At 41.8% G+C, this 144,179-nt stretch overlaps 1 protein-coding gene and 2 pseudogenes across 6 annotated transcripts; 2 read left to right on the forward strand and 1 right to left on the reverse strand.

The window, feature by feature from the left end:
- Nucleotides 1-43,545: 43,545 nt before the first annotated feature.
- On the reverse strand, nucleotides 43,546-44,261 carry LOC147420830 (putative CCR4-associated factor 1 homolog 6; annotated as a pseudogene).
- Nucleotides 44,262-63,399: 19,138 nt separating this feature from the next.
- On the forward strand, nucleotides 63,400-115,879 carry LOC147420831 (uncharacterized). 6 transcript variants are annotated; one of them, XM_086504303.1, is made up of 3 exons: nucleotides 63,400-64,018; nucleotides 89,127-89,642; nucleotides 115,514-115,879. In XM_086504303.1, exons 1-2 carry the CDS (start codon nucleotides 63,530-63,532, stop codon nucleotides 89,625-89,627), a joined length of 990 nt encoding a protein of 329 aa, XP_086360429.1. In that variant the 5' UTR covers nucleotides 63,400-63,529; the 3' UTR covers nucleotides 89,628-89,642; nucleotides 115,514-115,879. The 6 variants fall into 6 exon arrangements, with proteins under 6 accessions (XP_086360429.1, XP_086360430.1, XP_086360431.1 ...); XM_086504304.1 differs by lacking the exon at nucleotides 115,514-115,879 and adding an exon at nucleotides 105,247-105,422; XM_086504305.1 differs by lacking the exon at nucleotides 115,514-115,879 and adding an exon at nucleotides 104,553-104,876.
- LOC147420832 (short-chain dehydrogenase/reductase SDRA pseudogene) lies at nucleotides 114,133-115,485 on the forward strand (annotated as a pseudogene).
- Nucleotides 115,880-144,179: the final 28,300 nt, after the last annotated feature.

Consider the following 144,179-nt stretch of genomic DNA (forward strand, 5'->3'; position numbering starts at 1 on the left):
TACGTTCCCTTATTCGCTTGGTATTGACTACACAAAATACAAGTGCACAAAAGTGTAGTAGCATACCTCTTCAATGTGTGTAAATTTTTGCTTCACTAAAGCACTGCATAACAGGAGTAAGAGGAGGATGAGCAAAAAGGAGGAGCACTAGAGAGTAAGAGGAGATGTGCAAAAAGGGTTGGGAGCACAAAAGAGATGGTTTGCTTACCGCGTAGTGTCAATGGGGGTAGAGTTAAAATGATGGGCAGTAGAGGATGCGAAAAGAGACAGAAGAGCGCTCATCTGGGGCGAGGGTATAGTTAAAATGTTTGGCGGGGGTACTGCCTCTAAACTTAGAATGCTTACCTCGGCGAGGGTGACAACTTCACTTATGCGCATGATTACACCCGAGATTGTGTTTGGTAAATCGTACTGCATGGGAATCTAAGCCCATTTATTACTGGTTGTCCTTGTGAGCACAGTCCACGCGCCTTTTTCGAGTGATCGTTTAGAGTCAGACGCCGATTGCCCTTGTAGTCACATCTCCATCTCCAAGTAGAACAAACAGATCGCCGTTGCCTTTGCCTTTTCTGCGCTCTTCCCCTTGGCCACCTCTCGTGATCCTGTGTTTAGAGTCAGACGCAGATCGCCCTTGCAGTCGCCATCTCCATCTCCAAGTAGAACAAACAAATCGCCGTTGGCTTTGCCTTTTTTGCGCTCTTCCTCTTGGCCACCTCTCCTGATCCTGCATTGAGCGACCTCCACTGGTTTGCGTCCTTTGCTGCCGCGTCACCATCGCCATCACCACCTTCTGGTTCTTGCTCTCAGCCGGCTGCGACATCACCATCCAACTCGGCATCATTGGATATTGTAGAGACAGGTTCTTTCTCCCTCTCTCTCCCCCCTTCCTGTGTGGTGTTAATTTTGTGCGCACCGAAGCCACTACGTTATGGGGTTAGAGCACAATGGGAACAACACTCCCAGGGCCAAAGAGTAGTCATTAGGGTAAGATTAGAAGTCTCGCACCGCATGGTTGGAATAATTACTCCTTATGTGACCATGCCTGAGTTTGGGCATAGTGAGTGAGTAGGCCTATATATCTATCATTGATAACATTAAATGCTATGTTCTTATCCACCTGTTCCAAATGCTTGGGTCAAAACCAACGAATAGGGCCCTTCAAAGATTCTTGGGGTCCCTATTCGCCTGGTTCTCACTCAAGTGACATCACCTATTATGACACTAGCGCACGGGATAGAACCAAGCAAATAGAGACCTTGAGGGATACTCGAGGCTCAATATTCCCTTGGTTATGACACCAAATACAGGTCAAACTTTGAAAAGTAGTTTTGGCTTGCTTTTTCTTTCAGTCATGGGGGATCGCATCCTAGAGACAGACGTTGTGGCTACAGCGAAAATTCAACTTGGGTCAGAACCAAGCAAATAGGGCCCTTTGGAGATTCTTGGGGCCCCTATTCGCCTGGTTCTGACTCAAGTGACGTCACCTATTATGACATTAGCGCACGGGACAGAACCAAGCAAATAGAGACCTTGAGGGGTACTGAAGGCTCAATATTCGCTTGCTTATGACACCAAATACATACCAATTTTGAATAGTAGTTTTGGCTTGCTTTTTCTTTTAATCATGGGGATCATAGTCCTGGAGACAGACATTGTGGGCGAGGATACATGTGAAGAAATTCACGTTCTTATACAACGCCCGTGCTCATCACCGTGCACTAGAACTATCAAGAATGTTTAATGCAGAGTTTTCTATACAGAGGACTATAGATTGCTCATTTGAGTACCTACAAACCCATTTGCAACAGTATGAGACAGTCACTTGTGACAATTCCATGACAGTTGATGGCATGAGATATGTGCACCCAGCCGACCTTGACCCTGACAAGAGTGCTTCAAGGAGACTGAATTGTTGTCTAGAAAAGTGTCCCTCCAATGCTTTGCTTGTACAAGACAGGTGTATGAATCACTTCAAAAAGTGTCGCTTAGTGGAATTCTACCATAGGTTTGTCTGTTACTTATACTTGCAAACGGATGGTGAGTCACAGACTTCCCAGTCAACAACTTTCGGTAGTTGTCCATTAGCGTCGGAGGAAGAGGTAGAGGATGTGGAGGTGCAGTTTGACCCAAAAGAAGAGCGGGTAGAGGTATTAAAGGAAACATTTGATGCAGGCTTAACTCTTGCTTCTCTTGCAGATGCAGCAATAGGGTGCAAGCAAGAAAGCCCAAATAAGGAAGTGACTTTGCCTCTGAATTGCGCTCCGAGCTTTGCTATGGCGGGTGACACCCACTAAGTTCTTCTCACATATATCATGCATGAGTTGAATATACGGGAGGACTACTGCCTAGCTGCAATTGCAAATTTTTGTGAGGCAGACATGGCATTTGTGGATAATGATGGAGTGGACCAACATCTTATTGCTGACATAGTTGTCCACGACTCACTGTTTACTTCAGGGTGGCAAGTGATCAAAGATACATTCTATGAATCAAAGTCCGGAGAGGCCAATTTGCCAACAGATGAGCAGTTTCAATTGACAACAAAACAACTTGGCTTGGAAAACATGGGTAGGCCCGTGGCACCGAGAGCTCAGGTAATGAATAGTCAGTCTATTCACTTGTGGGGAAGGTTGATGCTGAAAATGGACAAGAATCAAATGGTAATTTTTATCGTGCATTCAAATGGTATGGAGATGGCCCAGTGATAAAATATCATGATCAATTTTTTTGTTCACAGGTGCTAGTGTATGAAGATAGTTTCCTTAGAAGAGCGGGAGGCTCACGACAAGGGCTTATCACTAGAGTCCAAGGCAAGGATGCGGCGTTGTCTCACTACATCGGGCGTTTCAACCACAAAAAGGTTTGTAGAAACAATTCAAGTACTTGGCAATTGTACTCATCTCACTTATGGCCCATAAATTCATTACTATTTTTATGTAGATCATAATATACCACAAGGAATACTCCGAGGACAATGCAAAGTTCCCACTGTTTGCAATGAAAGTTATTACAAGATTGTGTGGTGGACACCCCCTCCCTCTAAACGCTGAAAGACTAATTCTGATTGAGAAACAATTTTCTCTACGCGCCTTTGGCATTGGGTATGGGTGCCAAGCCCTCATAGCCCCCTATTTTATGTCCTACACAACTCTGGCTCTGGCTGCAGGGGTTGGAGACCCAGAGAGCTTAGATCCATACAACAAGCGGCTGTTTCTGAGGGAAAGAAGACGCCTGATGCCCATGGGGATGCTGCCATCAATAGAGGAATAAGCTCGTCTACAGAGCTTGCACATCGAAGAGGTACAAAGTGAGGAAGAAGGAGGTGCATCGAAGAGGATAAAAACGACGGGCTCAGGGCCATCTTCTCCCGCTCCTGGCTCGTGATTGTCGCCACCTCGCATGGTGCTCCCCAAGCCATCTATTTCTTTTCTTTGTGGATGTGTTGTAAAGACCGTGTAATTTCTGAACTCTTAAGAAGCTCCTTCTGTTATGCTCTATGAATTAGTCGTCTATAAGTCCATTGGTGTAACTCTAATATGTCTAGTGTGCTTAAAGTAACCTGTTCTGCCATGTAGTGGGTTTTTTTCATGCCTTGTGTGGACCATATTGATAGTGAGCCGTATGTCTTGGCAAAATATGGACCATGGTTGAACAGTATGTGCTGCATTGAAATAAAACAAAATGGTCAATAGAGTACAATTTAAAATTTTGTTTTGTATACGTAGAATGCTAACCCACCATGTAATGTGTGATATGTTGCCCACCCCACCCTGTAAGGTAAGCCTTCTTCCAATCCAGCAAGGCTGCTTGAAATGATGTGAGCTTACTTTGGTCCCAAGAATGCTGCTCAACGTAGTGGAAAATTTTATCTAGTGATTTCCACATGTTTGCCTTGTGATTCTGGATTGCCCCACCACCAGCATTGTCTTTAACCACTTTATGTAACTATTTCCATTTGCTGAACAGGTTTCTCCTTTCTTCTCTATCTGAATCTTTGAGGCTAAACCCAAGAAACCTTCTTGCTTTCACACTGCCTATCGATGCTTTCCTAGGTACCTTGTAACGACTTTGAGACATCTTAGGGTCCTCTTCGATTTTGACATTGCCTCCATGCAAACCAATGTTTGAGAGAACTCCCTCTACTGCTTTGATCGCTCTTTTCAACTCACTCTGTGGCTTTAATTTCCATGCAAAACATATGTACAAATAAACCACCTTTTCAATTATTCTACAGAGTGCATGAAGTGTATAGACGTTAACTCTACTCAAAGGAATATCAAGCACTGGCCTAAAAGCTTTATCTTGAAGATGTCTGCGGGGAGCTCTATTCCATTGCACGCTCTCAAGAGATTGCGCATCAGCCATGCAATATAAGCATGGATTTTCCACAACTGCTTTGTGTGTTATGTTGTACATACACTTAAGAGTATTTAAGTCACCTGCCATGTGCCATTCCACTGTATAGTTACCAAATCCTTCCACTGAAAGAACGGCTCCGTTTCTTTGTTCACTGATGATAGAAGGAATTTGGGTTTGACTAAAAACCCAATCGAGGATTTCAAAATTTTCCTTATCACCCTGCAGTGAAAAACGAAAACACAAAATCAACAACCAAATAATCAATATTTTTGTTATTATAGAGTGAACGTATACCTGAAATGATCCTAGAGTTAGAATGTTGTTTTCAGATTGCACGTTGAAGTATCGTGGATCCTCTTTCGTTATTGATGGATCCAGAGCTCTGTTTATGAGGGTAATGGAGACTCTCTCCAGCTTCTTGTTCTTCAGGACCTCGCACTCGTCAAGCTTCAAAACAAACTTGAGAACCCCACCGCACTCCTCTCAACTGATGTTAAAGAAGTGAACTGCATACCTTTGCAATGCTTCAAGATCAACAAAGAGGTTGTTGTGCTCGTTAAATTGTACATCTCTGCCGCCCTTGCCTAAGAACGTTGCTTCAATATGGAATGGTGACCCAAGTTTCTCAAACACATCATCGTTAACGTGCCGGAGAGCAGCCTTTACATGTGATGGCTTTGGCAGCAATGATCCTCTCTCTAGTTTATTTTGAGACTTTTTAGCTAATGCTTTGAAGAGTGCCCTGTATCGCATCTGCAAGATGCCACTCTCATCAAGTAGTGCTTGCACTTCCATTGGTTCCAACTGATTCTCGTTCATGAAGGAGGTAAGGAGCCTTCCTTTCAACTTACAAATTTTTTTATGAGTTATCATCTCTTCAACTACTTCTTTTGGAACTAGACGGCTGTAACGCACTCCAGCATTGAAGCCTACACCGTTTAGTAAAGACCTGCCAAAACAGCACCATGCGTTATGATCATGTATAGGAAAGTGTATCCATTTCTTAGTGAAGCACATTGAAGATACAAAAGCAGAAACAAACTTGTTAACCCTCACGGCTCACGGACACCCTATTACCTATGACGGACGTTGTAACCTACGGCGGACATTGTATTATTTATTTGGTAGAGTCAGGTACCGGGCTTGTCGGTCCAATAGGAAAAGGGTAAGAGTGATCGCCGATGAGAGGCGCACTCTAACTGGAACATTCAAGGGATTAGTTGGCTAAGCATGGGCGCCCAAGTGTGAATGGGGCTAGCTCATATAAAAGTCAACTAAACCTAAAATTCACTCATTCTCTCATTTGTGCAATAGAAGAGTGCTCTTGCTCCATCTCCATCTCCATCTTCTTCTTCTTCACCTCCTTGTGTGTGTGTGTATGTGTGTGAGAGAGAGAGAGAGAGTGGGTGGGCGATCGAGCATTACGAAGGCACGGGGGCGGCGAAGCGGTTGAGCGTGGCGAAGCGGCGGCTCCTTCTTCTTCGCGGCGAGGAATCCTCCACGAAGCAAGCATAGGAGCGGTGAGTGACACACCATCGCCTTCTTTGAGCATACTAGTTTAGGCTTGTTGTGTGCTTGGATCCATTTGTGGCTCGCACACGGTGTATCGGCAAGTTCCTTGCATTGACACGTGCGACATATGCGCACATTCCATCGAGCTTACAACCAACATTTCAAGCTTTTGTTTGCAGTTGTGAGAGCTAGTTGGCTAATCAAAGCTGAAAAGCACAATTAGAGAATCTTGCATTTAGATAATCTTCTTAGCTTAGCTAGTACTAGAGTAGTTGTTTTAACCTTAGTCATAGCTAACTAATTGATAGACTCACCCATAAGCCCAAAACTCTTGATTAATTAATTTACTCAAAGTGCGATTTATTTGTCCTTAATGGCAGTCTAACATTTCATAAATCTTGCATTTACTCATTTCCACATGTACTTTACATTCCCCTCATGATTTATGGTGGCCATATAATTTCGCTTGCTGAAACAGTGACTTTGCCTTGCAAATTCAAATCCAGATGCTCTACAACATGGACATAACAAGCTTCAACTCAATAGCTTCCGAGGACGGAATCTACATCAAGAAGGGGGGCATGTTAACCCTCACGGCTCACGGACACCCTATTACCTACGACGGACGTTGTAACCTACGGCGGACATTGTATTATTTATTTGGTAGAGTCAGGTACCGGGCTTGTCGGTCCAATAGGAAAAGGGTAAGAGTGATCGCCGATGAGAGGCGCACTCTAACTGGAACATTCAAGGGATTAGTTGGCTAAGCATGGGTGCCCAAGTGTGAATGGGGCCAACTCATATAAAAAGTCAACTAAACCTAAAATTCACTCAGTCTTTCATTTGTGCAATAGAAGAGTGCTCTTGCTCCATCTCCATCTCCATCTTCTTCTTCTTCACCTCCTTGTGTGTGTGTGTATATGTGTGTGTGTGTGTGTGTGTGTGTGTGTGTGAGAGAGAGAGAGAGAGAGAGAGTAGGTGGGCGATCGAGCATTACCGAAGGCACGACGGCGGCAAAGCGGTTGAGCGCGGCGAAGTGGCGGCTCCTTCTTCTTCGCGGCGAGGAATCCTCCACGAAGCAAGCATAGAGCGGTGAGTGACACACCATCGCCTTCTTTGAGCTTACTAGTTTAGGATTGTTGTGTGCTTGGAGCCATTTGTGGCTCGCACACGGTGTATCAGCAAGTTCTTTGCATTGACACGTGCGACATACGCGCACAAAACTTCAAGTTACCTTAAAGCTCGTATTCATTTTTTCAGGCCACCATTACCAATCTTCATGTTCTCAATGTTGCACAGATCTCGTTTTCTTTTTCGACTACCAAGCACGGTGTCTTTCTCTCGCAAACTTGTGATCTTCTTCTCAAGGCCTTGGATTGTCTCTTTGTTTGATGAAATCTTTTGAGAGCATGCTTCATTAAGTTTCTTCAGCTGCATGTTCTCCATTGCAAGGAAGTTTATTTGCCTTTCTGCATTCAATCCTCTCATTTCCAAATGTTCTGTGTATCCCAATAGCCCATCCTTGCCATCACCTGTGAAATGTAAGAGGTAGTGATATTAGCAAAGGGAGGTGGCGCATTTGCCGTAGGATCCTTTGGATAAATAGACCCATCGGTCCACAAATCCAAATGATGTTCCTTGTTTGTCCTTCTAAGTTATTTCTCCCATTGAGATAAGAAAGACTCCCTCCTACATTTCTGCAACGGTGCGTACTCTTGCAATACATCAACATGAAGATGATGTCTTTTCTTTCTTTGGGTAAGTGTTAAAGATGAAGGGGTTGAGGATTGCAAGTTCAAATTGGTGTTTTCATCAGAAAAAGAAGCGTTCTCCATTCCTGGAGTTGATAGAGAAAAAGACGGACACTCGAAACTCATGAAATATCTCAGGTTTTGGGAGGGAAGACCATATTCTCAAGTTTAGAGTTGATAGAGTTCGTGTGGCTTATGTTTCTGGAGGGAACGCTTGTAAGTTGGCATTTCAAATCATTAGTCATACGGTTAGTTGGATTCCTGACAAGAGAACGAAGGATAAGAATGATAAAGACGGCAGCTACCTAAGAAAGAATGTCATTTTGGCTTTTTGTTGGCGCAAAAAAGTATTGTAGACATGTAGTAGTGTTAGTGTGTATACGCGCTTCACCAGGGGCACTTTTCTCCCACAGGGTTTTTCCCCGACATAGTGGTAGTGAACCTCTATGTGCTTTGTTTTTGCATGAAATACTGGATTCCTTGCAACTGCCATAGCACTCTGACTGTCAGTGAAAATGGTAGTGGGTGCCTGTGTGTATACGCGCTTCACCACGGGCACTTTTCTCCCACTGGGTTTTTCCCCCTGGACATCCAGTGTGAAAGGACACCTTATCTCTTAGGGTTTCATATAAGCTTTGTAGCTCTGAGTTTATATACACTATTATTCTAATACAGAGAGATAGACTACAGAGATCTCGTACACAAGCTCTGTGTCTTCTCCTTCTCCATCTTCTTCCTACTCTGAGTTGCTGTCTTCCTTTTGTTTCCTGTTTCATCATCTTCAACAATTGGTATCAGAGCAAGGTGATTTCCAGAGCCTCTACTTGCGTTTTCGCGTTCGCGCGCGCAATCGCAGTTTTCAGGCAGTTTTCGGAAAATTTGCTCGTGGGAGCATCCTCGACGTTCCGGGAGTATTCTGAGAAGGTGACCTAGGGTTTTACCCCCCTTTCGAAGCCGTTCGAGCCCTCAGAATTTTGTTCTGAGCAGTGTAGCAGAAGTTACTTTTCGGAGGCGTTTAGATCAAGAGGGTGTGCTTTTTGACAGATTTTCTTCAGGTAAACAGTTCTTTTGGGAAGCAGCTTGTCTTAGCTTTGTGCTGAGATTTTGTGTAGAGTTTTTCTTGAATTGGAGAGGAGATTTTTGAATCTCTTGGAGGTTCTTTTGCTCTCTTGTGTGCATCCACAGTATGGCTCAACCTACGGAGAAAGAGATTTTTGGTGCGTTTACATCCGAAGACAAATTGGATGGTACCAACTATTCTCTTTGGTCTTTTATGGCAAAAAATGTTTTGGTTGGTAAAGGATTGTGGGATTATGTATCTGGAGATGAAGTTCTTCCAGGTAGCATTGCACCTGCCACGCCTGGTCTTGGTGCAGCTGTTGGTGCAGGACCCTCACAAGTCACTAAAAAGAGATGGGATACTAAAGATGCACAGGCTATGGCTGTGATTTCCTTAACCATAAAGAGGACAATCACACCACATATCAGATCTTGCAGAACTTCTGAGGATGCTTGGAACACTCTGCAAGCTATGTTTGGAGGAAGAAACGCTGCCAGAATAGAGTTTTTGAAGAAACAACTTGACAAAATACAGATGGACGAAGGTGACGATATTGTCGAGCATCTTACAAAAATCAGGGATCTTAAAGAGCAATTGCTTAGCATTGATGAAGTGATTCCAAATAAGGACTTGGTTTCCAAAACACTCAATTCACTACCACCATCTTATTTGACTTTTCAGACTTCTTTGACTCTGTCTTTGCGAGCTAATCCTGAGCCTCTTCATTTTGAAGAGTTAGTGGCTTTGCTATTGCAGGAGGATCAATCATGTAAGAACAAGTCTTTACAGGTGGATGGTATGGATCATGCTCTTGTTGTATAGAACAAAAACAAGGGTAAAGAGAGTGCTCATTACTCCAAGTCTAGTGCAGGACAATCTTCAGAGAAGTCTAAAGGTGATTCCGACAAGTCCAAGAAGAAAGGTAAATGTCACTACTGCAAGAAACCTGGTCACTACATTAGTGAGTGTAAAAAGTGAATTGCTAAAGAAAAGAAGAAAGAGTCAAGTTTGGTTGTTTCAGCTTCTGGTGATTCTTCTACAGCTAAAGAAGAGTCTGCAAACTTTGTGCAGGATTCTTATGCTTTTGTAGTATGTTCAGATTTTTTTGCTTACAGTGTTGACAAGACACAAATGATTTGGTACTTTGATAGTGGTGCATCCAGGCATATTACTTCAAGGAAGGATTTGTTTTGTTCATTGGATGCAGCTCCAGCAGGATAGAAGGTGACATGTGCAAATAATGCTTCTTATCCAATCAAAGGCGTTGGTAAGATTTTGAATACCATTTCAGATGGTTCAGATTTATGCTTGCCAGATGTCTTATATGTTCCAGGGATCAAGAAGAATTTGTTGTCTGTATCCTCTCTTGCAAAAAATGGTCTTCGGGTCATTTTTGAGGATGACAGATGTGTTGTACGAGATCGAGAGAATGGTTATTCTCTTATCACTACAGGTACGCTGAAAAATGGACTATTTGTGCTAGATCGTTATGAAAAGCAGATTCAGGTATGTATTGCAGAAACAAAGACTCAGGCCATGCAGGATGCTGAGTTGTGGCATGCTAGATTCGGGCATGTTAGTTATGGCAGTTTGATGACTTTACAACGTCATAATATGGTGCATGATTTGTCTTTATTGGAGATGCCACCAAGACATGTATGTGAAGGTTGCGTTCTTGGAAAGATGCACAGATTTGCATTTTCGCAGGATGGTTCAGTTAGAGCGACATGAAAGTTGCAGCTTGTACACAGTGATGTATGTGGTCCTATGAGGATGCCATCTTTGGGAAACAGCCTTTATTTTGTGACCTTCATTGATGACTTTTCCAGGTTTTGTTGGGTGTATCCACTCAAAGCAAAGTCAGACGTGTTTGCAGTTTTTCAACATTATGTCGCCATGGTTGAAAATGAAACAGGTTGCAAAGTACAGACTCTTCGTACCGATCGAGGAGGTGAATACATGTCAGGTGCATTTAAGGATTTTTTAGGAAAGAAAGGCATTAAACACCAATGCACTATGCCATACACACCACAACAGAATGGTGTTGCAGAAAGGAAGAACAGGTCTTTAATGGAGACAGCTAGATGTATGCTCAAGGCTAAGAGTTTGCCTCATAAGCTATGGATGGAGGCAGTTGCTTGTGTAGCACATGTTTTGAACAGGTGTCCTACTCGTGCCTTGAAGACCATTACTCCATATGAAGCTTGGTATGGCAGAAAACCTTCAGTCAGTTATCTTCGTGTTTTTGGTTGTCTTGCTTATGCTCACATCCCTCAGCAGTTACGTGGGAAGCTTGATGATAAGGCAATCAAATGTATATTTGTGGGGTACAGTAGTGGAAGTAAAGGTTATAGACTTTACAATCCTGCTACAAACAAGATTTTTGAAAGTCGTGATGTAATTTTTGCAGAAACTACTGCTCAACCTATGGTTGCTTTTGATGTACCTCATATGCAGACACATGATGTATTTGAAGGTTTGCTTCCTTCTTTTGTGGAGAATCAAGAATCACAATAGGTTGATAATCTTGATCAATCTTTTGATCAGCATGTGACACCTCATGATGTAGAGGAAATTATGCGTGAAGAGCAAGAAGTTCTCAGGGAAGAAAGAACCTTGCCTAAATGGGTTCAGAAAACTTTGCAGGATAGCAAGTTGGATGCACCGTTGCCACGAAAAACACGTGCTGGTACTACTTTTGGCAGAGAGCAAGTAGATTTGGCTTGCTTTAGCACTCTTTGTGATGCAGATGAGCCTGATTCATTTGAACAAGCTTTAGAGTGTGTTCAGTGGAAAGATGCTATGCAGCAAGAAATTGATTCTATTCATAAGAATCATACATGGGATCTAGTGGACTTGCCTACAGGTAAAAAACCTATTGGTACAAAGTGGGTTTTTAAGGTAAAAAGGAAACAAGATGGTACTGTTGACAGGTACAAAGCAAGGCTTGTGGCAAAAGGCTATGCGCAACAGAAAGGCATAGATTATGATGAAACCTTTGCTCCCACTTCTCGTGCGTCCACAGTTAGATCACTAGTTGCAATTGCTGCTCATCATGGTTGGAAAGTGCATCAGTTGGATATCAAAACTGCTATTTGAATGGTGATTTGCAGGAAGAAGTTTATGTAAGTCAACCAAGTGGTTTTATTGTAAAAGGTCAAGAGCAAAAGGTATGTAGATTGCGTAAAGCTTTGTATGGTCTCAAACAGGCTCCAAGAGCATGGTATGAGAAGATACATACTTATTTGATTGGCCAGGGATTTCAGAATAGTCCAATAGAAAGTACTTTGTATGTCAAAAAGAGAGATGGAGTTCTCATTATGCTAACACTTTATGTGGATGATATGCTTCTTACAGGCAATAGTGCAGATGAAATTGAAGCGTTTAAAGATGCTTTGAGAAAAACCTTTGAGATGTCTGATCTTGGTTTGCTACATTATTACTTGGGTATTCAGTTTGTGCAATCAGAGGATGGCATATACATGCTGCAGGCAAAATATTTGCATAAAATTTTGGACAAGTTTGGTATGCAAAATTGTAAACCAATCTCTACACCCGTAGAAACTGGATCAAAGTTGAGCATGCACGATGCTGGAGAACCTTTTGATGTACATACTTATGCAGTAGCGGTTTGTTGCTTGATATATTTGGCAGGCAACACTCGTCCAGACATTCAATTTGGGGTTTCACAAGAAAGCAGATTTATGCACAGCCAAGGTATGCATCATTGGCAGGCTGTGAAGCACATACTTCGTTACCTTTCAGGTACCCCTAATCTTGCCATGTTCTTTCCAAGGGGGGATATGTATGGAAAGCACAGTTCTATGCAGCTTCTTGGTTACAGCGATTCAGATTGGGCTGGTGATTTTGACACACGACATTCCACAAGTGGCAATTGTTTTTTCTTGGGAAATGCATGTATATCTTGGCTAAGCAAGAAGCAACCCAGAGTGGCTACATCAACTTGTGAAGCTGAGTACAGAGCAGCTTTCACGGCAACAGTTGATTGTGTATGGATACGCAGGTTATTGGCAGATCTTTGTGAGTGTCAACAGGCACCCACTACCATTTTCACTGACAGTCAGAGTGCTATGGCAGTTGCAAGGAATCCAGTATTTCATGCAAGAACAAAGCACATAGAGGTTCACTACCACTATGTCAGGGAAAGGCTACATGCAGGGGAGATCACACTAACTTACTGTCCTACACAGGATAACATTGCAGATCTATTTACGAAGGCGTTATCACGAGAAAAGTTTGAAGCTTTCCGAAAAGCTTTGGGCTTACTCTCATACACATGATGATCTGCTACCTTGTACGGATTCACACTATCACTACAGGGGGGATTTGTAGACATGTAGTAGTGTTAGTGTGTATACGCGCTTCACTAGGGGCACTTTTCTCCTACTGGGTTTTTCCCCCTGGACATCCGGTGTGAAGGGACACCTTATCTCTTAGGGTTTCATATAAGCTTTGTAGCTCTGAGTTTATATACACTATTATTCTAATACAGAGAGATAGACTACAGAGATCTCGTACACAAGCTCTGTGTCTTCTCCTCTCCATCTTCTTCCTACTCTGAGTTGCTGTCTTCCTTCTGTTTCCTGTTTCATCATCTTCAACAAGTATCACATAAAATGCACAATTTAATATTTTCATTTTCTCTCTCTAAGCCGACGTGGCACTTCTTACAGGGCCCAAAAGTGAATCCAACTTTCTCCTAGTGTCTATATTCTAACTCTTGTTCTTGTTTATTCTCCCACATTAAATGATAAGTTTAATATGTATCATTTGGGGTTAGTTAGGTATGAGATTTTATGACATTACCTCTCTCTTGAAATCATAGTCGTCCTCGACTATGAGGTAGAGGAAATAAAGCCTTAGTCATTAGTCTATATTTTTTAGTGGGTAGAAGATCCCTTTTTACCCTATGATATTATTCCAAGATGGATGACTAATCCATTTGTGGCTTGGGAGACTTAACTGCCACAAGCATGTATTCTCTTGAGCCCATTTCATTCTCCCAAAGTAGAGTGACAAATTGTACTTGTTGTTTGAGAGACGTCGTTCATCATAAACATGATTCTAAGCATGCATACTACTTAAATTTGTGCACAATAAAAAGGGAATTAGTCTTATAAGACAACAACATTGATCATTTAAAAGAATCATTTACATTTGCTTACTCTAATGTAGCATTGTAAGCATTGACAAGGTACATATTATCCTTAAGTTATATTCCTTGCATCCATCTAGCATCTTCAAAAGGATAATTTTTGAACTTAAGTCGTAGTACCTTGTCCTCATGTCAAAGGATAGCTTCAGGTTGTAGCACCTCTTCTTGACCTTTGATTTCTAGGGGGTCTTCATTTCCTTAAGCCTTCCTCTTGTTTCTACTGATAGTGCAGCACTTGATGATTCTCCTGTGCTCGCATTTCATCGCTTAGGAGAACACCCACAACATCATCAAACTTAAGAGTATTTGTGCCAGAGATAGAATTACTTACAGCCATCACAAGGCTGTCCCAACTATCCGGTAGAGATGATAGTATAAGGAGAGCTCGCACTTCGTCATCAAAATTGATTTTCAATGATCGAAGTTGACTTATGTTTGTGTTAAAGTCATTTAGGTGTTCTGCATTTGAACCATTCTCTGCCATCTTTAGATTGAAAAAGTGCTTCATAAGAAATACCTTATTGGATGCTGATGGTTTCTCGTAGAAGTCGTCAAGTGACTTCATCAAGTCCTCCGTGGTCTTCATCTCCGAAACATTGAAGGCCACCGTTGACGCCAAGCTTAACCGGATTGTTCCCAGTGCCTTTCGATCAAGGACAATCCATGCTTCATCTGCCATTGTTGCGGGCTTCTTTGCAAGACCGCCTAGTGGCAAATAGAGGTCCTTCTGGTAGAGATAGTCTTCGATCTGCATCTTCCAATGTTGGTAGTTTTTTCCGTTGAACTTCTCAATCTTGAGCTTCCCTTCCTCCGCCATAACTCCCACTCAATTCAAGGAATCCTTTCCTTGAGATAATTTAGCTAGGAGCAAACCTTGCTCTAATACCAGTTGTTAGGAAATAAAACGTAGCTAAATAGATAATTGAGTAGATTACTTAATGGAGAGAGACAAATTTATATACACGAGATTATAGAGTAGAGAGAGAGAGAGAGAGTACACACGATATACGTGGTTCACCCAATGTGGGCTACGTCCACGGGAAAGCAGCCACTCAATGGCTTTAGTACTTCAAAACAAGAAGTAGTTTACAAAGGGATTATACCCTTAATGGAGCTCCCGCCTTGCTTCACTCTCACCACCTCACACTCACCTTGTTGCATCAACTTCACACTATGAAATGTGTGTAGAAATGGCCTCCTTTTATAGGCCAAAAGGGCTACCCTCTCTTATGAGAGATAGCCATGTGTAGCCGCCCTTGTGCGAATAAGTCCAAATCGGACCCTCCAATCCGCCCATGTGTGGCCGCCCTTGAGAAGACAAGTCCGCTTTTGAATTCGGCCACCGGCCACCGGCCACCGGCCATTGACTTCCGACCACCAGCCACCGGCCATTGACTTCCAACCACCGGCCATCAGCCATTGACTACCGGCCACCGGCCAACCGACCGGTTGTTTTCCAACCACTTTTCGGCCGCCGTCCGGCCATAATATTCCGGCGAAAAAGAATATTCCGGCGAAAAAAAGTCTCTGGGGGGCTCCGCCCCCGAGGCCTTTAAAGTTACCCCTGATTCTTGTCCGTGAAAATTTTGGTTTCCGGTGAGTGATTTTCCTTCACGCACGATGGCTTCTCTTCATAATGGGGGCCTTACAAATGTGCGCTTTTACCACAAAAAATTACAAAGGGTAAATCAGGCTCCATACTTAACAAAAATTTCAGGGCTCAAGAGGAGCAAGGACAGGATAGAGTGGAACCACAGGTTGTGGCTGAGCCTGAGCCACCTATTGTGCGTAGATATGAACGTGTCACACTACCTCCTGATAGGTTTGTTCCATCTATGAACTATGTCATGTTGACTGATTGCAATGAGACTTCATGTTACAAGGAAGCAGTGCAAATGAAGGACTCCGGGAATTGGCAATTGGCCATGCAGTCAGAGATGACAGCTCTGCATAAAAACAAGACATGGAAGCTAGTTAAATTACCACAGGGCAAAGAGGCTCTACCCTGTAAATGGGTTTACAGGTATAAGATCACCGCTCATGATAGTCAGCCAAAGTACAAAGCAAGGCTTGTTGCCAAGGGCTTTAAGCAAGAACAAGGCATTGACTTTGGTGAAGTCTTCTCTCCGGTGGTCAAGATGACTACATTGAGATGCTTTCTTGCATTGGTTGCCATATTAGATTTGGTGTTGCACCAAATGGATGTCAAGACAGCGTTCTCGCATGGTGATTTAGATGTGGAAATTTACATGCAGCAGCCAGAAGGGTTTGTTGAGAAAGGCAAGGAAGATTGGGTATGCCAGTTGTTAAAGAGTCTTTATGGCTTAAAACAATCACCGAGCGCATGGTACCATAAATTCCACAAGTTTATGCTTTCTCAAAGCTAAAAACGTAGTGAGTTCGATCACTGTCTATATACAAAGAAGGCTAAGGATGGCAGTTGGCTGATCCTTATTTTGTATGTGGATGACATGTTGATTGATGGCAAGCACTTGGAAGAAATTTCAGCTTTGAAGTCAAAGATGGCAAAATTGTTTGACATGAAAAACATGGGTGAGGCAAGTCATATTCTTGGTATGCGCATTGAGAGATACAGATCAAAGAAGTTGATTTGGTTATCTCAAACAGAGTATATTGACAAGGTTTTGCAACGTTTCAATATGGAGAAGGGAAAGGCATTGAGTGTTCCATTGCCACCATATGTGAAACTTAGCAAACAAGATTGTCCTGTGTCTGAGGAAGAACAGGCTGAAATGGATAAGATTCCATATGCGTCTGCAGTGGGTAGTTTGATGTATGCAATGATTGCTACTCGCCCAGACATTGCATTTGCAGTGGGAGTAGTAAGTCGATACATGTCAAACCCAGGCAATAAACATTGGGAGGCAGTGAAAGGAATATTGAGATACCTGAAAGCTACAAAGAGTATGCATATATGCTATGGGAGTCAGGAGCTAAGTGTAAAGGGTTTTACAGACTCAGATTATGCAGGTGACTTAGACAACCGAAGGTCTACGTTAGGGTATGTCTTTACATTGGCTGGTGGAGCAGTATCATGGCGTTCTAGATTACAAGATTGTGTTACTCAGTCTACTACAGAGGCTGAATATGTTGCAGCATCAGAGGCATGCAAAGAATCAATTTGGCTTAATCGACTAGTAACAGATTTGGGAATCAAAGAAGAGATGCCTGTGTTATATTGTGATAGTCAAAGTGCTATACAATTGGCTCGCAATCCACTTTATCACTCAAAGACAAAGCATGTGGATGTGAAGTATCATTTCATCAGGGAAATGCTCGAGGATAAGCAACTTCAGCTTGTCAAAGTTCACACCATAGAAAATCCTGCTGATCTACTTACAAAAGGACTTTCCTCAGAGAGCTTTGCGCATTTTCGCAAGCAGTTAGGTGTAGGGTAGTACATCACTTCTCTACATCTCTTGTATACTAGCTTGTATAGTAGCTTCTCTCACACTTAAAGTACCACATTGGACTTTAAGTGGGAGGTTGTTGGGGTATAAAGCCCAATGTGGTCGCCCAGGTAAGTGGGCGGGCCGCCAGGTATGTACACATATTCTTTTGTAAAAACCTAATAAGAACTCACTATGCTCTACACATTACAGTAGAGCGAGTTCATCATATCGTCGTGCTCTTCTTCTCGCACTCTCTCTCGCGTCGCACTTCCGCTCGTACTCCTTCAGAGAGAACTCAAAGAACTAGGTACATCATATGATGGGCCTGAGAACGCAAAGAGAATTGACCTAGCTGAACTAGGAGAAGAACCAAGACCGGTTTATATAGCCACGTATCTTACAGATAAGGAAGAGCAGCTTCTGATAGCTACTCTCAAGCAATATAGAGATGGGTTTGGTTGGTCGTACAAAAATCTTAAGGGAGTGGATCCAAGTATATGTCTACATACTATACCCCTTAAGAGTGATGCTAAGCCTAGTAGACAACGTCCATATACATACAGTGAAACAATTGCGAAGAAAATTAAAGAGGAGATAGATAAGCTTAAGGAGGTAGAGTTTAGCTATGATATCGAACACACGGAGTGGGTGTATCCAATCGTGGTAGTGTCCAAAAAGAACGATTAATTACGAGTGTGTGTAAATCTCAAGCAGGTAAACACTACCACAATCAGATGCAACTATCCCTTACCCATCACTGATCATGTGATCGAGAGAGTTGTGGGCAAGGAAGCTTACAGCTTTCTTGATGGCTTTTTGGGCTACGATCAACTCATGATAAAGCCAGAGGATCTGCACAAAATGGCCTTTGCCATAGAATGGGACATATTTGCTTATAGAATGATGCCATTTGGCTTAACCAATGCACCTTTCACATTTTAGAGGCTCATGAGTCACACATTCAAGGAATAACTAAGACAATTCTTAAAAATCTATATGGATGACCTATGTGTGCATTCACTTAGGAGAGACGAACATGTTGAGCACTTTAAGAAGATCTTTGAGAAGGATTAAACTTATCGCATTTACCAAAATCCTAAAAAATGTGTCTTCATGGTAAGGCAAGGCAAGATTTTGGAACACATTGTGTCAAAAAATGGCATTTCCACAAATCTTAAGAAGATACAAGTGATTGTCGCTCTTCCAAGACCCACCAAAGTTAGAGAGGTACAAAACTTTATGGGCCATTCCGGCTATTATCAAAGATTTATATACATGTATGCAATTGTTGAAAAAACTATCTATGCTCTCATCACAAAATTTGAGTGAAATGAAGAATGTGAGAAAGCGTTTTAACAATTGAAGCAGGGATTGAATTTTGCTCCAATTTTAAAACCTCCTGATTGGAACAAGATTTTTCATGTCCACGTAGATGCATCGGCATATGCAATCGGATGCATCTTAGCACAACCTAGAGAGAACAATATGGATTTTCTAATCTGTTACTCTAGTAGACAACTCAATAGTATATAGCGAAATTACACAACCACAAAAAGGGAAGGATTGGGAATGATCTATGCAATCAAAAGTTTGGACATTACATTCTTGCAAACCAATTCGTATTCTTTGTGGATCATGAGGACCTATTGTACTTAGGAACAAACCATGCAATATTGGACATATATTTTGATGGTTCATCATATTGCTAGAGTTTGATTTCACGGTAGTAGTCAAGAAAGGGACTACTCATCGGAGGCCGGACCATTTATCGTGATTGATACATGGGAAAGCACCTCTAGGAGTTGACGATGACCTGCCGGATTCGTATCTTTTCAACATTCAGATGGTACCTAGGTGGAGTGAACATGTGATATCATTGCTCACCATAGGTTCTCTACAGATTGAAAGGCATCCATCAGTGAGCAAACATTCTCGCTTATGCTTATAGCAAGACAACTATATAAGGAGGGAAAAGAATTCAAGAAAGATTTGTACTTGGGACAATCTCACGTACAAACAACGGGATTTCACAATGCAAAAACACAAACATATAAGATATTGATGAGACTTGGGGTGTATTGGACTCATATGCAGAAAAGTGTCCATGACTATGTTAGTTCATGTGAAACTTGTGCCATCCAGAAGTCAATCAAACATGCTACACTGTTCAAGATATCAAAAGCATCCAAGTGGGAGAAATACATAGTGGATTACATAGAATACGGAGTCCTGCCAGCAAACTTGAGTAGATCCAGACTAAGTTCAATCCAAAGAGAAGCGAAAACCTTTATACTCATTGAAAATAACCTCTATTAGAGAGGGATTGACAACAACTTGAGAATTTGTGCCACGGAGAATGAATACTTACCGATTCTTGAGCAAGCACACGTCGAACCAACAAGGGGTCACTTCTCGCCCGACAAAACCGCAAATGCTATACTCCTTGCAGGAATCTGGTGGCCTACTTCGTACATGGATACATAACAATATGTCAAACGATGTGATGATTGCCAAAATGAACAAAAGTACTGATGCGCCACGATGAAATGCCGCTAAGACAAATGATGGGTGCAAGGGCTTTTTCCAAATGGGGGATAGATTTTGTTGGACCTATCTCACCACCAATATCCTGAATGCTTGCTCAATATATCATAGAGGCAACAGATTATATGACCAAATGGGTAGATGTCAAAGCGACACAGAAGAATGATGCCAGAACAACAACATAGTTCTTGTATGAGTTCATTTTCACTAGATATGGGCTTTCGATTGAGATAATGAGTGATCGAGGGACTTATTTCATCAATGATATGATTGCCTATTTATTGTGAGAATTTATGGTGCTTGATTTGAATCAGTGCCATATCACCCTCAAGCGAAAGGGAAAGCTGAGAGCACAAACAAAATTACTATGCATGGTGCTCACAAAAATTGTAAGAACCAATTGGGATCAGAAACTATATTCAACTCTATGGACATATAGGTTTGCATACAAAATGCCACTGAATACAATGCCTCTCAATTTCGTGTTTGGGATAAATGCCATCCTTCCCGTGGAATTCTGGATTCCTACGCTACAAGTTGCAGAAGAATTAGGATGGACTGGACACAAGTTGTCTATAGAGACTTGAACAGATAACCAAGTTAGATGAAACATGACTCAAGGTTGTTGTAGCCAGCTATGTGCAAAAAAAACAAATGAAAGAATCTCATGACCAACATGTGATCAACAAGGAGTTTCAAAAGGGAGATTGTGTATTAGTCTACAGCTTGAAGCAACACTCCAAGAAACTGAAAAAGCACGATAATGGCCCATTTGTGATCAATGACAAGTGGTGCCATACCAATTGCAACATTAGAGGGAGAGGAGATGCCTAATTGGTTTAATGGTTGCAGACTAAAGAAATACCATCAATCTCTCACCCCACAAATATTGGAAAAGATTCATGAAGTAAAGGAAAGGAAGCAAAAATCTCAAGCAGTTCAAGAACAAGCAAAGGAAAAAGCCCTATTGCGGATTTTAAAGTGCAAAGAATGACAAAATCCAACTGCACTTTGGCGAGTAGAAGCACCAACTCCTTCTATTGAAGCAGTCCATATCAAATAGAGTTGGCTTGGAGGTATGGACGTATGCATCAATGTCCACCTTGTCGATGGACAATTGAAAGGGCACTTGTAGATACTGGAGCACGCGTTAACGCCATGCAATATTCTACATATCTAAAATATCAAACTCCATGATCGAACCAACAAACATAGGAACAATGGTTGGTTTGGGACAAGCCAATGTCTCCATCAACTTTGATAGTAACCACTGCCCACATCACATCATGGCAGATACAAATCTCAATGAGAAAATTATCTTGGGACTTTCATGGATGCACACTTACAAAACAGTTCCTAACTGGCAGGATGATATTTTGAAGTACAATCTCAAGGGCACAACTTATGTACACCATTGGCACAAACATATTACATATGGAATGTAAAATCTTCGATCTGAATAGTCAGATGCCAAAGCCCACCATATACCCGCAATAATTTATGAGCATCCATGGGAGAAACGTCAAGTAACTTTGGGTCGAGAAGTCCATCCTAGAAACCAAACCGCAATAGATATGGATACCCAAAGCAATACTTTCCAACCCTATTTCCAAATCAGCCAAGCAAAGCTTCCAAAGAGCCAAAACCTCTCCAAACAAGCCTGACTGGTGGATGAAATCCAAAAAGCAAAACAATGCTTCAACAAGTCTCCCAAAGTACAAATGGATTCCCAAATTTAGAACGGAGTAGCCAATAATCGCCAAAGAACCATCTTGGCAACGGAGACCTAAAAAATACAATCACCAACTATCCTCAAAGTCTCAAAAACCAACCTTCCAGACGGTACCCAAATCCAAGCCAAGCCACATCAACTACCTACCAATCGTACTCACTAAACCAACCATCCAAGAATGGGCGATTCGTCTTTAAAGACTTTTGTTTGGAAAACGCAGTTTAGATGAAACCTCGCCATAAAAAACCACTGAATAATTGGTTCATTACCCACCTCTTGTAAATCATAGTGTTACCCAATGCATCTCTTCCATAAGCATGATAGGCTATATTTCATGACCTTGCATAGACTCGTTGTTGTGCTGTGACTTGTACATAGTGGGAACGAATGCTACAAGATCTATCTTGTAACTTTTTAGATACATAAGTATATTTCCTATAATGTACATATGCCTATCTAAGTATAAGAATAAGATTTCTATCTCATCCTATTATTTATCTCAAGGGTAACATATTCTTACTTTACCGTTAGAAAGTATCATGGGAAAAAGTTTCAAAAGCTTTGCCTCTTTAACTTGGGGCAAAAAGCATTGGTTCTTGGTTTCTGCTATTTCGTTATCATCTCATACCCTAGCTAGATCCTATATTTAGGGTAACTTTCAATATATATATATTCTATGTATTTTTTATATTTTTCTTATATTTCTTTTTAATAGCTACTAGGAAGGAATCAAATTCTACTGAGACACTAACTTGCATGATTCTCAAAGATACACCTATTTTAATGCATTATTGCAAGGATGATTACCAAACTTTGTCAAGGAGCAATGTCATGGTTTCATACTGCACAAGGTGTCCATTGGAATCAAATGAAAGTCTAGGCTAAGGGGATCACAAGAAGACTTTTGCTACCAGAGATGTACCCTATTTTGATGATTTTTTTACACAAGGTTCCAATCCAAATTGGAAAAAGTATATAAAATGGGGGTCGTAGCTTATGAGCTGAATTTTTTGCTCCTATTTTTACTTTTTTTTTAGAGCCACAATTGAGGAGATATGATCAAAATGGTGGACCCCAGTCTGTCCACATCATGCAGGGACAACTCATTTCAAACTTTGCCAGTTCCTGTTCACACTGGCTCTTCTCTTTCTTGTGTAACCCTTGGGGGTTTCCCTTCACCTATAAAAGGGGACCTCTTCTTCCTTGAAATTTATTCATGAGGGAGTGAGAGGATCGATGCTATCCTTGGAAGATCAACTCTACTCAAAGAAGGTCTTGAACTTGGTGCGTCAATCAAGGCTTGAAGTCTTCCCTCTTCTTCTTTCTCAATCAAAATAGTGAATAACACCCAAAGAGTTTTTCAAGTAAGATGTGTTTTAGTTTGATATTTTGTTGGTTTCTTGTTGTATTCTTTTTCATCTTTAATCCAACATATATATATCTAATCTCATCTCCCTAACCATATCTATTTCTCTCACTCTTAAAAAGTCATTTTCTCTATAAATTCTAGGTTCTTCTTACTACAGGTATATCTCTCCTCACAGTATCCTTATTGCCCACGGGCAAGAATAGGGCTTGGAAGGAAAAATTCTCTTCTCTTCTCTTCTCTCATATCTACATTTTGCACATACTAGAGTTATCATAGATGAATATCCACATGATGTGAATTTCTGTCACTTCCACTCTGTGCGGTCTATTGCAATTAACATTTGGATTAGCTGTAAAATACACTTTCAACAACGTATAGTGTTTCTCTTTGGCCTAGAAAGGCTCAATGAAATACGTCTTTCACCGAATCCCATCATACTACCCCTTATAGACTATAAATTTTCTTTTGACATAAGTGCAATTATTTTTCTATGAAAGAACAATTCGTAGCCTGTTTGATCGGCAAAGATTGAACGCCATTAACTCATCTATTACCTTTCATATTACCCATGACACGATACCACCATAGCCTTGATGTTTTCATATTTGCGTTGTTTTGATATTCTCTTTTGTGTTCTTTCTTTGTGTGTGTGAGTGTCAGAGAGAAAGAGTAGGACTTCTTTGATTGCACTTCCTTCCAAATCCTAGACTTCATGGCATCTATGGTATAACTCCTTCATATAGTTTTTTTGGAGTTCTCTCACAAACTCTCAAAGACAAAAGCCCAATGCTTTTGTGGCAAGACTGCAAAATTCTCGACATATTTTTGGTGATTTTTGGTGAACCCAACGTGAACTGCCAGGGTGAGAGTTTATGGGTAACCATGGGTGATCATGTGGAGCAACATGGTAGTGTTGGACAGGACATTGCCAACACTATCTACACTGACAATCAGAGCGCATTGGCAGTTGCGAGGAACCCAGTTTTTCAAGCTCGCAAAAAGCACATTGAGGTGCATTACCACTATGTCAGGGAGAGGATCTCAGTAGGAGAGATCATCGTGGCTTATGTGCCAACACAGGAAAACCTTGCATATCTTTTCACAAAGGCATTGTCTCGTGAGAAGTTTGAAGCTTTCCGCAAAGCTTTGGTCCTACTCCCCTTTGTGGACTGATCATGTCCTCACGGCATGGCACTTCCCTTTACTCATGTGTCAGCTCTCGTTCAGCGCATCACTCAAGGGGGGATTTGTTACCATATACATGTGGTAGTGATATGTGTGAACACACTTAGGACCACCGGGGCATTTTTTTCCTCTTTAGGAGGTTTTTCCCCCGTGCATTGTATATACGCCCATTCATTCTAGGGCTATCTATCTTTCCATTTCACACTACACTTTCTGTTGTGTGCCTTGAGCTTCCTTCATCTTCTCTAAGCTGTGTGTGTTTCCTTGCAACCCTAAATCCAACAAACACACAAAGAACATTGGTGTTCATTGCCCTGAACAACCACAAGTACCCCAAGTTGAATTGAATGATATTTAGGTGCTTGATTAAGCAAAAGGTGGCTGAAGTTCCTCATGTATACAATGGAGACTGCCTTTATGAGTTGGACGATGTGCCAAATGGTGTCCCTAAGATGTTAGGGATGGATCACAAGTACGACGGCCATTGTTGGGTTAAGCATGTTCAATCCAAAATGAGGTATCCATCTTTGATCAAGAGAAGTAAATGTGTCAAGCATCTTATCTGCAAAATAGCTCATGCTCAAAGCCATGACTAGAAGTCCGACCAATGAGACTGCTTGGACAGGGAAGTTGCTAAGATCAGAGTGTTCATGTGCTGTGTATTTCTTGCTTGCCGAATATAACTAGACCCAGTTATTTATCCAGATTGGAAACCACAAACATCTCGTTGCAAAGGGAGTTTTGCATTCTGCGATTCAGCACATGAGAGAACTTGTGTCTCGTGTGGTAAGTGAATCAACAACAATTGGACCTAGGCATTTAGAATTAGTCTTGCCAAGCAGATGGTAATGGGAGTGGTGGTCCAAGAAATGGGGAGCACATAAATAACAAATAGGTCCTCTCTTTATTGGAGGAGATACAACCAATAATCCATACACAGAGGTTTCTTGCCTACAATTGTATCGTCTATCTTGCCTAGTTCATATGTATATTTGTTATATTGATCTTAGGTTTAAGCACTAGATAAGGGAGGTGTCTACTTCACGGATTGGGGTCGATGCAAAGTCCCAATTGATTTGATTGAAAAATAGTTGCAGCTACAGGTTTTTCCATGGTATATTATTTCCTAGGCAATCCACAAACTGCAATAAACACTTTCGTGTATTCAAGATGTCGATTGATGGCCTTGGATTTGGGGTCGAGTTGGTAAATACAATACGGGAATGGAGACTTGCAAAGACGCTAGGTTTGCTTCGATTACGTGCATAGAGTAGTGGGGTGAACAACAATGGCAGCACATATCTACGATCCTGCGTAAGGCCAGCTAAGAAAACATCATTCTACTACTACATATTTTTATAGCGTTGATTGATCATCGATTATTCAAGAAATGCAAACAAGTAACATCTGCGAGATGAAGGAAGAGGACACTCAAGCACAAATCATGTTCTGGGAAATGATGAATTTGGTGTTGTTGGGAAGAGGACACCGTCCAACTGATTTTAGAGGATTTATGGGTAGATGAGGCTGGAGCTAATTGGAAAGTTGTTTGAACTGTATTCAATGGAGGACTTGACAATGTTATGGAAGGAATGGAACACTCTTGCTTGTTCCATTGGGAGCAAAGCTTGCACATTCACACCATGCAATACGTGCATAAATTTTTTTGGGATGAGCATAAGCGTATGTGTGAATTATGGCGTTGTTCAAGAGGCAACAAGCTTGTACATGACTATACGAGCATGGTGGGCTTTTGGAAAAGTGTTTGACTATAACTAGTCACAAATGGATTGCTGGCTAAGTTGGTGGCACTGATGGAGAAAACATTTCCTTGTCAATCAATTTTTAAAGGGAGTCTTGTATTTTAGAATGCAAGTGCAATCCCTTATACAAAATAAAATTGCAAGAAGTGGATGATTTGTCATTCATTCCAACTACAAACCTAGCAGAAACAAATCAAGCAAGTTGGCTTGTCGACGAGGTAAAAAAAGAAATGCTTAGCTCGTATATGAACCTCTCCTTCTTTAAGAACTCTACACCATCACTAGGGTTAGCAACATTTCTCACCCATACATCGACCTGAGTATCTCACACAGAATATCCCTCAAAATCGTAGAGGTCTCCACACAACTGTTGGGGAGGGTGTTGAGGTGGTCAAGGAACACGAGGGTGGTGGTGGTGGATACTAAAATTCATAAGACAATGTGGGCAATTCACTGAATACCAAAGGGAAGCATGGTTCAATGTCAAGGGTGGTTAAGATCCAGAGTGAGTAAATGAAAAAAGAAATATAAAGGACACGGGAGCAAGTGTTGTTGCACCATCCTTCTCGGATATTTGGACATGGAAGAGAGGAGATGACAATGGTCATGGAACGGGTTCAAAGGCACAACTCATGTGGTTCTGCAATGATAGTGTAGATCACACATGGAAAATGTGTAACATTATCACTCAATGCCCTGCAAGGATCCCAAGTATATGGCCAGTGGAAAAGGGAACCAACATGAATGCTACTGAGTTGCAGGAATTAAAGATAGGAGGCTTCGCAATAGAGAAGATTGCAGTCAAGGAAACCAACAATGTGCGTTACCGGCAAGGAGTGTCAATTCAAGCCTCTAAGAGAATTGAGTCGACAATAAACATGGAATCTCATATTGTGTAGCACACAGTCATGAAGGCCAGCATACATGAAAAATTCATGGTGGAGACATCTACGTCACAAGTCCAAGGCAAGAGTTATAAATTACATATTGCGAGTAGCCCGACGTGTATATGTGGAGGCTTTGCAAAGCGAGTGGCACAAAGCAAACCATATATGGTTTGCAAGCATATTTACTACATCTTCCTCCGCTATTTTGGCTTTGGTGTAAACTACAATATGTTTATCCATCAGAGCAAGCTAAAGAGTGAGGATCTGCTTCATGTCTTCAACTTTCATCGTGCAGCATAATACTTCCTTGTAATTAGATTGTGTCGATCACATCCCTTGTGCCAATATGCAATCGTGGCACAAATTCTAACTGCTGATTTGATATTGTAACTCGTTTCGTTGAAATTCATCAATTAAAACAATGGATTAAGTCTTTCTATTCTTCAGCTATGTGTGAAGCACGTTGTTTTTGTTACTACAAGTTATATGTTGAATTAATATTGTAATGTTTTATGGAGAATTTCATGAAAGGTCACTTTTGTCTTCTAGTGCCTCCAATAAGTTCAATTAGTTTGTGAGAATATTTGTTGAAAACATTGCTCCATGGAAAGTCTATGAAAAAGCTCTCTCCCAAGCTCCCTCTAAAAGCTCCCTCCGTTGCCATCCCCCATTGTAGCCAAGAAACATGGCACAAAGATTTTTTACCACGATGCCAAAGATTCTCGATCAGAAAGTGAAGAAACTATCAAAGGTCTACATGCAGAACGAGGGCAAGAACATGACTTTGCCATAAAATCCATAAAGAACTTCATTGGGTGACTTGCTCAAATAAATAATAGCAAAGCCCTTGGTTACCCTCTAGAAAATCTTTCCATGGAGCATCTGCGTGCTCTACCTGATGGAAGGTTTGGATGCATGTGAGGAGAATCTTGGTTGTCTTAATGAACATGATACATGCGAGATCTAGGTTCTCTTGAAGATCTCGATAGCTTCTGATAGTGTCTTGGGCATGTAATCTTCGAAACCCTTGCCTTTCGTGGGCTCAATTTGGGGTAAGATTGGGGTAAGTCAGCCATGTTGGATGTTTCTTGAGAATAATTTGATGGTTTCCCCAACTGTGGACTCTTGGCATTGGACAAAAATTGGGGTCCCTTCTAATTTCTTATGGAGCTTGTGTATAGAGGATTAGGTATCTTGGGTGCTTTTTCAACCAATACATTCTCCAAGTCGGGTGTTGATCTGCAGTATCCACGGCTTGATCTTTGACTAGACGTTCTTTTACCTCGAGGATTTTGTATTTCACTAACAAATATGGTAGAGATTGTTGGTGCTAGGTTTCGGTGGTTTGCTTAGAAGTAAGGTGGACCACATTAGCTGAATGTAGGATCCTTTGCTCCTAGACAATGGCCTCCTTCCATATGTCTTCAATATCCATCTCTATATTTACCTTTAGATTTCTTCTAATTCACTTGTGAAGCTATCAATAGGCCCTTGTTCCACCTCAAGCTTGATTGTGGAGGATTCTGATGGCACTATGGTGGGATCAACATCCTCTTCAAGCTATAAGAACTCAAGTGCCCCAATTTCCATTGGCCCTGACTCTGGTAGATCTTCTTCTATTACTTTTTGCTTGCCCTTCAACTGTTCCCAAGCCTGTGCTAGGGCGGCTGCTTGTAAGTCAGCTATCTATTTTTTATAAGTATCCTCCTTTGTCATAAATGAGAGTGAGAACTCTCTTCTCTGCATCTGTTCCAGCTTGAGCTCCGTCTCTAGGTCCTTGTTTCGTTTTTCCATGGCTTGGTATCCCAGGTTTAACCCTTGCAATGTGAGGACTTGAGGATTTGTCTTTAGTTTGTCTAGTAGCTCCCTTTGGTCCTTGAATCTAGCTTCTGCCTGTGCTTCTTGAAGGTTTTCTACCTCTAAATGGGTCTATAGCCATTGGGCATGAGCATTGGTATCGAGTAGTGTGGCATTGACCTCTTGTGGCTTTTTCTCATAGACTTCACTTGCAGCCCTCAGTTGCTCTACTAATTTGGTCATGTTCTATAGTTTTGTCAGCTGGTGAGTGCTAGATTCCTTTAAATTGGTAATCTCTACTTGTGCTTGCTTGTATGTACATTGGCAACCTCTACTTGATTGACCTTTTCTTCTTTTGCATAGACTTTTGTTTTCATCTTTTCCACTATGTGGCGTGCAAATTGTGCATATCCTCTATATTTTACAGGTGGTCGGTTGGGAGGTGCCAGCTTTCTATTGCTGATCTTCCCTTTGTGTAGCTCACTCGATTTTTTCTTGTTCCATCCCAGCAAGTGTTGTATCTTTGGGGGTTTCCTCTTTAGGGTATTCTTGACTCTCCACTTGTTGTACAGGCTCTTGTTTATCTTTAGGTTGTTCATTGTTAGTTTGCATCTCCATGTTAGCTTCTTCCCTTGTGCTTCTTTAGCAGTGCCTGACGTTGTTGGCACTGGTTATATCCTGTCCTATTGTTTGGTCTCCTCTTGATGTGTTTCTTTTGGCTTGTCCACTTCTGTGTGGTGTGGAGAGGGTGCATCCTTAAGGTGGCAAAAAGAGGCTGGTCAACAGGTTGAGTCTCTGGTAGATCAGAGGTTCCAACTTCCTCTACCTTTTTCCTTTCCAACTCCTCTTCTTGATAAATATTTTCTAACTCTACCAGAGGGTATTTTCCATAGAAAGGATTCTTTGTTCTCAACTTCATGGGAGGGTTTGGTTGCCAAAACTCCTCTAAGTCTCCTTGTAGGACTCTTTCTTTCTCAAAAGCCTCTTTCTCTCTCTCTCTCTCTCTCTCTCTCTCTCTCTCTCTCTCTCTCTCTCTCTCTCTCTCTCTCTCTCTCTCTCTCTCTCTCTCTCTCTCTCTCTCTCTCTCTCTAGCGTAGCTGCCTTTTGTGATGGCTATTTAGTGATGATAGGTGATGGATTGCAGGATCTTTTTGCAGACCATTTGTCCATCTTCTCCTTTTCCTTATCCATTCTCTTATTTTCTTCTTCTAACTCTCAGTCGAGATCATTGTCCTAAAAAACTTGGTCTGCAAGCTCCTCCATGGGACCCTCATCACTTTCGTCATCTCTCTTGATTGGAGCTTGCTGAGCTACTTTTATCTTTGACCTTTGAATAAATGGTGGCGGTAGTCTTCTTCTCCTTCTTCATTTTCTTCCTTCTTTAGTCCAGCTTTTGACCAGGTGTTTTGGTTTTGTGTTGGCGATAAATTGTTTGTCATTCCCACCACATGGTAGGCAATGCGAGTCAGGACCTCTGGTGCCCCCAAGTCCTTGATCGCTTTCATCTTTTTGGTGCCCTTCAAGGTGTTGAGCATGTAGGAGGCATGATCTATTGGCATAGGCACCTTGGTCTTCAAGGAAGTGGTAACAATTGTGATGCCACTGCACGGTTTGGGCATGTGTACCTTCGTGGTCTTTTGGTTGAGAAGTGGAAATGTTGGTGGAACAAACGGGTGGGTTCGTCTGCCGGATTGTGAATCATATCTTGAAATGTTGCCATGGTGGTCTTCCGTGTAAATATCCCCGTTCTTTTCTTCTTTTGGGGGGCACCATCGTAGCATAGCTCCAATGACCAACAAAATTGTCAATTCGGAGAGATGAGCTACCCGGCTAGGGCATGGAAACACTCACCGATTAGAGAGATAACCATGGAAACACGAATGGTGACTCTATGAGACGAGCTTCTTGGTCTATGGAGGAGCTAAGCCACAATGATGGACAATCTCCACATCCACTTCCCTTCACCTCCAATCAACCCAATCACGCACACTAACAATTGCAAGACACACACAACATTAATCCTATCATGCAACACACTAATCACAAGTGCACACACGTAGATCTATCGAGCACCACACTCCAATCAAACCTAAATGGACACACAAGAAAAAGTGGGCAATCACACAAGATTAGAGAGGGACTGACCACTAATTAGTTACGATCTAGCTAATCAAAGCATCATTAGCAATCACAAAAAACATGAGAGAGGCATAGTGAAAGAGAATTAAGCATTGATTAGTGTTAATCAAGTCACATGAGCAAGGAGAATCTCAAGGACTCCATAGCCACACACCTCATGAGCTCTCACCAAAGAGTGGTCTCAACAAATGAGCTTGAGAACCCTAATTTTTTTTACACGGTGCCTTATACCTAGGGTAAAATATGCAATGTCCGGGCGCCCAAGGCCTTTAGGGCTTCACTACTTACTAAATCTGCAACCTAGGCACACTAACTGACCTGTTCTTTACAGCTTGGAACTCGCATTGAGCCTGTAACACATAAAAAATATTACAATGGCTTGAAATAAATCGAGAATTTACAATACATGACCATTTTGGAAAAATGTGTAACTCCAATCTTTACTGCTTCTTCATGTTGATCTTTAGTGTGCATCCTAAGGTTCGGGCCTTTAGCAGCTTCTATTAACTAACATTGACTCAGTTAACATTCCCCCCTTTCGATTTTAGTGTCCGTCCTCGGGCACTATTGAAAAGTGTCAGTGGAGGCTGTGGAAGGTTTATGATTGGTTGTTGATGGGATGATCATTTTCATTTGTCGTTGGATTTGTTGATGAGCTTTAATTTTCTACAGCATCTTGATTGGTCCGAATATGTCTGATGTGAGAGATGATGTTGCATTTGTTCGTTGTAATAGCATAATGATGAGGTTGCTATTTATTCATGAAAAGTATGTACAAGGGAAGTAGAACGATGAGGTTCTAAATTAGGGTCTAATACCTAGATGACCAAAGCAAAAAACCCAATGGGAAAAAAGTACCTTTGGGATACGCACATTATTGGAGTACTTATTAGCATGGAAAATATTAATAAAGTACTCAAGGGATTATTTGTTGATAGATATGGAATTAAAAAGGCAGCAAATATGAGAGGGTAGCATGATGGAACATTGGTTTTCCTGTTGTAGTCCACTCAAGGTTCATAGGTGGAAGCAAAAAAGAGTGTCTAATGCATATGTCCAATGGTAGGACATCCTATATGCATACACAGAAATGCAAGGGAAACAATATGCTGTGCAAGAAAGATTTTGAGGGGTTCTTCAGAAAGATGGTGTAGCTATAAAAGCATATGACATGGCTTTGCAAGCTGGCACCCCTTTAAGAATGGTTTTAGTTGTCAAGGATGTGTGCTCTCCTCCAATTGTGCAATGTGCACGAGTGTTGGACTCTACGACACTCCACCAATTGTCAGTTAGTACACTTTGACTCTTATGTTTATCTCATCCAGCATGAGCAACATGACTTAGTTATGCTGAACTCTTCCAGCTTGAGCATAAGCCTAATAACTACAACTCTTAGCACATAATTTATTATGACTTGAAGCATTGGGACTAATGCTTTGATCATTTTATGTCTTAGCAGCCCGACTCTGACTATACCAAAGAGTGTTTTTTGCACTCTAGCGACTTGACTTTTTACATTTTTGTGCTTACTACTACAAACATTTCTTTAGGTAAAAGTAAGCTTGAATCCTCAAAAAAAGGATTAGTGAAGGACCAAGTTGGCATAGAGGTTTCTCGTGTTTTATCACCTTTGAATTTGCATTCACGTTGGTTAGGTCATCCTTCTTTGATTGTGAAGACTCCATTAGCTGTTTAACTCTCCAATTGGGCTTGTTGTAAGAAGTCTTTGATGTTGTTGTAGGCCTCTGTTGATCGTTGACATTTGAATTTTGACTTGAAGCATTGGAAGACTTAGGAATCCAAATCTCTTGATGCCCTTTGTATCTTCTTTGTTGATTTTGCTTTGCTCTAGGTCTTCTTGAGTTCTTGAGATCTTCATGCAGGTCTGGTGTAGTTGTAGTTGGATTGTGGTTGAATGGTAGCCAAATCTTTGTATAACCTATGTCGAATCTTTGTCCAAGAGGAAGATTCTTTGAGATCCATCTTTGTTCTGTATTCTCTTGAGTGTTGTGGTAGACTTTAGCATCTTTTGATGTGGTTCTGTTGTATACCTGCTGCTTAGGTATCATGGAATATTGTCAAGATTAATACCTAATGGGTCTTCTTTCTTGGGAGGATCTTGATTTCACTTCATATGCTCTAACATGTGGTTTTGGTACCCATATCTGTCTGTTGCCTCTATAGTACTCATGTTATTTTAAGCTCCATTGTGATGCTATTCATCCCATGTGTTTGTCTTTCGGTGTTGATTTCCTGTTTTTAATCCAAACTGGATCATTGACTTTGACTAAATTGCTCAGAATAAACACTTGCTTGACTTTCCTTTGCTTTCTTGAGTACTTTGGTTGATATTCCTTTGATTTTTTGGGTGTCTCCTTAGAGGTTTCAATTGGGTTAGCAATTGAATTGAAGTTTTGAAAGCCTGACTTGCTTGAAGAAGCTGATCCATGAGGATTCTTTGATGTAGAGGCATATGCTATCACACCTTCTTTGCTAGTCGGTGGAAGTTCCACTTTAGCTTTCCCTTTGTCTGCAAGATTTGTCTTTGATTCTTGTGACTTCTGCAACTCTGAATCTATCATTAAGGTATCTGTAACTGTTGCTTGCTACCACTTGGAAAAGAAAGTAATAGCATTGTGTCTTCTTTATAGGCCTTGTGTTGGTCTAACCACTGATGTCCAAGGATGACATCTGCAAGCATTTCCTTTGAAGACTTTACGTGAAAATTTACTTGCTCTTCATGATTTTGGATGCTAAGGGTATCAACCATTTCTTCTTGACCTGTATGCATACTAGCATTGTTTTGCTATCATGTTTGCATGGAGTGATCTAGAAGATCCTTTGGATGTTCTCTGCAATCATATTGCAGTCTAATGCTTTATCAAGTAGAGCATTGCATTTGACACTTGCTCCTTTTACACTACTGAGAACTATATCTATTCTCATTGTTGGTTCTATTGAAGATCTATGTCCTGCTTTTGTTGTGGTTTCATCTTGATCTAGCTGTGTCTTTATGGAAGGTGGCTTGAGACTCTCTTTTCCAATCTGACTTTCATCAGCTGATTTAGCTGGCAATGTTTGGATCTTTGGACTTCCTATTGCTTCATAGGTGTCTGCAGTCTTGATCTTCTTTACTTCTGGATTTGATGGTATTTTTTTCTCTTTTTGATCTGTAGTTGTTGTTACCTGATCTGTTTCTAGCTCTTCTGAAGTTCTATTCAATGGAGATGAATTATCTTCAATAAGATCTGCTTTGATATCAGTCTCCACTTTAACTGTGCTTGAGGACTTTGTGTTGTCGTCCCTGAGTGACCAGCCTTGGTCTTCATTCCTGGTTGTCTCTGAAGACTGCATCTCGTTTGCATTCTATATCTGGGTCAAAGCATAAGTGGGTGGTACACTTTTATGGGTTAAAAGCTATTTTCAATAATTGTTGTTTCAAAATGTGGAGCCCGGTAAAATTTTACAAATTGATTCTAAATTTGACACCAATCATATATTTAGATACTCCTCTTCAAGAGCTATCCAATGATATATTACACCCCTTGGGCTCTTCTATCTTTGTCAAACATAACTAGGCTATTAATTTACCAAATAGCTATCTGAACATAGCTTTAATGTCCACTCAGTCATGCTTTCACCCATCCCTAAAACCTTCTGAGATAGTGGCTTTCCCAATATGAGACCATCAGGTACATCTTTTACTGTGATCACATGGAATTGGGCCTTAATGTTCTGTAAACTTACTTCAATGGTGGTGGAGATGATTCCCCAGCATTCTGCTCGTTTGTCTCCAGATATGCTCACAAATTCAGGAGCATCTTCCAAGTGTGGTTGGCCACATATTTTCCAAGTGCGAAAAGACATCAGGTTCTTATCTAACTGAAAATCTAGCTTTACTTTGCTTGAGAGTTTTTCTTCATTCTCACCAACAATGTTGCACTTGATCGTCTCAGGATCTTTTTTTGTATTGAGTGTTTTGGTTGTGGAGGTGTCCTTTGGTTGAGCTTTATCTACATTTTCTTTGCTTTGACCACCTGCTTCAATTGATGTTGACTCCACTGGCTGTAATATTGCACTTTTTTCTTGCAATTGTTGAGCATTGTCTTTCTGCATCTGAGTAACCTTTGATCTTAGAAGATCCATTGTACTTTGTGGCAGAATTTGTCTCTTTGAAGGAGATTTTGGTGGTGACCTTTGTGTATCCTCTTAGACTTTAGCTTTCATTGATTTTGACTTTTTGTCACCTGTTCTGGCAGCTTGAGGCTTTTGCATCATCTTCAGATAGTCTTTGACTTCAGTCTTACCATCCATAGGGGTTTATACAAGGTCATGAACCTACTGATAATGCCATTTGCATTTAGATATGCATATGTGAGCTTGACATGTAACTATTAACCACTATTGGATTTGTTGGCTTTTGACTTTGACTTGTGGAGATCAGCTGAAACTTTTGTCCTCGATGATCTTCATAGAGGCATTTATCTGTAGACTCTGATGGAATCTGGGCCAATTGAAAACTTCCAACAACCATATGATCTTTCAATGGTTTCTGCTTTGAAGGGGTCTATTGGCTAGTGGCTCTAGGGCTTCTAACTGACATTGCGGTTCCTGGTACTAGAGCTCATTTTGATGAATTTACAGCTCCTCCCTTCCTAGGGTGATCACTATAGCCTGCTCCATTATGAGAGTTCAAAATTGTTTGCCTCTGGTTTAGTCTCACCTTTTGGGACTGTGAAGGCACACTTTGGGTGGCATTGTTGATGTTTGACATATGTAAACCTTCTGCATAGTTTCCTATGTATCTCCGTGAAACATGACAAATGATTCCCCAAGTCAAGCTGTAGATAGCATTATAGATAGCATTTATCTTTGCCCTGATAATGTCTATCCCATGGGTCTCCTATGATATGAGCTTCTGTGGTTTCAGGACCCAAGGCATCATAGATCTTAGACTCTCGTCTATATCTACGGCTATTTTGGTCAAAGTATATGCTCGTTTGGTCACAACGTCGAAGCTTGATTTTTGATGGAGTAGAGTTTGGCTCTGAACATATTTCAGGGTTCACTTGGGTAATATCCTTTAGATCCAGAGAGGATGAGCTATAATAGTTTATATCCTCTGAAATGAACCATCGTGTATGATCTATCACTGGACGCACTTCTATGAGCTGGGATGTGGGCCGTTCAAACACTGGTTGATCCTTTTTATATAGCTGCCCTTTTTGGTCTACATAGTGTGCATATGAATTATGTGTACCATACAATGCTAACATCATTCGCTTTGATGTGTCCCTTAGACTCATGAATGATTGCACACTTGTGGCAGTGGATGCAGAATCATTTGCAAACCTAATAGTCTTTTCAACATTCGGTGATATTTGGACACCTTAACCAGATTCATGTAGGAATTTGTTGTTCAAAGAATCAATTTTAAGCTTTTCAGGTGCCTGGACATCTTTACGCTGATTTTGAACTTGCAGTGCTTTTACTGGTGCTTCTAACGATAATGCAGAATCATCTTGCATTAAAAGTGACGGGTTAGATGCACTTACATTGAGATTCGCATTTCCAATTTTCTCTGTGCTCTGCTTGGCAGTTGATGTGTCCCTTTTGTCTGGATTTCTTGGACAATCTTAAGAAAAATGTCCACCTTTTCTTCCACAATCTGAGCAATATGCCATTATTGGGGGTATTTCAACTGGGTCTGTCATGTCAAGCTCTTGCAGAGGAGCTTCTTTTTATGTGCTTGCCAAGTTGTCGGCATCTTCTTTTAGAACACTAAGCATCAAGTTGTAGACTGCTCCATCTTGACCTTTGTACCGTCTTTGGCTTGGTCCTCCAATTAGATTGGCTTCAATTGGCTGATCTGTTGGATCTTCCATTTCTGGTTCTCGACTATAGATCTAACCACTGTAATCCATGTACAATGACCCTGATTGCATATGCACCAACTGTTTGTTTTGCTAGCTTGTGCAGATTTCTGGATAAACACTTGGGTTGAATTTTTGAACTTCTATCTGCACTTCATTTTTGAGCTTGCAATACCTGGCTTCATTGAAGTCTATGAACATTTGGGAGTTCTCTGAATCTGGGTTTACTCTAATCAATAGGATCGTGGATCATGTGTTGCTTTTGCTGCTCATAAGATACCAATGGCCTTTGATTCTGCATATAAGACTTTATCTCCATTGTAGCCATATAGCTGTAAAATCTACTCTGTTGCACTTGTGCATGTGTTGCCACTGCCATTGGCTTGCTCTGTTGTACTTGAACTCTCAACTCGATTTGAGTCCATGTCGACTGGTTCTATAAAAACCGTCTCCTAGCAGAATTTGGTGTTGATTAGCAAAATTTCTTCAGCTCGAGTTTGATAAGACTGCTTTTGCCAAAGTATTTTTGGCAGTTGACTGCTCTTAGACTCGCAAAAGTTGATTAACTTTAGCTCGAAAGTGTCAGAATTGATTGCAACCTTTGAAATGATAAAAATATGGGCTTTGAATAATCTATCTTGCAATCCAATGTGATTTGTGCCCCTGTTCGTCCAACTGGAAGCTTAATTTGCAATGCAATTACTTGCACTAGCCAATTTCTAGCGTGCACGATCACTTCTAGCTTCTTGACTGAATTACGGCAACACCTTGCAGAACTGAGCTATAACTTTGATGATCTCGGCTCGAATGATTACCAATTGTTTGTTGATGATTCCCCTACTTCTAGGTCCATTTTGACGGGTTTTCGATCGTTTGGTTTCAAACTTCTTGATTTTTGCTTTTTTTTAATAATTTTTTGGATTTCAGGACTGTCTCACTGCTCGCTTCCCTCAAATTTTTTGCGTTTTCCTGTTGCTTCTGGATTTCTCTCATCGTCTCGTTTGATTGTTGACTTTCTTGCTTGCAGTGTGAAATTTTGACGGCTCTTTTTCTTTTTTGCCCTTTTTCCCCCACTCCTCGCTCCTTATTTCTATTTTTTTTGTGAAATTTTGATATTTTTTTTTTCAAGTTTTTTAATTGACTTTTTCTTTTTTGAGGTTTTGTGATTTTTTGTTAAAAAAAACTAATATACAAATAAATTAAATGGAAGTGAGGAAAAAAAAGAAAATGAAATTGAAATGAAATGAAATGAAATTTAAAGGGAATGAAAACAAAATGGAATGGAATTAAAATGAAATTGAAAAGAAACAAAATGAAATGAATACAATAACAAGGTGAAAAAACATGAAGGCCTGCTAAGTTAAGGCGAGGATGAGATTAATGAAGTATAAGTTTCAATGAGTGCCTAAAATCACATGGAATTTTTGTTGTGCTTTAGTATAAAATTATATTATCCATTTTACATACATAATCACAAATGATTTACCAAAATACCCCTCTAATTTGTGAAAATTCTCAAATATCCCCAATATACATATATTTTTTGTAAGGACATTTGTGACATGCTAAGCATTCAAAAACGGATCTCAATTGTAAAAAAGAAACAAAGATTAAAAATTATTGAACAATCCAACCAAAATAGATACACGGGTATTTTGGGAATTTTTGAAACTTGTTAGATATCTTGAAAATTTTCATAAAGTAGAGGGGTATTTTGGTAATTTATCAAAATAATAGAGTGAAAGATGCACATTACACATTATCATTTGAAACCAAAATAAAATAAAATAAAATAAAAAGATGCATTAAAAACCTAAAACAAAAGAATATTTTAATGTCTTTATAAAGAAATAGGTTCAATAAGCATAGAAAATAATCAAACACTATAATGAAATAAATTTTTGTGAAGTCCTTGAATGAAAAGAATTTTTATAAATCAAAATATTAAAAAAAATATTGAATTAATACTTCACATCATGGATCAAACTCCTATGGTCTTTATTTCCTTTTTTCTCTTAATCCTTTTAAAACAAAACATGAATGCATCTTTGACAAATAACGTTTGAAAGGACATGAAGTCTTTTTCTTCAAGACTTTTAAAGTTTCTTGGAGCAACACACGTCTCACCAAATGGAATTGAACCACCTTCATCCATATAAATACTAAGGCCTTTAGCAGGCCAAAAAGAAAGGAGCTTTAGGAAAAAGCATTTGAAAGGAAATGCTTTCTTTCTCTTCAATTTTTAAAGGGACACATGCCAAGCACACAAATTTGAACGACCTTCACCCATATGGATACTAAGGCCTTTAGCAGGCCAAAAAAGTCAATGACACATAAAAAGGAAAAAGACAAAAGTCTCCACAGCCGTTGAGGAAAGAGAGAAAGAAGAAAAGGGAAAGAGAGAGGTTCTCTTTTTTTTTGGTCTGCGGAAGGCCATAGTGGGGTGGGTGGATTTTTGGTGCAAATTGTGGACGGTGGATGCAAGTTGATCGGATAGAGGACACGTGTACAATCTATTTGTATTTAAAAAATATTTTTTCTAGGTTTTTGTGAAAGGTGTTGATATTTGTGTACCTCTTTCTTTAAAGAGGACCATTAAAAATAGGGTCACACACAATCTTTTTCATCCTCTTCCACCTTTTTTGTTATTTTGGTTTGTCAAAAAAGTCCTTTCATTTAAGAGCATGGGCTCCATTTCATAAAAAAATTTAATATGTACAATCTTTTTCGTCCTCTTCCACCTTTTTTTGGTTGTTTTAGTTTGTAAAAAAGTCCTTTCATTTAAGAGCATGGGCTCCATTTTATTAAAAAAAATTTAATAGGCCAATCGATTGAATTGTTTTTGGCATGCAAAAGGCCATAGGGGGAGGTTGGGAAAGGGTGCACGTTCTGAGCTGTAGATCATCCATGGTTGGATTGGCTACACGTGCCCTGCTTGCTTTCAATTTTCCATTTTGTATGGTAAAAGCCATTTTCCTTGGCCAAGCGTGCTCTGGACCGCATGCGAGGTGGAAGGAGTTGAAGGCGGGCTCATTACTGCATGTTACGGGATTGGAGCCACTGAAGGTTGGCACCATAACTACCCCTGTATGTTCATAGTGGTGTTGTAGGGCACGGGCTCGAATGTGTACTCCATCGCTACATTTGGTGTGGTCGGTTACTTGCGTCCTCTGTGTTGCATGAAGGCTCTATTTGGTCATGGTTGACAGCATCACGAGCATCATGTAAGGTCTCCACCTTTCTAGCTGTCGGGAATGAACTCAAGCTTTAGGAGAAAGCATTGATCAGGCAATCAGGTAAAGACACAATCTTAAAAGCAATAAAAAATGGTATTTTGGGAATCTAAGCACAACAAACCCCGGGCTAGAAATTTTCAGAACAGAATTTCGATAAAAACTGGCATAGTTATAGTCCCTGGAAGTTTACACTATGGATTAAATTAATTAAATAAATTGTAAGGTTTTGGTAATCATTACTATAAACAACTTTTATCATAAAATCCATAGATATTTACAGATAATTGCAGATATTTTCAAAATTAATCATGAAAAGAGTCAGATAATAGCAGAAAATTGATTTTGTGTATCTTGGGGGGCTGTGTGGGACAGTAATGAACTTTCCCAGGTTGGAATTAGTAGCAAGAGGCGCTTGTGGAGTTGTAGGGCTGCCTTGGGATGCAAGTTACTGCCATTTCCAGCCTGTGATTGCCCAGAAACTTATAAATAAGACCCCTTGCTTCACAATTTCGGACAGACTCGGAGTCTTGGCTATTTCTCTCTCACATAGAGAGAAACTCTACTCAAAAATCACTAGATAGCAAAAACTCTAGTTGATTATTCCATGATAATTAGCTTAATCCGTTTTTAATTAGCAAAACTATGCTAAATTACCTATATTTTCTTAATTAATCCAATTAATTAAAAATACTAAACTTACTTAAACTCTAAATTACTCTCTTAATTCTTAATACTCTGTTGATTACTTAGATTAAGATTAGGGATATTAATCTAGTTAATTATTAAGCCATATTAGGACTAAAATTAATCTTTTTGATCATAAATTAATGGTAATTTATACTAATTAAACTTATATTAGTATAAGATAATTATCAAAGCTGTATTAGATTGTCAAGATGCTAGAAAAATTCTCTTAATTTTTTGATTAGTTTTTGTCATTAATAAGAAAAAAATTAGCTATTTTTATCAAAAAACTGATGGAAAATCTATTTAATTATCTCAAAAATTCTCAAGTTTATTATCACAGTTAGAAAATACTGTTAAGAACACGGGTAAATTAGTCATTTACAGATAATTAATTTAAGTATTTAATTAAGTTGAAATTAACTTTTTTTAGCCATAACTTTTTTTTAAACCAATGATATAGGGTTGACAAAATAAAATCTTTAAGAGAAAATAAATAGAATAAATATTAAGCTCAAAATAATTAGATTCCAAGCTTAAAATTTGATGGGAAAATCAGGAAGATATAAAAAATTATAAGAAAATTAGAAGAGCTTAGAAAACCTTAGGGAAGCTTTGGAAAAAGTTATCATACCTATACAGGCAAATCAAAAATTACTAGGTCAAGACTTTACCAATTAAGACTACAAATTTAACCTTGATTGGGTTACGATTGAATACAAAGGTTAAGTTTAGCTTTCGGATAATTTACCTAATGATTAGACGTCCTTTTGATAAGGATAAGAAGTTATAGCACCTAAAAGGACCCGAGAAAATCCTACATTTGATGATGAGGACGGAGCTCCAAAAAGAACTAGAACGTCGCACGACGACGAAGCTCGGCCTAGTAGTAGGCCTACGGAGGAGAGTCTTCAAGCGCCAGCGCAGCAGTAGATGGCCGAGCAGTCTCAGGTGGGTTTCTCATTATTCAATTAAGTCTTTAAATAGTTTAAGTTCTCTTATAAGTTAACATTGCATACGTAAGGAGTGAGTAAGAATCAGAAAAGGAATAATTGGTCGAAAACGGAAGGTAACTTCCAAGAAACCAACGTGCATTACTTGTAAATTAGGAATGAATTGTTTGGATTAAAACTGGTTGAATTAGGAAAGATATGATTGATCATCCTTAAGACAGCTTGTCTCAAGACACCTCCGACTCCTTGGTATAAATTAATGATAATGATGGTTTTTAGCCAGTGATAAGTTGGTTACACCCATGAACGATGAGTTTCCACTCCGTGTCATGTATTGATGTTTCTCATAAGTTAGGATACCGTTTTTTATCCTAGGGGAGCCGCCCGGTTGTATGGGCAACTGGTTTGGTATATGGGCACCCCGAACCTTGGGTGGGGGTTTATCCACCCCGGATTGTGAACAAGGAATGGGTGCTGATTTTTCACCCTTAGGGGGTCTTGAGACAAGGAGAGTACTGGTCATGGTTATTATGGACAATGTTTTGATTGACAGTACCCTGTCTTAAGTTTAAAGATGTCTGTTTGCTAAAAGAATGCTTTTCAATGCTATTTTTAATACTTGATTGAAGGAATTAAAGTGAGAAAAGTTAAAAGAAACCATTATTTTAAATGTTAAAACAATGTGATAGTAATTAGAATACAAAGAAATCATGTGTGAGTGCAGGGTGGTAAGTGGGGATTGACCAAGGTTGTCAATCATAGACGGGTGGACCTGATTAGTCAAGTAACTATCCATTCCCGTGCACTAAAAACGTCTAGAAAACTTCTCCACTTGGAAGAGGAGTCCACCAGCGGCTATGCCCTCACATATGTTAGGGGAAAAAAAGTGTTGGTTGAGGACCTTAGCCAAATTTGTGGAAGTTATAGGGCCGAAATAGTTTTGGACTTTTAATATGTTGTCCCATTCTAGGGCTATAGACCCAAGCCATTGTCAATGGGTAAAGGTCTATTCCTTGGATTTTTCATGTTTAGAGACTCTGATTTTTATCAGGCCTAGAGACCTGTCAAGGATCCAATCCCAATTTTTTGGTGTTGGCGGGTTGGGGATCTCACACATCACATTCAACCTCTTGCCATTTTTTGGGGTGTGTTATAAGGGGCTACTTCCCTTTTGGGTTTGCAAAGGTAGCTCGAAACAAATCTGTTAATCCAAGAGTCTTTCACCTTCTTTGTCAATGGCTTCCAAACAACCTACTGCAAGTTCCTTTTGCAAGTGAGGCTGATTAGTGGTATGTGAGCTGTGGGGAATCCGTAGGTGCCGAGAGCATGGATTTTGAAGTGGGGGAGCCCTCATGAATCTTTATGACTCACCATCTTTAAAAAATTGTTTTGCGCTCTATTATCAAGTTATTGAAAGCTCGATCACTTGCAAATCTATTACTACATATTGGAAATTTTGGGTTTTCCACGAATTGGTTTAATGGATTTCTTTACTCGCAATAATGTGTGAAGTGTACACATCGTTACCCTATGTAGCCTGCCTTGTCTTGTATCGTTTGTATGATTCTTATTGACACTGAAGTTCATTTGGAAGATTTTGTGAAAGAGTCTTGAGGCTATGAATTCCCAAATGCCAAATACGTACACGTTAAGATGCATCATGGCATGTATGCTTTATCAATTCTTTTGATAGAATGTTCATATTCCAATGTTGAATTAGTAGTAGTGGAAGTGATCGCTTGTTGGTTTATCTAGAGAATGCCAGGTTTCTGAGTATCAGGTCATGTTTTGAGTGGTTTTTTTTCCACAAACATCTATCCATTTTTTGATTGTGTAGCTTACCTGATATCTTCATGGACTTGGCAGGATAGAATGTCTACTAATTTATCCTCTTAGCTTATTAACCGATGTCTTCAAGAATTTGACTAGAGGGCTGGCACTATCAGATTTACCCACATGTAACATTTAACAATCATCATTAACACATAGGCAAAAATACCGAAGAGCATGTCAAAACCACTTGCCATTGGGACCATCAAAACGAACTTTAAGCTGAGAGAGGAGGTATCTCAAAATGGGCTACAAGGTTAATGGTGGCCTAACTATAGTCATTCAGAAGACTAGGGTCCTAACAAGACCAAGAGGCATTACATCCAACATTCCTCTACAATTTCCAAAATATTTGTCCTTGATAGTTTGATATGCTGAAGACGTGAGCATGCTATTTTAGCCTGCTTGATGGGCATTTTTGGAGATGCATTTCACACACAGTATGTTGGAGAACATTTAAAGCCCACATTAAAGATGAAAGCATGTAGTCTACACAAGTCTAATGTCATAGACAACACCAAAAAAATATAGTATCTTTGCCTTGAACTCTACATGCATAACCTTCAGCAACTCCACCATCAAAAGCTTAAGTAGATAGGCAAAATCATAGTCCCCCTGGTAGCATATGTAATGAATCTTCTTGTTGCGTACCAATTGTACTTGACTAAAGGGCTACGAAATCTGAGTGAGTCAATGCCCTCTCGACAATTTTTCTGAAAGTGGATGCCACTGGCTTTCAACAACTGGATGGCTGTGTCCACATACAAGTCGGTGGTGATGTCAAAATCATAAATGTTGAATTGCGAGGTGCAATAGGCACCATCAATCATGGGGAGCTCCCCGTTGTCATTGGTGAGGGTGAGACCCACTTGAATGAGCTTCATCTTGTTGACGTTGGATCTAAGGGTCTGGTAGATGCGTTCCTCTTTGGTGCTGGCAATAAGCTACATAGGGAAGGAGACAGGGAACTCTGTGTAAATCTCAACAGGTCAATATGCATTACGGCTTGCTCTGTTAGTGATTTTAATAGAATTTCATATGGATACAATGGTGAATTAGAAGGATTGATCACCCCTTGCTTTACTGAGACTATGCTAGGTATTAGTATAAGATCAATTTTCAAGGGGTTTGGTACTACTAAATAAGCTTGGGCTCTGGTCTGTCCATTCTCTCTCTGTGCAAGATTCTTTGTCAGATTTATCCTTGTGGCTTAGCTGAAGTTCTACTAGACGCACTCTCCTCTGGATGTGCATCATCTGGAGTTTGGGTGTTAGATTATGGAAGTGAGTCTCTATAATTAACAAGTTGTTAGTTGTTGGCATCAGCTGGCTTGGTGGCTGTATCGGCTTAAAATTTCTGGATGTCTCAAGCAATAACTTACAAGCTTCATTCCAAAATATGTAGGATCTCTCCAAGTTCTAGATCTTTCACATAATAAGCTAACATGGTCCCTACATATCTCATCAATTTACAAGGCATAATGTTTTTGAACCTATCATTCAACAGATTAAGTGGATGTTTTTCACAAGCTAAAAACTTCTTTCAAAGCATGTAAATTTATCGTGGGTCCAAGGGAATCCGGGGTTATGATTCATGCGCACATGTCTGTGGCACAACCCTTGCATGGTATGCACATGATGTCTGGTACATTTGGCTTTTGATGGCAATAGCATTCTCGGTATGGTTGGGCATACACATTTTATTTTTGTTGGTGTATCATCAAGGTCAACTCCCTTTAACAATCACTATTGATGAGACAGCTGAGGATCTGTGGGAAGAAATTGACTTTATGGGAACCTCTCTTATTGGAATGTATATCAGATATTTACTTGCTTTCTGAGTTGAAAATGATCTTTTAATCTGGAAAACTTCATAGCTTGGAGAAATACTTTTATTTAGGGGTTTTTTAAGTGCTCACTTGTAAGTGAGGGAGCATTTGCATCGACTTTCACATTAGGACATGCACTTGTTCTCTCATTAGCTGTTCTTTCCAACATGATTTTGCAATTTACAGAGACATATGCAAAGCGAAGGTGTCTCTCTAGATGCAATCGCATATGTTTGCATCTTGAAGGCAAGGGTCAGGTCAAGAAGCCTTGGTCGACATGTATGCCAAATGTGGCGCACTTCCTAAAGCTCAAGAAGAGCATGATGAGCTTCTTGTCTGGGATTTCATCTCTTGGAATGCATCGATTATGGGATATGCCCAACTTGGCCAAGAAGCTTTGGGCTGGTTTTGGCAGATTCAAAGCAAGGGTGTCTCTCTAGATGCAATCACATACGCTTGTATCTTGAAGGCAAGGGTCAAGTTACGAAGCCTTGGTCAACATGTATACCAAATGTGGTGCATTTTATAAAGCACAAAAAGTGCTCTTGCATACTTGTGCAGGCCACTGTGAATCTTCACCTTGTTTTTTTTTGTCTTCTTGTAGCTTAATGAGTTTGTGTGTGTAGGGGTGCGTTAACGCATGTGTGTGTGTGGTGTGTGTGTTGGTCGCCATGTGGCGGGGAGAGAGATAGAGAGAGATGTCAGTGCTGACAGCGGGGCAAAAGAAGAAGAAAAAGAAGAGTACTTTAGCATCGTAGGAAACTATCCCAAGAGAACTTAATAAAGATCTATCCGACAAGGAGAGTTGAGAGAGAGACAAGAGAGCAAGTGGGAGAGCTTTCATGCGCCCAAAGGGAGTGCTCGGGAAAAGATAGGTTCGCTTTATCCAAAACCGAAGCTCAAAATCTGAGCACCGAGTTCACACGATCGTTGAAATCTGTCGGAACATGTGCCAAGCTCCAGATCAACCACCGGCGCTCGTCAAAGCAAATTTTTCAATTTTTCTTTTCTTAATGCCTGAAAAGCCAACTATAGTCCAAAAATTAGTAGAAAATGTTAAAAATCACCCGAGAATCTAAGAAATTCCCAAAAGAATCTAGAAATATTAAAAAATCATCCGCAATCACAATCAAACACTTTGGACTCGCATAAGCACACCAAAAATGATAGTTTTTATCAAAAATACGAATTACGACAAAATCAACAACTCAATCCTCGAAAATAGGGGATCATATAACTTGGGCGCCAGCCATTCTTGCTTATGTCGCTCTTGATGAGCAGTAGGTTGAGCATGTGCCACCTTTTCTGGGTTTTTGTCTGCCTCATATACAAAATTAAGCAAAAATCACTTTTTGGGTGCTCTTTAGTGAAGTCCAACATTACATTAAATGGGTGTAGGTCAGTGTGAATAATGCCCACCGTATGTGCAGCTGCCATACCATCCACCAGAGCATCCATAATGTGGGGCATATTCATCACTACCTCCTTGACCTTGGCAAGCTACTCCCGGCTTAGTCGCATGTTGGGAGGGGTTGGGTGGGCTTTTTCCACCCTTGATCCAAGCGATACATTGCTCTGACAAATTCACTGTTTATGAAGGGCACCTTCAAGAGCATGCCGTCGAGTGAGCCGCTATTATAGTAACAAAATATTGTAATCCAAGGTGACACATTCGTGAAAGCAGTGCACCTAACAATTGTTGGGTGCAATACTTGCATGCCTTGCTCTGTTTGAAATCTCTCGAACTTGAAGCTTTTCTTTCCCTTGTACAACTTCCCACAATATGTTATGTGCTCGGGAAGAAAAGAAATCCCTCGTATTTTGTACTCTTTTACTTCACCAAAAGCCCCTAAACCAATCGTTTGTCCTTCAATTAATGCCTCCTGTGGAATGTCAATCAGATGTGCCCACATGGAGTTGTAACCAGTGTGCATAATTGTCCTTGTCCCTATAACATCTGGCTGCTTGGATGATGTAGTGGTTGTGTCTTGGGCTATGCGCACTATTTTTGGAAGTGACTCTGCATCTAATGCCCTCATGCGCTTGCGTTTCACCTTCTGCTCGTTTGATATTGCGTTCCATAGCTGCAATCGATGTAAATCAGCAGAAGCTGGCGCCATATCTTTTAAATCCTCGTATGCAACTCGCATACTTCCCAAAATGGTGCGACTTCTGTGTTGATAATCAAAGTCGGCTAGCTTCTACCTTTCACACAATTTTGCATTGCCTTCTCTTCGGAGTCAACGCAGTGTATTCTCCCAAATCTGCTCAATAAGATCCCAAATGAGGATATCAAACTCATTGACTTTCTTATGGCCCCATCTTCATTTTGTGATACTATAATGACTACTTCTCTGGAAAGCATGGTGGTTGCAAAGATAGCGAGAGCTACAACTATTACAACACAAAACACTTAATACACATCCATATCTTTCGGAAAGAAAAAACAAAGTGTCAGACAATAGCAATCAGAATATTAATTGTACATAAAGTAAAACATCACATTGCTGAAGGAGTACGAGCGGAAGTGCGACGCGAGAGAGAGTGCGAGAAGAAGAGCACGACGATATGGTGAACTCGCTCTGCTGTAATGTGTAGAGCATAGTGAGTTCTTATTAGGTTTTTACAAAAGAATATGTGTACATACCTGGCGGCCCGCCCACTTACCTGGGTGACCACATTGGGCTTTATACCCCAACAACCTCCCACAAAAGTCCAATGTGGTACTTTAAGTGTGAGAGAAGCTACTATACAAGCTAATATACAAGAGATGTAGAGAAGTGATGTACTACCCTACACCTAACTGCTTGCGAAAATGCGCAAAGCTCTCTGAGGGAAGTCCTTTTGTAAATAGATCAGCAGGATTTTCTGTGGTGTGAACTTTGACAAGCATTTCCCTGATGAAATGATACTTCACATCCACATGCTTTGTCTTTGAGTGATAAACTGGATTGCGAGCCAATTGTATAGCACTTTGACTATCACAATATAACACAGGCATCTCTTCTTTGATTCCCAAATCTTTTACTAGTCGATTAAGCCAAATTGATTCTTTGCATGCCTCTGATGCTGCAACATATTCAGCCTCTATAGTAGAATGAGTAACACAATCTTGTAATCTAGAACGCCATGATACTGCTCCACCAGCCAATGTAAAGACATACCCTGACGTAGACCTTCGGTTGTCTAAGTCACCTGCATAATCTGAGTCTATAAAACCCTTTACACTTAGCTCCTGACTCCCATAGCATATACGCATACTCTTTGTAGCTTTCAGGTATCTCAATATTCCTTTCACTGCCTCCCAATGTTTCTTGCCTGGGTTTGACATGTATCGACTTACTACTCCCACTGCAAATGCAATGTCTGGGCGAGTAGCAATCATTGCATACATCAAACTACCCACTGCAGACGCATATGGAATCTTATCCATTTCATCCTCTTCTTCCTCAGACATAGGACAATCTTGTTTGCTAAGTTTCACATATGGTGGCAATGGAACACTCAGTGCCTTTCCCTTCTCCATATTGAAACGTTGCAAAACCTTGTCAATATACTCTGTTTGAGATAACCAAATCAACTTCTTTGATCTGTCTCTCTCAATTCGCATACCAAGTATATGACTTGCCTCACCCATGTCTTTCATGTCAAACGATTTTGCCATCTTTGACTTCAAAGCTGAAATTTCTTCCAAGTGCTTGCCAGCAATCAACATGTCATCCACATACAAAATAAGGATCAGCCAACTACCATCCTTAGCCTTCTTTGTATATAGACAGTGATCGAACTCACTACATTTGTAGCCTTGAGAAAGCATAAACTTGTGGAATTTATGGTACCATGCCCTCGGTGATTGTTTTAAGCCATAAAGACTCTTTAACAACTGGCATACCCAATCTTCCTTGCCTTTCTCAACAAACCCTTATGGATGCTGCATGTAAATTTCCACTTCTAAATCACCATGCAAGAACGCTGTCTTGACATCCATTTGGTGCAACACCAAATCTAATATGGCAACCAATGCAAGAAAGCATCTCAATGTAGTCATTTTGACCACCGGAGAGAAGATTTCATCAAAGTCAATGCCTTGTTCTTGCTTAAAGCCCTTGGCAACAAGACTTTCTTTGTACTTTGGCTGACAATCATGAGCGATGATCTTATACCTGTAAACCCATTTACAGGGTAGAGCCTTTTTGCCCCGTGGTAATTTAACTAGCTTCCATGTCTAGTTTTTATGCAGAGTTGTCATCTCTGACTGCATGGCCAATTGCCAATTCCCGGAGTCCTTCATTTGCACTGCTTCCTTGTAACATGAAGGCTCATTGCAATCAGTCAACATGACATAGTTCATAGATGGAACAAACCTATCAGGAGGTCGCGTGACACGTCCAGATCTACGCACAATAGGTGGCTCAGGCTCAGCCACAACCTGTGGTTCCACTCTATCCTGTCCTTGCTCCTCCTTAGCCCTGACATTTTGTCTTGCACGTGCAGGTCCATCTTCTTGGAAGACAACTCTTCTAATCTCCTCAACCCTCTCTGGTTTAGAATGATATTTGGATTCATTAAATTGAACATCATTGCTGCGGACAACCTTTCTGGATTCGGGATCCCAAAGTCTGTACCCCATCTCACCAGAATTACCATAGCCTAGAAAGATGCACTTTCTACTCTTTGGCTCAAGTTTGTTCCTAAATTCCTTTGGAACGTGAGTATATGCCTCACAGCCAAAGACTCTGAGATGCTTGTATGAGGGCATTTTGCCTGACCATACCATCTCTGGCACTGAATCCTTCTGCAAAACCTTGCTAGGAGATCTATTTACAAGATGAACAGCTGTTGATACAGCTTCAGCCCAAAACCCATTTGGCAGCTGTGCATTAGACAACATACTTCTGACCTTCTCTTGTATGGTCCTATTCATCCTCTCAGCAACACCATTTTGAGGAGGATTGTAAGGAGCAGTAAGTTCACGTTTTATACCTTTTGACTCACAAAAGTCCTGAAAGGCCTTTGAAACATACTCTCCACCATTGTCAGTGCGTAAGCATTTAAGCTTCTTGCCACTCTGATTCTCCACAAGTGTCACAAACGTTTTGAAAACACTAAACGCTTCATCCTTGTGTTTGAGAAAGTAAACCCATACTTTCCTCGAGTAATCATCTATAAATGTCATAAAGTAAGAAGCTCCCCCTAGAGATAGGTTAGGCATAGGTCCACACAAATCACTATGAACAAGTGCCAACTGTGTATCTCTTCTACTGCTTCTATGCTTATGTGGCTGCTGTGTTTGCTTACCATACAGACAATGTTCACAGAATTCAAAATCATTAAATGAAAAGCCAAGCAAATAACCAGAACGAGACAAGATTTCCATTCCCTTCTTGGACATATGTCCTAACTGGCTATGCCACAAAGAAACGTTCGGCTGCTCGGTTACATTGATTACATTTTTAGAGACATTTGATACATAAATCATGTAAAGTCCTCCAGACTTTACTCCATGTGCTACTGTCATAGAACCCTTGGATATCTTCCACATGTTCTGTCCAAAAGTGGTGACGTAGCCAGCATCATCAAGTAAACCTGTGTTGATCAAGCTCTTTGTAATTGCGGAAACATGTCTCACATTCTTCAGCGTGAAAGAAGAGCCATTCTGAAACTTCAATTGAACATCTCCAACACCTAAGATATCACACATCTACCCATTGCCTAGCCGAACATGATCTTTAGTGGTCACATAAGAGGTAAACCACTCCTTGTTTGGAGACACATGAAGTGATGCCCCTGAGTCTATAATCCAATCACTCAGTGCATTTCCATCAGATGCTGTAAGAAGAGCTGAGTCCATTGTATTCTTCAAGAAGTAGATGTCTCCTGACACTAGACTGTCATCCTCTGCAACAGTGTTTGTCACATTTATTTCTTGAATCTTCACTGAGGACTTGTTTTTCTCACCATGGTCTTCAGCTTTCTCTTTGCCTTTTTCTGCTTTCCATTCTCTGGAGTCTCTTTTCATGTGACCCTTCTTGCCACAATGGTAGCATTCTATGTCACTCTTGCCTTTAGCACTGCGGGACTTGCTACGAGACTGATTCCTCTTTCCACCTTTGTACTTTTCTTTGGTCCTTCCCCTGACAACTAAGGTTGTTCCTTTGCCTTTGTCCATTGTCTTTCTATTGGTTTCTTCAGTAAGCAGACTTCCTTCTACACCTGCTATGTTCAAACCATCTGGAGGTGAAGAATTACTCAAAGCTGTGCGAAAAGTGTCCCAACTTTCCGGCAATGTGATCAACAGGAACATAGCTCTAACAGGTTCATCAAACTTGACACCTTGAGCTGACAACTGACTATAGATTGTGTTGAATTCATTCAGATGATTGGTCATAGGTGTCCCTTCTTTCATCTTCAAGTCAACAAGCTTCTTAAGCCAGTATACCTGTGAAGCTGCACTCTGCTTCTCATAAAGATCACTCAGTTTTAACCATGCTTGATAAGCCGACATCTCGTCTGCTACATTGAAGTAAACGCTTTCTGCCAAAGTCAGCATAATGGTAGAAAGTGCCAATTCATCCATTTCGCTCCATTCATCTTCGTCCATATCTTCTGGTTTTATCCCCTTGAGCTTTATAGGTTTTATCTGCTTCTTTTGTACCAACACGTGCCAAATTTGCTGTTTCCACAATGGGAAATTGGTTCCATCCAGCTTCTTGATATTGCAAAGAGCAGTGTCCTGTGATCCAGCCATAGCTACGCTTCACATTAGTTTACTTTCCTGGGAAAAATTCAGCAGAGTTTCCCCTGTAAACTCACCTCTGAACCAATATCAACCTGTCAAATGAACCAAGAAAGCTTCAGATTCTGCAGAAATTTTGGCAGAGTCTCCTTTGTAAAATGGCTCTGGTGTACTAAAAACAGACCAAAAAACAGCTCAAAAAACCACTGTCTCTCTAACACTGTAAGCTGTGGGTAAACCTGTCCTGCACCTGTACTGTCTCTGACTGTCCTGTCACTGTCCTGTAAGCATAGATTGCGACAATGCCTCAACGGCAGTAAAGCAAAGATGCAATCCCAACTGTCTAACTCACAGTCAATACATCCTAGCTGCCTATCTAAGGGTGCTCGAGGGATCGCTCCAAGACCTGTATCACCGAAAGGATCTCAACATTCGAGAATCCCCCAGCTCAATAAAACCTCACTCGACCCTCAACAAAGGCTGCAGTAAATCTGACAGTACATAGACTTCCCACAAAGTCATACATCCACAAATTTCCCACTATATGCTGTAACCGCTGCGGCGGTTGTTTGCTGCGTGACTCACAGCCAGCAAACCCTCAACAGACATACATCATCTTTGACAATACATCCCATGTGGAAGTACCTGCAATGTCAGGATGAAATCTGGAATATCAAACAGCAAACACAAGCTACCTGATGAACTAGTGGATGTCGCCTACAGTCTGTGTGTAGATGCGCCCGTGTCGTATGTGACACGCCTCCAAGAACTGTGAGCCATCCTTCAATGTGTAGACAGCCACAAATCAACACTCTGGGAGTGTCGATATCCTCAGCACCTGCAGTCGTTGGCCGAAAACCCCAAATTTGCAGAGTCTGATCTACACCCGCTGAGACCACATAGTCGAAAATGGCATGCGCAGAACTTTGTCGAAGCCGAACGGTAACCGAGATGACCTCAGAATGAATTTCTGAGCACACCAAGCCCTACGGGCTTACCCACAAGATTTGGGGCCGTGTCTTTGCCTATCGAATTTCACTCCAATCTAAGCTGGTGACTCTAGCCTCCTGCAGTGCTGCCCCGAGCCTCGATCTGAGCTCTGATACCAGTTGAAGGAGTACGAGCGGAAGTGCGACGCGAGAGAGAGTGCGAGAAGAAGAGCACCACGATATGGTGAACTCGCGGAAGTGCGACGCGAGAGAGAGTGCGAGAAGAAGAGCACGACGATATGGTGAACTCGCTCTACTGTAATGTGTAGAGCATAGTGAGTTCTTATTAGGTTTTTACAAAAGAATATGTGTACATACCTGGCGGCCCGCCCACTTACCTGGGCGACCACATTGGGCTTTATACCCCAACAATTGCTATCCATTTACCCTAAAATGAGAGTCAAACAACAGTAACTAGACAATTTATTATACTTCAAGAAATATTACAACAATAGACACTTAATACACATCCATATCTTTCAAAATAAAAACAAAAACAAAGACAGTAGTAACCAGATAATCAATTGTACATCAAGCAAAACATCACATTGCTATTCATTTACACTAAAATGAGAGAGAGAGAGAGAGAGAGCAGATATTAGAAAGCATTTAGAGTAGTTTGCGAAATTTTTAAAGATAGACAAAAGTAATGTTTGGAATTGTTTTAAATTTTAATGGAGGGAAATATAGAGTTTTGCACTACATATCATTTTGAAATCTTGAAAATAGAGTAACAAAGAGTAGCTTTTTAGAGATTTTTAACTTGATCTATATTTTAGAGAGTGAGAGAGATAGAGAGTGAGATCTAGACTACATTTTGAATCAATCTTTATAATTACTTCATGTTGCAGACACAAAGAACAATTTTTTGAAGTTTATTTTATATGTTGAAAGTGTCATAAAGAGAAATAGAGTGAATTATATGTAGCATTTTTAATTGTTTTACAGGTTCTTAATAACACACACACATATATTGCATGGTGTGAATCTTTATTTTTTTGAATATAGAGATACAGAGAGATTAGATGATATGTCATAAATTTTAGAGGATTATCAAATTGAAGAGGAAGATAATATGAAGTAAACTATGATCCAAGAAATACTTAGGCCACATTACCGACCAAGTATTGCATGAATCACACACATAAAAAACAATGCAAGTCGCATAACCAAAAAACCAAACAAATTTACAACATACTTTGGCCGCTTATCGACCAAATGCTACAATATGCAAAAAATACAACATGCACTAACGAACGACACCATTCGTAACCAACAAGGTGCCGCCCCAATCTAAGGGAATAGGAATTGTATACATACATAACTTAGCCGTGTTTTCGACCATATGCCTGCATTTTATAAAGGGAAGGGAAGGTGACATCGTTCATAAAGATACTATTATTGTCGTGTTACCGACTAGTAGAACTACGATGTGCGATACTTATTATAGGACACTACTCAGTCGTGTTACCGACCAAGTGCCCCATGATAAGCACCATTCCAAAGAATGGCCTTACACGTGCATGCACCCCTTGTGTGATGGGCTGCACACATCTAGCTGTGCACTATGACTGTGTGCAGCTGCTCACAGGAGTACACACACCCACTCACACCCACACATACAAATATCAGTACCTTTGGGTGAGAAGAGGGTCAGGAAATATATCCCAAAGGGCTCACTAGGGCCAATTATATATAGAAATATGTAGCCCACCGGGCTTACTGCCGACTGCAGCGGACACTACTGGGTATTGGAGATACCTGGTGGGCCCGCCGGGTAAATCCAAAACCCGACGGGATTTTGGCCGGTTCCCAAGTTACCCCGAACTGGCATTTTTGTGAACATGAGAAGTTGTTAACATGTTAATGACATGTTCACAAGTGTTATTACCAGAAAATAACGTGTGATCACGTGATTATGAAATCCCTGCTAGAGACGAGTGACCAGCAGGCCACTAGCAACCAAGAATCCCTTCTTGGCATGAAAACACAAGACAAACATAAAAACATCACACAAGCCCCAAATAGTGGAGATAAGGCCACCCCGAGCTTTGGCATCATGTCCTCTGCCGTTCAGAAAGCACCGACTCCATTTATTCAAAAGTTAGTTATTGTGCCTACCTTTGGAAGGGAGATGATGACAAAAAATATCTTGTGCAAGCACTTTAAATCCCATTCGATGTGCTATGGGATACCAACCCCAAGAACCTATTGACAACAAAGATGGTCCATTCCCAAACTAAAGTTGGGAAACTACCCATGGAGGAAGACACTCTAAAAGAGAATACAGAGGAGGAGCTAGCCAACGTGGAGGAGTTTCTACTCCTTTCCCAATGACAAAAGACATCTCTATTCAGTCTTGGAACATGAAGGGCATCAAAACCTGCAAGAAATATGCCCTATTTAGGGATGGAATAGGAAAGCCAATGAATTCATTTGTTGCGCTAAAGAAGAGCGTCATATTGATGCCTCCAGTTGAAGGTATCAAGCAACATGCAAGAAGCTGGCATTCTATGGAGAGGGAGGAGATGGTTACAATGGCATTCTTACCATTGAGGATAGAGACCTAGAGCTGAAGGAGGTCCTAAACCACGCTTTTGGGAGATTCCTTTGGGTGTAGATTAATTGGGCAGGAGAACCAATCACCATTATCAATGTATACATCCCTTATGATGCCAATAATAGGGCCAAAATGTGGGTACATCTTAGAGACTACACATTTGAGGGTGACTGGTGCATGACATGAGATTTCAATATGGTGGAGATTAGAAAAGGCAAAACCGGCTCCTCAAGTTTTCTTGTGGGATCTGAAAATGCAAAATTGCAATGTTTATGTGAGAAGTGGGCTTGGTGGACTTGTGGTTAGTTGAGCCATGGAGCAACACGATAGGCTTCACCTACACAAGCCTACAATATGCTCATACGGCACGAATTGCTAGGTGCTAATGCTCTCATGGAGCCAATTGTATCCCCTCTTCAATAGAAATGAAGATAGACACTTCGCAAAGCTTACCACCTTCCATGCTCCATTAAACTTAGAAATGTCAAGAGGGATGTCACTTAACCCAAAGAAACAAAGAAGAAGCTTGTCGTTGGGGAACACCTCTTCAAAGACCTACTCTTCCAAAATTTGGCAAAGACGTTGAATAGAGAAGCCTAGAGCGTTTTTGCTCAAAGCATACAAATAGCACTTAAAAGAGCAAGCTCAAAGGTAAAGAAGGCTAACGAGGAAAACAACAACCAAGCTAAAGAGGAAGTATAATTGCTAAACAACATAAAAGGGGATGGGACGGCCTCTGAAGCACAACACAGAGTTGGCTCGAAGCAAAAGTAGCTCTAGAAAAACAACAACTTGAAGAGGTAAGGAAGGCAAGTTACTATCAAGAGCTACCTTCAACCTGACACTGCCAACCAAGAGCATTTCTTCAAAGCACTCAAAGTTAAAAGACGTTAGGGAACCATCAACACAATCATGGATGATAAAGAGAAATTTGTGCAAGACCCCAATGGAATGGCCAAGTTAATGCTCAATCATTTAAGTCATATTCTAGGCCAACTCAAAGCTTGGTCCAAAGAAACGGAAGAAGCACGAGCCACCCTCTCAACACTATCAACATAACTATATCACCCTCAAAAGAAGACTAGTTGGGAAAGGCATTGCATTCACTTGACAAGAAAAAGTCTCTAGAATGAGACAGGATAGTTGAGTTTTTCAAGGTCATGCAAGACCCCAATGGAATGGCCAAGTTAATGCTCAATTATCTAAGTCATATTATAGGCCAACTCAAAGCTTGGTCCAAAGAAACGGAAGAAGCGCGAGTTGCCCTCTCAACACTGTCAGCAAAACTTTATCGCCCTCAAAAGTAGATTGGTTGGGGAAGGCCTTCACCGAAGATGAATGCTCGCTGGTGTTGCATTCAATTGAAAAGGAAAAGTCTTCCTAATGGGATGGAGATGACATTCAAGTCTTTCAAGGTGTTCTAGGAGGATCTAAAGACCCCTATCACACGATTGGCAAACAAAGCCCTTCTAGAAGGGGTATTTGATACATGCGTGATAAGAGGTCTCATCAAACCTATCGCAAAACTTGTTTGTCATGTGAAACAGTGGTGTCCCATCATCAATGATGATGGTCGCATATAAAATTATTGCCAAAATTGTAGCCCTTAAGCTCGCTCCGCTCTTAGATAAATCTATCACCCCCCACCAACATGGCTTTATCAAAGAGAGGTCAATTTATGATAAAAAATTTGGCAGCAATGATCGGTATCCAGTATGGAAACTTTACTAATCAAGAATGTATCCTCATGCACCTTGACCTAGACAAAATGTACAACAGGATCCTGTTGTCGTACATAGAAGATATCATGAAAGCGTTGGGTTTGGGTCCTAGGTTCTACCAGATAATACATTTCCCTAGGAGCATGTAGCCACTCTGAGCTGATCTTTAATAACATAATTGTGGGTGCCTTTGAAGTGAAAAGATCAATCAAACAAGACTGCCCACTTGCCTTTCTATTGTTCTCTATCGACTCTCATCCCCTAGTCACCATGTTGGAGATCAATGCTACAAGAGGGGAAATATAAGGGTTGTCCTGTCGGGTAACAAATAACTCCTGACAAAGCTATTCGCTGGTGACTCACTACTCTTCTTGAAATCGTCATGAGGAAGGCTCTTGAGACCTTTATGCACTTTTGCCATAGCCTCTCGATCTAAGTGCGATGTGGAAAAGTCAAGAATGACGTCTTCATCAGAAAATGTGGAAAAGTCAAGAATGACCTCTTTATCACAAAATGACTCCCACGACCCCTCTGAATGGCCAGGTAAGATTGTCTCAAAAGGAAAGGTGTTTTGCCCCATTTGGACTGGGAGTTTCTCATAAGTAAAGGTTCCGGTGGACTATGGACAAAGTTTAGGTCAAGATGCAAAGGTGGGATCATGTTCCTTTCCACATTAGGGTGAAGGCGATCAACTCATTTATGATCCCATATCTATCCTTCGTGGGGCCTCTGTTCAAAATAGCAAAATGTAATTGGAAGGAAATCTCAAAACCTGCTAAAAGATTCCTATTAAAAAATAACACCAAAGATATCGACCATAGCAGTGGGCTAAATGGGAGTATGCAAGGAGCAAAGCGGCATTGAGATCCTCGACCTTGAAGTGCATGGCAATGCCCAATGTGCTATATTTATGGACATAATTGCCAAACAAGACTAGGCATAGGCCATCATGACATGGGACGTGATTGACAAAGAAAGTTAATCTCCCAAGGGGGCTTATGGAAAGAGTTCGGGGTTCATAACAAACTACTCGGCAACCCCAAAAGTAGGCGTCATCACCGGCGAGCTGGTACAAAAGTGCACAAAAGCATCAGAGACACTTGAATGGGGTGAGACAACCAAATATTTCACAAACTTTGTAACACATTGGTGCCCGTTTGGGAGAGATGTTGCCAACAAATGTCAAAGGACTCATACACTTGACCCAACTCTGTGATGAAGCCAACATGACATGGAAAGAAGCAGATCTGTTGGCTAATCAATATTTTCTCTACGAAACCGAATGACTACTGGTCGGCAAAGTATTCGAAGGTCTTAGCAACGTGCTTATGCCAATTTGTGAGTCTGAGTTTGATTGGAACGTTTGGCTTTGGCTTGAACATAGAAACTTCACCAAACTGCAAACAAAGGCAGTATACTGCAAAATTATGTTCAAACAGATTGGTTCTCCCCACTCAATAAGCAATGGTGGAAAAAAAATCTTGATTAGCATCAGTAGCAAGCAACATATGGGACCCTCAATGGCCTTCGGATATGAAGATCTTCCTATGGAAGGTGCTATTGGGTGTGTGTGTGAGTGTGTGTGAGGGGGGGGGGGGGGGGGGGGGGGGGGGGGGGGGGGGGCTTCCCACTGGGGTTAAGATTTTAACCAAACGGATAGGCTCTGATAGATGCTCATGGTGTAAGGCGATTAGTGAGGATCCCCTTCACTTGTTCCATAATTGTCCAGTGACGAAAGGCCTTGTAGGAAAAATATGTAAATGGATATAGAAGACTTGGAAGGTCGTGAAGTTCAAGAATGACCTAATCTTGGGAGGAAAGTTATGGAAAAACCAAGCCATCCTAATAAGTATACAAACTGGCTGTTTTTGCTATCTTCAAAAAGTCTAGAAGTCTAGAGACTAGGAACGACGCATCTTCGAAGACAACCACTTGACAAGTTGATGACCAGTTTCAAAGAGGTTATCCAAGAAACTAGGGAAGTGATCTTCTTTTTTGGAAAACATAGAAACTCTAAAAGTGGGAACAAGTAACTAGACTTTCTTGGTGGACCTTGCTATAAAACATAAATGGACATATCCAGATTGACATCAAGCATCTATGAGAAAAGAAGTCTGTATCTATTTGATATACAAATAGGACGATTGAGATTGAGCATGTACTAGTGAGAAAAACATGTAGCTACACTTAAGGAAGCATTGACAAACTCAAAAAATTAAAAACGCATCAATTGACTATAAAAATTAAATTCCACTACCGACCTGATAACCGTGTACGACTGTCGCCCAATTGTCCAAGCCGGAGGATAATGTTTGTGTCAAGCTACAGAAAACCAATGTAAATAGTTAAACATTTTGTCTTGCAATGAAAAGTCACATAGTGAAAATGCTATTTATACAATACACGTCATGCAGAAGTGCCATGCAAAAGTATGGTGGAGAGTTGGCATTGTGGTCTCTCCAGAAATTATAAGAAACGAAAGTCGTGCCCTGCCCTGCAGCATTTACATGTTGCACCAAGCAAACACATAGACATATATGGGAAATTGCATGCAAATAACGGACCTTGCAGTGTTGTCGAGCTGGAGTCGTGCTTGTGCAGTCAAAACGTCCAAGTAAATATCATCCTCTCTATCATGGTTTCGTTGTCTTTTATACTTCTGTCATATCGATCATGTCTAGCCCGCCGACCTTTAGTCATAGATTTCTGGGCTCAAGGTGATGTCTTGAAGGCTATACATCAACAAGGGGTTCTGGCTTTGTTTTTATCGTGCTTGGTTTGGCTTTGTTTTTATCACGTTGGTCTTGTCAAATGGCAGAAGTCTTGAACCCCCAAGAATAGGTTATTGCATTTAGGAAAACAGGCATGGGTTGTGTTTCCCCAGGTTGCTTTGTCTCAACCATTTTGGGCATATCTTGCAATCTGTACGCTCTAGGATTTGGATAAGGAGAGGAATACGAACCTTTCTCATCATCTCTTCTATGACTTCTATCCTTGTGTTGATTGTCACTTTCACTTTTATTATCATGTCAACTACCATCACCATTGCTTCTGTGTTGTTCCTACTCTTTCAAGTTAGTCACATGCTGGGTATAGCTGCCGCACCTCCAACAAAAATACTCTCCAAAACCCAAATTTTATAGAGCATCCATGATAGATTTCTCCCGTTGTGATCGTGTAGTGAGCTTGTGACATGTGAGAAAAGCTCGTTTCTATAGCACCCCCTCCCTTGCACTAGGCAAGACAGTTCTACGCCAAGGTTGGGACATTCGCAGATGGTTGGAGGTCATCATCCGGGAGGCTTGGGTGATCGTTGATGTAGGAAGTTTCCAAGTTGTTGAGGCCCTGGCTTGCCAGGGGGCTATTCCAAGTTCGCTAGAGCAAGGGGCAACAACCGCTAATCGACAGTGGCAATTGTAATGCGGGTGATTATCAACACACCCAATGTTTTCGTAGGAGAACGAGCAAAAGCACTTTAAAGCAGGTTGATGTGAATGACCTCGCAATAGGTTCACTTGCTGCCTGTGATGATTTTGATCCACCTTCCGGCTCTGTGCTAACCTTCAAAGTTTTCAGCCCATCATCGCATTCGCATCGTGATTTGTCATCATGGTGTAAGCTGATTTTTGGCAGTAATATCAAAAGAGGGGGATCTTTTTTGGTGATCGCTTTTTTAGAATCCGACGAGTAGATTCCAAAAAGATTCTTTCTCCCTTCTTGTCTCAACTTTGTTATTTCTCTCTCTTGGGTCTCTCTCTCTCTCTCTCTAATCCCCTCCTATCTCTTTCTTTTCCATCTCCCCTTTTCTCTGTTTCTCTTGCACCTCCACCCCCCCCTCTCTCTCTAACCCCACCCATCGGTTCTCTCTCTCTCTCTCTCTCCCCCCCCCCCCCCCCCCCCCCCCCCCCCCCCCCCCCCCCCCCCCAGTGGCATGGCTACGTGGACTGCCAGTACCGGCCACCCGTAGTCCACGTGGCCCCAAGTTTTTATTTTTTTTTGAGCCATGTGGACTACGGGTGGACGATAGTCCACGTGGCCATGCCACTTGGACTATGGGTGGGAGAGAGAGAGAGAGAGAGAGAGAGAGAGAGAGAGAGAGAGAGAGAGAGAGAGAGAGAGAGAGAGAGAGGGATGGGAGACAGAAGGGTGGAGGTGGAGGGAGAAGAGAGAGAAAAGGGGGAATGGATGGAGAGAGAGAAAGAGAGAGGGGGGGGGGGTGGAGGTGCAAGAGAAAGAGAGAAAAGGGGAGAGAGAGAGAGAGAGAGAGAGAGAGAGAGAGAGAGAGAGAGAGAGAGAGAGAGAGAGAGAGAGAGAGAGACCTTTATTGCTCAAGGATCACAATTATTAATCGATGGAGAAGAAGAAGCTTGGGTGGTAGCGAGAGAGAACAAAGTTGAGAAGGTAGAGAGTCTTTTTGGAATCTGCTCGTCGCCGGATTCCAAAAAGCGCTCGCCAAAAAATTACGTCCGTCAAAAGAATGCATGAGGTTGTTATTAAAAGAAAGCCTCTGGTTCATCCTCCACATCTGTAATTCTCTTTGAGACATTTGGCAAACATTTATGCTTCTCATTACTTTTCTCATGTGTCATCTGTGTATTGCACTACCTCAAAGGTCTGGCGCACCCCCTTCTCAATGTTCAACTTGAAATCTTGCTCTACTATTGTTGTTTGGTATGCACGTGACGAGGATTGGTGTTGTGATCACGATGATGAATAGGACTGCAGGGTAGCCGATGTGACGATGACGAATTGGATTATTGCAATCTCCATCTCCAAAAGCACTTTTCTGAGTCATCTGAAGTATTTGGCATACATGTCAACCAAGCAACAACCTTTGACTAAAAATATCATCGTGGATTCCTTGCATCTTGGGTAATGCCACATGCCTTTTAGATGCAAGTGTACGTAAGTAATTGCATCTGGAGAGATGCCATCTCTTTGCATTTGTTGAAATTAGCCTGGAGCTTCCTGGCCATGTCCCTGTTGGGTATATCTCGCAATCAATGAACTTCAAGAGACGACATTTTGAAAAAGAAGCTCCTCAAGCATGTTTTCTTTCTGTGGCACACCACATTTGCCATACATATTGACCAAGTTAGTGTCAAACATGGAAGCGTAGGTGATTGCATATGGAGAGATGCCCTCTCTTTTCAGATGTTGAAAACAACCCAAAGCTTTTAGCTCTATCAGACCCAGTTGCGCAAATCCTGCAAATCAGCATCTTGCATAGTGCCACATGCCTTCAAAATGCAAGCATAGGTGATTGTATTTGGAGAGATGCCATCTCTTTGCTTCCGCTGAAAATGGCCTAGAGCTGTTTTTGTTGGGCATATCCCGGAATCAGTGTGTTCCAAGGAATGACATTCCAAAGAGGAAGCTTGCTAAGAACTTTTATGAGCCATGTGACATATTTGCTTCCTAGTCCTGTCCCTGTTGGGCAGATCCTGCAATCAATGCACTCCAAGAGACGCTTACGTATGCTACTCATTACTGAGTCAATGAAAATCGTAAATCATAAAGAGCTTTAAATCCTAGAGCAAGGAAATAAGAAAATTGACAAGCCAATTTTTTTCTAGGAGAGGAGAGCTTACTCTCTCACAGTGGGGTCAATGATCTGGCAGGGGTAAGGGCAATCAAGGCAATATGAAGTGCCAAGTATCGGATGGAGCCTCAATTGTGCTTGGACATGCGCATGGTGGTTGGTGATGAGAGGGATGGTGCGTTGCTGAATTGCTGAGGGAGGCCCATGCTATGGAGAGTGCTGTAAAGTTCAACACTGTGGCTCGTCATACTGTCACGTCGTCACCAAAAGAGACGCTCGAGTTCAGGTGACGGATCACGTTAGGAGTGAACGCTCCAACTTGTGCAACATCGGCCATGCTTGCTCACACATGTGAAAACCTTCGGAATGGCGCTAGAAAAGCAGCGTTCTTGTTTTATTTAACTTCGGCGTTGTGTAGACCTTCATAAGTGAAAAAGCATAACATCATTGCGGGGCTTTTGGCCATGCCATTTGAGCCATGGACACTGGGCAATGGCTAAGATCATGCCAAGTGGCCAATTCTACAATCAAGAAACAAGAAAACCTCCTTTGGCTCACAAAGTGATCAAAGCCATCAGTCCTTGGTAACTATCTAAGTCACTCATTTGTGTAAGGGGCCGTGCCGCTCTTGTAATGAGCACAAGGTGACGGCCAGCCAGCCAAACAGAATCTTATAGGAGCATGTGTCTACGTGGTGCATGCTTTTTTTGGCCGTGGATATTCCACAGCATCATTTGGGCTATCTGAAACGCTTGTACACCCCAAAAAAACATGCTACATAATTTCATTGGATAAGAGGCGCTAATTATCGTCAGGAACAAGGTGTAATGGTGCCCTTTTTGTTGCAGTAACAGCCCGGCTATGCCATTGAGATCCTTGCTACCGTAACGATGGAAATAAGCCCTAACTCTCTTCATCTTCTACATTCTCCATCAGAGAGAATGGGCGCTTTAAAGCGGCTCGCAATTGTGGAAGGCGGCGACCTTTGCATTTTCCAACTACCATACAAGGTGCCCAATAAGCACAGGCTTCTTCCTGCTAGAGCTGAAGAAGGTTATGGCAGGTCAAGGGTATCTTCGTCCATGCCTGAAACAGAACAATCCAGTCGCAGAAACACTTATAGAGACCTTGATGAGCCTGATAATGTAAGTGTATGGGATTCAAATGCAGAGGGCGTTCGAGGAAGCTGGAGGGCACGTAAAACTTCTGCATACGGCTCAAGGCCTCCGGAAGATCGCCCCAATGCAAATGCGTCTGATCGAGAGGAGAATCGGCAGTGGTGGCGGAGTGGCCCAGACGATGATGACTATGAGGCTGATGGTGACGACGACGATGATGAGGAGTCTTGGTTTAGCTGGGACAACTTTGATGTGCTATCGGTAAGTTCCTTGTCCCTCTTTTCTTGCATTAATGTTCAAGTTAAATTGGAAAATGCAGTTTTGGACTTTAGAGATATTCTTCAGAAGTGAGAATTTTATTTTGCGTAGTTCTATCGAGAATTGCATTTCTCTAGGAATGCAGGTTTGGGCTTTAGAGATGTTCTCCACTGTTGCCTTGTATATCTCGTGTTGGGTTTTTGAAATGAGAGAAAAGTTCATATTGTGTAGTTTTGTTGAGGATTACATTCCTCTAGGGATTGCATTCCTCTAAGGAATCCTTTATCTTCCAGCATCTTCACTGACTTTCTAACCGTTCAAAGATGGAGGATTGTTTTGACACCTTTCAAGAGTAAAAGATTGCCATAAGGTTTTACAACAATTGATGTGGTTGTTTTAACCTATATAGAAGCTTTCATGCAGTCTTCTTCCTCAAGGACAATACTTAGATTTGATGGAGTTTGTTATTCTTAAAACCTTATGTTTCTAGGAGAAGGGAGCAATTCATAAGTAAGGAAGCCACAATCTATGCAAGCACATTGGACTAGTGAACGCCACATGGGTAGATTGAACAAAGTCTTCTCGATGAGAACTCTTAGATGGCTGAGATTTTTGATTCTGATGCAATTCTTTGCGATAAAAGTCATCTATCGTAGATGTAGATTGATAAGAGAGCTTTCCCATAATGTTGACCAAAGAGGGATGGTTGAAATTGAGAGGAAAGCACTGAAAACAGAGAATTCACTAATCTTAAAGACTGTTTTGACGAAAAGCAGCCCCATATAGTGAGTAAAGTGGAGTTTTCAGGCCCCAAAAGGGCTTTAGAATTTACACTCACAAAATCTCTTACAGGTAAATCTTTAGAGACTTGCGCCTTGTCAGATTCTCAATTTGGTCAATGGGCTTTAATTTATGTCTACTTAAAAATTGAAAATATGTATGAACACGCATTTATTAGCATTTATTAACACTAGTTTGGTGCCTAAATAGGATAAGTGTTTTTTTTTTCAATGTTTTGAATAAAAATGCCATGTCTTATTTAAAAAAGAATCCCAAAAATTCTTTTTGAGGTCCTTATATACAATAATCATAGAGTTTTTAAAATTCGTCTCCTTAAACTTTGAGCTTATCCTTATAGAGAATGGAGCCCATAAAGAGTGGTTGTGCAAAACTGCTTACACTATATATGTAAAGGATAGGTACAAATAAGCTTAGAAAAAAATGCCAAGGCTTAGGAAAATTTGTAGGCAGCTTATCTATACTAGCCGCACATATTTGTTTATGTTCTACTCTATAAAAGTTTTATTTAAGGTTGTATTAAATCATATTAGTTTATGTGGGTCCAAGACACAAGTTTCATGCATGGGATTATAAATGAATTAAGACTACTTATATGTCAGGTGCTGCGAAATTAAAATGGTGAAGATCTAGACTTTACACTTCCACAGATCTTTTCTTCTTTCCTTGCTTGAATTAGCATGAATGATGGTTTCTTTTATTTTCTTGTAGAGAGATTTGGTGGGGTCCCAATCAACCCTCTCAAGGCCCCCCCACACCATTGCTGATGTGGTATTTGCTTTTGATTGCGTAAATGGAATGTACACACATGCAATACCTCAATGGAAACTCTACTGACTCGAATGGGGAATGGCGCCGCGGTACCTCTTCAAAATGAAGCATCTCCAGGGTTGATTTGATGCATCTTTGAATTTGTCTCGATGAGAGGTTGCTGATGGCCACCAAGGGGTAGATCTGGGGTTGATTTGAGCTCACGATGGGAGAGGAATCAAGGGCTAAAGGTTGGCGGCAAAGATGCAGATTTGATTGTAATGACGTAGCCGATCTGTTGCGTAAAGTAGGGTTGAAAACGCAGATGATGAAGGAGCCGATAATGGAGAGTAATGGGAGCACTCAATGCTGCGAGGGAATGGCCGAGAAAAGGCTCGATGGCTGCCGAAGGAACAAGCTGCAGCAAGGAGGTTCGCAATAGTAGATCCATTACATTTTTGACGATGGAAAGGGCTGAAAACGGAAAACACTGGCTTGCTAGGGCTGATCTGGCTCGTGGCTTGTGAGGATGATCTGTCGGCAATTGGTGGGCACAAACGCCAGGGTTGGTTTCTGCAAAAACGTTAGGGCTTCTCTATCAGTGGCTCATCTGTCTCCAAAACGTTGGACACTCCTTTTATAGAGTAGGGTTACTTCTTAAGAACCCTGTAAGACTCCTATAGGGCAAACTTGGAAGACAAAGTTATAAAAATAAACCATTAAAATGATTTATTAATAAACTTAAGTTTGCAAAGTTTCTGTGTGAAACTGTCGCTCATATGCCAACTTGGAAATTCGATTGGCGTGGAGAATGGCTTGTTGGATTTCTCTAACCTAAGACTTCATTAAGACGCCCACCGTAGTGTAACATTTGTCAAAACTCTTGTAGAAACCATTTATGCAAGAGGGTTCCAAAACTGGAAAACCTAATCTAATGGACTCGTTCGGACATGCACGTACTCTGAACAGGCTTATACTAACCCCCCTTGGACTCTGGACACTCCTATCTAGGGATAGGTATAGAATTGGCTTTGGAAGTCGATGAAGCATGTTCACGTGGAACACAGAGCCATGTGCACATGACATCATATAATTTGAAGAGTCTTTATGTTATATAGACATCAATCAAAACTTATAGTATAGTTGTTTATGTAAGCTATAAATAGAGTATATGATTGTATCTCAAAACTTCACTCACTTAAAAAATTCATTTTTCACATGAGAGATATAAATTATAAAAATAGGCATAAAATATAGCTAATTCCTCACCTAGAACTGAGAAAGAACATATATAATTTCATTTACATGGTTTTTAGTGACAAGTTTATGTTCTTCATAGATTATGCATGACAAAATTATAAAACGCGACTTGATTTATGTAAGATTGGACACCTGAAAAATATGTACGTCCCTGGTGTTGATCTATAAATTCACTTTGGATAGTCCGAGATCCAAGAGAGATTCACTAGTGTTTTCAATTTTCAGCCCTTAGCCTTGCAGAACCAACCATCTACCGCAAGATCCCATCAGCATCTCAGCATCTAGTGTCACGCGGACCGGCACCACGTGCCAACGTAAAAGAACAGCTGAACAGACTTTTAGCACTTCAACAACAACTGAACTGAAAGAGAGACGACACGAGACGGGGAGTGGCAAAGGTTGGTGCCCCTTTTGGAATTTCTTTATATTTCTTGAACTCAGTACAACGCCGGTACTCCAGACTTTGCACCTTCTCCAGGAAGCATGCAAGAGAATGAGCCCTTGGCTCATATTTAAAGGCCCTTGGCGATGAAAAGCAATTACATGAAAATCTTTAAACTCAAAAGCAAATGGTCCAAAAGCTGGCAGTGCAATTTTTGAAAATCCGTACAGCATGTAACGTCATCAGCTTCTACGCAAATGAGCCTCTGTGTGTGTGTGTGTGTTGGTCTTGCTTTATTTTAATATCTTTAGGTCACTTTGGGCCCCATCGAACGGGGTCCCATAAGTTGGTGTGAACTTCTACTGCTGCTGCTTCTTAGGGTTTAGGCTTCTCAGCCGGGATCTGTAGGTTGGCTCCGTTCTTCAGTGGCTCGACATGTCAGCAATTTGTGACATCCCCCCTTTGTGAAAGAAAGTAATCGTCCGCAATTAGAGCATATCTGTAAAACAACTCAAGTTAGCTTAAAATTTTTTGAGGGTCATTCCAAGGGACATTCTGAGGGACGACAATCCGAGGGACAATCAATTTTCTCATTCTAAATCGGAGCTTTTGATTTCTTGGGTCGTTGGCTTCTCAGAAGAATCTCATCCAATAAGGAGTCTCATTCCAGATTGGAGCTCTTGATATCTTGGGTCGTTGGCTTCCCAGAAGTATCTCATCCAATAAGGAGTCTAGAACTCTTGATATCTTGGGTCGTTGGTTTTCAAGAAGTATCTCATCCAATAAGTAATATTCAGTGGTTGGCACATCACAATGCAACATGAATGCTCACATATGCATGTTACAAGACATAGAAACATAAAGCCGCCAATGAACACTCCCCCCGTAAATAACCATCTAGGTCTGGGCCATGAGTTGTTTAACGACGCCCTCATCACTCCTCCTGCATAACCTAAAAAAGCCCGGGCCGAGAGACATAGAGGTCTTTTACAACCCCCCCCCCCCGGACTGCAGCCTGCATCGTTTGGAGATGCTGAGAGTAACCACTGCTCAGACTTCTTAATACCCCCCCGTAAATAACCATCAGGTCCGGGCCATGAGTATTAACAACACCACTTTTCAAACATTCAATACTCTCCCCGCAAATAACGACAAGGGTCCGGGTCATAAGTATGTGCAAGCATTCTCAAACATCATTTCACTACTCTACCCGGGAGTAAATCACCAATTATTGAAACCAATATTCAAACCAGAGTCAAACAATTCAAATCAACACCAAGACAAGTTTAAAACATATACCATCCATTTCAAACAAATTTCAAACAGGATCACCAAATAGTTTCTCAAACAGAACTCAAATTTAAAAAGCATCAGTCGAGCTCGAAAAGACGACTGGCTTTCCATTTTGAAACCTGCACCAAGATTAGGGTTAGATTTCTTCCACAAGGTTGTAGCCGTTTGCACCATGATCCATAAGCTCTTGGACAGACAGTGCTCTTGTAGTGGTGATGGTAGTCTCAAGACATAGCAATCACATTGGACCTCCAAGGTTTTTAGCTCGAGAAGAGACACCTGATGAGAGATGTCGAGAAATTTCAAGTCGTAATCTGCAAGGGTTTTTGTGGCAAGTATTCAGGGTACCCCACTCGAAGCTACACTCCGAAGGAAGATGTCTGAAGGCATGTAACTTTGGGCAAAAATTCTCTTGAAAGCTTGCCAAGTCCTTACAATGTGCGGTTTGGTAGCTATAGACATCCACCACTGCATGACATTGCCTCTAAGAAAAACAACGGCTTGAAAAAAAATTCCTTAATCCTTCTTTGCAAGTGATCTTTATGGTTTATGCCGTGTAAGACAGAGCGATGAAGATGGGAGCACGCCCGATGTGCAATGAAGTAAGGGTGGGAGTGCCTAATTAGTAATAAGTCCGGGGTCAGGAAACGAAGATTCTTTAATAAAATTTCGTGTAAACTTGGAAGCGCCAAAGTGCTCTGTCTGCTCTTTGGTAGGACCAGTATGCTTTGAGAAAAGGACACGTCCGAAGCTTTGATACCACTGTCACGGGACCAGCACCATGTGCCAAGGGAAAAGAACAGACTGAACAGACTTTTAGCACTTCATTAACAATTGAACCGAAAGAGAGATGACACGAGACGGGGAGTGGCGGAGTTCTACCCCAAGAGAGCATTGGCCCCAAAGGTTGGCGCCGGTATTTCTTTATATTGCTTGAACTCAGTACAACGCTTGTACTCCAGACTTCGCACCTTCTCCAGGAAGCATGCCAGAGAATGAGCCCTTGGCTCATATTTAAAGGCCCTTGACCATGAAAAGCAGTTACATGAAAAGCTTCAAACTCAAAAGCAACTGGTCCAAAAGCTGGCAGCGCAATTTTCGAAAATCCGTATAGCGTGTCACGTCATCAGCTTCTACGCAAATGAGCCCGTGTGTGTGTGTGTGTGTGTGTGTGCGTGTTGGCCTTGCTTTATTTTAATATCTTTAGGTCACTTGGACCCCATGAGACGGGGTCCCATAAGTTGGTGGGAACTTCTTCTGCTTCTTCTTCTACTGCTGCTACTTCTTAGGGTTTAGGCTTCTTGGCCGGGATCTGTAGGTTGGCTCCGTTCTTAGTGGCTTTGAGTTGTCAGCAATTTGTGACATCTAGGACCATTGTATCAGCATTTGTGCAATCTAAAGCAAATACCTCTCTAGCGATAGAGAGGGGGGGGTCCTTGGAGGGGGGGTTGGGACCCCATCTAGTGTTAGTCTTCTCTCTTCCTCTCTCTATCACTCACAGAACCCTCACTCAATATCATTTTCTCTTCTCTCTAGTCTTTGCACATCTCTCATGAAGTAAAAGCCAATGTTACCCGGAATGTGAACGGGAACGGAGGGGAAGGGGGCTGGAACGGGAACGAGGCTGGAATGGTCGACTAAAGTAATGCTTGAATTATCTCCGTTCAGCTTAGTCCCAAATCAACTCCTAAACAACCCCAAAATTGTCCCCAAATCTGTCCCCCCTCAAATTGTCCCAAATATGTCCCCCAAACAGCCCAAATCTGCCCCCAAATGCCTACTTTTGCCCGTTCCACCCCGTGTTCCGCCCCATTTCCCCTCGGTTTTGGAACACTGTTCCGGCTACACCTTGTTCCGGATCGGCGTTCCGTTCTCGACTCCGTTTCAGGAGCGGGACTCGTATGGAACGCCATTTCGAAACGCTTGGGCAGTGTTCCGCCCGTTCCCTGCTACACTGGTAAAAGAAACTCTCTCATGAAGTACAAGGAACCTTGAGTACGTGTTGAGTATCCATCCTGAGCATTCACCATCAATCACTTCCGTTGCACATTACATCCACTTAATAAAACTCTTAGTTTTAATTTTGTTTTGAAATTGTGTTAGCTTACCTTGAAGACCTGGTATGTCATGTGCGCACTACACTTGTGGCACGTGGACATGCTTCTGCCATAGTCTAGCGTCAGTCTTAGCGTAGGACATAGCCTGGCACCTTTGTGAGCCTCTAGCAGGACGTGCTTGCCCAGGCCGGTCATAGTTGCATACCCTCTCTTGCACAGTACAGTCATTTAGCATGAGCATTTTTCAAAGCATAGAAACGTTTTTGCCAAAGTACACATTTTTCACTTATTTATTAATAAGTGACTTTTGTTGGAAAAGTAGGTAGGGGAAATTGCTAAGAAACTATAAAAGAAACCATTGGGCACTCAATAGAGGCAGAGGAGGCAGCAAAAGGTGGTGCACCAAGTGTTGCACGTGGCAGGTGGTCTCTCTCTCAGTAGTACCCCAACAGCACTAGCGTTTTTGGAGCAATTTTCAGCCATCAACGTTTTTGCAATAGTACCATCCCTTTAGCCTCGTCGCATCCCCGATTCCATTCCCGACAGCAGATCCTCGCTGGAAAGCCATCCATCGCGACAGATTTCAGTTTTCAGCCTTAGCGTTTTTCAGCCTTGACGTTGTCATTGTCGACACCATCGTCGTCGTCGACATCATCATCGTCATCGCAGGCCCCGGACTTGATGATGACCCATCGTTGTCATCGTCATAGTTCCTTTTTCGTCATCACCATCGCCACGACAACAGATCAGCTAGCGTTTTCAGTTTTCAGCCCTTAGCACAACAATCAATGTCGTCGTCGGCACAATACCTGAATGTAGCAGATTCCCAGCGATCTCAGTTTTCAGCCGTAGCGTTTTGATATTTCAGCCCTAGCCTCACGTCGTCGTCGTCGTCGTCATGGCGACATCGTCGTGTCCGTGACAGTCGTCGTCATTGTCGACATCGTCATCATCTTCGACATAATAGACCCCATCTTCAACATAGACCAGCAGTACCCCTCGTCGACATAGACCATTAGCACCTTGTCGTCGACATCATCGTCATCGACATAGAACCTCAGTACCGAGCATCAGTATCCATCAGCATCAGCATCTCTGCATTTAGTCATTGTATCAGCATTGTGCAAGAATAAAGAAAGTACTTGCTCTGGCAATAGAGCAAGGGGTCCTTAAGGGTTGGGACCCGACATCCCTGTCTCGTTTCTTTTCTCTCTCTTTCTTTCAGTTCAATTCAGTTCTTTCAAGTGAGACTCTCAAAGTCCATAGAACATCCTCTAGGTACAAGTCCAAAAGTCCCAATCCCAATCCCAAGCATTGTCATGATTAATCTCTGCAAGGCACTTTGAGAGGTTGCCCTTCCCTAGAAGGCCTTGCAAAAATATGCCCTTTCTTGGGGCAGAGTCAGTCGAACAATGTGTCCTTCCTGAGGAAGGGCTATTATAAATTACCCGACGTGTGTAGGGCTAGCAGCAAAGGAAGGGCGGGAAGGGTTGCAATTTTCGACCGTGCGGGCCGGACTTGATGACGACCCATCGTCGTGATCGTCATAGTTTCATCGTCGTCATCATCATCGCCACGACATAGTACCGCATTTTCAGTGTCACAAACTGGTGACGTGGCAGGCCCCCGGACATAAACACACACACACACACACACACACACCCTGTGGGAATCCCAGGAAATGCGCCAACATGTTGACGTGGCAGTGTGTACGGAATTCCATTAAATGTGCTGATTGCTGACGTGGCAGTGTACAGACTGTACGAACCTGCAGAACGTGTTGACGTGGCAGCGTACGGGTTTTTCCATAACTTACACTGGCTGTTTCTAGCAGCTTTTGAAGACCGGTAGCTTTTGGAACTTTTGCTTTTGGAGTTAATTGATTTTGGGGATTTGCTTTTGGGCATCCCTTGTAAGAATAAATAAGTCCAAGGGCCTCACTTCTCAAGGGATATGGACGCAGAGACTGAGAGTGAGCACCCGCGGGCTCTTTGTACTTTGCACACAAATCAATATAAAAAGAAATACCGCAAGGGACGCCAGTCTTTGGGGCCAGTATCTCTTTTGACATGGAACTACACCGGGCTGTGTCGCGGTAGAATCTTGACTTGGGGTGTCCAAGTTTGTTATAGTTTGTTACAGTGGTATCAGAGCTTGACCGATTTCTCTTCTACCGGGAAATCCGATCCCTTAATTAGCGACTCTTATGGATTCTGAAAAGAATCACTCAACTTCTTTAGCATGTGCTGATGCGGGAGGACGATAGCAAGTTGACGAGTGCACAAAGCAGATGATCAATTCTCTGAAAGACCCTCAATTTGCAAAATTTTGTCTCAGCAATCCATCACTGAAGTGCATACCCAGTGGCAAAAAGCCACCGAACCACCAACCACACCGGCAATCAAGAAACCTCCTTCTCCAAGGATGTTTACAAAACTAGAACTTCAGGAGGTGGTTCAGACTCAAATCAATCAGCTTTTGCACGCGAACAATCAATCCAAAAAGCAAGTGAAAAAGCGCAAGAAGGAGATTGACTTCCCTGGTTATTTGGGCCTTCAATCTTCTTTTGCATCTGCAAGAAGCAGAAGAAGCGTGTACGCTTTGAGGGACTACCTAGTTCTTCTTCTTCCTCTTTTTCTGACAGTTCTCTAGCTCTTTTGACTCGAGCGAGGAGGACAGAAAGGGCAAAAAGCAAAGCTTCAGAAAGGACAAGAAAAAGGCAAAGAAACCTAGATTCCGCCCAGTTTCTAATAGCTCTACAGAGGAGTCATCCTCTGACAGTTCGGACTCAGATGACTATATGTTTTATGCAAAGAAGAAGCACTTTTACAGAGCCAACCAATATGACTTCCTTGAAGACAAAAGCAAGAGAGCAAAAGAATTTAAAGAAGGTGTACAGTCGATTAAATTTGAATCCTTTTCTGGATTCTGAGATGCTCCGAGGGCTTTGACCTTTTCCAACATGGTGGTCGACTCTTCTTCTAAGGAAAGAAGCTCCAGTCAAGTGGTTGAAATTCAAATGGCTCTTGATTTCTTCTTGGCTGACTTGAGAGTATGAACAGGATTTATGAACCGCTTGGAACCATCTTTGGATGACAAAGGGAGATTCTCTGGACGCTTATTGCGAGAGGTTTTGGAACTCTTTTTTACCAACCTCTTCATTTAAGAAGGTCTTTTCTAAGAAACAGATTGAGCGGTTTTGCTGCGGACTCCCTACAGAGATCCGAGACTACTGCCTGGAACAAAATTCAAATTCTATCCAAGAATTAATGGGTCATGCGAAACGGGGTTTCTCGATACATTTGGAAAATTTGACTTACCCCTCTAATGAGAATTTGACTCAGAGAACTAGACACACCTCTAACAATGAAAGTAGAGAGAGAAAGAGTTCCCAAGAAAAGAAGGATAAGGATGCACGACCCCGACGACTCTTTGAGAAAGAGCTAACTATATCAAAGAGAGAGAGTGTTTTGGTTGCAGGGAACATGGGCACATCTCCACAAAGTGCCCCAAAAAGGCACACCAAGAACAGACTGAAGATAGGCAAGAGTGCTCCAGAGCAGCAGAGGAACGTGGTAGAAAAGGCAAGATGAAAGCAAGACTAGTACGAAATTGCATGGGTACCGATGCAAGCCTGATTGATGAAAGTACAAAACTTTGCCGAGCTTGGGGCAAAGTGAAAGATCAAGAAGCCCTGATTTTCTTTGATGGAGGAGCCAAGGCCAACTTCATTTCACCAGAATTGGCGGCGCGGCTTGAGATTACACCCGATAGGATGGGACCACCAGTAGAGGCCGTTCTAGCGGCACCCAGACGGGAGACAACCATTACACCTGACATTAGAAAACTTTGGTTGCTTTGTCAGGGGTATGTAGGGCATGAGGACTTCTACATCTTGCCTTGGTAGGCTGTGACGTCCTCTTAGGAGTCCCTTGGTACCATAAGAACAACGTCGTGGTCGACTATCGGGCAAAGAAAACAACCTTGACGAATGCAAAGGGTCGAAAAATTGTACTTGATGTAAAACTGAAGGGCGAGTCAGTCCCTATTGTATCGGCTTCGGCCATTTCCAAATTAATGAAATCCAGTCTCTTTGTTTACTCGATCTACTTGAAAAAGTTAAATGAACAACACAAAACAAGCATGTTTGAACTTGATAAACAACGCCAAGATTTTCTCCACACACATACTGATTGTTTCTGTGAGGGCCTGCCAGGCGAGTTACCCAGCCACCTTACCGTGTTAGCCAAGCCCAAAATGAAGAAATCATGAACCAAGTGAAAGGCCTTCTTGAAAAGGGTCTTATCGAGCCGAGTACTTCATCCTACTGCTCTCCGATGTTGTTGATTTTAAAGAAAGATGGATCTTGGAGAATGTGTATTGATTACAGAGCTCTCAATAAAATCACTATCAAAAACAGATTTCCGATTCCAAGGATCGATGATATTCTTGACCGACTTCAGGGATCCTCTTGTTTCAACATGATTGATTTGAAAAGCGGATATCATTAGATTAGAATCGCCACGGGAGATGTCTACAAGACGGCCTTTCGGACAAGCGTCGGTTTATATGAATTTTTAGTGATGCCTTTTGGCCTTACCAATGCTCCAACGACTTTCAACTGAATGATGCATAGGATTTTCCGAGAGTATAGATAATTTGTTGGCACTTTCTTTGATGACATTATAGTCTTCTCCAAGGATGAAGCAGAACATAGACACCATTTGCTACAGGTCTTTCAGGCATTGCGTGATCACAAGCTAGTTATCAATGCCAAAAAGAGTGAAATTTTCTTGCCGTAGGTACTCTTTTTGGGACACATCGTCTCACGAGCAGGAGTACAGATAGACCCGACCAAGATTGACACTATTCGTGACTGGCCAGATTTGAAGAATGTTCGTGAAGTTAGAAGCTTACTACCGGCGGTTCATTCAAAATTTTGCAGAGGTAGCTTCCCCTTTGCACATTCTGACCTAGAAAGGAGTCCCCTTTTTCGTGGGGATCGATAGAGGTGATTGCCTTTCAGGCACTGAAAGAGAAATTGACTACTGGACCAGTGTTGACTTTGCCAGACTTGCAAAAGTGATTTGAAGTATATTGTGATGCATGCTCTTACTTAGTGGTGACATTACCTACTCGGAACCGATTTCACGGTCTTCATTGATCATCAGAGTTTACGATACTTCTTGTCACAAAAGCAGTTTTTGGAAAAGCAGATGCGCTGGCTAACATCTTGTCACAGTTTCACTTCCAGATTGTCCATGTTCAGAGAGAAAAACTCGGTGGTAGATGCTTTGTCTCGAAAGCCGCTAGTCTTGGCTATTTCCGCTATTCATCATAGAAGCTTCAAGGACATGGTTGATCAGTACGCCACAGATTTGGATTTTTCCGATGTATTCACTCAAATACAGAAGGGGAGGTAGTGGCGGGATATTCCATTCGGGATAGCTACTTGATGAAGAAAACGATGTTGCGCGTCACACGGCCGTTGAGGGAAAAGGTTTTGATTGAGTGCCATTGTCCACCTTTTATGGGTCATCACGGCATCGACACCACCTTGAAAGGTGTGGAGCTTACTTCTTTTGGCCGAGACTCAAGAAAGATGTGGATGACTTTGTACGCAGTTGTTTAGTATGCCAGAAAGTCAAGTTTGACATGCATAAGGCACCGGGATTGTTACAGCCTTTACCCATTCCCACGCGTCCCTGGGAAAGTATTGCAATGGATTTCATTTTTGATCTCCCGAAGACATAGAGTGGACATCATGGCTTTTGGATTGCCATCGACAGATTTAGCAAGCAAGCTCACTTCATTCCAGTGAAGAAAACAGTCAAGCCGGACAATTTAGCGAGACTATTCATTGCACAAATTTTCAGACTACATGGCATGCCTGAGACAATAGTCTCTGACAGAGATCCCTGATTCACGAGTTTGTTTTGGAGGGCTATTTGGGAGAACATTGGCATACGGTTGCAGTTCTCATCATCATTCCACCCGCAGACAGATGGGCAATCCGAGATTGCAAATTCAGTCATTCTGGATTTATTGAAGTCTTACATTTCTGATCAGAATACTCAATGGGAATTTCTTTTGCCCTTGGTGGAATTTGCCTACAATAACACGATCCACTCTTCGATGGGGAAGGCGCCATTTGAGATCATCGAAGGTGCTCCGAAGGTTCTACCCTTTCTTAGCACTAAAGGTAAGATTTTTGAAGTCGACCAGTACATGAGAGACTTGGACACTGCTTTTTCCAAGGTCCGAGAGGCTTTACAAAAATCTCAAGAACGACATAAAAAGGCAGTAGATCGACATCGACGAGATTTGAAATTAAAGGAAGACGATTGGGTGCTCTTACGTTTTGAGAAGGCACGCCTAAGAAAGAAAAACGGAAAGGAGCGTCTTTTTCCAAAGCTTAGCATGAGATATTATGGTCTTTTCCAGATAAAAGAAAAGATAAAGGATGTCTCCTTTAGAGTCAAGCTGCCCAATACGTGGAAGATTCACAATGTATTTCATGTGAGTTTATTGAAGCCTTTTAAAGGCGATGTGCTCGATGATGGGGAGCCAGATGAGCAACCCGAAGTGGAGGAAAGCGAGGAGATACTCGTTCCAAAACAGATTTTGGCAGGAAAGATAAAAGGTAAAGCGATTAGGCGGTTCTTCATTAAATTCAAGAACTATCCTGCATTGGATACGAAGTGGATGGAGAAGGAGGACCTAGCAAATACTCCTCAGATTTTGGAACTTTACCTTGAAGCATTTGATTTAGCATAGTCTACTCTGACAGAACCCCGAATTCAGTAAGGGTGAATCTAGTGCAGCGGGTTTGCACAAGAGGGGAGTCACTCCGCTCTTTTGTCAACAGATTATCTCGATTTTGAATAAAGTCACTGATGTCCCCTTTGAGTTTCATGGATACTAATGGGCTGACCAGTGTTCTGTTGTATGACTTTATGACAAGAATTCCCGAAAATGGGCTGATGTCCCCTTTGGGTTTCATGGATACTAATGGGCTGACCAGTGTTCTGTTGTATGACTTTATGACAAGAATTCCCGAAAATGAAAATGATTGATTTGTACTTGACTTGTTTGAGTGCAAGAACTGAAAGACCAAATGATTGCAGCATTTTGGTCTCATAAATCTCTATAGACATGATTTCAATAAGGATTAGTCAATCGGGCATCAGTGAGGTCCAGAAGGGATCTAGATGCGATTACTAAATACGTTGCCAATGGTCATGGTCTGAGATTTGGAATGAATTTTTCTGTGATTTGTCATGTGATGTCCTGTGATTTCTTGTGATGTGACTATCGTTTGGTACAAGTGCTAGATGTGTCGTGTTTAGTGCGTTGGTACTAATAGCCAGTGTCTACTAAGACAATTTATGGCCTTGTTCTGTTTTGCAGGTGTAATTGAGGGCGATTACAATTCTTTCAAGAGGAGGGTATGTCACAAAGTGGTTACGTGGTAGGCCCCCGGACATAAATACACATACACACACCGTGTGGGAATCCCGGGAAATGCGTCGACATGCTGATGTGGCAGTGTGTACGAAATTCCACCAAATAAGCTGATTGCTGACGTGGCAGCGTACAAACTATACGGACTCGCAAAACGTGTTGACATGCTGACGTGGTAGCGTACGGATTTTTCCGTAAATTACGCTGGCTGTTTTTAGCAGCTTTTGAAGACCAGTGGCTTGTGGAACTTTTGCTTTTGAAGTTAATTGATTTTGGGTCTTTGCTTTTGGGCATCCTTTGTAAGAATAAATAAGTCCAAGGGCCTCACTTCTCAAAGGATTTGGACGCAGAGACTGAGAGTGAGCACGCGCGGGCTCTTTGTACTTTGCACACATATTAATATAAAAAACAAAAAACCGAGAGGGGCGCCAGTCTTTGGGGCCAGTACCTCTTGGCACGGAACTACGCCGGGCCGTGTCATCTTTTATGAACTGTTTTGAAGTGAATCTTTGACTTGTCGCGGTAGAATCTTGACTTGGGGTGTCCAAGTTTGTTACAATTTGTTACATTCAGCCCTTACATCAGCGCCAGTTCTCAGCCTTACAGATCAGCCAGCGTTTTCAGTTTTCAGCCCTTAGCACGACAATCGTTTTCATCGTCGGCACAATACCCGATCGCAGCAGATTCCCAGCGATCTCAGTTTTCAGCCTAGCGTTTTCAGATTTCAGTCCTAGCCTCGCGTCGTTGTCACGGAGACATCGTCGTGTCTGTGACGGTCGTCGTCATCGTCTTCGACATAGACCAACAGTACTCGTCATCGACATCATCATCTTTGACATAGACCAGCAATATCCGTCGAAGAACTCCCCGTCTTTGACATAGACAAGCAGTACCCGTTACCATCAGCACCTGGTCGTCGACATCATTGTCATCGACATAGAACCTCGGTACCCCTTCAATAGCCAACATCAGTAGCATCAGTATTCATTAGCATCAACATCTCAGAATTTAGTCATTATATCAGCATTGTGCAAGAATAAAGAAAGTACTTCCTTTGGCAACAAAGCAAGGGGGCCCTTGAGGGTTGGGACTTGACATCCCTGTGTCGTCTCTTTTCTCTCTCTTTCTTTCAGTTCGATTCAGTTCTTTCAAGTGAAGTAAAGCAACCCTTTTGTTTATGTACGGAGTACTAGATCCGAGCAAAATCCTTATTCTCTTCCGCTGCACGTGACATGGTATGGTGGGATGTCAGGTGCAGCAGAAGTGTTTATGGATTTAGCTCGGATCTAGTACTCCGCACAAACACAAGGGACACTTTACTTCACTTGAAAGACTGAACTGAACTGAAAGAAAGAGAGAGACAAGAGAGAGGCAAGAGAGAGGCAAGAGACGACACAGGTATGTCGGGTCCCAACCCTCAAGGGTCCACTTGCTCTGTTGCCAGAGCAAGTACTGTAAGGTGGAGCGGAAGAGAATAAGGATTTGCTCGGATCTAGTACTCCGCATGTCACAAACTGACGTTGATAGACTGCTTTTGGGCTGTACAAAGTAGCGTGTATATGCATGGTCATATGTACAAAAAGATGTAAATACATGCATTTGGGAGCTTTGCGAAGTGGTTTCAAGTTGTAAAAAAGATGCAGCGTGTACACATTGTGAATAGTCAGGTTTGTGTGCCAGCAGTCGGACACGTGTACATGCCTGGATAGGGTATCGAGGCCTTAGATATGGTTCCAGGTGCCTCTTTTGGCTCTAGAGAATGTGTTTGAGCTTTTTAGAATGTAAATAATGCAAGCGACAAGTGCGGGCACTCTCATCCCACCCGAGAAGTTTGGGACATACAGTAATTGTGTATTTTTGGTGCCTGATCTGCGGTGATGCGTGCACCACCCTAGAAGTGGTCAAAAATGGAATGTGGGGATGTGGCAAAGTGATTCGAGTATGAAGGATCAAGCGTCCAAAATTTGGTGAATTTTGGAGTCCGTTTGGGATTTTTCCCTGGGTGTGTTGAGTGTGCGCACGACATCTTTTGCTCCATCATCCTTTGGCGATCCTGCTGGGGAGCAGAAATTTGCCTGTTGTGCACCCAGGTGAAGCAATGTTGCTGTGGAGTTTGAGCTTCAGTGAAGAAAAGTGGTGGTTTGGTTGAGGTGCAAGACTTCAACTTTTGTGTAGTTACTCACGCAAGGGAGAAGCGACTGTAAAGAGATGGCTTATAGTCGGCCAGTGTTCACAGGGAAGGAGGATGTGAAGGACTGGATTGCGGACTTCGAGTGGCATACGCTTCGTATGCATATTGTGAATGACGAAGCAAAGCTTCATGTATTTCCTCTTGCACTCAAAGGAGAAGCTCGAGAGTGGTTTGAAGGTTTAGAGGAAGACAAAAAGCAAACATGGGAGCAGGTGAAGCTGGCAATTTTTGACAGGTTTGGAAAGAAACTAACCGCAACAGAAGCGACGACAAAATTGAGAGGTTTGCAGCAAGATGTTCATGCTAACTTTAAAGAGTTTTTGCAACACTTCGAAGGACTTTGGGTTCTATTAGAGGCGGCATCCCAAGTGCCTCCAGGGGATTTCTTTAAAGTGCGTCAGTTTATGGATTCTCTCCATCCAAGTGTAAGGGAGAAGGTCGATCGAGAGAAGCCTGCTACATTTGAAAGAGCTGTGGAAATTGCCGAGGCCAAGAGCAAGAAGATCAAGAGAAGGTGGGAGCAAGGCATGACACATGCTGAGCCAGTTGTGGTGCAACCAATGGTCCTTGTGGCAGTGGATGATAGAGTTGAGTGAGTGGTTCAAGGTCCGGATCCAGTTATGACCCCTTATAAGGACGTGGTCGAGGCGAATAGAAGAAAATCATCAAGAGCGGGCACTAAAAGCACCGCCGCCGCAACAACCACAACCGTTGCCTGCAAATGGAGAAGGTAGGGCTATTAACATCATTACCCTTGAGCATCAAGATGTGGATGTTTTGGCCATTAAGAGAGCTAGGCATGATAGGGAGAAAGAGATAGAAGAAGAGAGGGAAACAAGAGCAAGGAAAGGGAAGGCTAAGGTAGAAGACAAACTGAAACCGGCCTGTTCAATCCAAAAAGGGCGGTAGACTTTACTTCAAACCTTGATTTAGCTTTCACCCATTTAATTTGTCGTCCACTTTACCTGTACTTTCAAGGCACAACAAAGGGGAGAGGGATACAGGCTGCTAGATTGCACGTGTATGAGTAGACCGACACCAGATTGGCCCCTAACTTAGGCGCCCCTTTCGGTATTTCTTTATTGTTCAAAAGAGGGAATAAACGCTGTGGATCCTTACAAGCTGCCCCGCACAAACTCGGCTGAATTTCCACTGTTCCGGCCTGATTTCGGCAGCATAACTGTACTAGGACACTTCACAGTCAGTATTCCCACGCATTGATTGACTTTCCCGACGCATACGGGCACTTTGCAAAACCTAGCGAGAATCTGCAGCACGCTGAATTCTCTGTTTTCAGCCCTGAAAATGCGCCAGATCGCCTGTACAACGGTCCCCTTGCGTCCCCGAACCTCCTGGGGGTATTAGGGTCCGTTTAGGGTCAAAACCCTAAACCTGCAAAAATACACAGCAGGCTGTAATTTACTGTTTCGGGCTCCGTTTCGCGTGCCGGTCGCATCCGTAGCAAGTCCTCGAGCTCCCGCACCTGTAGGGCTACTTGCCCTTTGAATCGGACGAGATTTCGAGCGTGAAACCTCTCCGAATCACCTGTACCTGGGGGGGATTAGCCGCTAGCTAATCCAGTACCTGTGCAAGAGGCTCTTGCCTCGGCAATCGTGCATGAACCCACACAACTGTACATTGGTCAATTGAAAAGCCCACTAGTGGGGCATAACATACTGCCAAAGGGGAGAGAGAGGGCAGTGCGTAGCGTGCAGGGCATCACTCCTGGCACCGCATTGTGCATAAGAGGGAAAGCAAGCACTCCAGAGCTCTTAACCTGTGACAAAACTGAAAATGAGGCTCTCCCCCTCCTAAATTCAGCGCCAACTCTTGTTGCATGAGGCAAGTGCACCAGAAGGTGCCACTTGGCACATTTACAAGCATTTTCCCGTTTCGGGGTTGCCGCCTAAAAATCTCCCAACCGGCTGTCCAGTTGACTTCACGGCAGAGTAAGAAAATGTTCCCCTTGTCATTCCGGAGGTAATGACGTCAACACATTTTCAGGTCCCAAAATAGCAGTTCCCTAAATTTTAGAAGATGCTGCCATTGTATCTTTCTAGGTCATCCGACCCTCTTTGTACACTGCGGCCACATCCAGAACTGAAATGTAGCCTCTGTAGCAAAGGATTCCACTTTGGCTAGTCAATGACCCCACTTGGCTAACCATAGTCCTTGTCCAACCTTTGTGCTCTCTTGCCCTCAGGCCTGGACTCCCTCTGGACAGTTCCACACTAGCTATGCAATGCAGGGCAGTTAGATTTCCCGAGGGGTGTTTCCAAAAAGTGAAAGTAAATAGATAATAAGAAAGAAATCAACAAAAAGAATAGATAGTAGTCACACGTTGGTGACACAAACTAGAGAGTAGCAAGAGGCGGCGAAGAAGGAAGATTGGTCCGAAGGACTACCCCCTTGGCCAAGGTGTTGAAGACTATGATATTGTTGACGACATACGAAATCAAAAGGCAAATATATCTTTTGGTCAGTTGGTGGCTTTAAACGCTAAATTGAGGAGGCAATGGACCAAGTGTGTGAGTACGCGGCTTCCTTCCAAAAAGGAAAAGCATCAAAGCATCGTGTCATCTTTGAGGGTTGGTCACCCAGTGGATATGGTGCCAATAGTTGAAGCTATGTTGGGAAAGAAGACGGAAGTGCAAGCATATGTGGATGGTGGTGCCCAGGTGTGTGTTATGACCGAGGCTATCATGAGGGAAGCAGGCGTCAAGATGTCAGTGAATGCTTCGATCTGTATGAGGATGGCCAACCACAAAAAAGCAAGGTGTCTTGGGATAGCTGAAGATGTGAAGATAAAAGTCTTGGGGATTGAGTGCTTGGTTGATTGCTATGTGATGCAAGCGGGTGAGAATGCTTATCCGATCATTTTAGGGAGGCCATGGCTTATAACCCTTGGTGCTAAGCAGGATTGGGGCACAAGCTTGATCACCATCCCCGACCAAGAGAAAGGAAGGACCATTGTCTACAACATGAAGACACATGAGAGCCGTACACAGCCCCTATTGGAGATGCAAGATACAGATTCGACAGAAACCACGTCATACGATAGTGATGCATCGTCTACATCATCAGAAGAAAGTGTAGAAGAAGAAAGTGTAGAGGAAGGCTTGATGCAATTATGTCCTGATCTTTTTGGGATAAGTGTCGAAAAGGAAGCATTGATGTATGATGTGAAGGTCAAGAAGGAGAAGGATAGTATAAAAGCAATTGTAGAGCCTGCCAAAGTGAATGTAAGGAGCATGTTAGGAGGGGACTCGACAGAAAAAGAAAAGGAGTATGAAGACATGTTCATAGAGTTTCCAAAGCTATTTGCCATTGAATATACAGAGTTGCAAGGAGCTAAAGGGGTCGAGCATAGAATCAATTTGAAAGAAGGTGCCAAAGTCAAAGGTTCAAAAGCTTAGGAGGTTGGGGGTCATTCATGAGAAGGCACTTCGTGAAGAGGTGACAAAGCTTTTGGAAGCAGATTTCATCTTTCGAGTGGAGGAGTCCGAATGGGTCTCTCGAGTTGTTATTGTGCCCAAGAAGAACGGAAGATTTAGGATATGCGTCGATTTCAAACCTTTAAATGCTGCCACAAAAAGGAATCATTATCCACTACCCTTCTTAGATGAAATTCTCAATCAGGTTGCAGGTCATGAACATTACTCAATCATGGATGGATTTTTTGGCTACTTTCAGATCTTGATAGCGATTGAAGATCGATTGAAGACGACCTTCATTACTCCTTGGGGTTGTTTTTCCTACAAAAGAATGCCTTTTGGGCTAGTTAATGCATATGCTACCTTCCAAGGATGGATAATAGAGTGTTTGGTCCCTACTTGGGTAAGTTCATTCACGTTTTCATGGATGACATTGGGTGTTATAGCTCAAGGGTCACACATTTGGAGAAGCTAAGGTTGAGTTTTGAAAGGCTTCAACAAGAGGGTGGGCAACTCAACCCAAAGAAGTGGAAGTTTGCTCATGCCAGAGTCCATTTGCTAGGACATGTGGTTTCCCAAAATGGAATAGAAGCCGATCCAGAGAAAGTTAAGGCTTTATTGCTTATAGATCCTCCCAGCAACACAAAGGATTTGGCATCATTTATGCATAAAATCAAGTACTTGTCACGTTTTTTTTGGATGCTATGTCAATATGTGTATCCTCTCCAGAAATTGAGTCAAAGAGTTCAAGGGTTTGAGTGGAATGAAGACATGCAATAGGCTTTTGATGGTATCAAGGAGGTATTGTGTGCCTTACCAACAGTGAGTCCTCCCTACTTGCAATCGATTTTCTATGTATCTATTAGTGTGGGGTCAATAGCTTTTGGGTCGGTTTTCTTACAAAAGCAGGGAAGGAACTTCAAGCCAGTTTATTTTGAGAGCAAGATGAAGACTGTAGGTGAGTTCTCCTACACGGAGATGGAATAGTGGGTCTTTGCCTTGGTACTTGCTTGTCGCAGGTTCAAAACCTATCTGTTGCCCCAAAAGTTCTATGTGCTCACCACATCAAATCTCTTGCCGGATGTAGTACAACAATTGAAGCCTAGCAAGCGTATCTTAAAGTGGACTTTGGAGCTTCAAGAGTAAGAGTTTGAGTTTGAAGTGGATCATTCTGTTAAAGCTCACTTGGTGGACATAGTGGTACATAAGGGAGGGCAGCTTCCATCTTACTCAAGGGTTGACAAGGATGATCATGAAGAGGAAGTCGATATTACAGATGCGTATACAATGATGTTTGATGGTGCATACAGGAAAGTTCTTCAAAAGGCAAGTGGTGGGGTAGTCATCAAGAACCCAAAAGGCGATGTAATCTTTTCTAGAGCTTACGATCTTGATGAAGCTAAAAGCAACAATGAGGCCGAGTATCTGACGCTTTTCCTTGGGTTGAAGCAGTGTGTCGAGTTTGGATTGAAGAGGGTAATTGCAAAAGGGGATGCATTGCTAGTCATGAATCAGTTGCTTGGTTTGTGGAATGTTAAGAAAGACAATTTGAAGAAGTGATTCTATAGCATCAAGAAGCTTTTGCATGAGTTTGAGAAGATACAGTTTAAGCATGTTCTTCGTGAGCAGAATAAAGAAGCTGATGAGTTGGCTAGGGACAAGTTGAATGCCTTAGTAGCTCCTTTAAAGGTCAAGGAAGTCTTATATGCAGGAAGGGAATCATTGCAAGATGTAGAAGTATTTCTTGGTAAAGGGCAATGTCCAGAAGGCATGTCAAAGGTTCGGCGTAAGAGAATAGTTGCAAAAGCAAGAAACTACACATTGGTAGGTGAGGATCTCATGCTTTATGGCAAGGATAGCATTTTGAGAAAAGTGCCGTATAAAGAAGAAATAGGCTTGATTTTGGAGCACTGCCATGAGGAAACATGCCATCAAGGCAAGGATTAGGTTGCCTTTCGTATTTTGAGAGCAGGTTATTGTTGGCCCTCTATGATCAGAGATGCTTATTTTTGGCGCAAGTCATGCCATGAATGCCAAGTGTTTGCAAATCGAAAACTTTTGGTTGAGCCTCAAAAAGCTATAATGTCTTTTGATGCATTTGCAAAATGGGGAGTGGATGCTATAGGTCCAATGCCAAGGACCAACAATGGGAAAAGGTATATCCTTGTGGCTATGGACTACTTGACAAAATGGGTGGAGGCAAGAGTGATAAAAGATCTAACAGCGGGAAGAGTGGCCTCTTTTTTGTATGAACAGGTGTGTTGCAGGTTTGGAGCTCCTACGGTTATCATTTTTGATTGTGGACCAGGGTTTAGGGGAAAACTGTTGCTGCTCTCATGGAGAAATTGAAAATTCAGCATAGGCATTTTTCTCCTTACTACCCACAATGCAATGGGTTGGTTGAAAACTGCAATGGTCAAATTGTGAAGATGCTATCAAAGTATGCTAGAGAGCATCCTAAAGAGTGGGACTTAGACTTGGAAAAGTGTTTGTGGGCTTATAGAACTGCGTATAGAGTGTCGACACAATTTACGCCATACGAGCTTGTTTATGGAAAAGAAGCTCTTATGCCCATACAGGTGCAGTTGGATGCCTTAAAGTTGTTATGCAGAATGCAAGGTGCACATAATGACAAGCTGTAGGAAAGAATTCTTTCTCTAGAGTTGTTGCGAATGAATAGAGAGAAAGCCAGTTACTATTATCTTCAACAAGCAGAGACGAGGATGGAGAAAATGAATAAGAGGCTGCTAGAGAAAGAGGTCAAAGAGGGAGATCTGGTGATGAAGTATGATCCGTGCTTGGATTTCACTTTTCAGAAGAAGTTGAGGGACAAATGGTTGGGGGTCCATACAGAGTGAAGCATGTATTTCCTAATGGCACATATAAGTTGGAAAAATTGTCAGGGGAACGTTTGCGCTATAGAATAAATGGTTATAGATTGAAAAATATTTTGCGAGGGATGTGGTTCCAGATGTAAATAGTCTCTTGGTTGAGCATAAATACTCTACCTAGAGGGTGGGCAATGATGATAGACTGCTTTTGGCCTGTACAAAGTAGCGTGTATATGTATGGTCATATGTACAAAAAGATGTAAATACATGCATTTGGGAGCTTTGCGAAGTGGTTTCAAGTTCTAAAAAAGATGCAGCGTGTATACATTGTGAATAGTCAGATTTGCATGCCAGCAGTTGGGCACGTGTACATGCTTGGATAGGGTATCGGGGCCTTAGATATGGTTCCAGGTGGCCTCTTTTGGCTCTAGAGAATGTGTTTGAGCTTTCTAGAATGTAAATAATGCAAGCGACAAGTGCGGGCACTCTCATCCCACCCGAGAAGTTTGGGACATACAGTAACTGTGTATTTTTGGTGCTTGATCTGCGGTGATGCGTGCACCGCCCTAGAAGTGGTCAAAAATGGAATGTGGGGTTGTGGAAAAGTGATTTGAGTATCAAGGATCAAACGTGCAAAATTTGGTGAATTTTGGAGTTCGTTTGGGATTTTTTTCAGCTCAAAATTCTGGACCAAAAAGGATCAAAAAATGACAAAAAATGGTGTGAAAATGCTTCATTTGCCACATCACTCTCGGTGCCGTGAGTGTTCTAGCTGAGGGAGTATATTTCAAGCCAAGTCTTGGCACTTCCACCTCTCTGGGTGTGGGAGAAAGGAGGGTTCCTATAGATGATCTACTGTAGTCCTGTCGCATTCGCGTCCTGTTTTTGAGTGTGTGGAGGAGTGAATGAGAGCTTTCTCTCTTCGATTTTGCACTTAGGAGAGTCTATGGAAGTTCTGAGGTTTCCATGGATGTGTGTGTGCGAGGAATTGAGGGAAGAAGGTGCGGCTTTCTGCAAGACTATGTGACCCTGTATTGGTGCCATTAGGGTTGGCGCTACTCCAAAGAGTCCAACAGAGTGGAGTTTGATGAAGGCTTTGCAATGGTTTGAGTGTCGTCTTTTGTGGCTTGAGTTTTTGAGTTTTTGATGGAATTTTCTTGTATATTTTGGTCCATCAAGTGTGATTTCAAGTGTTGATCAACTCGACTATTCTTGTAGTGTTTGCGGGCAGGCAAGGGCTTGTAGGTCGACGTTTGGAGTTTGAATTGAGCTTGTGGGTAGTATTTTTATTGAGCTCTTGAGTTTAAGGTAGCTTCTACAGTGCAGACTGTTTATTCTGGCTTTCCTAGGTTCATGCATTGACAGGCTTCCCTGCATTCTCATGACGGTTCCTGGGCTTCTCCATTTTCTCCAGATGGTTTGACTACAGACACCACAGATCTTATTGGGCAGGACACTTGCATGTCTATTGGCACTCCTTTTATGACAAGGAGTTGTTTTCACACTTAGTTCGGGACCTTCACGCAGTATCTTCACACTGTATCGGCAGAGTTCAACAGTTTGCTACACTGCTCGTGATGGCACTTCACCATGGAGATTTCGTGGCGGTTGGGACATCCCGAGACTGCTACCACACTCACGGAGTATTGTCCTTCATTGGACATCACAGTAGACATCTTCATCATTTGCCTCACATCTTCAGCTTCATTTTGTTTGTTCAGCATCAGGTGTTGAGAGGGGGTGTTAGACTTCCACCACTCTGCTGCTTCACAGGTCTGGGGCATACTTGTAGAGTCTTGTACGGCTAGTCTGTCTCCGGGCTGGCCACCGAATGTCTAGGTTTTACCTGGTCCGGCCGCCCGGGTTTGGGGCTGGCCGCCCACATTTTGTGTCGACGCCCACATATATTTCCATAAATCATTTTTTTGTTGGGTCGGGGGGATTTCATCAGGCCTTGCCCTACCTCCCCTTGGGCACCTATTTATAGGGCCAAGGGGGTACCCACTTCCACATCTCATCTCACAGAGATCACACATCTGATTGCATTGGGTCTTCTGCTCATGGTAGTCATGGGGGGACTGATCGCCCCCTCTTCACCATCTCTGGCGTTTGTGGTCTCTCTCTCTCTCTCTCTCTCTCTCTCTCTCTCTCTCTCTCTCTCTCTCTCTCTCTCTCACGCTTCCGCACAGGCGCACACTCACACTTTGAACATCAGCCAAGGGCTCATTCTCTGGCAGGCTCTCGCATGGTGCAGAGGATGGAGTATCGACGTTGGACTGAGTTCAAGCAATATAAAGAAATACCGAAAGGAGCACCAGCGTTTGGGGCCAGTGCTCTCTCGGGGTGGGCGGAGAATGTGTCGTGCATCTCTTTCAGTTCAGTTGTTATTTGAAGTGCTTAACATTGTTCAGTCTGCTCTTTTCCGTTGGCATGTGGTTCCCGTTCCTGTGACACACACACACACACACACACACACACACACACACACACACTCACTCTTGGATAATATTTGGGGCTGTTTTGTGATTGTTGTTTTGCTAGCTCAAAAAGGGTACTGTTGTGTGGTGTGTCGTCATCATCATCTTGTTTGCATTTTAAGCAACGATTTGGTAAAAAATTACATGTTGTGTGGCATGTGTGTATGCATTCAGGCAGTCTCTATGCTTCGGTGGATGGTACCAGCTGCTGCGCTCTTCTTGCCATGGCTGTTCGGGGGGCCCATGTTTCTAATGATGGCATTTGCTTTCTTTCCGTTGGCACAAAAACTGTTGGGGCTGTTTTTGCCCAGCTCTTGGAAAGCAGCATTTCAAGGTCGGAGTGCATCATCAAAATCACGGCGAAAAGAGGGCAGATTCTGGAGACAGCCGAAGTACGATTCTTTTATGGACTCCAGCGAGGAGTCAGATTTCTTCAACATGGATGTGGAAGACTGGGAAACGTCATTGCTGCGTAACTCGATGAATCGGGAGTCTAAATCAAAGCTTGGAGGGTGGGGTGAAGAGAATGCTCAATTGTTGATTCAAAAGAGCGCCAGGCGGGGTAAAAAGAAGGCAGCATTGGAGAGGCGGTGGAGCAGGAAAGAGGTGCCCCTATTTTTCAGGCTATTGGTGGCTTTGTTCCCTTTCCTTCGCTCCTGGGGAGGCTTCCTGTAGTGCTTCATATGTGCAGTAAGTTGGTTGACTCAAGCAGGTCTCTCTATTGTATGATAGTTAATACTTAGGAGCATTGGTACAGCTGTTGCGGCGCCCCCCCCCCCCTTACCCAACCCACTCTCTCTCTCTCTCTCTCTCTCACACACACACACACACACACACACACACATTGTCCTCTTGAGCCAAGGTTGCATTCTCTTTGTCATCATCTACTGTGATCCTAGTAGTATCTAGGTAACTGCTATACATGCGAGGGATGTAGGAACAAATCTAGCTATGACCGTCATCCATAGCACTCTTGCCAATAGTGGTGACTTTTTGGGTCCTACTAGAAGAAGGATAGGCTGGAATCCCTCCCAACTAGAAGTCTTCCAAGTTCCTGTAGGAATGTCAATAAGGCAATCGATCTTCCTTATCAAATGCCCCCCCCCCCCCCCCCCTCAAAGTTATTGGGTGGTATTGGCCAAGCCCAGGACTCAATCTCAACACACAACACAATCTCAACACATAACACTCAATCTCCACTGTCTTACCTGTTATAATAAAACGCAAAGCTTTACTATAACCTTTGCTCTCAATGAATGATGATCACCCATGCTCAGAGGTACTCCATTGAAGGACATTTCAAACTTTTTTTTAACCATCAACGTCGGGGAAGGTAGTAGGGAGAACTTTATACATATTTGTGTATTTACATCTGGACATTGCTGCACACATAACACCCACAAGGGGGGCATACCATGAGAATGATTCCCCCAATGTAGAAGTCGACCCATTGGGTGCAGCCTGTGAGCCTCGAATCCTCAACCTTGGGCTTACATCACGAAGGCTCAACCAACTGAGCTACTGCCTTTGGGTGACAATTCCAACTTCATGAAGGTAGAGTAACTTAAGACGTTAATTCTAGGGCCACCGTCAACAATGGCATGGGCAACAAGAAGCCCATGACCATAAAAGCCCCTCAGAATCTCGCTTTCCTGGCTCATTGTCCACCTTCCTCACCAAAGGTAGAACTCCAATATGCTAGGGAAATGGGTCAAGAGGGGAATCCACAACATTAGTGGATGGGAGAAATAAAGTGGCACTATTGGAAAATGGGAGGGAGTGGGAGGTAGGCAATACCAGTTTTTAGAAAATCGCAAAAAGCGAGAATCTTGCAAAAATGCTGGCACTTTCCGTATGGGAAAAGATGCCCTACAGTTATGCGAGAGATGAAAAGCCAAATGAAGCTTGGTTGTCGGCAAGGCAGGAAGCCTCGGAGGGATGCAAGGGCACGCACACACACAGCAGGTGCAGCCTTGAAACTTCGGAATCTGATGAAGATTTGAGCTAACAGTAAACGAGATAGAGCCAGTAGGTGTCCTCATCATACAATCTCCTCGCCTTTGCTCCAACATATGTTGTGGCAATGTTACCAGTGCAACAGTCCATGTAGGGGCCACTCAAAGGACCAATTGATGTGGGGTGCTAGAGGCTCCTTCCTTTTGGAGGAGAGTGCCCCTGCCCAAACAAGGAACATCAATACAAACAACATGAAGACAATCTTTGGAGATATGCCTAGGCTACCTATATGCATGACATACAATCTTTGTGGGTTGTGGTTTAAGGTTGACGGCCAAGCAATTCTGCTGTGTTTCAGAATTTTAACATCCAAAGTTATGGCTCCACCCTTTTAATGGAATTGATGATCATTATCTTTTAGGTGATTTTCACTAGAGGTAATGCTCTGTTAACCTGCCCCACTATGTTTGATGTGCTCTACAACACAATGAGAGGACGACTTGGCAAATGGAGGGGTATTGTCGCTGGTAGTGGTCCACAGGATCTTGTCTTGATGCATTGCTTCATCAATGGGCATAAGGTCATAATTCTTATTGTTGATCAGCATTGGTGGAACTTCAGAAGCTACCTCAGACCAATAGTCCTCATAGTTATATAGTGTCGCTTACGTAGGTGATGGTAAGGACATTTGGGACACTATGGTTTGCAAGGGTGCTCTCAAAGTTCAGGGTCATATGATGGAGTTCGACGGTTACGAAAATGCCCATAGCAGATGTAGTGCTTGGGCATGAGTGGCTTAGTGATCTAGGGTCACATCATAATTCTCTCAACATTTATGCTAGCAGCACTCATGTTTTGCTAGAAGGTGAAAAGGATGAGCATTAGTTGTTACAAGCAGCAAATGAAATCAAGTATACATATTTGTGTTATTGCTTGTCCCACTCGTCTATTGGTTCTTATGTTCATGAGTGTGTGGCCTGTCCTATGGATGGATGGATGGAGGGAGCTCCCCTTGTGGGGAGAGAGAGAGAGAGAGAGAGAGAGAGAGAGAGAGAGAGAGAGAAGAAGAAGAAAAAGAAAAAGAAAAAGAGAATTTTAACGTCGTAGGAAGCTATCCCAAGAGAGAGGGCCCCTTTTCTTACTCGTCGACTCTTCACACCAAAGTTGTCTGTTGTTTTCCAAGAGATTGACACCCTCGGGCTTCCCTCTCTTTCTTTTTTTGCCTTGGGCTCCACTCCCCCCTTCGATCCCTCCTCTTATGCCACGTGGAAGGGGCCTCTAAGGTGCATTAGATAGTTAAGTATAGGGATAGAGATGGTAATGTCTATTATGATTCTATTTTGCAAAGTGATGAATGCAATCAAGTATTTACTAGTTACCAAGATGTATTTTAAATGATTTATCTCTTACGTTGCCTAAGGTAAATCCAACATAGCAATGATGTATTTTAGGATAGTAAGCCCATTAGTAGTAAGTGAGCAGATCCGCTTAATGAATTTGAAGCTGCTGAGGTGGAATGTCCAAACCGGTTCTTCTCCATGGGCTTCTCCAATCTCGTTGATAAAGAAGATGGATTGTCTATGCGCATTGTTTAGACTATTGTGGTTTGGATAAGAATTGCGGTTAAAAATAAGTACCTTTTGCCTAAAGTCGATGAGATTTTTTATGAACTTCAAGGGACATAGTACTATATTGACACCGATTTAGGGTCTAGATACCATTAAGTACAAATCAATATAATAGATGTTCCTAAGACAAGTTTTAGAACTAGTTTTGGTGTGTTTCTTGCCATGCAATTGGTTGACTAATGCACAACCATGGCCATGACACTTACGAACATTATCTTACGGCCTTACATAGGAAAAATTTTCATTGATTTTTTCAATGACATCGTTATTCACAATGGTTCATAGAAAGGACATTAGAATATCTCAAAAAAGTGAATGAGCTATTACACTAGCATGCATTATATGCTAAAAAGAGCAATTTTGAGCTCATGTGACCCGAGATTCAGTATCTTGGACATATAATTTAGTTGAGGGTCGTCAACTGGATTTCAATAATGGAGTGACTGTATTGAAATGGCCGCCTCCCAAAATTTTAAATCTCAAATCTTTGTGGGTGTTGTAGACTATTACGGCAATTTCAAGATTACGCCAAGATGGTTGTGTCTATGACATATTAGTTAAAGGATAAAGCCAACATTTTTGTTTGGCAAAAGGAGCAACATAGTTGCTTTCAAAAGTTAAGAAATCTTCGGCAATGTTGACGTCGATTTGAAAGGTCACAAGGCTAGATGGTAGAGATCCTTCACGAACTTGATTGTACATCAATGATAAATTTTGTTGCTAATGCAATAAGTCACATGTTGAGATCAACGCTCTTTCTTTCACGAAAGTTAATAGTTAGTTTGCAAATCTTTACATGGTGTTTCTGAACATGATCAATTATATAATAAGATGTGGAGTCAAGTAAGACTTAGAAAAGATGGATCCTTTTCACTCTAGAGACAAAGTTATCGTTAGGAGCAGCGGAATGAATGTTTGCGCTTTGCTCAAGATGAGTGCTCCGAACTGTGCTCAAGGTTCCTTTTGTTCTTATGGAAGGTAGAGCCTTCCGTTCTTAATGAGAGGATGCTATGATCACAAACAAAGTGAATGGACACTGTGCGTGCAAGTGAATGAGACTGAGAGATAGAGAGAGAACAGAGATACGACACCAGAGACGTTGTAAAACCCTCCTTCGAAGGCCCCACTCTCGTCGGCGAGAGTGGTCTACTATTGATTTCACAAAGTGGTACAATGGCGATGCATGGAAATTGATGCAACTTGGGACTAGACGGTGACGACGACGACGACTTAAGGGCTGAAATCTGCGACCTTCTATCTGCTGTCCATAAAAACGCTATGGCTGAAAATCTGGGACTGTTTTGGGGCGACTGAAAACGCTGATTTGGCTGCGTTTTAAGGTGCTGAAAATGATGATCTTCTGCAATGTCTAGGGCTGAATCTGCTGCTGTCCGTGAGGCTGAAAACGCGGAACTACCTGCTTCACCGAAGGCTGAAAATGAAAAACGTTGGCACTATCTGTAGCGTTAGTGAAAACGCTAGGCATGTGGAAGTGTTGGCGATGGGGGGAACTGAAAACGCCAGGGCTAGGGGCTTGAGGGTGATGACAAAACGCTAGGCTGAATGTGGGTGCTGAGGGTATGCCGAAACGCCAAGGGGTGTAGAGGTTCTTGTTGAGAGAGAGGGAGTACCTACTGCCTTGGGGCTGTTGTGCTCCTTGCTCCTCTGCCCTAGAGTGCTAGCCTAGGGTTGCTTATATATTAACTTACCCAAATTGCCCTACCTACTTTCCAACAAAAGTCACTTAAAAATAATAAGTGAAAAATGTCAAAAATAGGTAAAATAGGCTAAATGCATTGGAAAATTCCCCTGACTGATTCTAATGGATTCTGATGGGAATGCTTATGATCATGCTGTGTGCAACCAGAGGATATGCATCTACACTAAGTGACTGGTCATGCACGGTCTACGAATAGACTCACAGAAGTGCCAGATCACTTCTAATCTAGACTGACTGGACTGACGGGAACCCTGATCATGCTGTAGCTTGTCCATGGACACATGGGGTTGGATGTGTCACGTGACAGTTATAGAGGATCCTACATGCAATTCCACTTTTGATATATTGAACTGTAGCGATAGAAGAATTTTCTGTCCACAAGGGGAGAGTATGTGTTGTACCCTTGGACTTTGACATGGGGCCTAATTTTTTTGTGTGTCCCAATAGTCCAAGTGCAAGCAATCACCTTGGTATTTTGGAGATGTGTGTACTAGCTAGAAGGCACTTCTGCTGGCATGGGTTGCACAAGAGATGTGTAGAAGTATGTGCTATGTTACCAAAAGTGTGAGGTCATAAAGGCATAATGGCTTACAGTAAGTGGGCTCTTGTCTTAGGGGATTTACTAATAGTAATAGGGAGACGTCACCTGCATGCACCAAAACTGCCTTATTTATCTCTATATATGGTTCGTTTCTTTGTAAAATCTATTCTTTTTTCCTTACAAATCCCCCCTATTGTAGGTATTTATCAAAGGTGGCACATGTGTGTTGTGGCTCTTGTATCTCTTAAAGTGACGAATGGAATCATGAAGCCATGTCTGTAAGGAGCCTTTAATCAAGTGGAGGGATAGATTTGAAGAAATTTCCAGAAGGGAAAACATTGGTGCTCTTCAAAAGAATTTCCCACTTTTGATTTCAATTCAGAAAACTCTCTTCTATAAGGGGTATTACTGTCAGGACATATGTCCTATGGCTAAGACCCTTGAGGCTAGAAGTCTATGGGAATGGGCCCTAGGAGTAGCCCTATACTATTGGAGTACCACACACTACTGGCTGTAAGTTTGTCTCATTAATTAATTTGTATCCATGATTCGTTTGGAATCATGAATTCGAAAGGAAAAGTCCCTTTCCACGTCAGAGACCCCTGTTCCCCCTGCGCCTCCTGTTGTGTGGTCGCCATGGAGGCGATGGTTGCTCGAAGGATGCCTTTCCTGGCTTGGCCCCCCGCCTTTTTTTCCTTTTCCCCTCGTTGAGTGTGGCCCAAGCCTCGAGCAAATTACTGTAGGCCTTAAGCCCACAACCCCTCCCCGTTGCTTGGCGATGCTCTCATCCACCTCCCTTTGCAGCCTGGTCCAATCACCCCACTCACCCGTCTGGCATTGGAGGCAACCAATCGGCAACAACTCGGGGCGGAGAGAGAGAGAGAGAGAGAGAGAGAGAGAGAGAGAGAGAGAGAGAGAGAGAGAGAGAGAGAGAGCAGGCACGATCAAAGAGAGGAAGTGCTCCCATGGAGCCAGCTCTCTTTCTGTCTCCTCCTACCCAGGCAGACGATGCGCACGAATAGACAGAGAAGAAAGTGCTCCCATGGAGCGAGCTCTCTTTTTGTCTCCTCCTACCCAGGCAGACGATGCGCACGAATAGACAGAGAAGAAAGTGCTCCCATGGAGCGAGCTCTCTTTTTGTCTCCTCCTACCCAGGCAGACGATGCGCACGAATAGACAGAGAAGAAGAGACAGAGAGAGAGAGAGAGAGGTCTCTTGGGATAGTTTCGTACAACGTTAAAACTCTCTTCTTATTCTTCTTCTCTCTCTCTCTCTCTCTCTCTCTCTCTCTCTCTCTCCACGTGCCCCCCCACCTCCCCCCCCCCCCCCCCCCCCCCCCCCCCCCCCCCCCCCCCTCTTTTCCACTAAAAGATGAAGAGGATCTTCTAAGATTCTATATAAAACAAATGAAAAAGTCATTTTGTCGTCCTACTAGGTCTTACATGTTTGTAATACCACCGAGTACTACGTCCCATAGACAAAGAAGGAGGAAGCAAGGAGCTTGGGTTCATCACCCAACTATGGTGGGCTGGAGAGTGCACCATGCACCATACAACAACAACAACAACAACAACAACACACACACACACACACACACACACACACACACACACACAAAGGTTATTGTCTTCAAAACATATTGGAGATATTCTTGGTAATGACACAATGACCTCCCCTGTAGAGAGTCTCTCCTTGACATAATGACAATGCCTCCGATGTGTTTTGTGCAAGCATGGAACTCTAGGTTCCTCAGAATTGTCAAAGCGCTTTGATTGTGAGTGAAGATTGTGGCATACATTGTGTGTTCCGGGTGCGTATCCCCTTCCCCCTTTCCAACATCATAAATTGGATGAGAACGCTTTAAAATAAAACTTTGTTGGGTACAATGTGGAGAGCAAAGGTTATAGGTTATATCATTTCCAGAAGTCATTAGGCTTTCGGCCATGGATGTGCCGCCTAGTCAGCACCCTAGGTGTTGGTAGTCAATCAGAGCTATTGTTCAATGAGAGAATTGTGGGTTCTTTTGAGGTTAAAAGATCCATAAAACAAGGATGCCCACTTGCCCAATATTCACCAATGGTTCCCACCCTCTGGTTACGTTACTGGAAAACAATGCTGCTAAAGGAGAGATTCAAGGATTGGCTCTGTCGAATAACTACCAAGTGCTGGCAAAGATTTTTGCGGATGATTTCCTGCTCTTTCTTCTCGGGGGGGTGGGGGGGGTGTCACTATGTATAAATTTTCTATATCACGTGCGTTCAAGGACTATTTTTAAAACTCCTTATCTGTGAATTTTTGAAAAATAAAATACACCCTTTTTCTATTCAATCTGTAAAAAATTTCCCGATTCCATTTTATGATACCCTTTTGTATGTGAAAGTGTGAGAATAATGAAAATTTAATAACTCCTTCTATTGCACTCACGTGATATAGTCACATAATGATTAAGTGACCCCCCCCCCCCGTCTTTCTTAAAGCTTGCCCTGAGGTTATCAGGAAAGCTTTGGAAATTGTGCAAATGTTCGCCTTAGCCCCAGGGTCAAGGTATAGTGTTGAAAAATCGAGACTGATCTCTCTCTCTCTCAGAATGACTCGTTTGATCCGTCTATGTGGACTGGGGAGATAGTGTCAAAAGGAAAAAATTTTCGTCACCTGGGAGCCCCGCGGTGGGTGGAAGTTACAAGCAGAGATTCTTGTGGGTTATGGAGAAAGTCAAGATTAAGATGCGCAGGTGGAAGTTCGTGCTTCTCCCCTTCCCAAGCAAGAGTGAAGGTTATCAATTCTTTCATATTACCCTACATAGCCTTCAATGGTCCACTGCTTAAGCTAGCTAAATGCAACTGAGAAGAGTTCTTGAAACTAGTAAAGATGTTTCTTTGGAAGAACAACACTAAAGGCACAACACCTTGGCAATGGGCAAAATGGGAGACGGTTGTGAGACCTGTGGAGCAAGGTGGGCTTGGGATTCTTAACCCCAACACTCACGTGGAGGCTCAATGTGCCAAGTTTTTGGTAGCCCTCGCTAAGGAGCACCAGGCTTGGGCTATTATGGCTAAGAATATGATGGACAACTCCAAAATCCGCTCGCAACGAGGGAAGTGGAAAGGGGTTGAGGTGCACAACAAGCTGTTGGCCCGCAATGGGCCATCCTAAAACTTGGGGGTACGACAAGTGAGCTTACCTGTAAATGAAACATAGCAACGGGGTCTTTGGAATAAGGAGAGTTGTCAAGGTACTTTCACACTGCTCTATATCTCATTGGTCCCCTTGGCTCTCCAAGGCTGGAGGCGTCCTTCTGACCCCTTTTTGGAGGGAAGTTTCCAGGAAAGTTAATAACAAAGGTATTAGGCGTATAGGGCAACTGTGGTACTACAATAGAGGATGTTGAAGATTGCAAGCTTATGGCTACTCCCATGGAGATAGGTTTAAATCCAAGCCTTCACGATGCAAGAGATTACTTTGATGTCACGGTCTATCAATGTTTGCCTCATTTAGGTATGCATTATGAGGTTGGATATTCAATTTGAAATCTCACACCAAGTGAGCAAATTTATGCATAGCCTAGGGTCTCAACATTGGATGCAATTAAGTGGATCTTTTTTTATTTGAGTTGCACCATAGAACTTGAGTTATGTTATTCCAATGGGGGGTCATTACGAAGACGCTTAGCTGCAGAGATTAGCTTGGCATATGTTGCAACATTGGACAACCTTGCCAATCTTTTCCCCCGTGCATTGTATATATGCCCATCCTTCTAGGGATAATTGATCTTTGTATCTTTGCATATTTTGTCAATACAATGTTTTGTATTGTGTGCCTTGAGCTTGTCTCTCATCATCAAGCTTCTTATGTGCAAATTTCTAGAACCTGAGTTGCAACAATTTTTAGGTCCAATTGAAATTGTGTGAAGTTGATTGAATTTAATGTCCTTATGCAACATATACAAATATCTTACATAATGTGGGAATTGCACAAAAAAAACCCATGAAGAGAGCCTAAAACATGGAGACAAGCTGTTTAAAATGTAAAAATCATCTACCTAAACAAAGGCGAGTGAAGACAGAGTCCCTCTCTTGCACCTATTGATACTTCGGATGTGTTAGTTTCTAGGAAAATCTATACAACACCTCCAATTACAAGAAGTGTTTTTTTATACCGGTAGACATGTTCCAAGTGAGTGATTGGTATTGTGTGTCGGTTTCTTTTATATCCAAGTGAGGGATCATAGTGCCACTATCTAAGCTTGGCTTAGGTGCAAATGGAGCGTTGTCTACATGCACCTTTTAAGGTTGCCAATGCTTACTCCCAAAAGTACTGTATTTCGATTAAGTATTTAAGGTTAGCCCCAAGGACCGATTGAAGTCATGTGGTATGGTAAGCAGTGTGTGTGTGCGTGTGCGTGTGTGTGTGTCTCACAAAGTGATGATGTGGCTACCGACAGTAGAAACCCTAATTTTTGCCAAAAACCCTAAAATTCTTGCAAACCCTAATTTTTGCCAAAAACCCTAATTTTCAAAAATCCCGGAGGTGATTTTTTTTTTTGGAGCGACACAAATTCAAGCTTTTGGCTTTTTGCTATGAAAAGAATTGGATGAGAGAGAGAGAGAGTTGAATTGCTTTATTTTTACTTTCATTGAGAGAGAGAGAGAGAACTTGCTTTTGCTTTCAAGCTTTTGGGGCTTTCCTTTTGGGCATCCCTTGTAACATTTAAATATGCGGTGAGGACCTCACTTCTTAGAGCATCTGGATGCAGAGTCTGAGATTGAAACCCTAACCGCTCTTTGTATTCTGACATTGATTTTAATAAATAAAGAAATACCGAAAGGGGCGCTAGTCTTTGGGGCCAATATCTCTAGGCACGGAACTCCGCCTAGCCAGTGTAAATCTATTGTGGTATGTGAATTGTTTTGAAGTGGTTATTTGGTGTCGTCGCGATTGATTCTTGACTTGGAGTGTGTAAGTCTGTTACAGTGGTATCAGAGCACGACCGATTTCTCTTCTATGGGAAATCCGCGGTACCTATGGCTTCACACAAGGATCAGTCGACTCCCTCTGCATCTGGAGATGCGGGAAGGGATCACAACGAAGATTCCGGCAGAGTATGGCCCGCCTCGGCCTACTCAGGCGGAGGAAAGAGAGATGAAGCGTCGTCAATTGATCGCTGATGCAACAAAGATGATGCTCAGTTTTGTGAAGGATCCGAAATTGGCAAAATATATGAGCGAGACTTCTTTTCAGGAAAGTGCATGCACAGTGGCAGAAAACCACTACACCACCCCTGAAACCCGCTCTCAAGAAAACTTCTGATCACAAACAATATTTAGAGAAGGAATGACAAGAGGTGGTTGATGCATGGATTGCTTAGCTTTTTGATGCGCAAAAGAAAGCCAAAAAGCACGGCAAAAAGCAGAAGAAAAGCACTGACTTCCCGGGATATTTGGGTCGTCAGTCGACTTTTGACAAGGCAAAGAAACAGAAGAAGCGTGCTCAATTTGAAGGAGTACCCAGTTCTTCTTCTTCTTCTTTTACTTCTGACAGTTCTTCTAGCTCTTTAGATTCAAGCAAAGAAGACATAAAAGGTAAAAAGCGAAGCAAGAAACAAAGCTTCGGAAAGGGCAAGAAAAAGGCAAAGAAGGCTAAATCTTGCCCAGAGGCTGACAGTTCTACTGAGGACTCGTCTACAGACAGCTCAGATTCGGATGACGGAAACTTTTATGCGAACAAGAAGAATTTTTATAAAGCCAACCAGTATGACTTTCTCGAATATAAAAGCAAGAAAGTCTGAGAGTTTAAGGAAGGTGGCCACTCAATCAAGTTTGATAATTTTTCAGGATACTCAGATGCTTCGAAGGCTTTGTCTTTTATACAGCAGTTTGACATCGCTTTCGCGGGAGGACTCTATTCAAAGCACTCCAAGATTCGTAGAGCTGCCTCTTACCTTAAGGGGAATGCTCGTTCGTGGTGGTCCACGCTTCTTTTAAACAAGACTGCGCTAGTTAAATGGTTGAAATTTAAAAAGCTTTTTATTTCTTTTTGGTTGACCAAGAATATGAACGAGATATACGAGCTGCTTGGAACCATCTTCGGATGACCAAGAAAGATACAATCAATGCTTATTGTGAAAGATTCTGGAGCTCTTTTCTACCCGCCTCTTCATTAAAGAAGATCTTGTTCAGAGAACAGATTGAGCGGTTCACCTTGGGTCTACCTACAGAGATCCGAGATCACTGCTTGGAGCAGAAGTCAGCTTCTATTAAGGAGTTGATGAGTCATGCGAACCGCGGCTTTGCCATTCACTCTGGTAGTCTAACCTACCCCACAGATGAGGACATGACACAACAAGCCGAATAGACTTCTGGGAATGAAAGGAGAAAGAAAAAAGAGCAATCCAGAGAAAAAGGATGCACGATCCAAGCTTACTCTTGAGGAGAGAGCTCGCTTTATCAGAGAGGGGAAGTGATTTGGATGCGGGGAATATGGACATATGGCACAGAAAGAACATAATGATAAAGACGACGATAGGCCTGAGAGTTCGAGAGTAGTTGAGGAACGTGGACGAAAAGGCAAGATGAAAAGCAGAAGTGGTACCACATGGCGTGGGACCTGCACCATATCTAATGAATTAAAGTACAAACTTTGCCACTTTTGGGGCAAAGTGAAGGATCAGGGAGCTCTTTTGAAGGAGCCGAGGCCGACTTCTTTTCACTGGGAATTGGCGGCTCGATTTGGAGTTACGCCTGACAGACTGACGCCACAGGCGGAGGTAGTTCGATTGGCACCCGGATGGGATGTTGCCATTACACCGAGCATTGGCAAACTTCGTTTGCAATGACAGGGGTGTTCAGGGTACACAAGTGACGTTCTACTCAGGATCCCTTGGTACCACAAGAACTACGCCGTGGTTGACTACCGGGCCGAGAAAGCAACTTTGATAAATGAAGGGCTCAGAGAATTGTACTTGATGAACTTCAGTTTCTTTACTCATTCTTTTGGGAGAGAACTGAACGATGGATAAAGGTTGAATATGTTTTGACCTGATCAAAAGAACGCCAAGATTTTTCTCCACACTCATGCCGATTGCTTTTAGAGGGCTTGAAGATCAGACCATTGACCTGATACCTGGAAGCACGTCACCGAACCAGCCACCTTACCGTGTGAGCCGAGTACAGATTGAAACGATTATGAACCAAGTGAAAGACCTCTTGGAAAAGGGTCTTGTCCAGCCTAGTACTTCACCGTACTGCTCTCCATTGTTGCTGGATTTGAAGAAAGACGGATCTTGGAGAATGTGCATCGATTATAGAGCTCTCAACAGAATCACCATCAAGAACAGATTTCCGATTCCTAGGATCGATGATATACTCGACAAGTTACAGGGATCCTCTTGCTTTAGCAGGACTGATTTGAAGAGTGGATATCATCAGATCCGAATCACGACGGGAGACGTCTACAAGACAGCCTTCCGGAGTACTTTTTGGATTATTTGAGTTTTTGGTGATGCCTTTTGGCTTAACCAATGCTCCTGCGACATTTAACCGGATGATGGACGAGATTTTTCGAGAGTACAGGCTATTTGTTGGCATGTTCTTTGATGATATCATTGTTTCTCCAAGAATGAGGCAGAACACAGAGATCATCTGATTCAGAGTCTTTTTGGGGCACTGTCTCAGCAGCATGAGTGCAAGTGGATTTTGCCAAGATAGACACTATCCGTGATTGGCCCGATTTGAAGAATGTGGTCGTACTACAGGCGGTTCATATGAAAGTTTGCAGAGTTTGCTTCCCCTTTGTATATCTTGATACAAAAAGGAGTCCCTTTCTCGTGGGGATCCACAGAGGTGACTGCCTTTCAGACATTGAAAGAGAAATTGACTACGGGACCAGTTTTGACTTTGCCGGACTTGCACAAGTCAATTTGAAGTATATTGTGATGCTTGTGGTCGTAGTTTGGGTGCGGTCTTCATGCAAGAAGGCCATGTCATTGCTTACGAGAGCCGATTGTTCTCTACGCCGGAGATGACAACACAAATATATGAGAGTGTCCAAGTCTGTTACAATGTGTGTGTGTAGTGGCCCACTTTTATTGTGAGCCATGGGTGCTTCTCTTCCCATATTTTAATAGGAAGACTCTAGGGACTTGATGGAGTGTGTGTGTGTGTGTGTGTGTGTGTGTGTGTGTGTGTGTGTGTGTGTGTGAATGCCCAACCACACCCCCAAAATGTCCTAGTAGCGCACTAGGGTGAGAAGGAAAAGAAGATTGTCTCTTTAGAGGAGATGAACAATCTAATCCTTGATGCACCATCCTTATGCATGCCCTTGTGCAAGCATTGAGTTTTGCCATGTGCAAGGAAGGCATTATCCACTACAACCTCTATCCTTGGATTATAATGACAAATTTTACAAAGGAAGGCATACCACAAGTGGATATCACTGACAGAGGATTATCATTACAAATTGGGTAGAGCAAAGAAAGACCAAAGAGGAAACCAAGAAGGAGCGCATCAAAAGATCTTGGAGATGAGATGAGCTCTTAAATGTCAACTCACCGTGCCCTTATACAAAATGTACCAATGCTTATGCCCTACTCTAGTGGCTATACACTTTTGGTTTATTTTGTGAAGAGTTTGTAAAACAATATGGTGTTGATTCCATTGCATATGCTGATATATTAATATCTAGTGCTCCCAAGTGCAGCAGCATGATGGGTGCCGATAGAGCATAAACCTTCCTCTACATAAAATTCAAGAACGGAAGCATAGAATTTGTAAGAGGTCAGTTTGGAGATATAATTAAGCTATTTAATGTTGACGGGTATGTAATGTAGTACCTTTTGAGCATCATTTCCAACAACAGCTTGAAACAAGCCCCCCAAGGTGATGGTTGCAACGTAGTTGCACCAGTATATGAATTCCATGCAACAAAGCGGCATGCACTATTCCATTTGCTGGCGCCACATGTGAGTAGCAACATCAGTTGCAGGAGCAAGCTCAACATGACGGACATCGATATCCGCCATTTGCTCAATGCAGCAACAACGTATTGCTCGTCTAGTTGAATGCTGCTCCTCATTCTCTTCTTGCTACCTTCACTTACTTCCCACTCTCTTGCGATAGTAGCTAGGTGAGATTGCCCTTAGTCTCACTGACGGATGAGTGGCGAGGGTAACACTAATGTGGTTCGCTTCAAATTGATGGTAATGGCATATGAAATCAGCCTTCTACTCTGCACCTTGCCTTGCATGTTAAAGGCACCTACAACATGCCGCAACAAAAGCCTGTTGCTTGTCTTGCCCCTCTAGCAAGTAGCACATTACCTAAAATAATTTTGTCGAGAGACGCAACCAACAACATCAAGGAACAAATTAGTCGGGTTGTAGCGTTGTTCTAATTTATAGAGTAGAGTAAGTATTCAACTCACCAAGACAATGCAACTACTTCGACGTTGGTCACGCCTATCAAAGCTCCATGTGCCTGCAGTCGCATTAACAACCCTTCAATCCTCCAATTAGTGGCCACACTTTCCCATCACTGTCAAACTCGTATTGGGAGGACTCATCATTTTCAAACACTTCACCAGGACACCAGATCGAGGGGACTTGCATTTCTTGCACGAGAGAGAGAGAGAGAGAGAGAGAGAGAGAGAGAGAGAGAGAGAGAGAGGACAAAGCAGCGAGAGATACAGATGATCGTCATCGCCAAGCTTGAGAGAGAAAAAGAGAGAGATGAGAGAGAGCACTAATTGGAGCAAGCTTGTAGGTGGGTAGGTGAAGCTTAAAGTAAAGGAGTCACTACGATGGTGAGTGAGTGGTCACGTGGACATGTATGGTGATTTGAATATTTTGGGCTAGGATGTAGCCCTTCATCTTGAGATCTGGCTCACTGACTTGAAGTTGGGAAATGTAGACACCTGTAAATGCGACCCCCGTTGTCGTTATATGATAAATATAGATTTTGGGCTAGGATGGAGCCGTTCTCCTGGGGATCTTGCTCACTGGCTTGAACTTTGAAATGTCGCCACTTGTAAAGGCTACAATAAATATAGATATAAGTATAATCTAGCTCACATAAAATTGAAAGGTATTCCTAATGGTTTCAAAAAAATTAAAAGGTATTCCTAATTTAAAGATTCTCCTCAAAAACAAAGAAAATGATGCGTTAATCTATAACACGTAACGACAGACAATGACGAAGTACATAGATTTGCAACAATAATACCTAAGAAGGATGAATACAACATTGAGAGAGAGAGAGAGAGAGAGAGAGAGAGAGAGAGAGAGAGAGGAAAATGCTAAAGAGAACATAGAAGAAAACGCTAAGGGAAAATGAAAGAGAAGAGAAACGCCTATTTATATAGACACAAAAAGTCTTTTGACTTTCCATCTTCATTTGTCATTTGACTTTCCACCTTTATTTGTCTTTTGACTTTCCATCTTCTTTTGTCTTTTTGTAGAACCCAGAGGAGATTGAATGCCGGATCTTCCTCTTATCTCAAAGAACATCTTATCTTATCTTTGTGTCAATTAAAAATTGGACAGTTCTTAAGTATCTTCTCTATTCTTAAATTAAAACATGTTTCTCTCTCTCTCTCTCTCTCTCTCTCTCTCTCTCTCTCTCAGCTCGTCGAAACCTAAGCTTCATCTTTTGCTCTTCAAAACCTTCATTCTCTGCAAGTCTTCCCTATGCGAGGACGGCCCTATAGGGGGCGTTAACGCATGAGCTTAGTGTTGGGTTAAAGGCTTAAATAACTCCTTTTTGTACATTTTTATACTTTGTTCATGTTCATATTGAACCTGGACACATTTTTTTAAAGTCACTTATAATAAAAGTGGAAAAATTCAAAACTCACTTATTGAGTTTTCCTAAAAAACGTGAGCTCTCTCTCTCTCTCTCTCTCTCTCTCTCTCTGCTTCGATCCCTACAGCTTCCTCTCTGCTGCACTCCGCTTCTTGCTTCTTGTCCCAATCCTGCACTACATCGCGACGCGCACCTATTTTTACCTTCTGCTTCGCACTTTCAACTAGTATCAGAGCCCTAGGGTTTCAAAACAGCCCTGCGTAGTCTGTTGGACAGCGAGTTAAAATTGCTCTCCCGCGATCAATCTCGCTTCCATCGCGAAGTCCCTTGCTTCCGGAGTCAGAAAGGTCACCAAAACTATCAAAATAGTCCAAAACAAGCTTTTTTTAAGGTCAGAACAAGTGATTTACAGGTTATAACAGGTCAAAACAGCAATATGCAGGTGTACCAAAGTTGTGGGATCACATGTATTGATGTTTGTCGCGACAAATTGAGTGAAAAGCTGAGTACAGGTGCTTGAAATTGCACTTTTCAGTTGAAAATTTCAGATTTGGACAGTTTTATGTAAAGAAATTGTGGTCTATCGTATGCAAAGTCTTGTGGTTGCTCCTATTTGCTGAAATTTTCAGCCTATCGCATCTCTCTTGTATACACACTTGTGGTTGAATTAAAATGGCTTCTTCCTCTTCTGCATGTGACTCTAAAAGTTTGATGGAAATCAAACGGTTCGATGGTCAAGGCTTCGACCTCTGGCAAGAACGCATGGAAGGTATCTTTTTCTTAAAGGATTGTGAAGATGCACTGGAAGAGAATAAGCCCCCAGGTTTGTCTGACGAAGAGTGGGCCAGGTTGAATAAGAAGGCTATGGCCAAAATGGTTATTAATGATGACATTTTGACGGACATCAAGCGTTTGGACTCTGCTTATGCAATATGGCAAAATCTAAAGTCCAATTATGAAAACACCACGCTTGTGAACCAGGTGCATTTGATGTGAAAGTTGGTGAATATGCAGCTTGATGACTCGAAGTTAGCTTCTGAGCATTTGAGTACTTTTATAGGTGTGTTGAGTCAGTTGTAGGACAGTAGGCTTCAACAATTCGATGATAAGCTGAAAGCTATTTTCTTGCTTATGATATTGCCAGATACTTGGGAAACCTTGGTTGTCTCCTTGAGCAACAGTCCCATCCTCACGTATGACGGTGTGAGAGGGTCTATTCTCAATGAAGAGATCAGACGCAAGTCTAGTGGGGAAGGTGGCAATTCTGCCTACAGTGCAAGAGGTAGAAATCAAAAGCGTGATGCGGGCAACATGACTCAAAATAGAAGTAAGAGCAAGACAAAGGATAAGGATGTCACTTGTCATCAATGTGGCAGAAAGGGTCACAAGAAACCCGATTGCAGGTATTTCAAGAAAGAGAAGGAAAGGAAGAAGGAAACGCAAGATAAGAAGAAGAAAGGGGAAAAATCAGCAGGTGATTCCTCCAGGGATGCTGAAAATGCAAATGTATCCTCTGGTGTGGTCATTGAGTAGTCGTCAGACGTTGAGGAAATCTTGGTTGCGTCTTCATGTCCCTGGTGATAGCTAATGCAGAAGACATGCTTATCTCAAAGAAAGATATCATTGATGCATTGCTCAGTGCTAATGATGGCCTATCCCAATAATGGATAGTGGATTCTAGTGCTTCATTCCATGTGATTCCATCTTTGGAGTGTTTTGCTACATATGGTGCATGCAATTATGGCAAGGTGTACCTTGGTGTTAATTTTGCTTGCAATATTGAGGGAATGGGTACTATGCGTTTGGCTCTTAACAATGGTCAAGAGCTTGTGTTGAATGATGTCAGGTTTGTACCAGGCATTAAGAAAAGTTTGCTACCTGTTGGCCAGTTAGATGCACATGGTTATACTACCATCTTTGCTGGGGGTTCATGGAAGTTGCTTAAGGGCTCTATGCTTGTTGCAAAAGGGTCTAAAAGAGGTACTTTGTACTATCTTCGATGCAAAGCTTTGCCTGGCAAATTTCTTGCTGTTGCTGAAGTTGCTTCACACACGGAATTGTGGCATAAGAGACTTGGCTATATGAGCCAAAAGGGTATTGATGTGCTTTCCTCTCTGAAGAGGGTTGATGTAAAAGGCAAAAACTTGGATTTCTATAACGATTGTCTTTATGGAAAGCAAAAGAGATCTTATTACTTTGGTGTCTCTCGTAAAGCTAACCCTCTTGATCTTATTCTCTCCAATGTATGTACTATGCCTGTTAAGTCTTTTGGATGTGCGTTACATTCATTGATGACTGTACTAGGAAAGGATGGGTGCATTTGTTGAAAAGTAAAAGTGAGACTTTTAATGCTTTTAAGAAGTTTCATGCTTTTGTCACTACGCGAAAGAGTACTAAGCTTAAATGTCTCAGATCTGATAATGGAGGAGAGTATGTATCTACTGTATTTTAGCATTTTTGTGATGAAAACGGGATTAAAAGGGAGTTGATAGCCCCTTATAATCCATCTTCTAATGGTGTGGTTGAGAGGTATAATCGTACTTTATGCGAGAGAGTGCGTTGCATGTTGTCCACCGCTAATCTTTCCCAAGAGTTTTGGGGAGAGGCATTGAAAACTGCAGTTCATATTTACAATCTCTCTCCTAATAGTACGCTGAAAAATGACATTCCAGAGGAGGTTTGGTCTGGCAAACCTGGCTCTTATGATCATTTGAGAGTTTTTGGCTGCGAAACTTTTGTTCATGTACGCAATGACTTGAGAACAAAGCTGATAAGTCCATTAAAGGAGTCTTCTTAGGTTATGGGGAAGAAGGTGAAATGGGCTATAGAGTGTGGTTACCACAGTTTAGAAAGGTAATACGCAGCCAAGATGTAGTGTTCAATGAGGCAAAATTGCTTAATAATGCTACAAAATCTAATGCTGACAAGAAAACAATCAGACTTCAGCCTTCCGTGCCACCCATTGATGTTGAAAAAGAGTCTCACCATTACCGCAAGCTGAAATTGATAATCAGCCGGTTTACCTTGAGCCAAAAGAGGTAGGACATGATTTTGATGCCCCCTAATAAGGATGGACAACCACGTGAATTGGCTGAAAATGATTTTCAGCAGCATGATAGAGCTGAAAATGAGTTGCCTTATGATGTAGAACCATTGCTTGAGAATGTAGATCATTGGGTACGCAGGTCAACTCGTTTGAGAAGGCAACCGACAGAGATTTAACCCCTATTTGGATCATGTAATGTTGACAGATGAGGGTGAACCTCTTACATATAAAGAGGCCAAATCACGTGAGTCTAGCAGTAAGTGGGAGCTTGCGATGCAAGAGGAAATGAAATCCTTGTATGCAAATGATACTTGGGATCTTGTGCCATTGCCTAAAGGGAGAAAGGCCTTTCCTAACAAATTGGTATACAAGATTACGATAGTGGATAAAAAACCCAAGTACAAGGCAAGATTGGTTGCAAAAGGATATGCACAGAAAGAAGAAATTGATTTTCAAAAAATCTTTTCTCCTGTTGTAAAGCTTACAACTTTACGTGTCCTTTTTGCTCTCGTTGCGGTGCTTGATTTGGAATTGAATCAAATGGATGTAAAGACAACATTTTTGCATGGTGACATTGAAGAGGACATATACATGAAACAACCTGAAGGTTTTGTAGTTCGTACACGCGAGGAACTTGTATCCAAACTGAAAAGGGCTCTGTATGGTTTGAGACAATCATCACGACAGTGGTATAAGAAGTTTGACACTTTTATGCTGTCTCAAGGCTTTAAACGCAGCCATGCAGATCATTGTTTGTATACGAAAAGGGATGAAGATGGTAGTCCCATCATACTTGTTCTCTATGTTGATGAAATAATGCTTGCCGGGAAACATAAGACTAGTCTTGATGCTCTGAAACGTAAGCTAAATTCAGCATTTGCTATGAAGGATTTGGGTGATGTAGAGTATATTTTGGGCATGCGTGTTAAAAGAGATAGAAAGCTAAAATTGTTGTTTTTATCTCAAGAAAGGTACATTGTAAAAGTACTTGACATATTTAATATGGCTCATGCTAAGTCTCTTGGGGTACCTTTACCTCCATACACTAAGCTTAGTGAAAGGTACACACTCAAAGTGTATCTGTTATGGCAAAAGTGACTTAAAGTTGCAGGGGTATTGTGATGTAGACATGGCAGGTAACATGGATACCAATAAATCCACCAATGGAGATGTATTTGCCATTGTTGGTGGTGTTCTAGGTTACAGAAAATTGTGGCATTGAGTACTACTGAGACTGAATTTATTTCAGCCACAGAGGCTTCAAAAGAGGCCATTTGGTTGGGTAGACTTGCAAAAGAATTTGGCATGCATGCTCATATACCCGTGTTGGGTTGTGATACCCAGAGTGCTGTCTATTTAGCCAAAAATGCCATGTTTCATGCGCGTACCAAACACATAGATGTGCGGTACCCCTTCATACGACAAGTATTGGAGGATGGTCTAGTCACCTTGACTAAGATCCATACACAGGTTAACCCTGCAGATGTTCTCACCAAGAGTTTTGCTAAGGCTCAACATGAGCATTTCATACAGCTGGTGGGAGTTGGTTAACATAAAGGCGCCATTTATGCCTTTAAGTGGGAGGTTGTTGGGTTAAAGGTGTAAATATCCCCTTTTTGTACATTTTTATACTTTGTCCAGGTTCCTGGACACATTTGTTTAAAGTCACTTATAATAAAAGTGGGAAAACCCAAAACTCACTTATTGAGTTTTCCCCAAAAACGTGAGCACTCTCTCTCTCTCCCTGCTTCGATCCCTAGTGCTTCCTCTCTGCTGCACTCTGCCTCCTGCTTCTTGCCCCAATCCTGCACTACATCGTGACGCGCACCTGTCGGTAGCTTCTGCTTCGCGCTTTCACCTTCCCCCATGCCCAAGCCTGCCCGACTCTGTTGCGACCTGCTCGTCAGTGGTATAAGGTCAATTTGGTTCAAGAGACTCTTTCTCTCTCCTCTCTCTCAACCCGTCGAAACCTAAGCTTGAACACTTGGACCAATAAAATCATCGTGAGCAGCTGTTGGCAGAGAAGGTCTATTGTAAATGAAATGAAAGCATGAACACTTGTCTATTCCTTCAATTACATGGCCATTTGCTACTTTGAATGCCTTTGCACACAATCACACAACATGTTTTCATTAGTTGGAATGCACATAACAACCTTTTTGCATTTCCCTGTGTACTAAAAGCATGTTCACGTTTGCTTTTACTTAAAAAAGATAACAATGGGCATGAGTGGTACTTGAGAACAGCAACACTTGCTCTTCTAAAAATTGAAAACATATCTATCTTGCAAGCTGAGAGGATTCTTTAGATTTTAAAGCCTTTAAATAGTTTCTAAGGAAAGAGAATGTTCACATCCACAACAATTCCCAATCATTCCAAGGTTGGAGATCAATGCAATCACATAAACAAAAGATGATGAGGTCTCTAAGGTGAGATGCTTCCTCTATGACGTGAGGTATTGTGAGTGAGTAGGAATAGGGATGGCAACACACCATCTACCTTTGTCCTTCTACCTATATATACACACAGAAGACCATGCCTCTCTCTCTCGCTCTCTCTCTCTCTCTCTCTCTCACACACACACACACACACACACACACACACACACACACACACACAAACACACAAAAGACTAAGAAGCTACTTGTGCTAATGTGCCAAAACTCGCAAAATCCATCTCTCTCTCTCTCTCTCTCTATCTATCCACATCAGCAGCAACTGAAATATGTATCACACATAAATGTAGCTTGAGACCAACATTGATGGCGATAGCAAAATGTGGATTTACATGCTGAGGGAGGTTATGATAATGATAACAATACTATCTTCTCTATTGGCAGAGCACGAATCGGTGAGGCAGAGCTAAAGCAATGAAGTTGATATTGGGGTGAAGGCCGAGGATAAGTGAGTAGTGGCCAGTTGAGCCAGCTCAGCACATGGGGGGAGAGAGAGAGAGAGAGAGAGAGAGAGAGAGAGGGAGCGCATCCGGTGCAAGTTGCAACCCACGCCTCTATTGTGCATTCATGAGAGATCTATCCCACACCTATTTTGTTGCACTCTTGTCGCGCCTGTGAAGAGAAGTTGCGCTTCTCTCTAGGCCTATATTATGCACCAACACGAATTCTCTCCCTTTGTGCTTTCGTTGGCTGTCTCGCTTGTTGCGAGGCACACTGGTCGGAGCAAGGAGAATACGCCACGTGTCCGAGGAAAAGGGCCAAAATCCCTTCCCCCATTATATATAGTGTAGTGGAAATTGATAATTGTTTATTTATTGTAGCTGACTGGTGGCAAAAGCTAAGGCTAGGCGAGGATATCACATTTTGTATACATTTATTATTCAAGTGCTCATTATGAGCTATGGCTGTTTATGCCCAACCAATGTGTATTCATTTTTTAGCATTGAAGAATCTATGAATAAATACATGCAAGAGGAAAATATTGACTCTTGCAGGTGTGTGTGTGTGTGTTGCACCCAACGTCTGTGTTATTCTTCTCTTCTCTCCTCTTTTCTCTCTCGCCGTGCCGGTGTAGCACTATGCTCTAGGAGGTGCACCTACACGCTCTCTCTCAATCTATCTTGCTCTCTGTCTCTCTCTATTCACGTATAGCTCTGATTATGTGCAAGTGTGATTAGTAGGTATGTAAATCTGTTGTTTTATGCCGTGAAGTATGTTGTTTTCAGTATTTTGCAGGACCTTCAGTGCCTCTGTTGGTAGCATATATATACTATATATAGTATAGAAACTTCATAAAATTTATTTCACTAGTGTTTTATTATTTTTTTATGTTATTAAATTTACATTTTTGTATGAAAAAAGCACTAAAATGTTTTCTTTTTTTCTAAATATAAATTTCATTGATTTTACTTTACTTCTTTCTCATTTTTTTTAATTTCAAAATGTTGATATGCAATGTGGACTTTTTACATTATTTAAGTGGGGCTCTTTGTAATATATAAACTACTTGTGATTATATATGTATAATAGATTACATATTCAATATTAAAACTTCTATGTGATTATTGGCACGTATTTAAACTCTCTCTTCCTCATCTCCCCTTAACTTAGCAAGCCTTCGTATCTCCTCACCTTGTTAAAATAGATTTTTACATATATCTTTCTCACACTTTATTAATTGCTCACTCTCTCAATCAAGTCATCTCCTAAAATAGATTAGTTATAGAGTGAGATGGTCATTGACAAGATGAGTGTCATAGTGATTTGGTTGTACATCATACAAAAAAGGTAAACTGAGCAAGTGAAAAACGCCCTTAAAGTTCAAAGTCTTATCTTCTCAAATACAATGACTAGTGACTGTAGTGTGATAAGGGTCATGGGATATGGCTATGGCCAAGATCGCTCACATAGTGCATTGGTTAGAAAAGCTCTCTTTCATAATTATATAATCTCAATTCCCAAGGTCTTAATGCAATATATGGGTCATGGATACATATTTGTGCGGATGCCTATTTTTTTCAAAGAGTACTCTTATCTTTAAATCTAGTGACATGCATATTCTTTAAGGCTCTTTGCATGGCATATGAGATAGAGCAAGCTATACTGTAAGGAGGGGATGCTTTTAGAACCATTTTATCAAGGTATTGTGAGAATGTATAAGCAAACAATTAATCTATACTCTATAGAAAAGGGGAAGGATCCGGTCCCCTCCCCACACACGTGTCCATCTCTGCGCTCCTACACACACACACACACACACACACACACACACACACACACACACACACACACACAGAGAATTTATCCGGCTGATCCGGTTGAGAGGTTGAATTGAAGGAGTAAACGCCTCCTTTATTTCGCACAAGCTCCTACAAGTTGCAATAGAGAGGCAGACAAAGAGCTCTGCGAGCTCGAGAGAGAGTAAAGCTCTGCAAGCTGAATGAGAGAGGGAGAGAGAAAGCTCTGCAAGCTCTATGGCCTCCTATGCTGCGAGCTAAATGAGAGAGGTAGAGAGAAATCTCTATGAACGCTGTGGCCTCCTGCGCTACGAGCTGAGAGAGAGAGAGAGAGAGAGAGAGAGAGAGAGAGAGAGAGAGAGAGAGAGAGAGAGAGAGAGCACAAACTATGACGGATGAGGTAACTCAGGGGCAGAACAGTGCGCATCAATAGGTAATCTTCAACAAGGTGCATGCAGCTCACATCCACTACGAGGTCAACGATCGATGCATGGCTATGGCAAGCAAAGAGGAAGAAGGGAGAGGTTTGGAGCCAACCTTGCCCTTCTTCCTCTTTCCGTGTCATAGCCGTGCATCGATTGTTCACCTCGTAGTGGATGTGAGCTGCATGCACCTTGTTGAAGATTACCTATTGTTGCGCACTGCTCTGCTCATGAGTTACCTCATCTGTCGTAGATTTGACTCCCTCCCTATGTCGTTCAACTTGTAAAGTTTGAGCTCTCTCTCTCTCTCTCTCTCTCTCTCTCTCTCCCCCCCCCCCCCCCCCCCCCCCCCCCCCCCCCCCCAAAAAAAAAAAAAAAAAAGGAGGAGGCTGATTTTTGTTACTTGAGAAATCCCCTCAAAACGCCCAAATGGTTTAGATTCTGAGGGCAAATACAACCCTGATTACGAAGCTGGCTCGAAGACGACTGTATTCAACCGATCTCTATGACCTCAGGTATGCCATTTTGCTATCATGTTGGTGTGTTAGTGTTAGTGTTAGTGTGTGCGTGTGCGCGCGCTACACGTGCATGGACCATCTCCACGTCACCAACCTCTCACTACATGATTTTGATCATATCAATTGTAATATTCACAACTATTGACTAAACACAACTTTGTTAGAAACACCACACACACACACACACACACACACACACACACACACACACACACACACACACACACACACACACACACACACACATGAGAGATAGAGAGTTGCAATGAGCTACATAATAGAGTTCTATTTTGCAATCCATGGCTATGCTAGAGAGCTCAAGGGCAAGGTGTTGTGGTGATTGCCATCATGCGAGGCATTGGCTACATCATTTCCCGTCGGCTTAGTCTTGAAGGAGATTTTGTTGTCATCTTCTCTTGAAAGCAGAATAATGTTGATGAGGCCATACAATCACTGAAAGAGTTGGGTATCGATGTGTTGGGGGTGGCATGTCATGTCAAGAATGCCGCTCACAGGAAGAATCTTATCAAGAATGTTGTTGATAAATTTGGGCGATTGGATATCTTTGTGTCAAATGCAACAATGAGTCCTTCAATAGATCATGTTCTCAGCATCTTAGAGGGAGCATTGGACAAGTTATGGGATATCAATGTAAATGCGATCATTCTTCTCATACAGAAGACAACTCCACACTTAGAAGAAGGCGGTTTGGTAATTCTTATCTCTTCTATAGCTGGCTACAATCCTCATGGAAATCTTGCAATGTATGGTGTCATGACAAAGATTGCCTTATTTGGTTCCAACCAAGGCCCTCGCCGTGGAGCTTGCACCCAATGTCTGAATCAATTGTGTCACTCTTGGCTTGTGCACACACGTCTCAGATTTCATATTTCAACACAAAGCGACGAAAGAGGAAGTGAAATCACACACTTTGCTAGCTAGATTTGGTAAGGCCGATGATATGACTGCAATTGTGACCTTCTTAGTTTTGGATATGGGGCGTATATTGTTGGTGAAGTTTTACCAATCAATGGCAGTATACCATCTAGGTTGTAAATCGTTTAGGAATTCATTGCTACATGCAGATTTTCTGTTAATCGAGTGTTCAGATAAATTCTCAATTTGACAAGTTCTTTGAAAAATCGAAAGAGAGAGAGAGAGAGAGAGAGAGAGAGAGAGAGAGAGAGAGAGAGAGAGAGAGAGAGAGAGAGAGAGAGAGAGAGATGCAAGGTCACCAGGTGCAGTCAATCAAAGTCGTGGAAGAAGAAAGACGGCAGGGATATGCATGTAAGCAGACTCAGCCGCCTTCGATATGGTGCAGCCAGTTAGCATGCATGGCACATGCAGGCTTGAGTGTGAACGCCTCGAGCTGCTGTTAGGTTTGAGTGCGCATAAAACAAGAGAATAAATCTTCAATACAATTACACAATTCAAGATTACTTGTACCCAATCAAGGATTGTGACCCCCTTATGCATCCAATTCCATATATAAAAGCTATTTTCACCCAATTAAGGATTATAGCTCTCATATTGTGCAGTGAAAATGTATATCAACTCAAACTTATGATGGTGTAAAATGCAAGACTTTAAGGATCTTTATATACCCAGTACACTAGTACAGAGCATCCGACCCTTGACTATCAACTTGTTGTTTAAATATAATCATCCTCTAAAACCAACTTCGGCCCTTTTATGGACCAGTAGCTTTGTCGCAATGAGCACAACTGTGTAAAGTTTCAATTATTCTGGCTTCGTATCTTTGTTTTCAGCGAAAATCATTAGGGAAAATATGAATCCCAAAGAGGCCTTGTAAGAGCAACCAATCGGATTTCAATCAACAATAAAACATAAAAGGAGAGGCATGGATAGCCCATATCTACATACCTCAAAATTATACCATGTAACATATCTATGGAAAGAGCTCCGCAATGCGATTAAAATACACTATTGTGCAAAAAATTTGAAGTTAAAATGCTCAGATTATAGAAATTTGGAAAAATAAAAAAATTGGTGAGAGGACCGTGGCCACAACCCCTTCTCATTGGTGTAGAGAGTATGTTCTCAAAGCATTTTTGACCCTAAAGGGCCCTTATGGGGTTCATATTTTTTCTTATTTAAATATTTTTAGGAGTGGTTACAATATGAAGAGTCACGCTCATCCCAGAAAAAGGACATGTGACTCTATAACCTTAGATCGATTCAAAAGGAGATAATTGTACCCGGCACTCGGATAAACTCCCCAAGGAATTGCCTTATGCCAAAGTTAGAAGAGGTTTTACTATATTTAGCCCGTCGACATTTTTCATTTTTTCGGCGGGTCCATCGGGAAAACTATAAAGCTCAATGAGTCCACATGGAAAATGAAAAAACTCGACAAGCTTACCAGCTCTATTGGTTTTTGCAGGTCACCATCAAAATCACGTTAACAACTAACGTGATCACGTCTTTTTCATGTGTAATTACTTGCATTATTAATGTAATCACACGATCGTGATCACATGAGTGAAATCCCTGTATGCATCTCAACTTGCAGGCATGCATTGCTTTACATAGGGAGTGCATTATGTATTATGAAAGATTGTTAGTGCACGAGATAGCCAATCATAGATATTATTTCTTTCAATTGTATATTGCAAATAATTATCATCATTTCAATGTAGAAGTTGATTATTCTTTGTAGTATGTGAAAATAGATGTGTCTTATTGTTTGCAAATCGGAGAGGGAGTATAATTGATTCTCAAATTTATAATTACATTGACAAATTCATAGCATTGATGTATGCATAATGCGAGGTAGAGAGTGCATCGCAATGTGTATGTTTGCTCACAACATATGTGGTTGATATGTGGATTGACAAGAGTGCATTTCAAATCGCATTGTGTAGATTTTATTTCTTTCTTAGTGATTATTTTTCTAATATATATTGAAAGGTAAAAAAATGTTTTTAAAACTCAACATCTAGTTCTTATGCCTTTAGTATTAAATTGAAAGCAATGGAGCAAAATGTCGGCACAAGTGGTACGAAGAAGGCAAAGAACAAATAAGCCCCTAGCAAAGAGTGGGATTATGCTCACAACATACGCGCTCGATATATGAAGTACCGCAAAATTAGGTGGGGCACCACGTATTAGGAACCATTTGCCTTACAAAGAATTGTAAGAAATCTGATCATCCTCAGGCGACTGCAATTGCAAAGTGTTTGAGAGAAAAGCTCGCCAAATAGGGTGGCAAGAGACAACGGGTACATAAATCTGCTATGTATGCATGTCAAGAAGAGTAGACAAAGTCAAATATCAACTCTCCTAATCCAATTTTGCCACCAACTAACCATGTAGAATAGTCTGCGCAAGGAGAGGAAATGCCAAGCAGTGTTCCTTTATGAGCCACAATGAAGGTGGGCTTGGAAAAATGCATAAAAAATAATTGCATCCGACAAAGCTTTCGAATACAGTCACTAGAAGAAGCACAAACTTCACTCACCAAAGAATGTTTTTCACTGGGAGTGCTCTAGTCATGGTAGACAACAATCATTGGAAACATGCATGGAAGAAAATCGATGAGTTCGGCCTAGGATTTTCAGTCCCTTTGTAGTATCACACAATACGAAATGATCTCTTGGACAGATGTTACATCGAATTCAAAGAGAGTGTTTCCAAAATAATACTTGAGAATATGTCACTTTCAAAATGCACAATTGTGAGTGATGGTTGGTCTAATGTTCAAAGAAAACCACTAATCAATGTGATGTTGGTTTGTCCACGGGAAGAAACGTTCATAAAAGTGGTTGTAGTTTTGATGCAATTAAAAGTGGCAAATACATTGCTAAGGTGCTGATTAATGTAATTAAAGAAATTGGTGTTGAACATGTTGTTCAAGTAGTCATGGACAATGCAAAGAACTGTAATCATAAATAGCAATTCATACTTACTAGCTTAAATTTTATAAATCTACCATTTATAATAAGGGGTGAAAAAAAAGGTTTCTTTTTTAGTACCATATCTCTCTCTCTCTCTCTCTCTCTCTCTCACACACACACACACACACACACACACACACACACACACACAATGCTCACCCTTTGCCTTTGGAAGGCCACTATGAAGACTTCACCTTATTTAAAATGTGATCAAATTTCACATTTCTCCCACATTATCTATTTTTCTCTCTCCCTCCCTCTTTGGAATTCTCTCCTCCCTTTCTAATGCCCCCCCCCCCTCTCTCTCTCTCTCTCTCTCTCTCTCTCTCTCTCTCTCTCTCTTCTTTTGGTCGCATTATCTGTTTTTTTCCGCCATACTCACAATTGTGAGTTGAGAGAATTTATATTAGCTCCAAAGAATACAATTTACCACAAGCACTACATGTGCCTTGGGGAGACTAGGGTTCCAACAGAGGCCTGTATACCAGTAAAGATACAAAATCAACCTACCCTATTGAGTGTTCCAAGCATCTCTATGCATGAGTCCAATCTTTATCCTTATCCACTGACCCCCTTCTAGATCCAACACCATGGATGAGCTCAATGCTCATGCGTACAATATTATCAAAACAAGCTACCGCCAACTTGGCCTCAAATACCCAAAGATTCCCAGGTAGCAAGTTCTAGTAATCTGGGTGCACACCAAAATGACCTGGATTTGGAATCCACACCCCCCCAAGATCATGTCATCAGTAAAGAAAATTGTTTTCCAAGTTATCTGTACCTATTTGCACACCTTAGCGGCCAGCTCCCGTGAAGAAGCGCACATGATGAATAGATGAAGAGGGTCTTCGGAGTCTGACCTACAACCAGAGTAGGTGTCAGAGCCGAGCTCTCTAGTTTGCATCGTAATACCACTAGGCAAGGCTCCCCATAGCACCTTCTAGATGAATATCTTCATGTATTCTAGCCATTGAGTCTCCCAAATGCCCTTAACACTCTTTTGCCAACACGCTTCAGACCACTTTTTCTTCCAAATTTTGGTGAGTGGGATGAACTAATCTGCTTTGTATATCAGCACATTATATGTATTTTGAGTCTTGGGAAGCATGAACACTCTATCCTTCGGCCAATGTCATGCTCTCCAATCAATTTCTAATCCATTAATAGGTGGAGGTGAGACTGCCAACACTTCCAAGAGTCTATCGATTAGAAGCCTTTCGTACATATCCAAATTATGTTGCATCACTATAAGCTCCACATCCTTCTAGCAAAAGCTTCTATCATCCCAAAGATGAGAGAGTTTAGAAATTTCTTTGTTGTTTGCCAAGCATGCAACTTCCCTTCAGAAGGGCTCCAAGGAACCCTTCCCAAGTTTTGAGAGCTAGGGTGACCAATTGAGAGAGGATTCCCTGAAGTACCTGAAATTCTCTCTCCATTCCAGGGTTGAAGCTGCTTTGTTGCACTTTTATGCAAGATCCCCTATACACCCTCCAAGCTTCAGGAGTGCCCGAAAGGACTCCAAGATCTTGTGTTGCACTGTGGAATTCTTCCAATGTCCCGTTTTGAGGCAAGCTTTGCTTCCTTAATCATATCCCATGCCATAATAGCCCATTCCTCCTTTTGGTTCATCAATGACGTCACTAGTTTGGCACACAAAGCTTTTGCATGAACCATGGAGTCAATAATCCCAATTCCACCTCGACTCTTTGGTCTCACTACCCATTTCCATTTCCCCCATTGGCAAGGGGTTGAGGATTTTTTGTTGTTTTTCCACAAGAACCATTTGATAGGCTTCAAAAATTCTTTCCAATTGGATTTGCTCAGTTTTAGCAACGGTGATACAAATGAGATATACGGGATCATAAAAGCATTGACCATCGTGACTTTGCTATAGAAGGGGAGGAGCACAACCTTCCATCTTCTCATTTTTCTATTTATTTTGGTCAGGACCCAATCAAATCTTTGCTTATCCGTGATGATCACCCCAAGAGGAGCGCACATGTGCCAGAAAACACTGCCTTTGCCTATAAATTCCCCTGAACATTCCGTGGGGTCGAACGAGTCGCTTTCAGAGAGAGAAATCAATCTTGATTTCTCAATACTGCACATTGAGCCAGAAGCAAAAGCAAACAATTAAACAATATCAAGGGCTCTTCTTAGCACTTCTGAGTTGGCTTTAAGAAAGAGCAAAGAGTCATATGCAAACAACTTAGCAAGCAATTGTTTTTCTCCATGGAGTGATAGACCTTGAATTTCCCCTTTCCTGGCACTGTCCTTGAGTGCAGTCACCAGAGGGTGAGAGCCAATTTCAAAAAGCAACAGAGCAAGGGGGTAGCCTTTCTTGATCGAACACTTGACTTCAAACCCCCCCACTATCTTCTTGTCGAAGAGAAGCTCAGAGTAACTTCCTTCCCCGAGCGTGTGAACTATCATACACATTTTGGGTCCAAAGCCCAAAGCCTTCATAACAACCTCAATGTGAGACCAAGAGATTCTGGCGTAGGCCTTATTTAGATCAAGTTGAAGGAGAATACATTCTTGCTTGGTAAAAGAAGCGTACTCTATGCCAACCATGGCAACGAGGATGTTGTCATAGATCGATCGTCCTTTGATGAATCTGTGTTGGTGGGGGGTGATGATTCTGTTCAAGGTTGAAGCTAGTCTTGAGGTAACTACCTTAGCAATGATCTTGTACGCAATTATCATCATGGAGATACGCCACCAGTGCTTAAGCAGCGAGCAACAGACCAACTTGGGTATATGTTTGATCAATCCTCTTTTAAAGCTGGTGTGCAATTGCCCCTCCAAAAGATATTTGCTAGCTAGCTGTGACATTGGGATTTTGAGATCCTCCCAGAATTCTTCGAAGAATCTGGCAGTGAGTCCATCCCACCTAGGGGACTTTTCCTCCCCATTGCCTGCAACGCAGACCAACATTCATTGATAAAGATTGGTCTATCTAATGATTTTGCTTCAGTAGGGAGGATATCACACTTGACCATACCAAGTATATGGGCTCTAGCCTCTTCGACCCCCTGGGCAACATCCTCTGGTTGACCAATAATTTTATTGAGATGGTCAAGCGTGAGTGGCCATAGTGTTATACTATGGTTTTGTATGTTTTTTTCAAAACCCTAAAAGGACACTTTTATGTCCTGTTACATTACCAACCTAATGTTAATATGAGTTGAACACTAAGCCTAAAAAAGAAGCAAAGTACAATAGCACACAATGCAACTTGCAAGAATGTGCATTGAAAAAGTCCCTAGAATGGAGAGCGTATATACAATGCATAGGATGAAATACCTCCTAGTATGTAAAAGAAGCTCCGTGATAATCTTAAGTGTGATCACATGCAGTGCTACATTCTCTCTGGAGTGATAGTGTGAACAAGCCTTAGCACTATCTAACACATATATTAAATGAAGCCAACGCAGTCAGATCAACAATGGAGAAGTGCGAACACAAAACCAAAGGCGAACGCAGATGTCGAATGCAAAAAAGTAAACAAGGATAGAAAAAGTAAATGCGGACACAAAAAGTAAACAAAGACATGGAAAGAGGCGGGGCGGGGGGGGGGGACAACGACTAGCTTTATAACAATGTGAACTCACTTGGGTATCAACAAGCCTCTCGTACTTGCGTGGTTAGCTCAAAGGGCTTCCAACCTCGATGTCTTGGGTTCAAATCTTTGATCGTTGTTGTCGTTGACTAATTTTTGTGCCCTTCCTCCACCTCAAGATTCATGCACTTCAACTCCGATCATCGATCCCATTGCTTTGGGGTCATTAAGACTCCGTGTCAAATAGTTTCGTGGGTGAACAAGAGCTAATACTACTCTTGTATATGACAATGGCATGTCCTTTATAAATGATTTGACAAAGAAAGCAAGCTCAAAAACTTGTGGAAACATTATAGCTTTGTAGGAGAAAAGTTCCTATGTCAAAATGTTAACAAGGTTTTTTTTTTTTCAAAACACACAATTGTGAGCGATTGTATTATAAAGTCACCAACAGTAATGTTAACAAGGTTGTCTCACCAAGGCACATAGGCCAAACTAATCTCTCTTGCTGTACCGTCTCCCTAACATAGTGATAGTGATTATCAATGTTTGGAAAAACCAAAATGTAAACCTTACAATTTTTATTTTTATTGAGCACTCACAATAGTGAGTAGTATATCTATACTATCTGTAATGGGAGGAGAGGCATTCAAGCTCCCTTGCTGTGACACGTGGCTCAATTTCCTTCATCCAACTAGGTTTAGTGGTGTGCTTTGCAACCCAATGTTCACTGCGCTTAGAGAGAAAGAAAATTGCACAAAGAAAGAGAGGCAGTGGAGCTACCGGCCATGCTAGTATGCATAAAACATAGGAAAAAAAATTACATAAGTAGCCATGTTCAAAAAGAGCCATGGCATCACAGTAGCACAACCAAATGACAACCAATTCACGGCCTTTTACATGGAGACCTAACCAAAACCAGACTCATAGCTTCCCGAACATGGGAGCCAAGCTCAAACAAAAAAAAACCACCAAACCAGGAGCATTAGGGGAATTTTGAGGTCACTTTTGTGCCCTGTAAAAATATGTAGAGAGAGAATATATACTTTATTTAAAAAATAGTGAAATGTTTGTAAAAAGGTGAGTTTGCGTTCTTTTTACCTCCGCCGAAACATGTCATTGTCAAATCTTTCTAGGATCTTTAGTATTCTAAAAAATACTTCCTCCAAAACTATTGAAAATGTCAGTTCTGGCCCAAAATTCAAAATTTCCAAAAGTTGAAACAAACCTTTTCTGTGTCGTCTTCTTCCTCGTATCTGCAGAGCTTTTCCCTATAGTACTATCTCTGACAAATACTGTTAACAGACTTCCATGGAAAAGAGAAGCTTATACCATCTACACATTGAGCTAAATGAAGAATATTTTCCAGTGCGCAAGAGAAACAAATGTGCAGAGGTGTCCTCGTCCATATTTGAAGCAATGCGGCAAGATAAAAAAAGCACATTGATCTCTGGACTGATGGAAGATTGTATCCAGTGGACCCAATGACAAAGAGCACTCCCCCATTCTCAAATTGTTCATCTTTGATAAAGTTTGTGGGTGATGGTCAAAGAGGGTTGCTGGGTTATACATAGAGTCTTGCGGAAGAGAGAGATATTCTTAAGTTAGAAGATCATTTGACCAAACAAATGATAAATACTCTTAAACAACAGCTTAAGGAATGTAAAGAGAGCAACGAAAAGCTACAAACTGAGCTCAAACAAGCTAGAAGAAAGAATACAATGTTAGGAAACAGACAATGAGAAAAGAAGTTAAAGAACATTGAAGCCTTGAGACGTGGTGGAGGAGGTTGCAGCAGGAGAATCAGAGCAGCAAGGTATATATGCTTATTTTATATTGTTAAGTTGCTACTATTCTTTGTTAATATGCTTAGGTTACTTTTCTTTGTTAAGTTGTATTATGATTCTGCTCCACATTATTATGCTTATGTTAGGTTGTTAATCTTTTTGTTAGGTTTTTATTATGCTATTGTTCTTTATTAAATGATTAATATTCAGTTAACTTTAATTTAGTTGATCACTGTTTGTTTATTTTGTTGGTGTCATTTGGACAAGATCAATAATCAGTTAATTTTGTACCTTTTGATTTAGGACTTTGCTACAACCAAACTCTGCATCAAACATGGAAATGGTAGCTAAACATTATTGTGATGTTTTACCTCCCAAGGTTGCCAAAAAGATTTTCACAGAGAAGAAGTTTAAAAAGGCAAAGGAGCAGTGCATTGAGGGATTTTTGCAGAGCTCTTGCTTGGACAAGGAGGATGTGCAATATACTATGGATAGGGTAGGCATTAGCGGAGATGGTTATAGCAAGCTGTTCAGAAATATGAAGTCAAGGTTAAAGCAATGTAAAGTCAAGTCCTCTTTGCTTCCAAAGCCATCCATTGTGCAACAGGCAAGGAAAAAGATCAATGAGAGGATAATGGAGATGTTGGGTGAGCCTCACCACATTCATGGTATCTATCATGGTAAAAAGAGGGATATTCAATTTGACGAGTTCAATAATATTTTCCTTGACTTGAAGACACTTCAGAAGGAAATGATCAGATTCTATGAGCTGGAGCATACAGAAGCAAATGGTGTTGTCAGTTTTGTGATAAAGCTTGATGAATGCGAGATTGTTAAGAACAAAAAAATTGAGAGGATTTCCATAACTTTAATGAACAGAGCATTGAAACCGAAGGATACCAAGTACTTCAGCGTGAAATCGGAGAAGAATGTCTGTTGGCTAGGTGCTTTTGAAGTAGAGAGTGTAGAGAATGTTTGGTGGCTAGGTGCTTTTGAAGTAGAGAGTGAAGACTCTGATGTTCTGGATTGGGTTTTCCATCAAACAACAATACCCGAAGTCATTAATGCACAAGAATTAGGGGAAGTGCTTGAAGTTGAAGGGTTTGGAAGTTACAGGGTGGAATGGCACATGGGAGGAGACCTTAAAACCCTTAAATGTATGTACAATGTCTCCAAAGGAGCTATGGCAAAGAGCCCTTGTCTGTATTGTATGGCATCAACAAAAGAATGTAATCCTGCAAATTGGAACAAACCACCCAATAGGCATACTCAAGATCCAAACTTCAAAGCAGTTTTTAATATTCCACTTGGTAATGTCCACATATGCACTCTGCATGCTCTTTGCAGAATTGTGGAGAAAATTGTACATCTGTATGTGGGGTTTTGCCTGGAAGTTACAGCAAAAGCAGCTAGAGATGCTACAATCAAATGTATTGAAAGGGTTTTATCAGAAATAGGCCTTCACAGTGGTAAGGTTAAGATTGAAACAGACCTGAAGAGGTCTTCAAATGGAAACAATGTGCCTAGAAAGGTCTCTATTGGTGGTGTGAAGGCCAGAGCTTTCCTAGGGTTTCATGGCAAACTAGGAAAGGTAAATGCCAAGAAGGGTTCATCCAATGTGAAGTATAACCAGTGGAAAGCTCTCCACAATGCCATCAAAGATCATGGTCTTGACGGTACATCAAGAAATGAAAAAGCAGAGGTATGGGAATCACTAGACAAAGTATTTTCCTACTGTGATAAGACATCCTGGGGCAAAAATGATCTGCCAAATTTCAAGAAAGTGCTCAATAACTTCAGAAGTGCAATGAAAGATGCTTGGGATTAGGAATTCACACATTACATGGTAAGTTTTTTATTTCTTTTCTTACCTTTTTAATATGTACATACTTTTAGTTTGGCAGCATATGATTAATCTCATACTTACTAATTATTGACACACTTTTACTTTGCCAGCATATAATTTACAATCACACTCAATGGTTTGTAAAGAGATGGGGCTCCCTGTCCATATGGTCTACACAAGGCATGGAGAAATCCCATTATCAAGCAAGAACCAAGTTTTTCAAGCATACAAGACATGGGGGAGGTGCAACGAAGGCAAACAACTTGCTTGAGGTTTTCCAATGGTTCTATAGACAAATATGGCATAGAACCAGATAAAAAATGACAAAGAAAGCACTATTGAACTCAGATTTAGCAAATGCCTTACACAGGAACAAGAAGAAAAGACAAAATTCATATAATAGTTCATCTGCAAATGAAAAATTCTTACAATGGCTAGCTACAAGAGAGAGACAAGGTAGAAAGTGGGCCAAAGTACAGGTTTGAGCAAAGTCAGTCTTCTAATGAAGGTACATCAACTTCACCCCTAAACTTCAAAAACTTTTTCTTATTGTAGCCTATCATTTGTCTCTTGAGGTCCCCAGAGTGGGCAAGCACATAGGATGCCATTGTTGCAAAATAACCAGCTCTAGAACCAGTAAGGCCAGGGAAGAATCCAAAAATTCTGATGGCTTCCTCCTTTTCCACCAATATTAACTTCTCTAACCCTGGAGGAAGCTGATATGAACCAACAACCTTTGCAAGTGCTTTAATTGCAAGCATTGGCAGCAATGGTTCTCTTGTAAACTTGTTATGGAATATAATGACAGTCTCTTTGTTGAGCTTCCCAATAAAGTGTCCCAAGCTCTGGTTCCTTCCTAAATTTAAGGGTCTAGAACCCTTCCCCCTGCCAAGGAATTTTTCTGTGTCCAGTATTTCAATCTGCAAAAATATGTCTTGGTTAATTGTTCGGCACATTAATTAGACAAAGCAAAATGGTCATAAACATACCTTAGGAGACTCATCCTCCTCAAACAAGGCAGGTTCCCATATATCAATGGATCTAGTTGGCCTTACTTCATAATCTCTGGTCTTTTCCTCTCCCATATGCTCTATTTTAAGCCTTTTCTAGATCTCATTGAACTCCTCTTCAGAAGGTACACCCTGTTGCTCATATCTCAGAACAATGTCCTGCACATGCTTTCCAACACTTGAGCTGTCAATAAAATTTTCTGCCTCTGTGTCCAAGACTGCTAAGGGGCAAGGTGAGTAATCAATAAATCCAATGTCATTAGATCCCCACTCAGCCAAAACTGCCAAAGCATAATCTTCCCTTAGATAAAAAAGATGCTGAATGTCATTCAACAAAACATATTCCTTTTTGTTAACTTTGTATGTGGGAAATGTTGCTGTGCAATGCAAAGGATCAACATCTTCATCCTCAATGTCAACATTCTCCACTTTAGTGATGTTTTATTCTTTAAATTTTGCAATGTCCAGCATCTCAGTGCTTTGTAGTTTCTCTTCCTCTTCATGGAACTCCATCTCTATCTCCTCTTCCTCCTGGTCCTCCTCAGCCTGAGAAATCTGCTTTGGAATCTCTTTGCCCTCTGGTGTTGGGAGTACACTGAAGAAAATGATAAGTCCAAGGTCATACTCTACCAACTGGCAATGCATATTACCATGAAATTTGCAAGGCTTTATGATCTTTTGCCAGTCTGGATGAAGGCTTGACCACTTCTTTGCAATACCTGTCCTTGGCAAGCTACCTGCTTTGCATATATCAACTAAATGAACAAGATTGTCAAGCTTGTGATCTCTGGTCAATGCTGTATATATCTCTTTCAAGTCACTAATTTGTGTGGAGAAGCCATCCACAAGTACTTGAAGATCAAAGGCAGCATTAAAAATCTCTTTGACACTTTGAAATCTTGTAAGTTCATTAACTTTGTAAAGAAAAGACATCAGCCTGTCATCAGCGGTCTCTTGTATATCCTATGTATCCATTATGACAATCCACAAATGTCTGAGAAAGAGAAAAGAGAAGTCCATCAAGACATTAAGAAATAGACATGACATGGTGTGTAAATTTCTTCTATGACTAAAATATATAAAATAAACCACCCTTCCTTCATAATGGAAAAAACTAATAATGGTTTATAAACAAGTATGCAAGTTGTAAATCTAAGCAAGCAAGAAAGAATTACATCAAATTGTGTCACTTGCTAAGTTTGTCACTTGCTACGCGAGCTGTGAGGGTTAGGAGAAAGTCGGCACTCACTAAATTCGCGCACGGCGTGACACTTGGTACGCGAAATCCACGTGCTAGGAAGAGGTTGACAGCTTCAGAAATCGTGCATGGTGTGTCGCGGGGTGTCTCTTGGAGGCTTTATTTCTAAGCCTTGTGAAGCACAATAAGCGGAAAAGTGGGTTGGGTAGGTTGTTTTTTGGCCAAAAACGCCACCTCGGGGGGTGTGCAAAGCGGTTGCTGCCTCGAAGTGTGTGCCCAACGGCTAGTATGCACCTAGGGAGGAGCGGTGCGCATAGGGACTTGCGCATAGTGCCCTATACAAGCCCAAGAAGCTCCTCAAAACCCAAATCAAGCGCATTTTGAAGGAGGTTTTACCCGGTTCTTGCGCTTCCACAACCCGATTCTTCCAGCGCTTTGATCAACCGTCCCCTGTGCGCGATCTGCGTGAGTGTGAAGACATTGCTCCCTTTGTCATTTCGCGTACGGGGTGTCACATGCAATGTGTGCCATTAAGTCCACCAGGAGGAGTTTACCATGTGTTTGTATGCATGTGTTTGTATGCCTACCGCTTGTCACTCCGTGCGCGAGCCGCTTGGACGCTGAAAGCTTCCAGTGCTATTGTTATCACGCACGGGGTGTCACCAACCATTGCCAACATGGCCAGAGGCTTTTCTATTTTTCTTTGTGAAAGTAATAGTAAAAATTATATATACATCTTTTACTTTTTTTACTAATGTTTGTTGTTTGTTGTGTAGCAATCATTCCTATTCCTTTTGAAGATGGCAAGGACCAAGAAGATTGCAAGGAAGGTTGATGAGCCTCTATCCAAAGATGAAGAAGAAGTTCCTCAGCGTAGCAAAGCTTCAGCTGGTACTTTACCAAACCAACCATCCACTTTCAAAGTTCCTGGCAAACCAACCTCTGCTGGCACAAAGAAGAGCACATCTCAGAGGAAGGATTCTTCTCTACCTGACCCTAAACCAAGCAAAAGGAAAGCTACACATCAGAGGAAAGCTTCCAAGCCTCTCCAGCTTAAGCCTCTCCTTACAAAGAGAAAGTTCAAGCAGGGGGTCAAATGTCTAAGAGAGATAAGGAAGGCCATAAAGGCCATCAATCTTGCAATTCCCAAACTGCCCTTCCAGAGACTGTGCAGACAAGTTGCAGAGGAGTACAAGATTGACATGAGGTGGACTAGAACTGCATTGGCATGTATCCAGGAGGCTTCTGAGGACTTTATGATTGAGCTTTTCCAAGATGCCTATATCTGTGCAGCTCATGCCCATAGGGTTACTTTGATGGACAAAGACATGATCACTCTCAGGAGGCTGAGATACAGGTTTTCAAAAATTTTGGAGCCTGTCCCTATGCATGATATTAAGGCATTCAATATTCTCAACATTCATCCTTGGAGGAAGCCCAAGGAGCCTGAAGTAGGAGTTGTTGATATTATTGAAGAAGAGGAAAAGGAAAGGAAAAAGAGAGCCAAGGAAGACAAGGAAATTGCAGAGAGAAAGGAGCTTGACCTGTTGGAACCTCAGCTAGTGCCCCTCTTGAGGAGTGTCAATCCTACTGGTTTTGTTGTCACTCTATTCAGTGAGGAGGATCCTAGGGAGGATTACAATTCACTTGACTCTGAGACCTTGGAAATTCTCAAGGACTGGACCAAGGAGATCAATTCTCCACTCCTTATCACATGCCTCAGGTTGTTTTTATTTTCCTTTGTATTTTTGTTTATAGCAAGAACTCTTTATATAACAATATCTTGTACTAGGTTAATGATGCATACATATGAGCCAGACCTTCAACAAAAGGTGGAATTTTTAGACCCTTCTATCTCCCACTTTCTCAGGACAGAGACAAACATTAGAGAGCTCACAAAGTGGTTGACTCATGTGGACTTGGAAATCTGTGAAATTTTCTTGATTCCTTATCATGAGAGGTAAGTTTCCTACCTACACCTTGTGAAGAGAATTTGCTAATTCATGTTAGAAGGCTAACTGAGGCTTGTTTTTATAGCTCACATTGGAGTTTAATTGCAATTGATATTGTGAAAAGAAAATGCTACTTTGTCAATTCTCTTGCTGGAGTACACAGTCAAGCAAAATTGTAAGTATAGCAGTAGACACATTTTGTAAACCACAAGCACATACTTTTAGTAAAGCAGAACCTCATTTATAAAGAATTTTGGACAGTGCTGCTACAAGATTTATAGAGACACTGGAGAATTGTCCACCCATGCCAAATATGCTGAATGAATTCCAATTTTCACTTGTGAAGGTTGGAATTCTTTATGCTTTGTTCACTTAAATGAATTATCCTCAAAGATTTTTTCCCATAAATACATGTAATGAATTGCAGGTTCCAATCCAGCCTGAAAGCCATTCATGTGGATGGAGGGTAGTGACAAATGCCAAGCTCCTCTTGGACTTCATATACTGCAATGACAATCAGGATATAGAAGTATAGCATATTTCATATTTGCCAGCTGTATTTTTTCTCATTTTATTGTTCCTAAAACTTGCTTTCTATTGTCTTGTATAGATCAACAGAGAGTGCTATAGTGAGAACCATGTATGGTTGACAAGAGCAAGGATTATCAAGTATATGATTGAAGCAAATGGACAACTGCAAGAGGTATTTAAAGATGATGATGTTGAAGAGAAGGGGAAAGCAAAGCTGGAAAAGGCAAGTGAAGAGGAAAAGGCAAGTGAAGAGGAAGAAGAGAGTGGTGAGCAGGAAAAGGCAAGTGAAGAGATGGATGATAAGAGTCTTCAAGCCCTCCTGCCAAAGAGCCCTTTTCAAAAAGAAAATCTCCCAGGACAAAAGAGCCCACTTCAAAAAGAAAATCTCATGCAAAAGCACCAACCCCATTAAGGAAGTCCCCTAGGGACAGGAAAACTCCTTGCAGAAAACTATTCTACCTTATCAGTGTAGCCCACTTGTATCAAGCTTTCCAATTCTCTATTGTATCCAATTGTCTATTCTATAGCCCACATGTAACCAATTGGCCCTTGTATGTACCCTTGTATGTACCCTTGTATGGACCCTTGTATGTACCCTTGTATGTACCCTTGTATGGACCCTTGTATGCAAGTGCAAATATTTGAAATTGAATACATTTTGATCACCTTGTTTTAAGCCTCTGTTACAAAATCAAATCATTGAAGTAAAATAAAATCATTGGATGTTTGGAAAATTTGCATTTCAATAACAAAATAAAGATCCTTTTAGATCCTTGCAGGTCATGTGATACAAAATAAGATCCTTGCAAAATTGCCTTGAAGGATGTGTTACAAAATTGCCTTGAAGGATGTTTAAGGCACCAAATGTACAATGCCATCCAAGATGTCCTTGCACTGTAGCCTCTTTTCATTCCTTTTTGATACCTACAACAACAGTCCAAGTTAAATAAAGAACCAATAAGAGAACAAGAGACTTTTAGGCATAACAGTTACCTTTCCACCATTTATTTGAAAGCAGAATGTTGTGGGCAGTTCAATTTCATCATTTTGCAGGTCCAATCTCAATTGCTATAAGCTACACATGCCTCTTATCTTTACAATTGACAGATGATCATTGTTTACCCATATATCAATGTCTTCTATTGGGCTGTCAATGAAGTCCTCCATGTCTTGATCAAGTGGAGTTAGCTGACCACCAACATAGTGCCATCTTCTGTAATAAAATGACATAATGAAGTTTTGTGTCCCTATAATGTATTTGCAAGCAATTGAGCCAGCTTGCACATTAGAAGTGATTCCATTCACTGTTTTGGTTTTCCAACCCTCATCCACAAATTCAAGTACATTTGCTGAGTCTAAAGTCTTCACTGAAAACATTCTTCTAGATTTTCTGACTTCAGCATTAGAGAAGAAGTCTACAAAAACTGTAATGGGCATGAATATAGAAATTCTACTCTGTTTGCTTGCTATGTTTGCTTTCAAACACTTTTGAATCTCACAAAACAATTTGCACCTGTAGCCCTCACTTGTATTTGAGCTAGGGAGTGACCATTCTCCACTTTTGAAATCAGGAAATTCTAGCTTGATTGTGGCTCCAAGTTCTCCAGTCCTTCTAGGTGGAACATAATAATGGTCAAAGAAGAATATTCCATTCTCTGCCAGTGAATCCTTAGTCCTTCCCTTGTATATTTCTTCACCAATTGATCATGACACACATCCAGAATATTTATAACACATTCTACTGGCTGACATTCCATAATGTTTGAAGGATACAAATCTGTACAACAAATAACCTTATACAACATGCATTACAAATAAGGATTTAAGTTAAGAGACTTACAGTTTGGTCTATGTAATGGCAAAGCAGAACTCTCTGAGTCAATATGCAGATCTTTATACATGTACACATGCTGCACCAACACCTCTTTGATTGATTTTTTGTTGTCGCCAAAGCTGAAATCTTTAACAATACCCTTCCATCCCGCCAAGAAAGAGTTTTTGGTGGAAGACTTTATTCTCTTGTTCTGTTGCATCAGTATCCACGTTCCTTTGTGTATAGTTATTGGAATCCATTGTCCATTTTGATCAGTTGTGTTGTAAGTGACAATGGTTTCAATGGAAGTTCTTGGTCGTTTTGATCGTGATGAAGATTCCATGGTGAAAAAAGAAATGAGCAGAGAAGTCTAGTCTGAGTTCAAGAGAAGAATAAGCAGAATGTGCAAAAAACGGTTCAAATCTGGAAAAGATCATGAGATAGAATCCAAATGTTGTTTTATGATGGCGACGTGCAAAATGAAAACAATATAATATGAGAAGTACGTCTTTCTAAAAGCGACAGCTATTGAGTGCCTTTGCACTTTTACTTGTTTACATTGCTATTTACCAGCTCAAAGTTGCGGTAAAGATAGAATATTTACTTTTTTTGTGAGTTTTCAAAAATAGAGGTTCCGTAACGGAAGCTCTTCAACCATTGGTTGAGACCACTCTCTCTCTACACACTAAAAGGCACAAAAATGACCTCAAAATTCCCCTAATGTAACATACCAACAACAGGCGAACAGGGGAGCCACCCCATCAAGACCAACCTTAGAAAAACATGGACATATAATCGAGAACCACATGATACATAGAAAGACCAGGGCGATCCACCTTGGTTGCCACCAAAAGTCCAACTCCTGCCACGAACCAGATCACCTCCAAGGAGAGTAACCCCAATCGGAGCATAAGATCGCAACAACAGCGGAGCCATGACGTCTCCATCACCGACCCGTGCAGGCCACCACAAAAAGGAAGAGTCCCAAAAAAACACCAACATGCAGACTTGCAACAAGTGAGCCCAACACCATCACATGATCAAGACACAACATCCCGAGCATTGCCACCAAGAGATAGTTGACTGCCACTCACCCATCTCCTATCGTCCGACACAAGCGAACTATCGACCAGCACCGGATGTCAAACATCCCCTCAAAGGAGAAGCGAGAGGGCATCATCTCACAAGATGCAAAAATATAGGGAACATGGAGCCAGTGGAGAACCAAAGTAGGACCCTCCCTCCGAAGAAAACCCAACCCCTCAGGTAAAATATCTTTTCCCTTGGTGACTACAAGCCCAGCAAGAGGTGCCGAATTGCCTCCCTACCGCCGCAGGCCGCCACAAAGAGGCCTCCACTCGTGTGGATCTCGTAGGCCAAAAAAGAAGAGAGAGCCCCTCCTCCCCACAAACACTCCTAAAAAAAAAAAACGGAGGGCATGTTTCCTTTTTGAATCAAAATTTTGGGAAAAACCCCTCTCTAAAGCCAACTTAGCACTAGATACAAAACTAAGAAGATTTAATCAAGCACCTTCTTAAACAAGGTGAGGACTCACGATGGCCTGTTGAAGGTAGGGTGGGGGGGGGGGGGGGGGGGGGGGGGGGAAGATTTATTGAAAGTAGGTCTTAATCAGTGTTGCAGTTGTATTGTTTTAATATGAAAATGTATTGTCCATATACACACACAATTACAAACTAGCGGTTTCAGAACGGCTTACTGGTCGATTTGACCCCCACCATTGTCTTTAACGACGATTATGCTATAAACCCCCTACCTAATGTCTTGTTATTTAAGGACTTCTTTTTTAAAGCCTTCATAAAAAAAGGTAGGTTTAATAAACATAAGTACATAAATATGTGTGTGTGTTTGTATTTATGTATGTATGTATATGTGTATATATGTATGTATATATAGAATTTACTAGAATTATGTAAGGTGAAGCTTCACTTTAGCATTCTAAAAGAATAGAATAGAATTATGTAAGGTGAAGCTTCACTTTTGCATTCTAAAAGAATAGAATGCAAGAGAAGTCAAGCAAAGTGAGGATGCCAAATGAAAGGTGAAATAAAAATATCCATTTAATATTATAAAATTTAAATAACATTTAAGGTAAATCTCAATCAGGTCCTTTTTTCATTTTCTTCTTGTCGGTATCTGTTACTCGCAAATGGCTTATATATTATGAAGGGGCCTCAATAATAAGTTTGGTGGCATCCTTGAGGGTTTGGTCTTTTTTCTTCATCTTTTATGGTCAAGGATCCTGTGTGATTGGGGCTAGCCTCCCCTGGTTGGGCTGAATGTATTGGTTGTTTTTTGTACAATGGTTGGTCTTGAGGCCCTGGCTTTCTCTGCAAGCAGGGCGATTTATTGTAATGCTTTGGGGTTTGTTGGTGATGATGGTCTTCTGGTTGCTCTGGCTCAATCTGTGAGAAGGGCATGTAACGTATTTTTTTTTGGCATATCTAGTACAATATCACTCGCAGATGTGACCTCTTTGTGATTGCTTTTATAGCATGGTACTTGTAGAAAATCCTCATTTTCAACATCATGTATAACATATGAATCCATTGAAGCGATGAACTCTATTCTCCTTTGCATAATTCCAAGTTTTCTTTTTTAAAAGAATTTTAAAAATCATTCCAATTGTCTCTCCATTTGCTTGCAATCTCTTGAACCCGCTTGGCTGGTGGGGGGTTGGGCTCTTGCAACCTTATCACTTGCTTAAACATAGAAAGCGTGCCCATGACCTTGATTGCTGCAGCGCGCCATCCCTTTGCATGCTATCTTCAACGCGGTATAGTTTCTCGTTTTTGGTGCATTACTACCTCTTCTTATGCGTGTCACTTTAGATCCTCTTGGACACACTATCAGTTATCTATCTTCGGCATCTTTTTGGCTTTCTAAAAAAAACCCTTAGTGTTGGGCTGGGTTAGGGGGGCTTTCATAGTTTTCAGTGCATGATAAAGACTTACCTTTCATTTGACATTCTTTCTTTACTTTTCTTTGCATTCTATTGTTTTAGAATGCTTGGCAATATTTACTTTCTCAGCATGCTTGAAAATGACTTTAGTGATCAAAACATTAAACAAAATATTCATAAGAGTTTGATCTTATGATGCAGCCTTCGAGAAAGTCTTTTTTGTATAAGTGGCAAGTTTCCTCCTTATACAAATACAAAATGAAAATACTAGTAGAAATTTTTAAATTTGCAAAATATTCGAACTATTTTTTAGTATATTTTATCGGGTTTTTCTCCTTTGCCATCCTTTGCAACCGGTTAATCTCAATTTTCAATCAACTTAAGCCTAAGCTCAGACACATCTTTCTCAAACACTGAGGTATTGATAAACGATTCTCTCATTTGAGGATTTCAACAAAAAACTCACTTCACTAAATTGTTTAATTATTTTCTATGCTTATTTGAAAGCATTAAAATATTCTTTTGTTTTGAATTTTTATGTGTCTTTTTATTTTACTTTCTTTTTCTTTTATTTTGTTTCAAAGTACTAATGTGCAATGTGCACCATTTACCTTATTAGTGGGACCCTTTCAAGATATATAAGCCATTTGTTTTAGAAAGCCATCATGATCCTGTCACTTGTTTTTCTTTGCTTCTTCGACGTTAGATTTTCTAGTAGGCTTTTGACTTGTCTCATATGCCCTTAGTTAGAGATCAGCCCCGCTAGACTTTGGCACCTCTTACCATCTCCTCCCCTACCACTTAGGGTGGCAATTAAGACTAACATTTTTTGCTAAGGGTTTGTGCACACAATCAGCTTGGCATGGAGTCGGTTGATTTTCCTACGGTCAACGACATTAAAACCTTTTCATAACTTCTCGCGGCCAAGAAGACGACTTTGGAAGGGGAGGACGTTATGATGATCGAAGGGAATGGCTCGAACGTAACTAGCTTAGGTGGGGAATCTAGAGCCATGGCTGTTGCACCTTTAGCGAAGGAGACAACGACAGGTTATCTGGCACATGAAGGTGTTCAAACCTCGTCCACTGAAATTTTATCCGATAAGAGCAAAGATAAAGTGGTCAACCAAGAATCTCGTACCCAAAGTTATAAGTACGAAGAGAAAACCTTGAAACCAGGCGTACCTTAGGGTGCAATTTTTACATTCAGAGGCAATGAAGCAACCGGTACCGCAACATTGAGGCCATGCATATATTTTGCAAGAATATTGAAGGGTCCCTGCTCTGAAGCTTTGGCCAAGGGCAATGCGGTTGAGGCTGCAAGTGGTGGGGCCATGAAAAGTTGAAGAACGAAAATGCTCGGCTCGAACAGGAGCTGAAAGAGGTTAACAAACAGATGGCAGTAGGCCCTAATGGCAACAAGCGGACTTGCTCCTAAGCTAAAACCAATGGGATTTTTAAAGAAAGGCTAGCGTATCGTGCCTTTAATGCACTCAAGAATTCCCTTCCTCAGCAGGTGGAGATTGCAATGGCTATCACTGTTGCGATCCCTCCAGCACTTATCAAGAAGCAACTTGCCTTACAAGATAAGCTCACGCTTGTTTTTTGTTTCAGCGGGAGAGTCCTGAATAGATACGAATGATACAATGGATCCAAAGTCCTCAACTTCTCCGACATGGTGGTGCCATCAAAAGCACTACCTCGTCAAGGGATTCAACTAAGTAAGATTCAAGGATGACTCTGATGTCTTGAAGCTTCTGAATAAAGGTCCCCTTGTTTTCAACAAGGCAATAGTGTGTGTAGTTCCATGGGAGCCAGTTTTTGACTCGGCCGAGTCTGCCCAAGGAATCCATCGTGTCTGGGTCAAATTTGTTGGGTTTCCTAGTTGGATATGGGACAACATCAAGATGCTTGCCAGTCAGCTCGGAACCCTCTTTTTTGTTCCTAACAAGAGGGGTATAGACAGGACCTCCAATCAGGTATGCGTAGGTTGGAACGAGTCTAGATCTCCACCGAAGAGTATGGTGATCAATGTGGGGGTTGGACTCATAACAGTACCTCTTAACTACGGAATGTACTTTGGGGCTTGTTTCAAAGGTAACAAATTTGGGCACTTTGCCAAGGACTGTCCCTTGAAGGCTAAACTAAGTACTAATCCTAAAGTGCAAGAGTCCAATCTAGGGGACAACAATCAAGTTCTGGTTAGGGAAGCAATTGTGGTAGAGAGTGAGAATTAGACAAAGAATATGAGGAGACAAAAGCAAGGGAGGAAAGAGAGGCCATGATCTACGATAAAGAAGATACAAAAATGAAGGAGAAGTCGGTGGAGAAGTAGAGTGTCACACTGCAAACCATTGTGTGTCCAAGCAATGAAAATATTTTTGTCCTTCCTGCTACTGCACCTAAACTTCTAACAATTGCAACTACGCCGGCGTGCAAATTCCAGGGCTGAAGAGGGTCAAGAGGGTGAAGGTAGTGGAAAGACAATCCAAGAAATTGGAAGATATTAGTGCCTTGAAGGGAAGGGCACCTCTCCACCCCCCGCCCCACTGAAGGGAGGGACATTTTCCATGCCTCTCCGCAACCCCTTTGAAGTGCTACTAGAAAAAAATCCCCTAGACTCTGAAGAGCCACCGGATTCTCCTGGGTCCGGTACTATGGTGAATGGACTAAAGCGGATTTTGACGAATTTGTTCCCCTTTTCCAATGATGGATACTCTCACTACCCATTCTTGGAACGTGAAGGGATTGAAACTTGAAAGAAGAGTGCCCTCTTCTGGGATGAAGTCAAGAAGGAGAAAGCAGTAAACTGATGGGCCATCTAGGCGCACCACTTGGATGCTCGTAGCAAGAGAAAGCATGCTTTAGTAAAAAAGGTCGTGTTCTACGGAGAAGGATGTGGTGGTCTCAGTGGTGTTCTACTTATTGTAGACAAAGAATTGGAGCCAAAGATGGGTTTCAACCATCCCTCTAGCAGAGTCCTTGGATTTAGAATCAGGTGGGAAGATCAACCCCTCACCATAATGAATGTGTACGGCCCTTGCAATGAAAAGGATAGAGCTAAATTGTGGTTGCATCTCAGGGATACTCGTATAGAAGGGGAGTGGTTGTTGGTTGGGGATTTCAATATGGTAGAGAAGAGCAAGGATAGAATAAGTTCGACCAATATGTTGGCTGGCACTAAAAAATCCAAATGGATGACCTTGTGTAAGAAGTGGGCTATGGTTGATTTGTGGGACTTGGGCCCCTAGAACAACATGCATGGGTTCACCTACACGAGTATCTAGTATGTCCGCACCGCCTCCAGGCTTGTCGAATGTTATTGCTCTCACCAAGTTGACTGGATCCCGGCGATGTTGGAGATGAAGGGGATCTCAACAAAAAGACTATCGGATCACATGCCCTTACACATTCAACTCAAGAATGCTAAAGGGGAGGGAAAAATTCCGAAAGGGGAAAAAAGCTTCTTATAATAGGGACACACCTGTTCAAAGACCCTCTTTTTGGAAGCCTCACCAAGAAAGCATTGGGTAAGCTCAAGAAAGATGTGGATCTCAATAAACCTAATGCTTGGGGCCTATTCGCTTGAAGCATGCAAAAAAGCGATCAAAAGCTTAGGCCCTCAGATTAAAAAAACTAGTGAGGCGCACCTCAAGCATCTCACAACCGAATTGGCTCGGCTAACCTCAAGAAAGGCTATTGGGCTAGCTTCTCGAGGATGAGCATAAGCTGTGTTGGATGCTAAATCCAAACTAGATAATGAACATCTTGAGGAAATCAAGAAGGAAATATTTCTCTCCAGGGAGACCTTCCTTCAACAGGAAGCCTCTAACCAAGCATATTTTTTTAGATCTTTGAAAGTCAAGAAGAGTCGGGGCCCCGTTCACTCGCTCTATGATGAGAATGAGAATGCGGTGCAGAACCAAGATGAGATGGCTGGTCTAAAGTTGAACTATCTAAGCGAGTTTATTGGCTAGCCAGAGACCTGGTCCTAGGAAGTGGATGAAGCCAGAGCGACTTTTCTTGATAGTGTCGAGATGAAGGTCCCCCAATCAAAAGCCAACCGCCTCAAAATGGCATTCTCCAAAGACGAATGTTCACTAGCATTACAAGCTCTTTGCAAAGGAGAAGTCCCCCAGTTGGGATGGGCTAACGACTGAATTCTTCAGAGAATTTTGGGATGATTTCAAGGTCCTAGTCACGCGTTTGTCTAACAAAGATATTACCGAAGGGTCGTTGGATACAAGCACGAAGAGGGGTCTTATAAAACCCATCCCCAAACAGGTACGTTGCTCTCAACTAAAGCATTGGCACCCTATTACTATGATGTCTGTAGCTTACAAAATTATTTCCAAGGTAGTCGCCCTCAAACTAGCCCCCCTACAAGATCACCTCTCCCCCCTACAAGACTAGCCCCCCTACAAGATCATCTCTCCCCATTAGCATGGGTTCATTAAAGGAAGATCCCTCTATGAAAACATCTCGGTAGCAATGTTGGGCATTGAATATGCAGACTCCACCAACAAAGAGTGCATCCTGCTTCAGTTTGATCTTGACAAGGCTTATGACAAAATAACATGGTCATATATAGAAGATGTCATGGAAGATCTGGGCTTTGGGCCTCGCCTATGTCGCCTCGTTCGCACTTTGGGCGCTACTAGCCAGTCAAAACTCCTATTTAATGATAGAATTGTGGGCTCCTTTGAGGTCAAAAGGTCGATCAAGCAAAGGTGCCCCCTAGCCCCCTTACTCTTTGCCATTGGATCACATCCTCTCATCACAATGCTCAAAGCCAGTGGTGTGCAAGGAGAGATACAAGGATTAACTTTACCGGGCAACGGCCAGCTCCTGGCAAAATTATTTGTAGATTACTCGCTCCTCTTCTTGAAGGCATGCCCCGAGTTTGTTAGGAGAGCTCTGGAGATTGTGCAAACATTTGTTGTGGTCTTGGGCTCCAAGTGTAATATAGAGAATTCGAGGCTCATCTCCCTATCAAAAAATGACTCCTTCGACCCTTTTGACAGGAGAGGGGAGATTTTCTCAAAAGGGAATATCTTCAGGCACCTGGGAGTCCCCTTGGGGGTGGACGTAACTCACAAACAGAGATTCCATTGGGTTGTTGAGAAAGTCAGAACAAAAATGACAAGGTGGGAGTATGCTCTCCTCCCAAACCCGAGCCGGATTAAAGTGATAAATTCATTCATTCTCCCTTATATTGCCTTCACTAGCCCACTGCTTAAGATGGCTAAGTGTCACTGGAAAGAATTCTTAAATCCGATAAAAAGATTTTTATGGAAAAACAACATGAAAACTTCCAAACCATTTTATCGAAAAACAACATGAAAACCTCCAAACCATGGAAGTGGGCCAAATGGGAGTTTTTCGCTTGACTAGTGGACCAAGGAGGTCTTGGAATTCTTAACCCAGTTGCCCATGCTGAGGCCCTTTGCGCCAAATTTATGATCTCCTTGGCTAAGCAGGACCAAGTTTGGGCTATCATGACCAAGGATATCGTAGATGCAGATAAACTTGGTTCGAAAGGTGGGAAGTGTAAAGGGGTAGAGTTTCATGACAAAGTCTAGATGGCATCTCGAGGGAACTAGTGAGGAAGTGCAAAAGAGCAGATGGGGTATTGGAGTGGGGGAAAGAAACTAGGTACTTCAAGAAATCCATCTTGCATTGGTCTCCCCTAGCTCACTAAAGTGTTAGAACCACCACAAAGCCCCGATTGGATAAAAACTACCAGGAAAGTGAATAATAAGGGTCTATATCGGCTTGCTCACTTCTGGGACGGTAATAGTCAGAGTTGGAAAACCATTGACTTGCTAGCAACCCAATATCAACTAAATGGATTTGAGATATTATCAGTAAACAGAGTGTTAAAAGAGCTGGATACGGTTGTAATGCCAATTTCTGAATCTGGGTTTGAGTGGAACGCTTGGAGATGGCCCGGAAATAGAGTCTTCTTGAAACCCCATTCTAAAGGCATCTATCATGCATTAATGCATGAGAATAAGTGAGTCTAGCCCCCTTAAAAAAATATTGAAGAGGCATTGGCATGGGAAGAAGTCATGGAGAATATCTCGAATCCAAAATGGCCACAATTTATGAAGATAATTTTGTGGAAGGTGATGTGGGTCGACCGTTGCTTGGGATGTAGGATAGCTAGTGAAGATCTGGCCCACCTTTTCATGGAATGCTAGGCAATCAGAGGCCTGACAGGGTAAATATGCAAGTGGATCCAAAGGACATGGCAAATTAGGTTCTTCAAGACTGATTTGTTCCTTCATGGCAAGAAGATGGGTAGCCCTTCTCTTCTCATTTGCACTCAAACTATCATATAATTCTTCTTTCACCATATGATGTGGCAAGCTTCGCAGAGATTATATAAGAAAGCAGAGTTATGATCTATACGCTCAAAAGCAAGCAAGACTCAAGAGGTTGGTCTAGGGCTACCCATTCCATGTTGTCAGCCTAGGAGAAGTAAGACCCTAGCACTATAGGCCACCGTTTGTGTTTAGCCTTGGTGAGAGGCAGTAGACATCCATGTTGTAATCTTCAACACCTCAAGGCTCAACCTGAGCTTGAGGCTATTTTGTAATTTTTATGTTGTGCTTAATACAATACACTCACAAATTGTGAGTTTTGCAAAAAAAATAAAATAAAGATAAAAGTTGGAGCCACCAACTCTTGAAAGGACATAATCATCAATCCATAAGGAACCTTCATCTCTCATCTCCATTGTGATGTGAGTTTTGAAAAAAAAAAAGATTTAGCATCTACATTGTCCAAAAAAGCTAGATTGGTTGGTTGAGTACTTATCCTTCGTGGCCCAGGTCACAGATTCCAGTGCGATCAGGCCACCCATTAGTGCTCACATATGTGCTTTGTAACATTGTGGGTGGGAATGTCCGCATTGCTACAAAAGAAAGATTTAGCATTTACACTATATAGAAAAATAATACATAACCTTTTGTCAAAGCAATTAACATCAATCGTATTGTGTGTCATCTTTTACTGGAGCATTTAAAGCACTTGTCAAAAATTTAAATTACAATTCCTAGAAGTAGCATTGATAAAGAACAGCTTAGTATTCATTGTGCATTAAGTTAATAGCAAGGATGTTCAACTTTCAACTCAAATGGGTATTACCTAAGATAACCAATAAAATAGTGACACTTGACTTAGGGTTTGGGGGAGCCCGTTGTTGCGCCTCTGCAACCTACGAGGTACATGCAGGTAGGGAGGCCCTTCGATGTCCTACGACAAGGCGACGGTTTGTTGAAGTCGGTCGGGTTGGTGGGGTGGGTGGATCTCACAACTTTTCTCCTCGTGGGGTTGGGGGTCCCTATGGGGTGAGAGCCTTGCAATCCTGGCCTCCTCATCCTATTTCCCTTCCCTCATTTTTGGGCTTGGTGGGGAAAAAACGACGATCGGTGCGTATACGTCCGTGGCATCAACTCAGAAAGGGTGTGTGGTCGATCGCAGGGGCCACTCGCCTAGTGGCTTTTTCATCGATGGTTGCGAAGGTGCTTGTCCCAGGTTCCTACAGCTAGTCGGTGACTTGTTGTGGTTGTTGCTGTTCCAGCCAGGGTTCGCGGCGAAGCCCGACTCTGGCTTGATGTAGGCTTTTGTGTATGTACTGGCTCATCTAATGCTACTTCAGATCTACTATGTATCAACTCGGCCGCAGTTGGGGCTCTCAGGGCATGTTATTTGCATGTGACAAGGGTAGCGGCATGGTGACACCCTGAGGAATTTGCTGGTGATGGAGACAAGGGCCCCATCCTCTCTAATGTATTGGTTTTTTGGTTTTAATGTAAAGTTCGGTGTATAGCTGGTTGTGGCTCCTTATAAAAGCCAAAACATTGATCTTGTGTAGTTGATGTATGTTTTGTTGTTGGGATGCCCTGACTCATTTTGAGCATGGCTACTCTTGTATTCTTTTTGGTAAGTTAATATATATAACACTCACAATTGTGAGTACTGCAAAAAAAAAAAAAAAACCCAATAAAATAACAATAAGAAAACCTCTATCACCTGTTCAAGGAGAGCCTGGCTATACGTGGCCTAGGAGGGAAGATTTACAAATGGAAGACCTCAAAAACAGGGTTCTTCCAAGATAACCTATCCCTAGGAGGGATGGTGATGAAAAGACAAGTGCTCCTTATATGCACACAAATTTTAAGATTTTGTTACTTTAAGAAAATCTGGAAGGCCACGAACTATCAGGTGTTTTAGAATGTTCTATCAACTGCTAGATTCACAACAATCGTTCAAGAAAGGAAAGGATTGATTGTTTCCATTGGTACAAGGAAGGACTCACACGAGTGGTATAGAGCCATTAATGTCGTAATAACATAATATTGCTAACCAAAATATGGGTAGTTTTTTTGCCTCTTGTTGAGGCGTGGTACCTTGTTGATGTAATACAAAACCCTTGGGGCTTGACAGAAGCTTGAGGTTACTTTGTTCATTTAATTTGGAGAATTGAACACATCACTCACAATTGTGAGTTGGAAAAAAAACCAATAGAATAACAATGCTCAGATTTAAAAGACTTTAAACAAGAAAGGCTATGCTAATATCAAAAACTTACTTTATCTTTAAGTCCTTTAACTTAATTTATTTCCAAGTCACCAAATAGGTCGCGCCAATTTTTGAGAAGCAGGTGAATTAACAAGAATCTAAGGAGATTCTCAAAAGGGTGAAGAGAAAAAAAAAGGAATGGAAGGCACGTGGAAGAGGCACCGACAGAGGGGGACATGTTGTAGCCTCTAGGCTGTGGGTCGATGTCTGCAGAGATTGGGTGGAATAAAAACAAAAAAAATTATTCCATTGGGACACGCAGTAGAGGGAAAAAATTTGGATGCGCGCTTGTGTGTCTTGGAACAACTTGAAAGCATGGGAAGTGTGTGCATCGGGTGCTTCAATGATCAAGGCATGAGTCTGAGGAGAGGGCGAGGGCGACGATTACGAATGTGCCGACGACTATAGGAACCAGCAGCTCAATGTGGTGTCGCTCATCATCATGAGTGCTCAATGTCGGTGTGCCGCTGTCATGCATACATGTGTTCTGCAGGGTTGGACTGGCAGGCCAGCGTAATGCATGATAGGATTGGAGAACTGTGCGATTCGGGGGGTGGGTGGACGCAGGTGATGATGGGTCAGTACGCCTTCTCCATTGCCAGAAGCTATGGCGCAGCAGGTGCATAATCAATTAGCTCAGGTGTGCATGGAAGAATTCTGCTGTAATGCAAGGAGAGTCACATGGAATCCATTTTTCAACAGATGAGGGCGCAAAGCAAGGCTAGGGTCCCAAGTATGGTCAAGCATAGGGAGGTGGACAAGGCGTAGAGTACAAGGCAGAGG

The sequence above is a fragment of the Adiantum capillus-veneris genome, chromosome 28 (assembly GCF_014529385.1).
Source record: "Adiantum capillus-veneris isolate H3 chromosome 28, ASM1452938v2, whole genome shotgun sequence".
Taxonomy (NCBI): domain Eukaryota; kingdom Viridiplantae; phylum Streptophyta; class Polypodiopsida; order Polypodiales; family Pteridaceae; genus Adiantum; species Adiantum capillus-veneris.

Excerpts from the sequence above, each read along its gene's own strand:
- LOC147420831 (XM_086504303.1), top strand. The coding sequence starts at position 63,530 with ATGGAAATAAGCCCTAACTCTCTTCATCTTCTACATTCTCCATCAGAG. Across the intron at positions 64,019-89,126 it reads ACAACTTTGATGTGCTATCG|GCAGTCTCTATGCTTCGGTG; the intron begins GTAAGTTCCTTG and ends GTATGCATTCAG.